Source organism: Uranotaenia lowii, chromosome 3, assembly GCF_029784155.1.
Source record: "Uranotaenia lowii strain MFRU-FL chromosome 3, ASM2978415v1, whole genome shotgun sequence".
In the NCBI taxonomy this organism is placed as follows: Eukaryota; Metazoa; Arthropoda; class Insecta; order Diptera; family Culicidae; genus Uranotaenia; species Uranotaenia lowii.
Window position 1 is genome coordinate 241,424,379 of NC_073693.1, and position 116,511 is coordinate 241,540,889.

General features: G+C 38.5%; 6 protein-coding genes and 1 long non-coding RNA gene across 15 annotated transcripts; 3 read left to right on the top strand and 4 right to left on the bottom strand.

Moving 5' to 3' along the window:
- Nucleotides 1-6: 6 nt before the first annotated feature.
- On the bottom strand, nt 7-8,478 carry LOC129756913 (phagocyte signaling-impaired protein; the record flags this gene model as incomplete). The annotated part of the gene is made up of 6 exons (XM_055753968.1): nt 8,199-8,478; nt 1,597-2,314; nt 1,402-1,522; nt 1,072-1,344; nt 821-1,016; nt 7-602 (listed from the first exon to the last, which is right to left on the bottom strand). Coding segments are annotated over exons 1-6 (1,953 nt in total), but the record flags the coding sequence as incomplete, so codon positions are not given.
- Nucleotides 8,479-9,772: 1,294 nt separating this feature from the next.
- LOC129754748 (N-acetylglucosaminyl-phosphatidylinositol de-N-acetylase) lies at nt 9,773-11,957 on the top strand. The gene is made up of 4 exons (XM_055750963.1): nt 9,773-10,058; nt 10,119-10,904; nt 10,968-11,061; nt 11,122-11,957. The coding sequence occupies exons 2-4, from the start codon at nt 10,175-10,177 to the stop codon at nt 11,291-11,293; spliced, it is 996 nt and encodes a 331-aa protein (XP_055606938.1). The 5' UTR covers nt 9,773-10,058; nt 10,119-10,174; the 3' UTR covers nt 11,294-11,957.
- Nucleotides 11,958-28,949: 16,992 nt separating this feature from the next.
- Nucleotides 28,950-86,029, bottom strand: LOC129750976 (TBC1 domain family member whacked). 6 transcript variants are annotated; one of them, XM_055746208.1, is made up of 5 exons: nt 85,950-86,029; nt 83,839-84,131; nt 47,312-47,677; nt 46,862-47,226; nt 28,950-32,176 (listed from the first exon to the last, which is right to left on the bottom strand). In XM_055746208.1, exons 3-5 carry the CDS (start codon nt 47,576-47,578, stop codon nt 31,714-31,716), a joined length of 1,095 nt encoding a protein of 364 aa, XP_055602183.1. In that variant the 5' UTR covers nt 47,579-47,677; nt 83,839-84,131; nt 85,950-86,029; the 3' UTR covers nt 28,950-31,713. The 6 variants fall into 6 exon arrangements, with proteins under 6 accessions (XP_055602183.1, XP_055602180.1, XP_055602181.1 ...); XM_055746205.1 differs by having other exon boundaries at nt 83,839-84,151; nt 85,950-85,993; XM_055746206.1 differs by having other exon boundaries at nt 83,839-84,148; nt 85,950-85,968.
- Nucleotides 38,834-41,153, bottom strand: LOC129750978 (uncharacterized). Of its 2 annotated transcripts, none has more exons than XR_008738543.1 (4): nt 40,368-41,153; nt 40,231-40,310; nt 40,013-40,174; nt 38,834-39,956 (listed from the first exon to the last, which is right to left on the bottom strand). It is a non-coding gene; the product is annotated as an uncharacterized LOC129750978 (long non-coding RNA). The 2 variants fall into 2 exon arrangements; XR_008738544.1 differs by having other exon boundaries at nt 38,834-39,732; nt 39,796-40,174.
- Nucleotides 59,592-63,199, bottom strand: LOC129750975 (uncharacterized). 2 transcript variants are annotated; one of them, XM_055746204.1, is made up of 2 exons: nt 60,033-63,199; nt 59,592-59,964 (listed from the first exon to the last, which is right to left on the bottom strand). In XM_055746204.1, the coding sequence occupies exon 1, from the start codon at nt 63,143-63,145 to the stop codon at nt 60,254-60,256; it is 2,892 nt and encodes a 963-aa protein (XP_055602179.1). In that variant the 5' UTR covers nt 63,146-63,199; the 3' UTR covers nt 59,592-59,964; nt 60,033-60,253. The 2 variants fall into 2 exon arrangements, with proteins under 2 accessions (XP_055602179.1, XP_055602178.1); XM_055746203.1 differs by having other exon boundaries at nt 59,592-59,775; nt 59,837-63,199.
- A 4,762-nt stretch (nt 86,030-90,791) lies between the features above and the next one.
- Nucleotides 90,792-92,496, top strand: LOC129756470 (short-chain specific acyl-CoA dehydrogenase, mitochondrial-like). 2 transcript variants are annotated; one of them, XM_055753363.1, is made up of 3 exons: nt 90,792-91,034; nt 91,095-91,181; nt 91,248-92,496. In XM_055753363.1, exons 2-3 carry the CDS (start codon nt 91,145-91,147, stop codon nt 92,441-92,443), a joined length of 1,233 nt encoding a protein of 410 aa, XP_055609338.1. In that variant the 5' UTR covers nt 90,792-91,034; nt 91,095-91,144; the 3' UTR covers nt 92,444-92,496. The 2 variants fall into 2 exon arrangements, with proteins under 2 accessions (XP_055609338.1, XP_055609337.1); XM_055753362.1 differs by having other exon boundaries at nt 90,793-91,030.
- Nucleotides 92,497-92,818: 322 nt separating this feature from the next.
- On the top strand, nt 92,819-94,448 carry LOC129756471 (short-chain specific acyl-CoA dehydrogenase, mitochondrial-like). The gene is made up of 2 exons (XM_055753364.1): nt 92,819-93,081; nt 93,148-94,448. The coding sequence occupies exons 1-2, from the start codon at nt 93,051-93,053 to the stop codon at nt 94,329-94,331; spliced, it is 1,215 nt and encodes a 404-aa protein (XP_055609339.1). The 5' UTR covers nt 92,819-93,050; the 3' UTR covers nt 94,332-94,448.
- The last annotated feature ends 22,063 nt before the right edge of the window (nt 94,449-116,511 follow it).

Genomic DNA, 116,511 nt, shown 5'->3' on the forward strand with positions numbered 1-116,511 from the left:
CTTTGAGTAATCTACCACAGGATCCCAGTTAACGAATATGGTCAAATCCCGATTATCACTAAGTTCATCCCATTTGATCCGATCCTCGTGTGGCTTTATCCGCATCAATCGATACGCGGCGAGATTCTGGACTAGAGTTCCGCTGAAGCAGACCATCTCCAGCAGCAAAGCTTCGACCGAGATCAGCGTAAAGTGGAAACTATTCGAGAGTCGATCCCTGAAGTCCAGAAATTCGATGAGTTTCGAGAAGGAGCCAAAGTTGTACGAGGTCTTTAGGAACTCCACACTGTTCTGGTGATCGTTGATGAAGAAGTTGAGCGTCTGGTCAAAGATCTGTTTGGCCAGGGCCGGAAAGCCCCCGTTGCAAAGCTGACCGCAGTGCAGATACCCGAGCGAGTCCAGCTGGATGTGCTTGATGTCAAGTGATTCGTACGCTCGGTGGGCCGCCTCGACCAGTCCCAGACGGTGATACAGCTGCATGCTGAGCAGTTTGGCGTGAAAGTTGTTAATGCTGTTCGATAGCAGATGGTTCAGGAGACACAGCGCTTCCACTAGCGGTTCCGAGCGTTGCTGCTTCCAGGCCCGGTCGTACATGATTTGTACTAAAAAAAAGAGACATGGTTATTTATACTTCTGTGATAACTTAGGCGATATTCACAGTCAACGAATTGAAGGATCAAAAAAGACTTATTTATATTTATTTGGCCTTTTTTCGTCCAATGTGTCTATGTTTGCAGAAATAGGTCTTATTGCGATCGGAGCTTTGTGATGCATATTCAAGAAGACTGAGATTATAAAACATGAATTTTAAAGAACATACCTGCCAGTAAGACGTACGGATCAGAGGGTCCCATATCGGTCGGCAACAATCCCTGGCCGAACACGTTGAAAGCGTATTCGTAGTGCAGACTAAGTGCCGTATACAATTCGGAAAGATGTTCATCGTTAAGAGTAGCATGGGCGCCGCAAAACCGTGCAATTTGCAGGGAACAAATGTGCCGCTGCATATGCTCCTTCTAAAAATAAAGACAACGTTAAAGATGAATCCAAACACCCTTTATATAAGCTTACACTACTGTGCAACGTTGCAGAATTGATCCGGCTCTCCTGCATCAGTTTGGCAGCAAACTTGGGCCGCTGAGCCGGCTCCACGTACTCCAGGAACAGCTTCAAATCGTTGGCACAGCACGTTTTGTCCCCGAAGGTGCGAAAGTAATCTAGAAGCATATCGGTTAATTCGCCGAACAGCTGTTCCCGATCGTACTTGTGTTCGACCATAAGCCGGTTCAATTCCAGCCGGGCGAGGTAAGGACCTCGGTGCTTTCTCGGTTGAGTTTCTATGATCTGAAAAGGGCAACGATTGTAGTCGACCATTTAGGAGTTTATGACAATTTAACACACCCCACAAATGAATTCGTGACACATATCTACGGTATGATCGGTATCCGATGTGCTATCGTTAGATTTGATGAGTTCGAACGTCGATTGTATGTATTCCTGATAATAGTCCCATCTGTCAGGGCTAAATTAAAAAAAAAAGAAAGAAAAAAAAGAATATTAAACTTTTAAAACAATTGAAAACTTGAAAGAACTTACTCTTCAGCGAGTAGCTTTTTCATGTGTTTGTTGAGATCCGCCCACTTGTTGAGTTTTTTAAACAAATCGATACGAATTGAGTGCGGGGCTCCGGGATATAGCTTCTGGCATACGGATCCGTCCAAGAAATCCAACATTTCCTGGTACTTGAGCTGATACTGAAGGATCTGTAGATACAGCTGCACCTCCTGTGATGCTTCGAGTTTGTTCTCGGTGATCAGCTTGTCTACCATTCGCTGAGCTAAAACCAGCAGTAGTTTAGACTTTTGCTCGTCCTTCGCATCGGGCCCTCGCAAAGCCTGCAGCACTACGCTCATCACAGCCCAGAAATAGAACGGGTTTCGTGGCCGCAATTTGTACAACTGCAGTGCCACCGTCTGCTGTGCCTTGAAATCATTGACTCGCATGTGCGCTATGAACAGCTGCGAAAGCAGTTCTTCGTTGCCCGGATTCTGCTTCGCGGCATTGTTGAAAAGTTGACAGATTTTGTCCAGCTGATCCGTTTCTTTGTAGCACAGGGTGAGCACATGCAGCGTTGTCGATTCGCTAGGAGTTTCCTGCTCTAGTGCCCGAATCAGGGTCGCACTTTCCTCATCACGACCGAGACGAATAAAGGCCCACGCTTTTAGCGCCCGACCGCATTGGATGGTGGGATTTTTCTTCAACACCTTTTCCACGTCCTGCAGCGCCTTTTTATAGTTGCCTATCTCGATGGACTCTGTAATGATTTGTTAAATTAATTTCACGTATATATCATGATGTAAAGACTAGAATAGCTTTTTTTAATTCACTGTGATGCTTATCAATTGGTTTAAAGAGTATTGTAAGGAAACGCCTAAATTTATTCTATCTTGACGTTAAAAAAAAGTACAAACATTTAACGCCTTAGTTTAGACAACGCATGTTTTAATAGATTATAAATTTGATAAATTTTAATACGTCACAAGAACTTTTCTTCATGTTTAAGTTTTATTAGTGACACTTTACCATCCTTATGGCATTCGTGTCGAAAGTTCTTTCTACTAAAGATTTTCTACTAATTTATTATTGTTTTTATTGCCAAATTTCAGACAATTTTCAGTGCAGCTGATCTTTTCTAGATGCTGTAAAACAGAACCAAATTGAAATGTTTCAAGAATTGATGGATCGCAGCAATTCAGGCGTACTGGCAGCATTGCCAAGGAAGAAAAAAAAGTCTGTTCAAAATAGTCTGGTCGAAATTAGGATTGTTCGATCTTCGGAAAAAGATCGATCTCCAAGATCGATTCAGATGAACGGTTCTGGGATCGATCCATCTTAAAAATCGGAGCTTGAAGATCGATCTCCGATTAATCGATCTTTTACATTTGTAACAAGAGGGAAGTGCTTTTTATTAAAAATTGCAAAAAAGGCGCAAAATTTGTATAATCCTTCTACATATGGAAAGGAAAAAAATTCAAGCACTTTTATGTAAAGTGAACCGGAGTGTGTGTGTTAAAACAACACTAGTAAAATCCGAATATCTTGGAAACGTTTTGATATTTCTAAGTAATGTAATGGCAATAAATATTTTAGAGTTTAATAGAAATTATTTCAAAGAATTTTTATTGAGATTTTTCAGTGTTAATGTGAGATCTCGAACAAAATATGCGGAAAAAAACAAAAATCACATTTATTTATATTTTTGAAAAAAGTAATTTTTGAAAAATCGCTTTTATTTCTTAAGATTAGCCAATTCTAGCATTTTTTTTAATTCTAATCAATCACAAACACCATGCTGCACCTAATTCACTACATTTCGAAATATTTTTCTAAATTGTTCGGCATCAAAAATTAAAATACAATTTGAAACGTTTATATCTACTGTTTTCAAGTTTCATCCAGTTAGGAAATTGACTTTTGTGGTGTTTGTACAAAAATGATGTAACTCACATATTATAGCTGTTTTCTATGGTTAAATAAGCGTCCTCCTTAAGGTGGCCATTATGCCCTTATTTTTCACTAAATAAGAAAAAAAGATCGAAAGATCGAATCGAAAATAAAACGATCGTATCGATTTTTTCCTGGCCGAAGAATCGATCCAAAAAATCGAAAATCGGAGTTGAAAAGATCGATCTACTAAGGATCGATCCAAGATCGACCAATCCTAGTCGAAATACGTTTAAAAAAGAAGAAATGGATTAACAGTTGATCACCTATCTTTTTCCATCTATTCCAACTTGCTTCATTGAACATAATATATAAGTATTGATTTTTTTTTTTTTTTTTTTTTATGGCGTTTAAATAGCTCGGGGAGCTGACGCTGGAAATGAAAATTAGAATAGTTTGGAGAAGAAAATTTAAAGTTTAGAGAAGGCAGCGTAGAATAGTAAGCGATCTTGAGACGTTGGTTAAACCATCAAGCACTTCATTATATCCATGGAATATGGATAAAATGCAGTTCAAGATAATAAACCAACCCCTCCCGATACCAGTTGGAGGAAGGACATGGGCGGGTTCGAGACTGGCCTCTACATACTCCCCACGCATCTAACTACATTTAATTTTTGTGTTATTAAAGGAATCATTTTAACTTATCTTATATGTTTTTCCTTCCTTCATCGTCGTCTGTTGAACGTCTGCTTCGTGTCTCCGCCCCAATTCCACTGGTATGTGTGATGGGTTTCGTGATAGTTGTCTCGGGGTCCAGTCATCATATGACTCCGAATCGTATGCGCAGGGGTATATGAAAATAAAAGAAAGAGAAAAGGAGAGGAAAGAGAAATATAAAGGAAGGAATTAGTTCTTGCATGAAGTAATTGAAGTGTTATTTGCTGTTTTTCCCTAATTTTTTGCCTTTCATTTTCTAAATTTTGAAATTTTTGTTTTTCTTTTTAGAGTTTTTCCATTTCATTGCTAATCATACTATTTTACCAAAATATGGATGTGAGAGTTTGTTTTGCTTTTTGGAGCAAGCCTATTTCAAACTAATAAAAATTCTAGCTCAAATTAATAGTAGAAGTAAGCTACCTTATTCCTATCACAACATCACAAAATCATGAAAATTTACCAGAATATGGATATAAGAGCACATCTTACCGTACCCTACCTACCTCACATAGTTGAATGTTAAAATCCATCATAATTTACAAAAAATCTACATAGGGGTTCTATTAAAATATACCGCATGCCTATTGTAAAATGCCCGAAATCAGTAATTAGGACTACCTACTCATTGTTATTCTTCAAAACCGTACATTCTAATATATACTTCCATAGATGAATTTCAAACTAAACCGAAAAACGTAAAGATTTGCTAAAAATGAATAATTAAATAAAAAGCAAAAAAACGTCTTACCAAATGAAATATAACATTTTCCAACAACAGCATTCCCATCCAATGAGCCTCTAGTTCTTGTAAAATGCTTGATTTAAGAATAAGCCAACGAAATTCATAAACCGCAAATACACACTTACTAGAGCATTGGGAGGCGAATACCATGACCTTTACCTAACATCGTAATACTTTTCACACGTTTTCTCTATTTTTAATTCTACAAGACTAAACCATCTAACTACCTAACCAAACGAATTATGCCCTATTGAAAGTATCAACTTTTATTATGGTAAATTGTGATACTTTCACTACCAAATGTTGCGATTGTTCTGCGGAAGGGAGGGCAAGTGTTTCAACTCCCATTCATCTTATCAACATGGATCATGAAAAAAAAATAGACATCTTTGAACTTACTGCTGAATTTAAACTAAATAAAGATGTCCAGCTCCTCTTCTAATTTAGGCCATATTATGACACCATGTTTAACAAGATTGTGTGTAACGACACTGTCAGGAAAATGATGGGTTGATCCATCATTTTCACAAACATACACACCGCAGCCGTTAACCCATTGCAACTTAGGGTACGGAACATAATATATAAGTATTGATTTTATAAAATAAAGAATACAATTACAACAACGACCAGAACTGTTTCGACCAAAACATTGGCTCATTGAACAACTATTCCAATTGACAGAAACCAAATGCTACCTACGATTGAACGAAGCTAAAATAAGTTAATCCTTCATCTCTTTCCAGCAAGCAATAGCCGTTAAGGCCAAACAAGGAAAAGCAATAACCTAAATCAACCGTACTGAGGGCATCCGCAGCAATCGCGAGTATAGTGAAAATGCTCACGCGTTTAATCACTTTCATACCGCACCGGGGGTTAGTATGAGGGTGAGAAAAATAGGGCCCTTGTCGTCGGGACCACCAAAATCACCAAATTTGCTCACTAGAAAGGGGCGAGAGCAAACATGCACTGAAAAAAATCTTCCATTTAAGGCTAAGTTAAACAAACGACGTTCGGCGTGCAGAGTTTGTTGACATTTTATTGCCATAGGAATTTGGTAAATAATTGTTAGTTAATTAATTAATTAACTAATTGTGGTGGATCTTCTATTGATTCGGTCAAGTGTGTGGATAAAATTCTGCTCGTGGGGGGACCGGAAGTCTGTCGAAGATTGAATGGTAAGTGTGAAGAAACTGTTTTGTTTAGCATACAAATATTTTTTGTACCCTCCGTACAGCTCGAAAAACTACGCAGCAGATGAAAGTAAAACTTCACCATCCGGCCAAAAAATCCCTAACGCTGGCGGAAGAAAATATCATCACTCGCCAAATTCCTCAGCCACGATTGCCACCACAGACACCAGCCGTTACTGATAGTACCACCAGCGGCAACAGCATCACTAAATACCAAATGTGACATCCGCCGGAACCATAAAGACAAGAGGAAGACGAAGAAGAGGGAAAAGAAGATGATTATGCCATGCCAAGTGCATCTTCAGGTATCAGAATGGGGGTAGGCTTAATAGCGGCACGTTATCCAAACATACGGGAAAGTTGTGCCTTATGCCTATTATGACCGCGTACGGGAACGCTTCCGGAGAGAAAGTTTATCGAGAGGATGTTCAGTTGACAGAAGCAGCCGGAGTAGCAATAAACTGATCAAAAAAAATAAAAGGCTAGGGTAATAAGATGAGGAAAAAATGAATGCCGAAACACACATTTTTAGAAATATTAGGGGAAACTTCGTTGTTTGCAGTAAGACAGTATTATATTTAATATTGATGTAACGCGAAATTATAATTATTTTAGAAACAAGTTTTGTCATCAAATCTGTAGAATTAAAAACGACTTATAATTATATTATAATGCTTAGTTTTAAGATTTGTATTCAATTTTTAACATTCCGATGTAAGGAAAAAAGTTCCAAATTTGAGATTCAGTTTCCAAATTAAAATTTTAAAATGAATTTCCCTATTAGGATAAAAGAAGTTCGAATTCAGATTTAGACAAATAAGTCTTTCAAATTTCAAATTCCAGATGTAAGATGTTTCAGATATGAAACAATCTAAATTTGAAGTAACATGTTCTATTCAAAATGGAGATTCACGAAAAACTAAAACAATAAAATCTGCGAGTAGAACTAGTGTGAAGTGTAGAACTAGACGTTTTTTTTAGATTTCAAGAATACTAACCCAAAGCACTGATGAACCCAAAGTTAGGAAAATACTTCCGACACATAAAAACTTTTGAAGTAAAATGCCTTAATAAAACCAATTATAAATTAAAAAAAACCATTTTTTCTGATAAATTGAAAATAAGCATCAAAATTTGTTCACGTCTAAGGTTAACATCAAGAATAGCATCATGAACATGCCACCATTGTAAACATGATAATTGTGGTGTTGGTTTGTGAATCAATGTGGGCCGGTTGCGAAGATTCACAATCGGGTACTTTATCTGACAGATGGCCGTATGAGCAACTTTCGGCACTTATCGGTCGTCAAGTCGCTGAACCTGAGGCCGCGAGTTTCCTTCAGCACTATGAGCAGGTTTGAAACGGGGCAATGATGCGACAAGGTCCTTCGTATCGCTGTCCCAGGGTGAACGGTTCCGACCGATCACTGGAGCCAAAGTCTTCGGGTCAGTGGCGGAAAACCTCCTGCTTGATGTTGGAACTCCACAGCAGCTGGCATATTTCGCGCAGGTTCCGCAGCCTTTTTGATGATTCCGGCTGCTGTTGCCCGGAAGTTCTTGCTGCACCCGTCACCGGACCCGGTTGCTGGTAGCTCGAAGCTGCTTGGCATTAACTGCTGCTGCTGTACGGACAGCAGAAAACCCGTCGAAAAAACGACAACAATCACAAATTTTAAATATTTAAATAATCAAAATTTAAGCAAAAAAACTCATGACTCCGAAAATTTACTCGGTCAGTATTATAATACATTATAATACAAGATAAAGATTTTCTGCAAAAGTTTTTTCAGTGCAAAGCTAAATTTAAAAATAATTATTAAATATTATGCTACCTCCCGGTGCGCGAAAGAGTGAGTATACCAAAACCGGTCCGCTGAAATGAGCAAAACCGGGCCGCGTATACTCCCGTATTGGTGCGTTTGCTCTGACAAAAAAAAGTTTCTGTCTAAAATTTTTATTTTCTTTCGATAATGCAACACATTTTAAACCAATTTTAGACAAGAAATCATCAACTCGATTCGATTAATCGCGTCCTCAAACACCATCATTCACCACTTTCCATTGGAAGTCGTTTTCCTCCAGACCCCCAAATATCTTACCAAAAATAGGCCGAAGCCTTCGCTCCACGACCAGCTCCACGTTTTGCATCTCGATTTCGAACTAGGGCGAAGCTCACCGGAACCAAATCACACGCAGATTACTTCCGCCGGACAGAACGTTACCGGAGAGACCGAATTGCTGCTGCAAAAACGCTGAAAACACTTTGCGGAACTTTGCAAAAACCACCGTCGTGATTTTGCACACTCTTGCGCGGAGTACCTCAGCGAGAAAAGCAAATTTTGAACCGCGGCCGCGGCTCGGCAGCTCACCGCGCGTGTGAAAAGGACGGGAGTCCGTTTGACAGTTTGCTTTCGGGTTTTGTTTTTCTTCTTTGATGGAAAGTGTTGCCAGAAATCTTTAAATTTAAAAATATACGAGTTGAAGCGTGGCCGATAAGGCACATTTTAAACAACAGAAATGACTTAAGAAACCCTGATAATCATTAAACTAAAAATGATAACTAAAACATGATATCGCAACTTTCGAGATTTTGAACATAAATTTTATCGAGAGCACTAGTGTCATCAACTTTCCAAAAGCAACGGTCACGTGATTCCGAATCGATAAACACGAGGATTGCGCAAGTTTATGGTTGAATACACACAAAACTTTCGGGGCTCCACTTAGCAAAATTTCGCTGTTACTTTCCGTTAGCAAAAATATTTTTTTACTGATCAGTTAGCAAAAAGCTGAATTTACTTGATTTTAGTAATGAAAAAGGTCATTTTACTTGATTTTAGTAAAACGAAGGTTTTTCAGCCGCTTTGTTCACAGACACCAGCCGCCGCGCCAGTTGGGAGAAAAATAAAAAGCTGTCGCAATTAATAAATTGCGGTTCCGGATGTTCTTTGCTGGTGGTTCTTGTTGGTGGGCGGGTTACGGGTAAGGTCCAATATTAAAGTGTTCAGATTCTCCAATATTTTAATTTAAAATTTGTGTGTTTGTTTTTTTCCTACCAGGTTGAAAGTGCAACACGAAACCCGCAACAGTCCGGTAATGAAGAAGGACCACAACCACTGACCATACTGACTGGACACTCGATTTCGTTTACTGGATAATTTTTCCAACAGTACGCAATATCGATTCCAGAGTGCGCATCGATCGATTTGAAGAAATGCTATCCCAGTTAGGAAATGCCACCCAACTTTGAAAATAAAACACACAATTTCTACGATGCAATCGGGCTAAACAGGACCATTTTTTCTACAGGGCATTTTTTGTCAATTTTTTCATGTTCGCCACCTGCCGTCGGTATTGCGAACCTGCAAAATCTGACAACAAAAAATTAGACAGAAAATGGTTGAATTTTTGTTCTAAGTGTCATGTCAGTGTGGTCAGGGCCACAACTACGGTTATAAGCAGTTTGAGAAAAAGTCGCCATCTTAACACACCCGTAGCTGTACTCGCCCTGGTTCAACCAATCGTAACTGACGCGTCGCGACGCGTCAATCAAAAACATCGCATTGCAGATAAAAAAAAAACAAAAAAACTTAATTTTTTCAAAGGTCTACAATTTCATCTTATAATTAAATCGCTTTAAGAGTTTTTCACCCGGCAAATAAAAATTGGTTGCGTCATTTTGAAATGGCTCGCAAGAAGTCGGTCATAAAACGTCGAATGAAAAAGTAAATAAACAAACCAAATTTTTCGCACTTTCGTGGCCTTTGCTGGTTTCTGCATGGCTGCTGGTACTGTGATCGCGCATTTATCAACGCGAAAGGAATCGAATCACATGTGCATTTAATTTCATTGTTGTGTTTGCCTATAACAGTTAATTATCTCGGATTTGGTGCGATTTCTTTGGAAGAAGTTGGCCCTATTGTTTAAGTTGAAAAGCCTACCTTTGTTTACAGTTTTTGGTGAGTGGCTTTTTGTTTTTGGTATTTCCTATAATAAATTATTCATTAATTTCGTTCTAGGGGCTTCGATAAGTTTTTGCATTGCACTTTCATGGTGATGAGAGCGATTCTGGGAAATGAATGAAAACGTTTCGTTCTTGGAACTCGATCAATCGTCAGGGTCAGGAGGTTCGGGAGTATTGGAGGAAGAACTTGAGACAGTAGCCGAACAAATATTGTATCCGCAGGAACAGCATTCGCCGGAAGAAGACCGATCGCTGTCGATTGCCGTTCAGTTCATCATCAATTACCTGGTGCTCTGCTTCCGCGAAACGCTGGATCACATAGTGCTCGTCATTCTCATCTATACGCTTCTGTGTTTGGTGCTGTATAAATTGCTCTTTCATCGATGCAGTCGCTGGCTCAAGTTGTTTCGGAAATCACATTTTCCGGCCAACGTTCGGAGGGCTCTTCTCGTAACGGCTCATCCCGATGACGAGTGCATGTTCTTCGGGCCCACAATTTTGGAGCTGCGGCGCCTTAATTGTCGCGTTTTTCTCTTATGTCTTTCGGAGGGGAACTTCGCCTCGAAGGGGGAAGTGCGGCGTCAGGAGCTTTGGGACGCCTGTCTATCGCTGGGGATAAAAGCGGAGGACATTACCCTGCTCCGTGCTACCCATCTTCAGGACGATCCAGCCCAGGAATGGAAAACCGTTACGATTGCCAACCAGGTGCTGAAACATCTTGAAGCCCTAGATGCCGATCTGCTGATCACCTTTGACAAGGACGGCGTCAGTGGACATCCGAATCATTGTGCCATCTATTACGCTACCGCGTCGCTGTGCCTCTCTGGGATGATCCCGAGCAGTAAGTTCCTTGATGCTTTTCTCGTTGAAACTCAAGTTATTCAAAAGACTTTCCCTTTTTCAGAATGTAAAGTTCTAACGCTCGAATCCATCAACTTGTGCAGGAAGTATGCATCTTTGCTCGATTTGCCGATAACGTTACTGCTGTCGACTAATTGGTAGATTTCAGTTCAGTTATAAAAAATGAAACGTCAGCCAATAATGTTATTCTGTTCCAGGGCCGTCCTGAACTGGGAATCCCGAAAGGCCGTCCAGAACGCAATGGCTCTGCACCGGTCGCAGCTGGTCTGGTTCCGAAAGCTGTACATCATTTTCTCACGCTACATGGTCATCAATTCGTTGTGCGAAATCAACCAATCGGACGTGGAGTTTGAGATTCTCGGGTCCTAGACGCCCGGTTCCAGGTGAGAGAATAATGTTTCGTTTTCACTGGATTTCATTTTGAAATCATTAGTTTTGGTTTTTGGTTGGCCGGAAAGTAACCGACCAACACTTTGAAACAGCAAATCAAAGAATATCACATTGAATGTGTTATAAATGGTTATAAATGAGGAAAAACGAAGCTGGAATCCTCATGCTTTACTTCTAGTCGTAATCGATAAACAAAATAAAAGTTGCAATGCTAAACGACATAACGTGTGTTGAAAACAATCACACCAGTGCAATTTTTCAATCCACCAGACCGATGGCTTTATCGTAGACCACACTTACATTACTTATTACAAATGTGCGTTTTACTATATTTATTGACAAACGAGAGCACCCCAAAATAAAAAAAAAAGATTTTAGCTTAGCTTGCAGCTGGCAAAAGCCAAAATGAGAAAACAAAAGAACGAAAAGATGTGAATCTATAGCCTAAGAAAACAGATACAAACCGGAAGGGGGCAATATTTTAGACTTAAGTTTCCATTCGAAGGATGCGATGTGTACAGTACGCAATCATCAAGAACCATGTTTGATCTTTTATTCATATCCATATTGCATTGTACTCTTGTTTCTTTCTCGGCAATTTTATAATCAAATTCGAATGAAATAAATACTTGTCCACAGTGGAACAGAGCGAGCCGTATCGGGTCTAAAAACTGTATCCGAATACTCCTTACTGTTGATTGAAATAAAGGGGATTGAGACTTCAGTTTGATGAGAAACCTTCTCGCTGAAATTTCTACTGAGATTTCGAACTCTGCTTAGGCACAATAAGTAGAAACTTCTACTTTGAAAATGTATGTATATGTAACTTAGATTAAAACTTTCCCTTAAAAAAAATAATCCAACAGGTACCAACAGAAAACTTCGGTTCGAAATAGAAACAGGCCTTCTATTTATGAGTGAATTTTGCTTACCAAAACACTTTTAAATCAGATTGAAATGTTAGTCAAGGGACACCTTTTCAAAGGATTGAAATTTCTGGTTATGAGAAAAGTATTAAGTACATTCAACAAGAGTCTCAAATGGACTAGGACTGGAATGGACTGCTCCGAGAATCTTGCTAAGACTTCCTTTGGTTGGGCAAGTCAAATTGAAGTGAGACTTCTGCTAACGAAAACGAACAATTAATGCTGAAACTTCTGCGATATTATATAAGGGCCCGTTCAAATATTATGTAACGCGATTTTCGATCACTTTCGAACCCCCTCCCTCCTACGTAACACATTGTTATTAGATTTTCTATTCAAAATCCACGAAGCATAACAAGCAATTATAACCCCTCTCTAAACGTGTTACTTAATATTTGAATGGTCCCTAAGACTTTTGAATTGGAATGAAATAAGGTTAAAAAAAATCTTGTTCATGAGACTGTAACTGTGTCGAGTGAGACTGGCCTAACGCAATTAAAAGTTGACTTCCGCGAAAAACATTTTAAGATAAATTGAGACTTCACTTATAGAAAGGAGTTATAAAGAATAAAAATAGAAGAAACAGTTAAAGGGACCTACGAATTGACAAAATTGGCTGTTTCAAGATTCAGAGTTTAGTCACAGATGAACAGATGTACAAGCTCGAACAAAAAATCTTCAGAAACTTGTGTAAAATTTCCAGTGCTCTAATTCAAATAAGCCGTTAAAAAATGACGAAAAACAGTGCCATCTATTGCTTGATTTCTAACTTTTGAACGGCGCAACAGATGGCACTGTTTCTAGATAGCTCTTTTCAATGTAACAATTTTTCGAAAGGACGCATTGGTATTTGAAATCAAAAAATGAATAAATTTAAATACAATACGAGGAATTATTCTATATAATTAGATTAACCACGAATAATCTCAAGCTGAGGAAAAAAGCATCATCATATTTTTTCACTACAGAGACTGCCAAAATAACAAACAGATGTACAAGCTTGAATTTTAATATTCCAGAAACCAGTGAAAAATTTCAAATGCTATTATTTAAACAAACCGAATAAACTTTTAAAGTACCTCATTCTATGAAGAGCACAATATCGTATATGATCTCAAAAATTAATAAATTAACATCGTAGCAGAATGGACGGCTTCAATATATCACTACAAGGTAAATTTGCCTGGTTCATTTTACCTTCATATTTTTTACTAAAAAAGACTAACTTTAAGAACTTCAGACAAGTCAGACGAACCAGTTATTTTATCCAGTTGAGTTTAAACTTAACAATCTCATGAAACAATACCGATTCTATGCTGTTTCTATTTTGTGCTTAATGCTTTGAAACAATTAGAAAAAGCTTAATGCTAAAAATTTTCATTACGTAAATTATAAATGTGTTGCGAATCTTTATCATCAATTTGCTCAAAATTCGTCAGATAGTAATTCGACATATTCATAACTGACTAATAGTTTGTTATTTTGTTCTGTTTACATTTCACTTTCTTCTTGACAGTTCTCTCTGGTGTCCTTGGAGACATCTGGTGGCTCAACCAAAACACATAAAATTGATTGAAAATGGTCGTTGGAACTTTACACACGCTTCAAGGCTTAGCTTGTACATCAGTTCATCAGTGGTTTAGTTGAGATTCCGGATCTTAAAAAAATAGATTTCTTTAATCAAGCATGTCGAGACTTCTGCTCACAAATAGAGATTAATAACGATTTAATTTAGGATACTGTGGATAGTGATACCGTGGTAGATTGAGACTTCCGCTTATAAGAATTCCGATTATGAAAAAAGTTACAGCTAATTTAGCTGGCTATACTGCCGTTCCAAGCAAAATTGTCCAATATATAAAAAAAACGAGAAAGAGCGTTATTGAAGTTTTATCTATATTTTCAATTAGCTCAGTTCAAGTTAACCATTTAACAATATTTTCTGCCAAAAAAAGAATACATTTCCTTCAACAAACAGAAGTGCCAAATGACCTAAAACTTTCAGGAAGTCATTTTTTCACCTAACTGCACCAATCTAGGGGGTGCCGCGTTGAAAAAAGTGTTGTAAAAATCATCCCATACAAATTTGGGCCAGTCTAAGGCAACATTTAAACCGACAATTGGAAGGTTCAGTGCGCACCAGCCGACCAACGAAAACGGCCTCAGACTTATTGATTTCGCCGCCTCCAAACGAATGGCCGTACGTAGTACCTTTTTTCAGCACCGCCTCCCACACAAGTACACCTGGAGATCACCGTACCAAACGCAATCACAGATCGACCACGTTTCGATTGACAGCTGGCACTTCTCGGACATCATCGACGTCAGATCCTGTCGAGGCGCCAACATCTAGTCAGACCACTATCTGGTGATGGTGAAGATGCGCCCAAAACTCTCCTTAGTGAACAACACACGAAACCGGCGCCCGCCTCGGTTAAATATCGCACGACTGAAGCAACCTGAGGTCGCGGCAGACTACGCGCAATCGAGCTTAACGAAGCCCCTCTCGAGGACTGTTGGGATACCATCAAGACAGCCATCAACAGTGCTGCGGAGAACGTCATCGGTTATGTGGAGCGAACTCGATGGAACGACTGGTTCGACGAGGAGTGTAGGAGGGTGATGGACAAAGAGAATGACGGGCGGCAGTAGTGCAAAGAGGCACCCGTCAAAATGTGAAAAATCACCGACAGCGGAAGAGGCAGCGAGTCCGAATTTTCCAGGAAAAAAAGCGCCGCCTGGAGGAGGAGTAGCTCGAGGAGCTGGAGCAGCTGCATCGTTCCCAAGAAACACGAAAGTTCTATCAGAAACTCAACGCATCCCGCAAAGGCTTCTGAACCTGAACGGCGCACATGCAGGAGATCAGGACGGTGGGGGAAGGTACATCGCCGGCATAGCCAACGACGTAGAGGAGCCACTCCCAACGATGAGTGAAGTTAAGGAAGCCATTCGCCAGCTGAATAGAAACAAGTCGGCTGGGAAGGATGTGTGGCGACGTAAACCATCTTACCCTCACATCATCATTTCATCACCATCATTACCATTCCATCATCATTCATCATCATCAGCTCAACACTAACACTACAAACTAGTTCCCGAACATTCCATCAGTCAGTCCAGTCGAGAACCTTCTCGAACCAAACACACGCATGCAGTAATAACAACAATAACAGCCACGCAATTGACGCCAGCAGACAATAGCCGGCAAACCAACAATACCAACAATAGCAACAACAAACGATAGCACCGGCAAACAACCAATAGCGTTCTCGCGTTCATACACTCACACACTCACAATCCATAGCTATAAATATCTGATCATTTGTATATAGTAATAAAGTGACCATTATATAGTGAACACGTCTAAGTTAATCCCGTGAAACCGAATCCCTCTTCGGGCGGAAACCCCAATGAATGGTATCGCAGCTGAACTCATCAAAATTGGCCCGGACAAGTTGGCCGATTGCCTACACCGGTTGATAGTCCGGATCTAGGACATAGAACAGCTACCGGAGGAGTGGAAGGAGGGGGTAATATGCCCCATCTACAAGAAGGGCGACAAATTGGACTGTGAGAACTACCGAGCGATCACTGTCCTCAATGCCGCCTACAAAGTGTTGTCCCGAATCCTACTTCGCCGCCTAACGCCACAAGCAAACAGATTCGTGGGAAGTCATCAGACCGGCTTCATGGAGGTACGGTCAACGACGAACCAGATATTCACATGACGGCAAATCCTCCAAAAATGCCATGAACACCAAGTCTCTACGCACCATCTATTCATCGACTTCCACGCCGCATACGACACGATCGACCGAAAACGAGCTATGGAAAATTATGGACGAGAACGGCTTTTCCGGGAAGCTGACCAGACTGATCAAGGCGACGATGGATGGAACGCAGTGCTGTGTACAGGAGGACGGAGTGTGGAGGCGAAGGATGAACCACGAGCTCGCGCGACTCTACGGCGAACCCAGTATCCAGAAGGTGGTGAAGGCTGGCCAAGTACGCTGGGTGGGACATGTTGCGAGAATGCCGGACGACTGTCCTGCAAAACAGGTATTCGCTACGAATCCGGTAGGAACAAGACGAGCGGGGGCGCAACGAGCGAGGTAGTTAGACCAAGTGGAGCGTGATCTGGCGAACGTGGGGTGCCCGAGAAATTGGAGAACGGTTGCCATGGACCGAGTGAATTATAGGAATTATGTTCGTCAAGTTATGTCGTGAGACGGTATACTATGTAAGGCAACATTCTATGGAACCTTGGCAATAACATCAAACAAAAAAAAATTAAGACTGGAACGAAATTCCCTCCCACGACCCCAATACATTCCTTCAGTCAGTTGCAAATGCCTCCGAATTTGCTCAACGGCCCTTTTAATAATAACAATAATAATGATAATTCATTGAAATTACGTTAGCCTTAAAGTTACATGTAACTATTGCACAAGGTCAAGGAAATACAATTATTTAGGAGAGATTTAATAATACAAAACTCTAATATTTCTTTAGGTTCAAAAATCACTGTCTGAGCTTCCGCTTGAAGATTGCCAGCGATTCCGCTGATCTGGTTTGTATTAGGAGTTGGTTCCAGTGAGACGCGCTATAAATCAGGATATTTTTCCTAGATGTTGTGGTTTGTTGAGGTACAACGAAGGATTTGGATCTATCACTCCGCGTTCTTTGCATTTCCATTTGCAGGTATTCAGGAGCGCCCTCGTAGTACAAGTTGCGTATAAAACAGCTAATGCTCTGGTGATAGTTCTCTGGTAGATCATGGCTCAGGATGCTGTTCCTTAGATTTGTAGTACTGTCTCTGCGACGTAGACCGTATACAAATCGTACTGCCGATTTATAGCTGCGAAATAGTTGATTCTTTTGCTGACATGACCGACCGGGATAGTACACTACGTCGCAATATGAATAAATTGGAATGACATTTTGTAGGTGATAGAAAGAATTAAAGAAACATAAGCTATCAAAGAACGAAAGAACATTGTAGCAGTCCGCATTTTCGAAAATTCAACATTTACTCTCCGCCTTAAAGTAGGCCCAGTTTGTCCGCCCCTCGATCGATCTCGAACATAATATCGATTCGCGCGATCGACGGTTTGAGCAATGCGGTTCGATACGCTGAGGAGACGTTCATACAATCTCCCGCAAGGTGTTGAATTGTTTCAGTTAGAACCAATTAGCTACTGCGATTCTGATGCAGTTGACGAAATTATAATCTCTTGAGATGATCTCTTAGAACTCTCGGGGATTGTGAACTTCCGCCGAAGGCGTTCGTAGCAAGGTCGCCTTCCCTGTACTGAGAGCTCAAGGAGGCGATCAAACGTTTCTTGAGCGTGATCGGCAGTGGAAGTGCGTGTGGGCCGTGAATGTTTGAGTCCAATTTGAAGTAAGCTATAGTGCGGTCAGATTTTTCATATTAATTAATAGGTAATTCTCGATTTCTAGCTTAGAGAATTAGTTCAGGAAAGTGCGTGCTAGATAAAGATAGTTTTTGCGTGCAAAGTTTCATCCAGCAAGGTAATTGTGCGTGCTTGAATAAATCGTGCGTGTTTTAATGTTTCCGTGTCAAAGAAGGCACACATTTTCCCCCCCAGCCGGATCAAACCTGGACCACGCAGTACTCCGCTGCTCCGTTTTCCCGCCACGTCAAGAACACCCGACAATATAACCCGTCGGAAGCGAAACGTTACGTCACCACAGCGTTTCGGGGGAGTGACGGGAGCTCCACGTTGAGCGCCATCTTCGAAAAAGATACAACAGCTCACCGGCAGGACTTGAACCTGCAATCTCCGCTTCAGTACAACGGCGCGTTAGCCAATTTCACCACGGTGAACGTGATGAAACCGGCGAACACGAGCAATCGAGCTCTGCCGATCAACTGCTGGACCTTCTATCGAAACACCATGTATATCCCGCATGTGATCTTTCCCGCTATTGATCTCTCTTGATTCTCTAACCCCACCCATCGACTCGGGATTTAGCCGAGCGAGCAACACCATAAACATGGTGTTTCGGAAAATTCATGATATTTACGGCTTATGTTCTTTCGTTCTTTGATAGCTTATGTTTCTTTAATTCTTTCCATCACCTACGAAAATGTGATTATTTTCAGGTACAAAGATGTACCAAAGCGATTTCATAACATCAGTATTGAAATCGAATGATTACTGCTTGTACCAGCTTAATACGTGTCGCTATAGGAAGAACTGCCTTGAATCCTGTGAAAGTCCGGAGGGTCAGGTATACCTTCGTTCACCAGTCTATTCCAACTCAGTTGTTCGTCCATCCTCAAGCCAAGGTTTTTGATGTGTTTTTGGGCGAAATAATTTCTCCACAGAAAACTATATCATTGCTCGTGGTTAGTCTTGGAGAAGATGATAGCTTGAGTCTTTTTCGGATTGGGATGAAGAGAATTCTGTCTGTCCCAAGCCTAATGTAGGCTAGATATTCATTAACCAAAGTTACCATGTTATTCAAGTTGTTGATGGAACCAGGAGAATAGATTTGCAGATCATCTGCATATAGGTGATATTGACACTTAAGATCTTTGACAATACTGTTGATGTAAAGGGTGAATAACAAGGCACTCAGGCATGAACCTCGTGGTGTTCCATCGATCAATCTTCGCTCGGATGAATATTGTGTTAAGGAACAACCCTAGGCGATAATTATAATAAGCCGTTAGAATAAGTTTCCATTAGATTAAAACCAAACTGGGCAAGCCATGAAAATTCAAATAATCTATAAAACCGCCTACCAGTTTGTATTCTCTATCAGTTCAAATATATTCTGTTAACCAAACCACAGCACACTGTTTTTCTACATATTGTTGTCCACATTTAACCACTTCTGATCGGTGACTTAGAAATTTTCCGTACATGTCGTTCTAGACCCTATCAGTGCCATTTTTTGGTCATCTACTGTTACAGTACCACATCATAAACCTGAGTTTTTCCTACAAGATGGATTGTATGGGTAGAGGCCCTACCAGGGACACAGGATCTTTGTCACGGAAAAAGCAGAAAAATGTTTGAGGATTTTTTTTTTGCCTTTAGAGTGCTTCTGCTGACCCTCCTTAGGCAATTGGTGGTAGTGAAGTGGCTCAGTTTGGAAAATCTTGGCGTTGGCGAAGATAACACTGTGAAGAATTTTAGTAGCAAGCAGCGTCGAAGGCATGCGTCCACCTACTGAAAAGATGTATGGAAGTCTACAGAAGTTATTTTGATCTATTCTTGTATTTTTTCGGTTCAACCTGATAGCCAAGAATTATTAATATTGTTTGGTTGATAAGGTTTAATTGTATATAAAAAAAGTTCTAGGTAGTTAATGTTTTTATAAAAAAAAAGTACGGAAAGTTTATTGTCACCCTGTAATGCACATGATAAGGATTCGATATTATTATAAGTTTAAAACAAAAGCCGATCGAGACTTCCGCTTACAGCAAAAGGAAAAGTGGATAGACATGATGCTTGTAAGAAAACTCGACACAATTTATTCAGATTTCTGTTAAAGATGAAGTAAAGGGTGATACGGTCAAAATTTGGTCAAGGGATAACGCGTGTAAATCGGTGAAATCGTTTATTTAAAAAATCAAATTAAATTTCTTTTTCAAGTTTAATTAGTATAAAATTCAGGAAAAATATTCAGTTAGGCTTCCGCTTTTCCAAATCCGAATTGCCGGGCCTTACGCTTAACCCCTCCCATCAGATTTTGTACAGCCACCTTGTCCACCTTCTTCGCCGCAGAAAGCCAGTTTGCCTTGAACTGCTGCTCGTCCTTAGCAGTTTTTTTTGGCCTTCTTTAGGTTCCGCTTGATAATAGCCCAGTATTTCTCAATTGGGTGGAGCTCTGGCGTGTTGGGAGGGTTCTTGTCCTTGGGAACCGCCTGCACGTTGTTGGCGGCGTACTACTCCATGGCTTTTTAACGGAATGGCGAGATGCCAAATCCGGCCAAAACAGTACGGAACAACAGTGTTTCTTCAGGAAAGGCAGCAGACGTTCACGTAAATTTCTTGGTTGACAGTCCCGGAAGCTATGAAATTGCTGCTTTTCAAGCCACAGGTACAGATGGCTTGCACAAACCAGATATTTCTTCGCGAACTTTGACAGTTTCATGTGCTTGAAAATATCTGCTACCTTTCCCCTTCCTTTTGCCGTATAAAACTCCTGTCCCGGAAGCTGCTTGTAGTCGGCCTTGACGTAGGTTTCGTCGTCCATTTCCACGCAGTCAAACTTCGTCAGCATCGTCGTGTACAGCCTCCGGGATCGCGCTTGGGCCGTCGTATTTTGTTTATCATCGCGATTTGGAGTCACTACCTTCTTGTAAGTCGATAGTCCGGCTCGTTTTTTGGCTCGATGCACGGTTGTAGACGATACACCCAGCTTATTTGCGACATCTCAGAGAAAAAGGTTAGGGTTTCGCTTGAAACTACTGGCAATTACATTTGTAACGGTTGATTTGGCAACTTTTAGCGATTTTGTCAGCTTTGCGTGCGAGTAGCTCGGATTTTCGCGATGCGCGAGCAAAATTTTGATACGCTGCTCTTCTTCCTTGGACGGCATTTTGACAACTGAAGAGTGAATTCCAAAATCAAAATAGGAGCAACATTCTAAAAGACTTCAGACTTTTGAACTTGTCTTTTAGAGAATGACACTTTCAATTTCTAGGAATGGTTAAACTAGATTGAGATTTTTGCTCGGTAGAAAACTTTTTCTGCGAAATGAAACTTCTTCTCACTAATCTTATTTGAAGTAGGCGAGGTTTTATGTCAATTTTTAAGAATCCTGGGAGGTACTTAGACATTCGATTCAATGCTGATTAGAAGTAATAAAAATAGATTAGGATTTCTGCTTCAGGGGCAACTGCCGTACTGCCGTTGCGGCTAGTTAATGTCATTTTTTGTAATAAAACTGTTTGTTTACATTTCGTATCATACGACGTAATGAAAGCTCACGCGAGCGATGACACAAGCAGGGTTCAACACGCAGGAGTGCGTCGAATGAGAAAGAGCAAATAAAACGCAGCTCTTTCGTTCTCGGTTCACGGGCACATTTGATTGCTCGAAATTCTCTCGAGAAATTTGCGACCAAAACTCAGATTGAAAATTTTTGAGCAGAGCAAATTCGCGCGCGCCTATTCGAGAGCGCGAGCGGTTCGGAAACTGCGTTTGCGTTTTTCTGCCGCGTGCGTGTAGGAACACCGAGCATCTACCGAGAGGCGGCTCACCGGACGGCGCGCGCGGCTCTCTTTAGCACACGGAGTGTTCGCCGTGTTTTCGTTATTAAGAGCCGACGGAATAATCTGTGCGAATAATTAAATCAATAGATATGGTAAAATAGATAGAAGCAAGCAATAGTCTTGGGAGGAGGGTTATAACAATCCATGTTAGAAGTTTTAAAATACATACTAGTAATAGTAACTAGCACTAGTAACTATGAAAAATTGACCATGCAATAGTAAAATTTCGCAAAATTCGCCAAATTAAACAGCCTAACATAAGGATTGTTAAAATGCATGTTAAAAATATTCTAGCCACTAGTAATAGTTACCAGCACTAGTAACTATGAAAAATTTACCATGAAATAGTAAAATTTCGCGAAAAACGCCAAATTAGAGAGCTTTGCACAAGGATTGTTAAAATGAATGTTAAAAATATTCTAGCCACTAGTAATAGTTACCAGCACTAGTAACTATGAAAAATTTACCATGAAATAGTAAAATTTTGCGAAAAACGCCAAATGAAAGAGCTTTACACAAGGATTGTTAAAATGAATGTTAAAAATATTCTAGCCACTAGTAATAGTTACCAGCACTAGTAACTATGAAAAATTTACCATGCAATATGTAGTAAAATTTCGCAAAATTCGTCAAATCAAACAGCCTAACATAAGGATTGTTAAAATGAATGTTAAAAATATTCTAGCCACTAGTAATAGTTACCAGCACTAGTAACTATGAAAAATTTACCATGAAATAGTAAAATTTTGCGAAAAACGCCAAATGAAAGAGCTTTACACAAAGATTGTTAAAATGAATGTTAAAAATATTCTCGCCACTAGTAATAGTTACCAGCACTAGTAACTATGAAAAATTTACCATGCAATAGTAAAATTTCGCAAAATTCGTCAAATCAAACAGCCTAACATAAGGATTGTTAAAGTGAATGTTGAAAATATTCTAGCCACTAGTAATAGTTACCAGCACTAGTAACTATGAAAAATTTACCATGAAATAGTAAAATTTCGCGAAAAACGCCAAATTAGAGAGCTTTGCACAAGGATTGTTAAAATGAATGTTAAAAATATTCTAGCCACTAGTAATAGTAACCAGCACTAGTAACTATGAAAAATTTACCATGAAATAGTAAAATTTCGCGAAAAACGCCAAATCAAAGAACTTTTCACAAGGATTGTTAAAATGAATGTTGAAAATATTCTAGCCACTAGTAATAGTTACCAGCACTAGTAACTATGAAAAATTTACCATGAAATAGTAAAATTTTGCGAAAAACGCCAAATGAAAGAGCTTTACACAAGGATTGTTAAAATGAATGTTAAAAATATTCTAGCCACTAGTAATAGTTACCAGCACTAGTAACTATGAAAAATTTACCATGCAATATGTAGTAAAATTTCGCAAAATTCGTCAAATCAAACAGCCTAACATAAGGATTGTTAAAATGAATGTTAAAAATATTCTAGCCACTAGTAATAGTTACCAGCACTAGTAACTATGAAAAATTTACCATGAAATAGTAAAATTTTGCGAAAAACGCCAAATGAAAGAGCTTTACACAAAGATTGTTAAAATGAATGTTAAAAATATTCTCGCCACTAGTAATAGTTACCAGCACTAGTAACTATGAAAAATTTACCATGCAATAGTAAAATTTCGCAAAATTCGTCAAATCAAACAGCCTAACATAAGGATTGTTAAAGTGAATGTTGAAAATATTCTAGCCACTAGTAATAGTTACCAGCACTAGTAACTATGAAAAATTTACCATGCAATAGTAAAATTTCGCGAAAAACGCCAAATTAAAGAACTTTACACAAGGATTGTTAAAATGAATGTTAAAAATGTTCTAGCCACTAGTAATAGTTACCAGCACTAGTAACTATGAAAAATTTACCATGAAATAGTAAAATTTCGCAAAATTCGTCAAATCAAACAGCCTAACATAAGGATTGTTAAAATGAATGTTAAAAATATTCTAGCCACTAGTAATAGTTACCAGCACTAGTAACTATGAAAAATTTACCATGAAATAGTAAAATTTCGCAAAATTCGTCAAATCAAACAACCTAACATAAGGATTGTTAAAATGAATGTTAAAAATATTCTAGCCACTAGTAATAGTTACCAGCACTAGTAACTATGAAAAATTTACCATGAAATAGTAAAATTTCGCAAAATTCGTCAAATCAAACAGCCTAACATAAGGATTGTTAAAATGAATGTTAAAAATATTCTAGCCACTAGTAATAGTTACCAGCACTAGTAACTATGAAAAATTTACCATGCAATTGTAAAATTTCGCGAAAAACGCCAAATGAAAGAGCTTTACACAAGGATTGTTAAAATGAATGTTAAAAATATTCTAGCCACTAGAAATAGTTACCAGCACTAGTAACTATGAAAAATTTACCATGAAATAGTAAAATTTTGCGAAAAACGCCAAATGAAAGAGCTTTACACAAGGATTGTTAAAATGAATGTTAAAAATATTCTAGCCACTACAGTATTGTTCCGATTTTGTCAGCCCCATCTTGAATTTAGGGCTGACAAAACAGGGTACCTGACAAAATCGGGAAAAAAATTTTTCTTGAAAATAATTTCAATTTTGATTTGATAATTGTCCGTTTACTTGTTATTTGGATATTTTATGTCAATACCATGATAAGGGGTGACATTAACCCCTTTTCTTTATTTTTTACCCTTCTTACAAAGAAGGGAATACATGTCTTTTGAAAAACCAACTTTTGATCCGAGGGCCCGGAGGGCCAAGTGTCATATACCATTCGACTCAGTTCATCGAGATCGGAAGATGTCTGTATGTGTGTATGTATGTGTGTATGTATGTGTGTATGTATGTGCGTATGTGTGTGTGTGTATGTTAGAAAATAATGTCACACGCGTTTCTCGATGACCGCTTGACCGATTTGAGTTCTTGAGGCGTCAAATGAAAGGTCTTGCAAATAGCAAAATGGAGGACCTGTTCAAGAACTCAACCCTAAGTGATTGTTTACAAACACCTTTCATACAATGGATAGTGTACATGCCATTTGGAAAACCGTTGGTGCGTAGCTGCAGGATTGATATGCAATTGCAAAACAGCTGAATTTGTTGATCACGTTTTAATTTGAAGTATGTAATGGTACTTTTTTATTTATTTACAAAAATAAATGTTTTATTTTGAACCGTCCTTTATTTTTCTGAATTAAAAAAAAAAAGAATGTTTCATGAAAAACGACAAATCCATGTGGTTTGTGGATAAAGTTCCCTAAGAGACTATCCATAAACCACGTAGGCTCATTTTTGGTCATTTCAGACCACCCCCCCTTCCCCCCTCGTATACTTTTGTCCATATAAAATTTCGAAAATTTGTATGGTGCGTAAACGTTGGCCAACCCCCCCCCCCTCCCTCTTCCCCCCTGAAGTCTACGTGGTTTATGGATGATCCCTAAGGGCTATCCATAAACCATGTGATCAAAATGTGGTCAAGTTTCAACCTCCTTCCACTCGTCATCAATGAAAACTCTAATGAACCTTCAATCACCCCCAACCCTTAAAAAACCAACCCTTAAGGGGCCGTTTAAATATTACGTAACGCAATTTTCGAGCATTTTCAACCACCCTTCCCCACTACGTAACACAATCGTCTCAAAATTTCTAAGCAAAATCCACAAAGTGTAACAAACTGCTATACCCTCTCCCCCTCTGAAAGCGTTACGTAATATTTGAATGATCCCTAAAATACCAAGTGGTTAAGGGTGGTCCTCTACGTGGGTCAGGACAATCCCAAAAAAAACATACAGTGTTAAATGACTGGGAATTTTAGTTCAAAAGCAGAAAATTTCAACTAAATTTAAAGGCTGACAAAATCGGGATAAAATGCTGACAAAATCGGGGATAGACAAAATCGGGGGTAGACAAAATCGGGAGCTGACAAAATCGGAACAATACTGTAGTAATAGTTACCAGCACTAGTAACTATGAAAAATTTACCATGCAATAGTAAAATTTCGCAAAATTCGTCAAATCAAACAGCCTAACATAAGGATTGTTAAAATGAATGTTAAAAATATTCTAGCCACTAGTAATAGTTACCAGCACTAGTAACTATGAAAAATTTACCATGAAATAGTAAAATTTCGCGAAAAACGCCAAATGAAAGAGCTTTACACAAGGATTGATAAAATGAATGTTAAAAATATTCTAGCCACTAGAAATAGTTACCAGCACTAGTAACTATGAAAAATTTACCATGAAATAGTAAAATTTTGCGAAAAACGCCAAATGAAAGAGCTTTGCACAAGGATTGTTAAAATGAATGTTAAAAATATTCTAGCCACTAGTAATAGTTACCAGCACTAGTAACTATGAAAAATTTACCATGCAATAGTAAAATTTCGCAAAATTCGTCAAATCAAACAGCCTAACATAAGGATTGTTAAAATGAATGTTAAAAATATTCTAGCCACTAGTAATAGTTACCAGCACTAGTAACTATGAAAAATTTACCATGCAATTGTAAAATTTCGCGAAAAACGCCAAATGAAAGAGCTTTACACAAGGATTGATAAAATGAATGTTAAAAATATTCTAGCCACTAGAAATAGTTACCAGCACTAGTAACTATGAAAAATTTACCATGAAATAGTAAAATTTCGCGAAAAACGCCAAATCAGAGAGCTTTGCACAACGATTGTTAAAATGAATGTTGAAAATATTCTAGCCACAAGAAATAGTTACCAGCACTAGTAACTATGAAAAATTCACCATGCAATTGTAAAATTTCGCGTTTTTTGCGAAATTTTACTTTTGTAATTTTTCATAGATACCACTGCTGATAACTATAACTAGTTGCTCGGATATTCCAACATTCATTTCGACATTCTACGCGTAATGCTCTTTGATTTGGCATTTTTCGCGAAATTTTACTCGTTCATGGACAATTTTTCATAGTTACTAGTGCTGGTAACTATAACTAGTGGCGAGAATATTTTTAACATTCATTTTAACAATCCTTTCGAAAAGCTCTTTGATTTGGCGTTTTCCGCGAAATTTTATTTTTCCATGGTAAATTTTTCATAGTTACTAGTGCTGGTAACTATTACTAGTGGCTAGAATATTTTTAACATTCATTTTAACAATCCTTGTGCAAAGCTCTCTTATTTGGCGTTTTTCGCGAAATTTTACTATTTCATGGTAAATTTTTCATAGTTACTAGTGCTGGTAACTATTTCTTGTGGCTAGAATATTTTAACATGCATTTTAACAATCCTTATGTTAAGCTCTTTGATTTGACGATTTTTGCGAAATTTCACTATTGCATGGTAAATTTTTCATAGTTACTAGTGCTGGTAACTATTACTAGTGGCTAGAATATTTTCAACATTCATTTTAACAATCCTTGTAAAAAGCTCTTTCATTTGGCGTTTTTCGCGCAAATTTACTTTTTCATGGTAAATTTTTCATAGTTACTAGTGCTGGTAACTATTACTAGTGGCTAGAATATTTTTAACATTCATTTTATCAATCCTTGTGAAAAGTTCTATGATTTGGCGTTTTTTACGAAATTTTACTATTTCATGGTAAATTTTTCATAGTTACTAGTGCTGGTAACTATTTCTTGTGGCTAGAATATTTTTAACATTCACTTTAACAATCCTTAAGCTCTTTGATTTGGCGTTTTTCACGAAATTTTACTATTTCATGGTAAATTTTTCATTATTACTAGTGCTGGTAACTATTACTAGTGGCGAGAATATTTCTAACATCCATTTTAACAATCTTTGTGTCAAGCTCTTTGATTTGGCGTATTTTGCGAAATTTTACTATTGGTAAATTTTTCATAGTTACTTGTGCTGGTAACTATTACTAGTGGCTAGAATATTTTTAACATTCATTTCATCAATCCTTGTGTAAAGTTCTTTGATTTGGCGTTTTTCGCGAAATTTTACTATTTCATGGTAAATTTTTCATAGTTACTAGTGCTGGTAACTATTTCTTGTGGCTAGAATATTTTAACATGCATTTTAACAATCCTTATGTTAAGCTCTTTGATTTGACGATTTTTGCGAAATTTCACTATTGCATGGTAAATTTTTCATAGTTACTAGTGCTGGTAACTATTACTAGTGGCTAGAATATTTTTAACATTCATTTCATCAATCCTTGTGTAAAGTTCTTTGATTTGGCGTTTTTCGCGAAATTTTACTATTGCATGGTAAATTTTTCATAGTTACTAGTGCTGGTAACTATTTCTTGTGGCTTGAATATTTTTAACATTCACTTTAACAATCCATGCGTAAAGCTCTTTGATTTGGCGTTTTTCGCGACATTTTACTATTTCATGGTAAATTTTTCATTATTACTAGTGCTGGTAACTATTACTAGTGGCGAGAATATTTCTAACATCCATTTTAACAATCTTTGTGTTAAGCTCTTTGATTTGGCGTATTTTGCGAAATTTTACTATTGCATGGTAAATTTTTCATAGTTACTAGTGCTGGTAACTATTTCTTGTGGCTAGAATTTTTTAACATGCATTTCAACAATCCTTATGTTAAGCTCTTTGATTTGGCGATTTTTGCGAAATTTCACTATTGCATGGTAAGTTTTTCATTATTACAAGTGCTGGTAACTATTACTAGTGGCTAGAATATTTTTAACATTCATTTCATCAATCCTTGTGTAAAGTTCTTTGATTTGGCGTTTTTCGCGAAATTTTACTATTTCATGGTAAATGTTTCATAGTTACTAGTGCTGGTAACTATTTCTTGTGGCTAGAATATTTTAACATGCATTTTAACAATCCTTATGTTAAGCTCTTTGATTTGGCGATTTTTGCGAAATTTCACTATTGCATGGTAAATTTTTCATAGTTAGGTACTAGTGCTGGTAACTATTACTAGTGGCTAGAACATTTTTAACATCCTACATTAATTCTTATAATTCTCCGCCAAATCCCATTGCGCGCTTACATATATTTTAACTGATAAAATCATACACACAGATTTCTCAATCGGCACTGCAAACAGAAACACGAACGAAACACAAGGCCCTCACTCGAGCCCGTGCGCGCCGCCCGGTGAAGAAAAGAGGGCCGCCTCGGACCATTCGGAGAGCCGCCGCGCGCTGCATTGTGGGCCGCTGCGTGCTGTTCTTTGAGCCAAAAGAGAGGCCTCACCCGCCGCTCGATTAGGACGCGCGAGAGCTAGCCGTGCCTGTTTGACTTGGCCGCTCGCGCAGATTTCGGATAGTGCATCTCGTCGACGAGAACGAGGGGAAAAGATTGAGCGCGCGTGTTTTTGTTTCGAGCGAGAGCGCGTCAACGGCCAGACCGCAAACGAAGAAGTGTTTCGCTCGAGAGGAATGGTTTGCGTGTGCCGCGCGCGTCTAAAAGAGTGCGTTTTGTTGAACCCTGGACACAAGAGGGTCATCGGAGAAAAAAAACAACACATTCCGATTCATATTTTCGAGCATTGATATTTATTTCACCTTCTTTAGATATGTTTTCGGGATGGGGGGATTGGAGGATATAATTATATTATAAACTTTAATAAATAGTAGAAATTTTTGATGAAGTAAGTCAAATCACTCGATAAAGATATATGGTAAACTCACTTACGACCGATTGGTTTTTTGTATATTAAACTTGTGTTGTTTGCTGATGCTGTTTTCCACGAATTATTATTCTACGATAAAGGATTGATGATTACTTTATAAAATATCAGTATTTTTGCATAAATGGTACAGCTGAATGTGTTTTGTGGTATTGGTGGTTGATGGTTTTGACCTGTTTTGCAAACAAAACTTACTGAACTCAACTAATCGCCAGTTGCTGCAAGTTAAACGTAATTTTAACACTTATCACAATGACAACTTACAATGGGTTTTTGAACTTTCACTTAACTGTTAATAAATTCTCTTATATTGGTTCTCTTCATGCTGCTGATAATGTCGAACGTAAGGCCAATAAAATATCGCTTAAAACAAAAACAAAACATTTAGCACGGAGTTGAATGTTATTCCCCTAGATGTGCTCGCGCCTTAATTGCACTCGTTGCACGGTTTTTTTTTTGTCCTGTTGAATTGTGCTTGGTTCTTGAATCAGGTTCACCGTTGTTTTTGGATTTGCGATTCAAGGAATTGAAACACACCAAAACGGTTTATCAGCTTTTTATCTTCCAATCCGATCGAATGCGATCACGATTTGCACCAATTTTGCTTTCGCTTTTCTTTGCCTATGGTTTTTATTTTTCATTACCAAACACCATTGTCGGGGTGGAAAATTTCGATCAGCGGTATTTTAAAATCGCCCCTCTGTCTTCTCTCTACTCCGGATGAATGAGATTTGAGTGCGATTAATTGATAGCTGCTCTCCGGGGAAGGCGATTTGATCAATTGGAACAAACGGAATTAGCGGAAAAAAGGAAGAGATAATTTTTAACAAGCGGCGTTGATGGTTGGTTAGTGTTTTTTTGTTGCTGTTTTTTGATAAAGCATAGTTCGTACGTGAATAGATTTCCACTCTTCTTAACGGTTTCGATTGAAAACTCTAGTAGATGCTTTCAACGTGTTTCAGAATTCGGTAAGATTTCAACTATTCCGTTAGTATAGGTATATTATGAATGTTTTTTTTTCTTTTTGTAAACTGTGTTAAAAATTGTACTATATATTGCATTTTGTTAGCTAGAATTTTTCCATACAAAAAACAACAGTCGAGTAGTACGTACATGGTATGTGTAAAAATAGAACTAGACTTCGTGATAGTGGTACCTTCTAAATTTTCTCGGTTTTTTGCACGATTTTTTTTTGTATTCTCGTTTCCTTCCCAAATGTGTTTCGGTTTGTCTTTTGTTATATTTTACTATTTTTGCAACGTTCTTTTTCCCGCTACTTTTGAAATAACAATCTCTATACAACACTGCATAGAAGAAGGCATACAATCAAGTAGCGGCGATCGATTGTAATCTAATTTTAGAATCGATTTATTTCAACGACACTCTCTTCCGGGTATCGTTGGGTAGCCGATGTGTTAGGGAGTGTAGTTGACGATTTTTTTTAAGGCTAAAGCATTCTGACAGAAAAAGAGCAAAGTGTAGTACGGAACAATGAATTGGCATTTGATCCTGTGCTGAGTGATTTTGGATTTGAATCTTTGCTAAGCTTTCAATCCTCAATGATTTTGGACTGGTTGGAAATAATCAAAATATGGTACTTCCGTTTCGAAATAGCTTTACTGCTTTGAGGATTGTCCAACTAGAAAGTGTTAATTTCTCAGGAAAGTGTTTTTATTCTTAAAACTCGAGAGAAAGTTTTCCACAGTCCTGTACTAACAATAGTTTCAACAAAATCTAAATTCAATCATCAACGTTGATATTTTTTTAAAATTCAACATAAGTCAGAGAAAAAAGATTACCATCGAAAATCACTCACGACAGGACACAATTGTGAATCTACTTATCAACAACACATAACAACAACGATCCTAAACAATGTTTACGGCTTTTTTTCAAAAGATTTCCTACAAACATCTCATAGCAGTATATCACTTTACAATTTGAAAGAGAATTTTCAATACCTATTCACACGCAACTGGAAGTTACTTTACTGACCGGACGAACTGCGCAGATTGAAGTAATACTTGATGTTTATTTGATTTCCAAAATAACCAAAAAAATGTATTCTCCTCTTTGCTGGAATTCAACATCATGTCTCATTTTTCCCGCCTGAACTATAAAAACACTGACGGGAATTTGATTACTCTTATTACAATTTGATGAAGCTGTTTAAAAAAAATTATCTAGAAACGAAAGGTTTTTCGAGCAGAACGTGATACAACCTGCGGCCCACAGTACACAATACGCTACAACGGATATCAGTTTCCCAGTTTCCAACGTTTTTTTTTCCTTTTGCACTCTCGCTCACAGATGGTTTACTGATTTTCTCGTGTCACTCACGAAGAGTCACGGAAAAAGTATGATTACCTACATAGACTAGAACTGGGAAGAAAGTGGGCCAACCTGGGTGCACATTCGCTCGCTCGTTCGCCTACTCTCTCATCATCAACTCCTGCCATCATCGGTGGCGCATCCGGAAGCTTCACAATCCACAGGTTCTTCCGCAGCAGCAGGCACTTGTTGTTGTTGAGGAGGAGCTGAGGAGGCTGCTGGTGGCGGTGAGGGTGTATTACTAGTCACTTCCGCCGCCGCCGCCGCCGCCCGCTTCTAGGAAACTTTATGCTTCCGGTGCAGCAGTTCCTGCTTTTTGTGCTCCTGGATCAAATCCTCGACAGTGATGTTGATCCGGAATATGTGGTGCATGATGAAGTCTTCCTCGATGAACTTTTTCTGCGGTGCTCGCAAGATTTGTAACGTTTCGCAGAGGCCGTTGGCCTGTTTGCGTACTTTGTGGGAATTTAGGCTGGCACCCAACACGACCAGGGCCACTTTGAACAGAATTTTAATACCCTCACAGAGGAAGCAATCCCATACCCGGAGCAGGGTGTCCCAGGGTAGCGTTCGGGTGAAGGCACACAGGAACCAGTCGGTCATGTAGAGCAGCGGATCGACCTTGTGCTTCTGCAGGTGCCGGTAGACCGAGGGCGAAGTTTTCTTCAGCAGCCCGTTCAGCATACCGGCATCGCGCTGCAACATCTCCAGCCCCGGTGTGTAGTAATCTTTGAGATATCTGTGAAAGATCAAAACAAAAAAAAGTTGTTAGAATGAGTCTTATTAAATCATCACAGCACAATCATTTTGTCCCATAATAGAAAGTACAGGTATCCATCTAGTTGCTATTGCATAAGGAAAACGAGCAAATTTTCCATTCGTTTAACAAAACTCCATCATAGCTAATCGAGCATTGCGCTCTAAATAGATGACCCATTTCACACGATGGCGCGATGCGCTGCCAAATAGCTACAGTAGCACCAGTATAGCAGCATCGAGTGCAATATCAATTTCGTTTTGTTCGATTCAATAAAGCAAGTGCATATATGCTGCCGCGTGCCCCGACCCGGTTAGAGTTTGTATGGTTTTGTAGGCTTGCTTCTGTCTATCAACCATCAATCCATCCATGCATTCCGTTCCATCCATAACAAAAAATACCTACATAGAAAAAAACAGAATTGTTCTGCGTTGAGAGCGTTGGGAGCGATTAAAAATGAAGGAGTTGTCAATATATAGCTTCACAACCCGAAAAATCAACGACAAAAAGAACTACTCAAACATTAAGGACTGCGAAGAAACTACTAGCCGAAAACACCGAAATTCGGAAGTTGATACTTCAGAATTCACTGGACGAAAATCAAGTTTCATTCAGATACTAAAAGTGTTGTGTTTTGTTCTGAGGAAAAAAAAATCATTATTAAATGTATAACATTTGAGTTATGCTTCTCCGTGGGCGTGATTGAGTGCTCATTTATATCACTTTGATATAAATGGGTATACCTTGACGTATAGCAACATTAAATATAGAATAGTGAGAGTATCACAGTTCAGTGTTGCTATAGGCATCAACGGATCACTTCCGACCATAAGTGAAACGGAACCCCTAGATGTCGGTCCCACGGCTTTTAACTAAAGCTCAATCACATGGTCAATCTGGTCCGATCAGAAATGATTGTTTGACCTTTTATTGTAATTTTATGTGCCTTCTTTAATGCTCTTTTATATTTTTCAGATCATTCGGAAGTGGAGTTTCTTTCTTTTTTTTTCAAATATATTCAAACAGTTAGAAAATTAGAAAGGAGTAGGTTAACATATGTAAATACCATTGTCCTCCCCAATGCTCCAGTGGATGTGTATTTGCGGTTTATGAATTACGATGGTTTATTCTTAAATCTAGCTTTTTTCAATCACTGGGGGCTAATTGGATGGAAATGATATTTTGTGGTTTTAGGTTTGTGAAATGCATCTATCTCCCGTGTTGTTGTGATAGTATTATAGTTCAAAGCAAACAGTTTTGATAATTTTTAAATCTCATTCAAAAGTAGGCATTCAACTTTGTGAGGCAGGTAGGGTAGGGCGATGCTCAAACGGTAAGATAGGCTCTTATATCCATATTTTGGTAAATTTGCATGATTTTGTGATGTTGTGATAGGACTTCTACTATTAATTTGAGCTAGAAATTTGTATAAGTTTTAAATAGGGTTGCCCAAAAAGGCGCGAAAACTGCAAGTTTTTGTGAATCGGTGCCTGCGGAACATCATCCGCGCTTGGTGGCCTGGCAACTGGATCTCAAACGTTGAACTTCATCGCCGGTGTCATCAAAAGGCGCTAGAAATCGAGATTCGGGAACGTAAGTGGAGATGGATTGGGCACACGCTGCGAAGAGATGAAAACGAGATTTGCAGAGAGGCGCTTGACTGGAATCCAGATGGGCATCGAAGAAGAGGCAGGCCCAAAAGCTCGTGGCGGCGAAGTCTAGCCGCTGAAATCCGCACAGTTGACGAGAACCTTGGCTGGCAGCAAGTGAAGACGCTGGCTCCGGATCGCCAGCAGTGGAGATCTTTTATCTCAGCCCTATGCGCCGGTCAATCGGCGCTGGACCCTTAGGTAGGTAGGTAGGTAGGCCCAAAAAGGCTCTCACATCTATATTTTGGTAAAATTGTATGATTCTGTGATATGACAGGAATAATGTAGATTACTTCCATTTAATTGAGCTCGATTTATTATTAGTTTGAGTTAGGCTTCTTTTTAGATATTAAATCTTACAGTTTTAAATTAATTGATCAAACTAATACGTTTTTTTTGTGTTTCTTCTCCTTTTGCTTCCTTTTTCTCTTTTGCTTCTCTTTTTTTCTCTCTTTATTTTTTAATCGCATGCGGAGCTTAAGTCGTAAGATGACAAGAGGAGGATTGGAGAGCCCGAGGGACGAAGGATACAATATTTCAAAGACGGAGAAGCGATGGGCAACACGAAAGGATCTCCCCGGATCAAACCAACGACCCAAGTAACCAAGTCCAGCAAGGACACCCCAAACAGAGCAAGCACTCCAAGCAGCCAGACCTAGCAAGATGACCGACAAGAAGGTGAAAGTTTCGGGTGAGGACGTTCTTATTATCATTTAATTTTTAATGCATAGTAGATAGTTTCGTTGGGATTAATTGAGCGACCTTTCTCAAACCGCCAACGTACTTCCTCCAACTAGTATCATGAGGGGTTAGTTCACTGTCTTGCTCTGCTTTAAGTTCATCTTCATCTGAAGGGGACTTAAGGAAGTACATGATGGTATAACCAACTTCTCAAGATCGCTTACTATTCTAAGCTGCCTACTCTAAACTTTTACTTCCCTGACCCCTCTACCCACATTTCATTTTCAGCGTCAGCTTCCCACAGCTATTTAAACGCTACAAAAAAAAAAAAAAAAAAAACATTTGAGTTATGCTTCTCAGTGTAGCACACTTACGTCAAGGGAAAAATGAGATATCTTGTATTTAGTCCGCAATGTGTTAAAACAGGGTTTAAAAAAGGGCCGTAAAGGTAAAAACTTACAAAATGTGAAATGTGTAAAAGAAAACATCATAACCGATGACATAGGCTGAATGCCTTCTTCTGTATAATGCGGCATAACCTAGCCTCGGAAATTGATAGCGACATTGACATCTACAAATTTAGCACGTTAAGACCGCATCATTCATCGTTGAGAGATGTCTTCAACGAAATCATCGAGACTGGAGCCTATCCAGAAGCTCTTAAGCTAGCAGGTTGAGCAACTTCCTAGAAGCCTATAGAATCTACTAAGCGACAGACAATACGGATTTCGGAAGGGATGTGACACACTTACAGCGACCGGAGAACTATTGAAGAAGATCTACAATGATCTCGACAATCGACGCTACACTGGGTATTATTTGTTTTTGGACCTTAAGAAAGCATCCGATACGATCAACCACTAGTTGCTGTTAAGGAAACTGGATGCTCATGGCATAGGGGGATCTGCCCTTAAGCTACTGGAGAACTACTTCATCAATCCGTCACTTCAAAATACAGTTGATATCAACCTGCAAGCAATACATCAGTTGCTACCTCTGTTGAAATAACAGTCACACTAATATCTCTGTGTACTTTTTTATTTACCACCGCGCCGCCTCAACACGCTACCGTCGCAGCATACCACCAAATCTCCACACACCGATACCGTCACTGCAGTATCTACATCATCGTTTCATCGTCACTCCGTGGGAGTGTTTATTCAACAAAAAGTTTATCATCTAAAAATTTAAGATTGAAAAAAGTCGGCTCAAGCAACTGTAACTTGCAATTTCCTGGACCTAATTACACCAAATATCTTTTGTTGAGTTACTTAGAGTGATGACTTTGAATTGGCTAGCCATTTATCTACTAAAGCATGGGTCATCAGAAATCTGGACGCACTGTTTATTATACTATAGCGCTCATCAGTGCTGAAAATTTCATTACGATTCGTTTTGTTCCAAAAAAGTTACACGTGATAGAAGCCGCGAGACGAAAATTAATTTTGGACACCCACGTTCAAAAACCCGATGTGGTGTCTGGTTCAAAAATCGCGAAATCTGATTTGAGGAGGCTTCCTGACCAAAAATTTTACAAAGCCACTGGTAGGAGTGATGTCCCCATCAAGTTCAAATTCGTTTTTGCCAATAACTTTGCAGAAAAGTGTTTGATCTGGCAAGATATTTGGAGCTGCGGCCGAAAAACCCCGGTTTTTTGTGAAAAACAAGACCATGGACTCCGAAATGTACAAGGAGGAGTGCCTGAAAAATGTTTTTTTCCTTTTGTTAGATCTCACAAAGAACCAGTAAAGTTTTTGCTAGATTTAGCTAGCTGCCACTACAGCGAAGAGGTACTACAGTGGTATCGGGCCAACTGGTGGATTTTGTCGAAAAGGACGTCAACCCACCCAACTGCCCTAAATTCCGCCCTATCGAAAAATTTTGAGCAATTGTTAATCAGAAGATGAAGAAGAATGGTAGGACGACTCGGGATGCAACAGAGATGAAGAGATTGTGGAACAAAATGGCCGCTGAGGTCAGTGAATAGGGTGTCCAAACTTAGATGAGTGGTTCTCGATGAAAACTACGAAATTTCATCAAAACAACATCGGAATAATTTTTTTTATTATTTTTTCTTAAAAGTGCAGTAAAAACCCTACAATTCGTGCACAAAACTTTTTTATTTCGTTTACATAGCTCCGAGATAGACCCTTTTTCATGCGTCCAGATTTGTAGTGATCCATGCTTTAGGTATACATTTGAGCTAGGTATTGAAATGTAGGGACCCTTTATTTTAATTGTCACTAATTTCCCTCATATGCCTAAATTTATATAAGCAAATGGTAGTAAATTTTGTATTTGTTTCAAATTCTGAGCTTAAAAATCCTTCATTTTGTTTTGAATTTTAATGGAACGACAAATTTGAAAAAGTCAAATAAGGGGGTAAATATGGTTAAAGCACTGAAATTCTTGAAGTATTTTTTCTGCTGACGTCGTACATTCATTGCCTTCACCATGTAGTTTCTTTTTTATTCGCTTAGATAGAAGAAAACAAAAAAACTCCTTAAACTGTATATGTACGGAATCATGTGATTTGCAATTTTCTTTAATTTTCAGAAATTTCTAACATGTTTAATGTATTAATAGATCTTGGTCGTTATAAGAAGTGAAAAGAAACCTTTGTCCTTCAAGTGTTAATTTGCTTTTATAGTAAGAAATTAAAATTTAAGTCAAATTCTTCATTGTAGTTATCAGTTTACCAGTAGGCGCTTAAGAAACGTATGACTTCAATTAATAGTTACTTTCTAATCTTTCTCTTTAACATATTCACCAATATTTCACAAAACGAATTCAATCGTAACATCATGTTGATACCGTATGCAATACATTTTTTATGGAGATTCGGGCAACAGAAGATTCTTCATTAGGATTTTTATGTTATTCAAATTATTTTCGAAATCGCAGGACAATCATAAATTCAGAATTCTGTATTGTTCATTTTGTTTACAGTTGGTTTATTGCGAATTTTTAAACTTTAAAATGTCATATCAGATGTCTAAAGCTAAACTCATTCCGAAATCTAATGCAGTAGGTACTATTTTCACTTGCGTTTACAAGGAATTCATTATTAGATTGCAAAATAAGAATTGAGGTTCTGAACCGATGTAAAGATTTTTTTGCACGAATTTATTTCACCCTCAATGTTCCATCATTGAAGTATGAATTATGAAACTTCAAATTAACCTATATTATGAAATTTAAAAATAAAAATTTAAATTTAAGATCCTATTTAATTTAATTCTGTTTGAAATCTATCACATCAAACATTCATATTATCGATGACCGTAAAAAAATTGCAAGTACTGCCAAGTAGAAATCGAATATGAAATATTAACAGTTTAAATTTTAATAGTAAAAGGTTAAATTTTAAAAACCTTTTCAAGATTCATAATTTCAAGTAATGCAGTGTAATGCATTTCAACAAAAATAAACCGAAAGAAGAGAGAGTGTGTTCGACACTTTTACGCTATGAGTTTTTAGAGCCAAAAAGAAGTAAAAAGTATTTATAAGAGCTGTTTTTATATGAAGGCATCGGTGTTTTGGCGATAGAGATTTAAATTCATCTCCAGAACTCAGAATCTACATTCACAATTAAACAAAAGGAAACAAAATTCATATTTTTTAATTTGAAAACTGATTTTGATTTATTTGGGGGCAGTGATTGCAAATTTGTATTTTTTTTCTATCTGCTCTCGTTTCCGGTATGTATCACATTTGAAAATACAAGGTAAAAATCCATTGGAAAAAATTGAGCACATTTTAGAAAAAGTGTAACGTATCAAAAAGAATTAAAAAAAAATGATTTAAACTTAATGATCAATTTTCCTGAATACTGTGAGTAATTTACCGTGACTTCTGGGCGACGAAATTATAGAAGTACCTAAGTATTTTTCCTCGTTTTGTAAAATACGAGAATTTTAAAAATATTTTTAACCAAAATCAATCTAGGATATTTTTAATGCACAAGTGAAAATGCTTTTCAGGCTTCAACAAAATTAAGAAATAGATCAAAATTTTAATTATCAAATACTTGACTAAACAATCCTTCCTTTTGTGATGTTAACAATAGCTATATTCAATTTTCAGAGAGAAAAAACAGTTAAATTTATGTTTTCAAATCGTTGTATCTTTGGAACATAATTATCTAAAAAAAATCTGTATCTTTTTTTCGGGAACTTGGACTTTGTGACATTCTTCCCAAAATCTATATCGTTGAATGAATGAATGAATTATTTTGAATCTATTCATTATTTAAAATATTTTTTTATTGTTCATGTAGGTCAGTTACTTTATTAGTTATCATTGATCGATTTAACTCTATACAGCTTCGGTTTAAAATTACTAAACGCCACAAAACTACAAGTATTACACAAAATCTGACAAAAAATCGAGTAAAGGTGTGACGAATGATTAATGGCTTTGTGCCACAAATAATAAACGCAAACATAACATTATGGCAACATTAATGTGTTGCTAAATTCGGAAAACCCATTTTATTTCCCTCAAAATATAAAGTTTCAAGAGCGACTTACATTGTTTCCTTTCCGCATGCTGCTGACCCGACTTCCGGGAACCTTTTCTCGGAGCACATCTCCGAATGCCCTGCCATCTGAAGGCAGTCCGATGCCGTACCGATGACCAATTTGCGCAACTCGTGGTTCGCTGACACGCGACCCTGCGCGTTCCGGCTTGGGCCGCTGAACACGCAGATCCTCCTGCTGGATCCCGTTGTTCCGGTGGTTCTCCGGAAGAAATGCTGCTTCTTTGTGGTCATCCGATGACCAAGGATGTTTTTCCCCGGTTGCAACCGGGAACGCCTTCCGCTGATCCCTCGACGCCACTCGCTCGTCTCGCGCGTACCTTCCCTTGGGGAACCTTGGCGCTTCTCGACGCCTTGGGTGCAATGAGCACCGCGAGCACAACTGCATAGGCGGCAAAACTTGATGTTTTCCGGCAGTGGCTTTCTGGCCAAAAAACGCTCCCCCGACTGGCGAAGAGGATAGCGCACCAAGTGCTGAACCCGGAGCCGATGTGTCACCAGAGGGTGCCAAAAGGTGTCAACAAAAGTGTCCAAAAATGTGTCGAAAATTGTTCAACAAGTGCCAAAAAATGTGCCAAAGAGGCGTCCAAAAGGTGTCCGAAAAATGCCAAAAACGGTGCCAAAAGAGGATGTCGAAAAAAGTTACAACAGTGTCCAAAAAAGGGGTCCTATTGGGACGGAAAAGTGGGGTTAGAAAAAGGAATTGTTGAAATAATCTAACCTCAACTCACTTCCGACCCCTTTTGATGTTGATCGCCGAGTGCCTGGTATTCTTGCTGGCAGAATGCGCCTGAATATCGTCGCCAGAATCTCCTAGCGCGTGGTGCTTTTTCGGCACTTTTCCCTTCGGGAAATTTCCTTGAGCCCTGGGCAGCTAATGTGTGACTGCTACCTGTAAATTGGGGCTACTTGAACGAGTGCTGGGGGTTTTACATTTTTGCCGCTTACCTTTTATCAGATGATGTTTATTGGCCCTTTTCCTTCCGGGAAATTTGCTCGCGCCCTGGGTAGCACGGGTGGTTGCCTTGTTTTTTCTCGGTGTGCTGCTTACTAGCCCTTTTCCCCTCGGCGAATTTGCTCGAGCCCTGGATGCACAACGGGTTAGCCTGTCTGGAGGTAAGGACCGCTTTAGTATGTGCTAGAGCACTTCAATTTCAGCCGCTTACCTTTTACCAGATGGCTCCTATTTGCCCTTCTCCCGTCGGGGAACTTCTTTAGCCCCGGGTGACTAGCTTGGTAGCACTGCCTGGAAAAATGGGCTGTCTTTAGCATGTGCTGATGCTCTTGAATTTCGGCCGCTTACCTGTCTCCGTGAGGTTTCTTTTGGCGCTTGTCCCATCGGGGACTTCCTTGAGCTCTGGTTAGCTGGCTTGGTAGCCCTGTCGTATGGCTGTTGGCTGGCCTTTTCCCGATGCCAATACGGATGGCTTCTTTTTTCGCGGTTGCTTTAATCGCGGCACTTCTTCGACCGACGCGTCAGTTTTGCCAACTGAAGAAACAAAACTCCTCCGCAGGCGAAATTTTCCATCTCCTTCTTCTTATGGCCGACATTCGTTTTGTACAATCCAACAGTGTACCGATGTTTGGCTGACAAGCCTTCATCCCTCTGGATTTATTTCAGCTGTTTTGGTTCAGTGTCCGAATGTTTGTTTATTATCCCCTAGGGGTGATCATGTGCATTTCAGGTGTGCACGCTCGTGCGCTCTTGAAGGGATATGGGTTAAAAGTAATAGTTTGCGTATTTGCTCCTAACATCGTATCAAAATTTCTATACATAGAATTAAATGTAACAAAGGACGCAAAAATCTTCCAAGATTAGTTTGACTATGTTTTATGTTTATGTTTTTCGCTTGTGAATTAAAACTATCCCGCATCAACCGAGTATTTTTTCGGCAATTTCACTTTCTTTATAATTTATTTGTTAAATTTTTTAACTATTTCATTCGTTTCAGTTCAAATAACAATGAAAATTTCGTAGGATGACTTGACTTTCAACTGCAAACCAATTAAAGTTAAGTTCAAAAAGTTTCATATTTCAGAAACTGATTCTGACAATCTTATTTTCAACTAAATTTTTATTTAGACTAATGATTTTTTATATTGAGAATTTGAAAAATCAAAACCAGAATTTTGGACGAGAGTTGTGTTTTAAAATTTGAAAATCATAATACGAAATTTACAAATCACAATTCAGTAAAATACTCCAATGAAGAATTTAATCGCCGTCAATTAGTTTGAAATTCATAGCGATAACTAAACTAATACTTATCACAAAATATGCCTTTCCAAACGTATACCTGCAAAATGAGAATCATTAACATTTTATCAACATTATAGATTCGCTGGTTGTTCTATAAATTTTAAGAAAATTTGTTAAAAGTTTCCATTATTCTTCTGATATTCCGTATTATTTTTTACATCAAATTTTGTTCAGTGAAAGTCAAGGGGAGAAAGAGGAGCAGTGTGCAGCTTATATTGTAGACTCATTTGTATCTGACCCCTCCTCCCCACCTCCTCCTCCGACACGCCTTTCCCTCCTGTCGCTCTATTAAGATATTAAAGTTCCTTCATATTGACTGATTTTTGAAAATTTGAAAAATCATTCCCAAAGAGCAAGCTCTAGGACCGCGCCTGTGCGTTACACATCTGGTTAAAAATAATTGACTAAAAAACATGAGGGGCATGTATGTGTACTGTACTTGTACTTCATAGTTGAACTTGTAGTTCACAGTTTCGTAGTGAGCTAGTGGAATTAAGCCAGCAACAGGTAGTCGTCTTGAACTGAGAGTTCAGGTCGTGTTGTTACGAACACGATCGCTATTTCTTTGTCATCTCTTCAGGCATGTCGCTACCGATCGGGATGGTTACTAAGCAGCACGGGTTACCGTGGGTGGCTCTCTGGTTGCGGTGTGTTAAAGCTTTATCAGAATACTGATGGCGTGTGACGCTGTCGTTGGCTTTGCATTGCTAGGGGAAAACCATCACACATTTATCCCTCACTGCGGTATTAGAAAACTACATTTACTCGCGACCAATCTGACGCGTGTTATCTGACGCTAATATATTTGGATTGTTGGAACCGTTCTTGCCAGTAAAGCTGCCGAAGGATAATTATGAGTCGATCGAACCAAGCTGCAGTAGAGACTCTTGTGACAGTAAATATTCTTAAAATCTTTGTCATGCGAAAAAGCGATGTAGTTTTTGTGGAGCTTGAAATCCAGCCATTTGCCTAGAATCACACCAAAGCCTTTCACATGTTCAACCCCGTCTATTGCTTTGTGTCCAAATAATCGGCCGATAGCCGGCTCCGATTGCGGGAAAATAAAATTACCGTGCATTTGTTATGGCGGTGAAGGTTTTGAACTGGCACTGCCTGTAAGAAATTGACATCTTCGGAGCTGTTGATGCAACATTTTCAAGTCGTCGGCCTACGCTAGTTTCGGTTAATCGAGAAGTAACAGCACATCGTTGAAGTAATTGAGGAATATTACAGGTCCTAGGTCCTCCCTTGAGGTACGTCAGAATTGATTGGGAAGGATTCACCCGTTCGAATAGTGAGTTTCCGTCCTACCCGTTAGCTATGGAACCATTCCATTAAAGAGCCGAGGAGAAGAATGTCATAGCAACGATGAAAAATGTCATATCAATTCGTCAAACACCTTGGAAATCGGCAACCTTTTCTTTTGTTTGGTTCACATGATGTTTGATAGATGTCTGGTCAACATGAAATGTCGTCAATGATAGTTGCCGTCGCTGTTGTTGACGAAAACTCCGTTTTGTTGATTCAACGACAATATCGTGATAGACTACGCTATGATGAGAGGAAGTACTCTGATGTGTAACGTTGCTAACCGCATTAGTAAACTGCTCCGGGCCTAATTTGGCCAGGTTCCAAGAAAAGATTTTACAACATAATCTCGCCAAGTTTTGAAATGATGTCATAAAATTGAATAAAGTTACAACTAAAGTCTGCTTCATTTAATATTGGAACAAATTCTTTTGCTCATTGTGGCGCTCCTAGTGGACGGATTTTTTTTTTTTTTCTTTGCTTGTCCGCAATGGGACGGCTAAGACCAATAGTGGACGGATTTGGAAACTTTTTTCACCCACGTGTCGGGAAATTCATTACTTTTCACCATGTATTTATGTCATAACACCAAACGATAGCATTTTGTAAACAACCGCCATGGAAGCCGAACGAAGAGATCAATTTGTGCACAGTTTTCTTGAAAATCCATTGTTGTCGGCATCGAAGCTAGCTAAACAGCTTAAAATGCCCAGAAATACCGTATGGCGTGTTATCAAGCAGTACAAGGAAACATCGACGACGGCTCGGAAGCCACATTCGAAGCGTCGGAGTGGAACTGTCGACCGGAAACTGCGTGGGAAAGTCATCAAGGCCGTCAAGAGGAATCCCAATCTTTCAGACCGCGATTTGGCCAATAAGTTCCAGGCCGCTCACAGTACGGTGCGACGAATTCGTCTCCGGGAAGGAATAAGGTCATTCCGAGCCAGCAAACAGCCAAATCGGACGCTGAAGCAGAACAATGTGGCCAGAATCCGTGCTCGAAAGCTGTATGACCAAGTGCTGACCAAGTTCGACGGATGTATTCTGATGGACGATTAGACCTACGTGAAGGCGGACTTTGGGCAAATCCCAGGTCAAAAATTTTATTTGGCGACGGCTCGGGGGGATGTACCTGCAAAATTTAAGTTATTGTTTGCGGATAAATTCGCCCGCAAGTACATGATTTGGCAGGGGATATGCAGTTGTGGACAGAAAACCAAAGTCTTTCTCACTGACAAGACAATGACATCAGAAGTCTACAAAAAAGAGTGCCTACAGAAACGGATTCTGCCGTTTATTCGTGCCCACGACCGTCCAGTAATGTTTTGGCCGGACCTCGCAAGCTGCCATTACAGCAAAACGGTTATGGAATGGTACGCAACGAACGGGGTCAGCGTAATACCGAAGGACCTCAACCCCCCAAACTGCCCCCAGTTCCGGCCGATAGAGAAATACTGGGCAATCACGAAGCGGAGGCTTAAGGCAAAGGGAAAACTTGTTAGGAACATGACTCAAATGAAGAACTGGTGGAATCAAATCGCCAAAACGGTGGACGAAAAGGGTGTGCGCCGCCTAATTTGCCGTATTACGGGAAAAGTACGAGAATTTCTTCGAAACAGCAATGAATAATTTTTTTAATTTTTTTTTTTATGAAAGAGTAAAGAAAATGCTACATTTGTATGAAAAACATATTATGAATTCGTTAATAAATGACTGAACTACACGCAATTGTTTGTGTTCCAATATTAAATGAAGCAGACTTTAATTAGCTTGTGAAGCCATCTCAATTCCTCCTTTATTCGCTGTATTTCTCTTCCTAGTGCACGCAAAATGGTCAAAATTTAATTGAGGATGAATTTATAAATTGAACAAGCTGTTTGAAAGTGTAATGAGAGAATTTCAACTGTGAAAGAAATGGCTACCCTTCGAAAGCCTCTTTTGAATGTGTATCGCTCTATTCAATCCTTTTTGAACGGTAGTGTACGTCAAAATAGATGTCGGAAAGCTTCCTGGCTAACATATACAAACGATATCGACACAAGAAGATGTTCCTGCCAAGTTAAAGTTTTATTTTATGAACAAATTAGCATATGCCTGGTTGGAATATGACGTATAAATATGAACGTGTGTGTGACTGAGCTGAGGTCACTTTCGCTGTCGCTGCAACAAAATAAATGATTCCGGATTCTAACTGGACATACCATTAATCGAGGCGAGTTACCAGTTGTACTGAGTTGTAATGATTTGAAATAATAATTTTAAACTGTAGCTTCATTTAATAGGATCTATTTGATGTATATAACAGGTCAGCCTAGTTTCTGGTCTGTTGGAAACCTAAAAAAAAGTCTTACGAAAGATTAAAAACTCTGGCTATAAAATTTGAAACCGGTTCTCTTTGGAGCCGAATCACTTTTTCGAGGCTAGGCTTACAAAAATTCACATTTTCATTACAAATTTTGCATATTTTGCTACAACTCATTTCAAATTGCAGAGCCATCGAATTCAAAACAGTCCTCATTGCGCAAAAAGAAAACAAAAACTGTTGATACTTTTTTTTGTGCCGTTTAAATAGCTCAGGGAGCTGACGCTGGAATTGAAAATTAGAGATAGTTTTTGGAGAAGAAAATTTTAAAAATTAGAGTAGGCAGCGTAGACCATTAGACCATCATGCACTTCATTATATCCGTTCCGGCTGGATATGGACAGAATGCAGTTCAAGATAATAAACCAACCCCTCCTGATACCAGTTGGAGGAAGGACAAGGGTGGGTTCGAGACTGGCCTCTACTTACTCCCCAAGCATCTCGTCGGCAACTTATGGGATTCGAACCCAAATTTTTTTTGCCGATACCGGGAATCGAACCCAGTACGCCTGGGTTACCAGACTCGCGCCAGCCTATCCACTAGACCACATCAGCGCTTAAAAAACTGTTGATACTTTTTAGTTCCGAATTCCAATTTAAGCCAGTCTAAACAACTCAAAAGTAAAATGCTGCACTTCTGCTATCTTCAGTTCAACTCGATGGAAATCGGGATGGTTTCAGTTCCACTGAATCAATAAATTGGAATTTATAAAAGTTGCAATTTAAAAAGTCTAAATTTTGAACCAAAGATTACATTGATCAAGATTTGATTAATCTTTCGGCATGATTCACTCAAAATTGATAATAGCATCGTGGGGGCCTTAATTAAAGACGATGATTGAAAAAGATGTTCTAGGTTTTTTTTTCTAATTTTGTAATTCGTGACGACACGTGAAGCTGGGATTTTCATCCTGTCGCTAAGACACGTGGAGCTCTGTAGGCTAGTAATTTATGACAATTCAAAGTTATATCAGTTGATCAATTTTGAGGAACGATTTATTCTTTTGTTTAAGAAATTTAACAAAGGTCTAGGGATGGAAATCTCGATGTGAATATTTTATTTCAAAGAAATGAGAAACGATTGTTCACACATTTTGGCTTCTGCCATTGTGTCCCAAACCAATTTTTTTTAAAAAGTTTAAAAACGCTAAATTAAACATATCCCAAATGTCCCATATTTGGGCCACGCAAAACGTCAAAAGTGCCCTCCTGGCAATCAATCGAGAAACCACGGACATTCGGAAAGACATAAATCACGCAAGTAAGCTCACAGCAAAAGCGCTAATGTAGTATGTATGTATATCACCGTCAATTGCTAGAATAATGTGCGAGTTTCGCGAATAGTCTCTTCTTTTTATGTCTTTCGCCGCCATTCAACACGTCAACACGTTTTCCGGACTAGAGACAGACAAACAGTCAGTATATATGGGTAGATATAGAGTTCGCCGGAATATATGGAAACTTTTGCTCGGGTTTTATGGGGCAAATGATGTTTTAATCAACGACCATAAAGCGGAAGAGATTGAAAGTTTTCCTAGCTAGCTAGCTATCAAGCTACAGTAAAAGGGGAAGAGAAATCGATCCATCCGATTTATGGGCGGAAAAAGCTGACGGAGAGAATGAAAGTGTTGACCGTTAGTATGTTATATTTTTGGGGGTTCGTTAACACGATCATCTTTTGTCATGGAGGAGGAAATAAAAGCGGTCTCCAAAGCCCAATCAACTGACTGGAAAATTGTTGAGGAAAATCCAGACAGCAAATTAGTTTCGAACTATCGAATGATTAGCCGTCACTTATTGCCTACGCCTTTTGAATAGGAGACATAATTCAAAGTCTATAACAATGTGAAACAATAGGTCTACTCACTTATCGCAGATGACGACAAAGCACCAGAAGGCCTGTTCACTGGGTAAATGCATCAGCAGGAAGGCTGCAATCGGGGCCTGGGCCTGACAGTAGCCCACCTTGGGATTGTGAATCGAGTAAGCTTTGAGCACATTGAACAGCTCCTTCTGGCCGGGTTTCTCCTCGTCGATGAACATTTCGTGATTGGGAAACTGTCGGTGCTGATCCTTGCGAATTTCGTCAATGATGTGTGGATTACCCGGCTGCCTCAGCAGCTCCTCGTACCGTTTCGGATCTCGCTGATACAGCTGATAGGCACCGGTAAGGTAAAACCACGCCCGGGGCCTCACCGCCTGGGGGATTCCCTTCCGGCAACGTTCACGAAGCTGCAATTAATTTTGAGACAAATTTATCCCCATTAGTCATCTCGAACAAGAAACACAATCTCTAAAGTCTTTATCTATCCCATACCTTCTTATAATTTTTACTCATGTACTCCTGCCAGTTGTCGATCATGTGCAGCCACTTTTTCTCCCGGGCCATGATCTGCTCCCGGGTGAGGGTTTCCTTGGCCGGTTTTTCCGAGAACTGACTGCCGCCGTAGAATCCGTGCCGGTCCGGGCACGTCGAGAAGGCACTGGTGGTGGAACAGAGCGATATGGAGTCGGCATTTTTGCTGGACTGCCGGTGCAGTGAAACCGAATTCGAGGTGTTGGTTAGCGTCGGTGAGGTGGCCATTTTCGGTTGACCCCCGGGATTGGACCCGGATTGCTAAGGGTTTTTTTCGTTCTTATACCAGTATAGTAAAAAACAGATATTGTCGAATTATGCTTCTGCCTGTAAGAAAGAGATTCAAAAAAGGAAGAATATCAGAAATACTTGCAGTAAACATATTTCAATTAAATATATCATTTTCTTTTAAATTGAACTTTAAGCAAAATAATATAATCAAAATAAAAATCATTCATTCCACTTCGAGTGAAATCGTGTATTATTCAAAAATCGTTGAGCATCAAATTATAGAGTTCACATAAGTTCAATGTTTTCAAATGACAAAAAGCAAATGATTACCTCTGAAGGTGTCTAGAGTTAATACTTAAACTGTTACAAAATTAAATTTAATTCTAATTGGAATCAATGATGTAATCTGTTTTATTTCTTATTACATTGGATTAAACAGTATCTAGTATCAGTATATCAAAACTTTTTTATGATATCGTTGATAACAACTTTATCAAGGCTGCAATAAAAAGCAAGACTTAGATCTGTTTTAATGTAATAAAAGTCTAGGATTACATTTGAATCATAACCTTTTTCTAAGGATTTAAAATTACTCGTGATCTTTGGGGAAGTTGATTATTGAAATAACTTTGAACGTGAATTTTAACCTATTTTTAGAAGTTATCAGATAAATAAACTAATTGCACACTTAGGATCAAGCTCTGAAATTAGTCATATTCAATTCTTTGCACCTCGGGTAAATGTGAATTTTGTTGCCTGGTGTGATCTTTGTAATTTAAACATACACTGCCTGCCAAAACTTTGGGATCACTCTTTAAAAAACTACAAATTTTGATCGTTCATATCTCAGCCGTCTTAGAACATATTCCGACACATGGCCGTAGGAACGGGGGGTGTTTTGGGGGTTAAATCCCCCCATGAAAGTCCAAAAATGTCAAGCAAAATTGTCGTCTCTAAACTCGAAGTATTAAATTCATAATAAAATTTCGATTAACGACTAAAGTTAATCAAAAGTAGCAATCTCGACTCAGAACTAAGACCAAAACCTCGAAGTCTTATCCCAGGTCTACAATTCTACTATAGATTTACAAAAAATTTCGCACTTTTTGAGAGATATTTAAAGACTGTTTTTACTTGCGTGATAACAATTTTGTATTTTGCGTCCAAAACGATTTTTTTAACAAAGTTTATGCAAATGAACTATATATATTAAAAAATCGGAATTCAGAATTCGGAATTTTCAGTCAGGATAGAAATTCAAAATTTATATTCAGGTTCAAAATACAGAAATCAGATTCGAAATTAAAATTCATAATTTCCCAAAACAAAACAACAGGTAGAACCACTGTTATAAATAAAATCTAAACTCATTTTTAGACTGCGTTTCTTCAATTTTTCACAGGATTTCAATAATGAAATAAATTATTTATGATAATTTAATGGTGATAAAATAACTTGAACTTTATCTTCGGGTTCAGGAAATATATTTTTTTTTTTGTTGTTTAACATTGTTTATATTGTAGATACTTAAAAAAACTAAATTCAGAATGTTTCGAGTTTACAAGAAGTCAAAATAAATCTGATTTGAACCCCAAACAAATTTCTTTTGCAAATTTTTTTTTCAATTAAAAAAAAACTTATCACTTTCAGGACTCATTTTCGAAAATATTGATTTTAAATGAATTAAAAGTACTCAAACCCGAATAATGAGATACTTTTGGTATCACTTTTTTTTTCACTATTCTTTATGTATGCATTTTTCAAGCAAAAATGTCACCAAAACCCCCTTCCTATAAGGCAGTTCTTCCTACGGCCCTGTTCCGACATATTGTAAATCTTTTGATCTAATTTGAAAAATAATGAGCAATAGTTATTTAGGAGGTATTTTGTTCAGAAATAATGTTTTAGTTTTAGTTTAGTTTTTGGAATATTTTCAAAAAAATGCACTTAATTTTCAAAACAGATCATCTCGGGATAGAGTGGACCATATTCCAAAATTTAAATCGCATTAATTAGAATCCTTATTCTTTACTTTTCAAAACACAATTGACATTTTTTTATAAAAATTTAAAGATGCACATTTAATTGATAAAATAGTAACTTAAGTTATCGACCAAAAGTTTGGGATCACCCCTTAGTAGGGTCAGGGTGGTCACTTAATTTAAATTTTTAATTTCCCGTATTTTTTCCGCATGGTCTTACAAAATTTTCGATTCCCAAAAACTTCAAAAATCAATCATTAAAGCTTTAATCGTTTTCCACCTTTAATAAAATATTTCATTTGTTAAGATTTTCATTTTTTTTAAACTCACTGTGACCGGCTCTAATTCTGTGCATTTTAATCTTTCGGTAACGAGAAAACTTTTTCAACATTAAAAAAACAGCCTGACCAAATTGATAAAACGCGCAAATGTTTGAACTAAACAGAATAGGAACCGGTTCGTGTAATTTATCAAAAAATTTCAAACAGATAAAAATTAAAAAAAAATACATTTGAAATTAAATATTTTTTTAATTGGGTTAGTTTAAACAAAGAGTAAAGATTTTGTTTTATCGAACATTTTCCTTGTTTTGTGTGAATTAATAAGAAAGTTTAAAGTTATATTATAAGTTTAAATTATATTATAAAATGTTTTCGTTATGAAAATAAATACATTTCGCATTCCACGATCGCAGGCGTGGCTTGGGGCCCAAACATTCGGTCGAAGGCCCAATAGGCCGAAAGATTTTAGGCCGAATGTGTTTAAAAGGCCGACGGATGTTCGGCAGAATAGGACAATAGGCCGAATGGGATATAGGGCCGAAGGTTATTTGGCCGAATGGACGTTAGGCCGAATGGTCATCAGGTCGAATGGTCATTAGGCCGAATGGTCGCAAGGCCGAAAGGTCGTAAGGCCGAAAGGTCGTTAGGCCGAATGTTGCTAGGACTATAAGACATATAATTGCTTTTTTGAATGTTAGGCCGAATGGTCATTAGGCCTAATGGCCGTAACGCCCAATCGCCGTAAGGCCGAATGGTCGCTAGGCCGAATGTAAATCAGGCCGATAAGACATATTAACGCATGTATGCATGTTGGGGCGAATGGCAGTTAGGCCGAATGATCATAAGACTGAATGATCGTAATGAATGGTTGCTAGGTCAATAACAAATCTTTTACACTTGTCTGCATGTTAGGCCGATTGGTCGTTAGGCCGAATAATCATCAGGATGAATGATCATCAGGCCGAATAGTTGCAAGGCCGGATTCGACCATTCGGCCTAATGACCATTCTGCCTATGACCATTCGGCCCAACGACCATTCGTTCTTAAAACCATTTGTCCTAATGAACATTCGGCATAATAACCATTCGGCCTAATAACAATTCGCCCTAGTGACCCTTCGGCCGAACATCCGGCCTTGCGTCCTTTCGGCCTTGCGTTCTTTCGGCCTAACAGCCTTCGGCTGGATAACCGTCGGCTGAATAACTCATTCGGCCTAGAGGCATATTCGGCAGATAACCCATTCGATCTAAAGTCCATCGGCCGAATGACCCAACCTCGCGAATTCCACATCGCCAATGGTTGCTCTTCCGTAATTTACCGAGGCCATCAATTTTGTACAGAGGTCAAATGAATGGAGCCCGGGATTGGCAGCACATGCACAGTGCTCAAAACTGATGCTCTCACATTAAACGTCAATAACGAAGCCGGCCACGTCCTATAATTCCTTAACAGAATGAAATTATCAATATTCCATATATACTTCCCCGAATGACATAAATTCATATTTAGGTCTTTACATATTCATAATATTATAGGAAGCGTTTGGTAGGGATCTCCACGCTTCATTCCGCCCCTGTATCCTGTATCTTTCGCGGTTTTCATCACATGGTTATGGGCTTGTGATATAGCTCAGTTGGTAAGTCTGTTGTCTCCTGAGCCGATGTCCGCGAGTTCGAGCCCAAGAGTAAACATCTAACACTGTTGTACCGGATAAGTTTTTCAATAACGATCCGCCAACTGTAACGTTGATAAAGTCGCGATAACAGGTAATACGCTGAAAAGAAAAATGATAGACGCAAGTCTTCCATTTTCCAGGCTGCCTACATGTTTTGGCCATGTTGATGTAAGAAGAAGAAGAAGAAGAATAACGAAGCCGGCCACGTCCTAGAAGTCAATGCATAAATTGGAAAAGGCAGAAAAAAGTAACAAAAATACTTAGCTTCAATGTTTCCCAGAATTTCTTCCCCGCTTAGTGTGAACGGCCGACAGCATTCAAAAAGTTTGGCGATTTTTCATAGAGCTACACCATCTGGATCACCGATTGTCCGATGATTTCTTGATAGTAAATCGAATTTAAAATGTGATTCTTGTCACATTTCTAAGTTTTAGGTACAAATTAAACTTTTGCATTTATGGTTCGAGAGTCTTGAAAATTTGCGACCAAAAAAAAAACACAACCGTCATCGACGGCCACAGCCCACCAAGTTTTAGAGTATGATAAAAAGATATATTGTTGTTAAACTGTTTCTTATCAGGGTCAAATATGATATGATATGGATAATAATATGATCGACGGAGTGTTCTTCAATATCTTCAATTTGAGATTCTACATGTTGTTTAGATTTTCATTTTGGAATAATCGTTGATGAAAATTTCAATTTATGGATAATACTAGGGTAGTCTAACCGGTTTTACAGAAACCGGTAAAACCGTCCATTTTCCAATACCAGAAATACCGACTATTGAGACGGTGAAAAAACGGTATTTCCGGTAAATTTTTCATTACTCTTTGGCATTGAAATAAAATTGATACAGCTAAATTTTGTTCAATCAGCTTCAAAATTTAAGCTCAATAAACCTAACTGCAATGTTAATGTGAGATTTAATTATTGCTAAAACTTGTCGATGTAACGTTTTGGATTAAAGCTATAGTAGCGTTCAAAAGAGCATTGACAAGCTGCCATCTCTCTCTTAGATGATATTTTTTCATGAAACTTTACACATTCCAGTTCAGCTATCGAAGTAACGCTCCACAACATTTAAAGACTGTACAAGTGTACAATGACTGAAGAAAAGGTACAGCTACAAGAAATTTAAGATTTTCCCACAATAATCACCGTATTTTTCATTGAAATAGTGGAATTTGCTCAAAAGATGCAAAAATGATTTATCTATAAACAGGCGAAGTTTATCAAATTTGTTCATAGCTTTCACAAATTTAAAATTTAAAATAGAAAAAATTTGAAAACTGATTAGAAACTTCGTCCTATTTTGTTTGAAAACAATGAATTCTTTAACAGAGTCAGCAGGTAAACCCATGTTAAAATGTGAGTAAGAAATATATCTATCAATATTTTCCAGATTATTGATGGAATTCTATTGTTTTTGTTTTTAACGCTGTTGAAGCATTTTCTTTTTCCAGAATAAGGAGGAACAATTTTTTTAATAAATTTGCAACAGTATTATAATAAAAAGCGTATGGATCAGATCCAAACAACTATATTTATTGCTAAATTTTCACTGGATTTTGAATAGATTTATATTCCTATTTGTTTGCTTTTATGTTGGAAAGGCAAACTGAATGCAATCACGACCTAGGTTGCGTAGAAAACATTCGTATTTTGGACAACAAAAACCTGTAATTCTGTGAATCAACCAGAAACTTTGTCACAGTGTTTTGTGTTTTGCCTAATCAAATTTAGGAATTTTTTTCACCGTAAAATCTTTTTGAATAACAACATATATATATTCTGTATATCATTTTCATGAAAGACTATTTAAAACTTTTACTAAATCTGTGAAATCTTTTCTTAAATCTGAATACTGTATTACAGAGTAGAGAACAAAAATTCGTTGATATTATATGAAACTTCTATCAAAAATAATATATTCAAAGATACCTAGCTCTTGAAATTTTGCATATCAATGCCAACGGACAATCTTTTAACAAACCTTAACACCATCTACTGACAGAAAAGGTCAACATTTCTCGATAATTGAATTTTTCACTTGTACCCCTCGTTCCGGGGGGTTTAAAATGCACTCTAATATGCTTCTGATCAATTTTGGAATACATTTGCAAAATGCACTCTGCCATACTTTCACCAATTTTTGAAGAAAAGCTATGCCACTGACATAATTTAATTGAGAACCTCATTCGTTTTTGCGCATTCAGATTCCCCAATAAAATAAAAAATAATCTTCAATTAAAACAGATAATTAATTTGTATTGCATATCTTGTTGATTCCAAATTCCACGGAACAGTGCTGAGGATATTGCAATTAAGGGTTTTGATGACGTGACCAAGTATTTATTTTGATTGGGATCCTGATTTATGATATATTACAGATTTTTTCCCAAGGTTTTCATTTAATTTATTTTAATTCATTCAAATGCTGATAAATTTTATCTAAATTCATTAAGATGTTTAAATCAAAATCTTAAATTAGCAAAGCTTTCCAGTTTGAGTTTAAACAACTAGTAGCCATGAAAGCGTTTGATAAATATGATCATTCAGAAATTTAAAACTTTGAAAATTATTTTATACCAGGAAGTGCTAATTCGTTTTTTTCCCAAATCGGCCATTTCAATAACAAAAAAGCAAAAAGTTATATTTTCTAACTCTCAAATTAGATTTGAAAAAAAAAATGAAATCTGTCCACGTGCACATCCGGGGACGGGGGTAGGGGTTTTCCAAATTTCCACGCTTGTCCACGGCGGGGGAGGAGGGGGTCTAAAATCTCATTTTTCTGTCCAAGTGGTATCTGAACAGCCCCCGAGGAAAAAAAAGCTTTGAATAGCGATTGAAGACTCTGATACCGAAAAACCGTGCTAATTCTGGAGAGCCAAGACCACGTAGAGAAAGACCTCAGTGTGTTTGTCGTGCAAATGAACCCTCAAACTGCTAGTTATTTCCGACCGTGTAATATAAATTGGTTTTTTTTTTCCTGAGCGTGGTTTACTAAATAGTTGCATTTCTGCCGAAGCATTCGATGGTGGCGCTTTTTGATTTTGTCCGTCGATTTTCGCTGAAGTTCCGAATCTTGTAATGGGTAATTTTTGCTTCTATGAATTCTGCAACCTCACAGCGAAATTTTAATAATGGAATGACGATGATATTATGATTATCATGAGGATGATAGATTTATGACAAAGGGATAATTTAAAGACACAACACCGTATTTTTCAATCGAAAATGTTGCTAAAACAATTGCGTTATAAATTCCGAATATTTCATGCCATTACTACTGCAATAAGAGGAACCTTTTTCATGAATTCAAAATGCTTTGAAAATACCGGTTTTACCGGTTTTATAAACTACAAATACCGAAATACCGGTAAATCCGAAAAAAACTAGTAAATCCGACCACCCTAGATAATACTGTACATTTCGTTGAAAGAAATCTTTAAAAATCAACAATTTTTCTAACGCGTTCGTGAATCGTTTTTTTTTTTGGGTGATACATCAGTCGTTCGTTTTTTTTTTTTTTGGTAAATCTCAATTCAGTTTCCAATGCTTTTGCATACGTTTGTTTGTAATATACGAACGCCAGCATCGATAATATAAATCAATTCGATAGAAAACGGAACTTTACATATACATAAGGAATTTGAACGGTAAAATCATTTATTTCACCAGCTATTTCTCTAACTTGAATTAATGTTACAATTTTATCATTTTTTATATGGCCAAAGTTTCGAAAAATCATCATTTTTTGGGTAATTCTGGAACATTCCAAGGCACTGAAATATATGAACTAAGCAGCTTCCCCGCATTTTCCGCTTTCCCGAAGGACTGGTCACCCTGTAGGGTGTATCGGCCAAAAGTATGAGATCATTCTTCTAAAAACATGCAAATTTATTTCATTCATATCTTTCCCATCGAACATCGTATTGCAAATCTTGTTGGTTTATTTGAAAGATTATAAATTGTTTTTTTTTTAAATATATTTTTACAAAAAATATATTTTACAGTGATGATTATGAATAAATTCACCTAAAGTTAGATGTTCTTTTAAAAGTTCACACTTATGATTCTGACCTTTTTCATTTATTTTTTTAGCTTAGCTTCTATAAATGCTATAAAGAAAAAGAATTTTGATTTCTCACCAGTCACATTCCTTTTCTGAATGCTCGATTTCAACCTTTATGCTTCAATATTTTCAATATACTGGAAGTTGAAGCATGTGTTTGTATTTTTTTCCTATATGTTTATGAATTTGAACAATGACAATAATCGATCAGCTCGAAACACTTGTTTTCATTCCAGTCCAAGCGTCATGTTTAAAAATCGTGTCCCCAAACTGAGGACACCGGGGATCTGCTGTTCCGTACTTTTTGCTTCGCTCGTTCGCAATAACAAAATAATAGCATTAGTTAGTTGCCATCTTGCGATTGTCGTTTGCTTTGCTCACGATTCTACCGAAAACAATCATATATGAATGATATGATTACGATAGAGGGTGGTAATCATATCATTCTTTTTTAAGTTGTTTCACAAACTATTAATGTAGTGTTTGTGTGTAAGGAACTTGTCAAGAAATATTCAATTATCTAAAAATTTATTTGGCTAAAAATAGCCTAAATTAAAAAAAAACTTGATATTTTTTTAATTTTTTTTATTTCAAAATATCTATGGGTTCCACCCTGAAAACAACGCAAACGAGCGCATCGTCTGCGGAATCAGTCAGGTTAGTTCGATGGATGGCAAAGATCGCCCTAATGTGGAGCAGTAAACAACAACAATAAGCGGAAAACAAAAGGCCTGGCAAAGTTCGAAAAAGTCAATGAGTAGAGAGAAATATACACACATCCGATTTGAGAACACGTACCAAACCTAAATAAACGCGATGACGACTGTGAATCGCCGCACATGGAGCTCAACCAATTCTGACTGGACTAACTAGAACTGGAAGCGTTATTTGTGCAAAATTCGTGGGTGGATATTAGAATTAGATGAAGGGCCATGAAGTGTTTGTTATTGGCCAATCGGGGATCGCACAATTGAGGAGTAGATTAGGAGGTATACGAAATCTATCGGCAGAATATATTAATTTCAATGGCACACGTTCGACGGCTTTGGCGCGCGGTTCCGAATATCGCGCCATTCGTCGAGGAAATACAATATAGCCAGTCGAAGCAGACGATTGGCGCTAATTAAAAGCTAACCTTCCAGAATAATTACTTATTTATCGTGAATTTTGAACTTAACTGCTGTAAGAATTCATAAATTGACCACAAAAACAGCAAGTTTTTATTTGAACAAGTCAGACATCAGTATTAAAAAGCCTTAATAAGAGTTTAAGTTCGAAATCCATATTATAACTATCTTTATAACAACATTCGGAATTAGTCTGTTCTTAAAATGCAGAGTGTTTTGTGAAGTAAAAACTACATCAAAACTAAGTCAAAATACAGAAAATCATTTAAGTTCCAAAAAAACCCCATCAAATCGATAATGTGAGCCTAGATTTCGTTTAGCAGCCAGATAGTGATGCCATCTACAACTAAAAACTGGAAAAATAGTGGTTTACTGAAAAAAAATCGAATTTTTAGAATAAACAGCCTATTTTCGGATTTATATTCATCCCAGAAGCTTTGTTTTATTAGTTTACGTCAAGTTAATGAAAAAAAGGCATTTGATAAAGTATTACAGCTCAAATATCAAATTTGTGAGTGTTAGGTTGATGTCATGCTGAGGCGACAAGCAGCGCATTGATTTGCGACACGTTCACACGACATACCTGCTCTCATTTAATCTCTATGGAAAAAGCGCAGACCTGTCATACTGAGCGCTTTGGAAAGCGCGACAAAGCTGATGCCAGGGTCAAGGTGTGTATATATTCAGGAGGTGTTACCGAATATCGAATTCCCGATTCAGCCATTTTGGCTATGTAGGCTATGCAACTATATGGAACTCATGAAGTTTGTTTACCAACAAACCACCGAAAAGCTGAGCAAAAAATAAACAAACTCATTGAGAGCCCCGCTCACTTCTCGCCTACTTACTGTGAAAGTCGGAGAACCTATTGTATCAAAAGACCTTGGCCAGGGTGTTTTGTAGCGCGACAAGTAGGAAATCCAATGGGAAAATTGTTTTTTTTTTCTCGGTTTGAAGCAGTGATTCCGGGTTTTAAGCACAATAGTTCTAAGATCCCTCCAAATTAGTGATAATAAACTTAACAACATCCTGATCGGTGAGAAATTTCTCATGAATTCTTATTTCCCACAATATAGCAAGGAAATTTGTCTGTTGTAATTTCGGCATTCTTGCAATCCGGATCATGATCTGATGAGTTTTTAATGGCTCCCGAAAGAAAGAAGACGATTCCAAGCATTATCAGATGTAGAGAAATGATTATTTGTAGTGAATTTCAAAGCGCCATGGCGCGCCAATATGACATACCAATGCATTGGAACGTAGAACGCAATGCGACGCATTGTCGCACTGACACTGCGCGCATAAATTTTATTCGAAATTTATTACTGCGATCAGTGAATTTTATTTAGAAAAAACTTATACTAGAAAAATCTTATTCGTAAACGCGTTAAAATGTGTTTCTGAATCTTTTTAATATGTGATTGCAAAGGAAAGAAAAAATAATTTAAAAGCCATCGATCTATTCAAAGTTAGTTAATGTTTGCACCAATTTCTGAAGTCCCTTTCGGCTGATTTGTTTTCATGATAGTTATTCAAGAAGCTTAAATTATGAGAAATAGTTCATCCCAAGGGGCCATTTCGATAAGCGTTATGGTAAAAAAAGATATTGAATTTAAAAAATTAGCTTCTGAAGAGTTGACCCTTCGAAAAATACACGAAAGATCGTTATCGATGCTTATACCCGTTTTTGAAGCCTTATAACTGATTTATGTTAACTCTAAACGAAATGAGTTTTTTTTGATAAAATGTTGTCATAATTGAAGCTTAAAAACACTCAAATTAAAAAAAAAATCGGTTAATAAAGACCAAAATTATTGATGATAACTGTTTTTTTTTTTCATTCCGAGCAGAATCCACGTAATTCCATACAAACTTCAGGTTTGCTGCGCGACCATTTTCAGTAGTATAATCTGACCCCTAATTTTGCATAGGATCTTGTGCTAATACTCACATATTTTAATTTAACTAATTTTGTAATTCAGTAAAAAGTCTCTTCTGTGGGATTTGGTGTGAATACGTTTAGATTTGGATTTTCTAGTAACATTTTTCGATGTGGAAATTTCAATAAAGGACAGTTTTTTTACAGAATAATTTTATAGGATAGTTATTTTCCATTAAAGTCTTATGAATTTAAAAAAAAATAATATCTATGAAATTTACCATGATTGCATTGCATTACTTCTTCCATGAATACATATTTTGATTGAAAATAATGTCAGCAAATAATAAAAGCTGTTTTTTTTTACTCTAATATAGGTAAATGAAGAACTTGATTTTTGAGATTTTTTATTCAAATCACAGATAACTACCTGCCTACCTTATGATTCACGAATATTCTTTTTTTTTTTAAATCGATGAGGATTTCATGTTTATGATATTTCGTTGTAGCGCGATTTTATACGTTTTTATTAGAGACGTTTTAAAACAACTGCGTTTATGCAAAAACAAAATAAGTTTCTTAGTTTCGTTGAAAATTTGATAATTAAATTCGTTACTGAAGCGCAGTGTTATGTTTAACTTGTATTGAAGAAATACTATAATAGTGCTGAACAAAAAGTCTTGAACGATACCGAAAAGAAAGAAAATCAATTTTCGTGACGTCACAACGCATTCTTTACCTAGGTGCAACTCACAACCTTCTGTTCCGATTTTCATTCTGGAAATTGAATTTCTCTCAAAAAGTTTGAAGAGACCACCAATGTTCGACAATATGTGACGTTTAAAGTGACGTTTAAAGTTCTTCTTCTTCTTCTTACATCAACATGGCCAAAACATGTAGGCATCCTGGAAAATGGAAAACTTGCGTCTATCAATTTTCTTTTCAGTGTATTACCTGTTACATATTCCTATGTGTTGCGGGGCGGATGAAATGAAAACACGCTGAATCTTGGCAGCGGTAGTAAACAGCTTCAAGCTGCAAATTTATTTTGTAAAATTAATAATGGGTTCAAGATTTTAATAAAGCTAGCATTCAACTTACAAATTCAGTGTTCACTCTCTAACTTTGCACCCGAACAATGTTTCTTGATAGATGGCGTGGGTGGTAACGCTGTTGAATGAGGTTAGGATAAGTTTGCATGATAGTTTTTAATATATGTTTTGTGATTTACCTACGATTTTCGTACTATTATCTAGCTAACGTTCCGTACTATTCCGTAACTGTTCCGTACTATTTATGTGTAATTTCGTGCTACTAGGTAGCGGAAAGCTCTAGTTTGTTTTAGATAATTGGCTATTGCTGTAACCATGAATTAGGTTAGGTTAGGATATATAAATTTAGTTAAATATTTAAATTGTCAATAGTACCTTAGCGTATGAAGTAGGGTTTCTGAACGCAGAAGCAACTAGCGAAATTATCCGCACAGAACTAGCACTTTTAACTTCTAACTAAACTTATTTATTACAATTCGTGGGAAACTTTTGTCACTTAGACCGACGCTCGTTGTCGAGAAGGAAAGAATGACGTGACGAAAAACGTTGATCAGCAGCCACTGAACTCAAATTGTCAGCGGCCTGTCGGAAAGCGATTAGGCAGTGATGCCAGTTTCCAACATCCCCCCTCCCGTAACACTGGTATCTGGGGTGTAAGATCCAGGGTTTCCTCCTTGTGTGACCTCTAAGACCGCTAGTTTTGATACAGACTGACGAGTGAGTCCTTTACTTGTCTGCACGACTGCCCGTCTGATACGCCCATCTGACCCCGGAACCAGTTCCAACACCCGCCCTCGAGCCCAGCCATTTCTCCTTGCTTCATTCACCACAACCACCAAGTCTCCCAAACGAACCGGCTTCGCCTCACCGAACCATTTGGACCGTTGCGTCAAGGTCGGGAGGTATTCACGCACCCAGCGACACCAAAAACGATCTAGCTGTAGATTTATCTGGCTCCACGCGTTTCTCAACCCAGTGGCCTCGCTGATCGGTCCCGACTCCGGTTGTTTGACACCATTGCTGCTTCCCAACAAAAAATGGTTGGGTGTTAGTGCTTCTGCTTCTTCTGACTCGATAGGTAAGTAGGTCAACGGTCGACTGTTGACGATTCCTTCAGCGTCTACCAGCAGTGTGTAGAAGGCCTCGTCGTCCAACTTTCTTCCCGGAATCATGCTCCCCTCTAGCGCTGTTTTCACAGAGCGTACCAGGCGCTCCCACGAACCGCCCATGTGAGGAGTGCCTGGTGGAATAAATACCCATTTCGTATCCACGTTAGTGAACGTGGTTGCCATGTTCTCGTGGAACTGCCGGACTTGTTGTTGCAGGATGTTGTCAGCACCCCGGAAATTCGTCCCGTTGTCTGAATGGATCTCGATTGGAGCTCCTCGCCTTCCGATGAAACGACGAATGCTCATAATGCACGACTCGGTGCTCAAACTGTAAACGACCTCTACGTGCACAGCTCTGATGGTCAAGCACGTGAAGAGGGCGACCCATCTTTTCAACGCTTGTCTTCCAGACTTCACTAATATTGGTCCAAATAGGTCCAGACCAGTGTAACTGAAGGGACGAGTATATGCGGCAAGTCTTGCTTCCGGTAATGGTGCCATCCGAGGAACCTGGGGTTTGGATTTATAGATTTTACACCACTGGCATTGTCGAAGGACACGCTTCACTGTTTGTCGAATACGGGGAATGTAGAATCGCTGGCGCAACTCATTGACGACGGTTTCGAAGTTGCAGTGGATGTATTTTCGATGGTAGAAATCTATGATAAGGTCGGTTAGTCGATGGTATTGAGGAAGAATCACTGGATACTTGGTGCACGTTGACACACGTTTTGCAGCACCGATACGGCTGTCGACGCGAAGAACGCCGTTTTCATCCAAGTACGGTGACATTTGACGAAGAATGCTTTGTTTCGGTAGATCATTTCGTTGTTCTGTCGATTTTCCTCGATTGTGAACCGCAACGCTCATTTCGGCAGGATATGAACACCATTGGGCATTCCCAAACAGTGAATTTTCGGCATCACGGAGTTCCTGTTGACCAAGATGTTCTGGAAAACTTTTCACTCGGTTTGTCTTGAGGGCAATGTACCGGTTCACATAGGCAGTGGTTCTTAGGACTCTTTCCCATTTAGAAAATCTGGTGAAATCGACAGTTGTTTGAGTTTCATGAGGTTGATGGACGAGACAAGGTACCTTGAGTTCTTCAGTAGTAGTCGTCGTAGACGATCTAGGTTGAGGCCAGTTTTCTTCGGACTCTTTCAGGAATTCGGGCCCGCTAAACCAAGCGGAATCTTGTTGGATCTCAAGCTCGTGGAACCACTTCGTAGCATGATCTGCAATGTTGAGCTTCGAAGGGACCCAACGCCATTCGGAAATTTCACTGTTCGAGAGTATTTCGCCTACACGACACGCAACAAACTGGGTGTAACGTCGGTGGTCCGAACGAATCCATGCGAGGACAGTGCTTGAGTCAGACCAGAAAACGGTGCGTCGAATGTTCAGTGAATGTCCGTCTACGATGAATTTCCTCAATCGAACTCCTATCACGGCTGCTTGCAACTCAAGACGAGGTATGGACCAGTGTTTTAAAGGGGCTACCTTGGTTTTAGCGGATACTAGAGAGCATATAAATCCTTCAGGGGTGGAGACGCGAAAATACGCTACAGCGGCGTAAGCTTCTTCGCTTGCGTCAACGAAAATATGGAGTTCAAGATCTTGATAAAGTTCCCGGGATGCTTCTTGGAAGTAACAGCGAGGAATGGAAATTTCGGCAATCTTCGGGAAACATTTCGTCCACCGTAACCATTTTTCGAAGGCATTGTTGTCTATTGGCTCATCCCATTGCGTTCCTGCTCTCCAGACATCTTGGAGGAGAATCTTCCCATGGAGAATGATAGCTGCGAGGAGCCCGAGAGGATCAAAGAAGCTCATAAGGCATCGTAGCAGTTGTCGTTTTGTCGGACGGTTACCGGTGGCTAGCAGTTCGTTGATATCTGGAGGTAGAATGGTCGAGAACCCCAGGCTATCTTCTTTCGACGTCCAGTGCATACCTAAGATGCGTTCATAACCCCTTGGGTTCTCCAAGTTTAGCGATTTCGGCTGTGAGGTTTCGGCTTCTCCGAGGCTTTCGAGGACCTTAGAACTGTTAGACATCCAGCCTCTTATGTTGAATCCACCCTTGGCATGAATCAATTTGACTTCACCCGCTATTCGTGACGCTTGTTCCTCATCCTCAAAACTATCTGCGTAATCATCAACGTAGGTTCTTTTAACTATTCCTTCTACTGCCCTGGGATATTGTTTTTCGTTTTGCTTGGCGTTCAGAGTCATAACGTAATGCGCAGATGCGGGAGAACAGGTGGAACCGAAGGTAGCTACGTTCATGGTATAAACTTCTGGTTGACCTTGTGGATCAGGGTTCCAGAGGAAGCGCTGAGCTTGCCTGTCTTTTTCGATGATTCTAATCTGGTGGAACATTTCCGCAATATCCGCTGAAATGGCCACGGGAAATTGCCGGAAACGAAACAGGACCCAAGGTAGAAGATTGAGTTCGTCAGGGCCTTTCAATAGCATTGTGTTCAGGGAAATTCCGTCTACGGTGGCGGAAGCGTCCCATATCATGCGCACCTTCTCTGGCTTTTTAGGATTGATGACCGCTCCAAGCGGAAGAAACCAAGTGCGTCTCGGGTCGGAATCAATTAGCTCCTCTTCAGTTGCACGGTGGGCATAGCCCTTTTCGATGTAGCTCTTTATTTGCAGTTCAAGATTGAGTCGCAACTGAGGCTGACGGTTCATTCTACGTTGCAAGCATTCCCAGCGTTTGTATGCCATCGGGCGACTGTCCGGAAGTTCAAATTCGTCGAATCGCCAGAGTAGACCCGTTTGAAATCGATCACCACATCGTGACGTAGTTGTCTGCAGAATACGCCGTGCTCTTGTGTCAGCATCTGACTCTATCTGTATCGCAGGTGATACACCTACGTCCTCTCTTCTGAAATAATCCCGAACTAGATCGTGCAAAGAATTGTCGGCCGTACATGAACAGGTGTGGTAGTTGACCATGGATAATGAGCTATTCTCCGCTACTCCGCCATACAAGCACCAACCAAGCCTTGTTTTTGCTGCTGTAGGCGCTCCTGGCTGGCCTTCTTTAATGCGCAATGGGACAGTTAAGTTGAGATTGTTCAAACCAATGAGCAAACGAGGAGTTATATTGGTATACGAAGCGACAGGAAGCCCTTTCAGGTGCGGAAATTGTTCGGAAAGATGCGAAAAATCGAGAGATTGCTTGCTCAGGGATAAGTTCTTGACAGTACGTGAATCTTTCAAACAAACTTTCATGTTGTTCTGGCCGGAGATAGTCAAGTCTAAAACTTCCGATTCTCTATCAGTTCGAGATATTTTGCCTGTCCATGTCAAACATAAAACTCGTGGAGTTCCCTTCGCACCTAATTCTTTAACAAGAGATTGCTCAACAAGTGTGAGAGAGGATCCTTCATCAACAAAGGCATGTGTATCAATTGACTTTCCTGCACCATGAACTGTTATCGGAAGTATACGGAAGAGGAACTTGTGTTCTGGGCTACGATGTGTTAGACATTCACCGGATACTGGTGCTTTCTGCACCGGAGCTGATGGAGTAGGATTTGATCGATTATTGGATGTTGATGCGGATGACTTGTTTTGGAAGGAGCGGTTTGAATGGAGCAGAGGATGATGACGAGTTGTGCAGCCTTCGATTCCACACCGACTGTTGCTGCGACACGACCTTCGACCATGGTAGTTTAAACAATTGCGACAAATACCTTCCCTTTGTACCGTATGCCAACGACCATCGACATCCAATGACTTAAATTTCGGACAATCTTTGAGAGGATGATTTTGAGTACAAAGCGAACACTTTTTCGGAACAGCGACCTCCTTCGATGTAGTTGGTGTTTCTGAATGTGTGTGTAGAGCGCCACGCTTGGCCCTAGGCTTGTCTTCCTTCACTAACGCCCCACGATACTTTGTCACCTTACCGACATGCTTGACCAAATCCGACATGAAATCACCAAATTCTCGTAGACTGACACTCGCCAAACCACTGCTGTAGACTGCCCACTGATATGCAGCAAACGCCGGTAATTTTTCAACAAGTTCCGATAAGAGAGAGGGATTGTTCATATGTGCTTGTTGATTCGCTGCTTCAATGTGGTCACAAAGATTCTGCACCTCCATTCCAAAGTCGGCCAGTGACCCCAGGTTCTCGGGTTTTGGAGCTGGTAAGACGCGGATCTTTTCCAAGAGGGAATTGATAAGTGATTCGGGACGACCGTAGAAAGCGCGAAGGGTCTTCATGATGAGCGGAACAGCATCAGGGAGCATGAGCTTGCTGCGAACAGCTGCTAAGGCAGCACCTTTCAAAGAGCGCTGTAGGCGGTTTAAGTTTTCCACGGGAGAGTAACCGCAGGCGAGGGTGGTGTTGGTGAAAGTACTCACAAATATTGGCCAATCAGATGGATTGCCATCGAAGATGGGGAGATCGCGGGCCATTAATTGACGTGCCGCAAGTTGTGATTGAGATGGTTGGTAGGTATTTATAAATGGGGTATATTGTGGGCGTTCATTTGGCTCAAGGCCTAATTGGTTCATTAAAGGCTCGAGGGGGTCATATTCAGGGGCAGACATTTCATTTTCAATTGGGGCATACATTGGAGCAGTCTTACCTTGTTCGTTGATGTGGTTCCTGGAGGGTGGAAGTGGTACCGTACTTGTTGCTGGCTGTTGTCTGTTGTTGATCGGCTGCCACGGTTGCTGGGCGAAACGTTGTTGATGGCTGGACTGATTTGGCACACGATGCCCGAAGTCGGTCGGTGCCCCTGGATTCGTCGACGGATGCGACGGGTTTCTTCTCGGCGTTTCCGGCTCGAATTGATCCGAGGGATTAGCTGCTGGTGTGATCCGAGGGGCTGAATGACAACCGGATCTCGTAAAAGTTGGAATTTGTCCTGAGGTACCGGTGGTAGTCCCTGCATCGACCTGGGAGGCAAGCTGAATTGGTGCGGCAAGAGGTGGGGCCAGCGGAACTAGTGATGGGAAAGTAGGTCTGGATTTTGCTGCCCGGCTGACCGCATTTGGCTGGTTCGACGGCTGATATTCAAGACCAAGGTGCCCCTGATTCGACCTAGCACCTACGTTGGCACTTCCTGTTGAATGTTGTTGAATACCAAACGATTTGGTTTTGGGACCCTCCATTTGTAAGCGGCCTTTTTGTAGCAGGACGGATTCCCACTGGTGAACACCCATGACGGACCAGGAATTCCATTCCTGGTTATCTGGCCAAGGTTTGGCATTTTGGCTGAGAAATGCGGATGGATTTCTTCCTGCGCTGTTTTTCGGATACGCGCCAGTGCTTCGACCTTGCTGCTGGATCCTCGTGAGGACTTCCCTCGGTTGTTGCTCGGTGATCGCGCTGCTCATCGGCGGCTGCGGCTGACCACTTGGAGCTTGCGTTTTGTTGAGCCAGTTTTCCACTCGCAGGCGGTTGCCCCTGCGACTGCCTTGGCTCCTAATGCTTTCTTGTTCTTCTTCTTGACCGTTGTCTTCCTGGAGCAGATTGAATCGATCTTGAACATATTGCTGTTCCGCAGCAATATCGTCCAGTTCCGCCTGAAGCTTCGCTTTACTAGCCTGGCGTTCCAGTGCGCGCTGTGCATCGAGCTGCTGCAACTGGAGAGCGGTCTGGCGCGCGCGAGATGTTACAGAATGCACGCTACCATCCGGAATGCAGTTCCGACAGCTCCAGGGGACCTTCTCAATAGAACTCGTCACGCCGGCACAGAGTTGGTGCCACCACTGGTCGCAGGTGTCGCACTGCACCATGTCACACATGGAATCCGGTTTATTGCAAGCGACGCAATTGTACTGCTCCACTGTTGGCACTGGAGTGCTGGTCCGGACGGTGTCGGTGAATTCGGCCATTGAATTTCTTGAAGAAATTGTTGCGGGGCGGATGAAATGAAAACACGCTGAATCTTGGCAGCGGTAGTAAACAGCTTCAAGCTGCAAATTTATTTTGTAAAATTAATAATGGGTTCAAGATTTTAATAAAGCTAGCATTCAACTTACAAATTCAGTGTTCACTCTCTAACTTTGCACCCGAACAATGTTTCTTGATAGATGGCGTGGGTGGTAACGCTGTTGAATGAGGTTAGGATAAGTTTGCATGATAGTTTTTAATATATGTTTTGTGATTTACCTACGATTTTCGTACTATTATCTAGCTAACGTTCCGTACTATTCCGTAACTGTTCCGTACTATTTATGTGTAATTTCGTGCTACTAGGTAGCGGAAAGCTCTAGTTTGTTTTAGATAATTGGCTATTGCTGTAACCATGAATTAGGTTAGGTTAGGATATATAAATTTAGTTAAATATTTAAATTGTCAATAGTACCTTAGCGTATGAAGTAGGGTTTCTGAACGCAGAAGCAACTAGCGAAATTATCCGCACAGAACTAGCACTTTTAACTTCTAACTAAACTTATTTATTACAATTCGTGGGAAACTTTTGTCACTTAGACCGACGCTCGTTGTCGAGAAGGAAAGAATGACGTGACGAAAAACGTTGATCAGCAGCCACTGAACTCAAATTGTCAGCGGCCTGTCGGAAAGCGATTAGGCAGTGATGCCAGTTTCCAACACTATGCATTGGAGATATTACTACGGCCGGGCCAACCATGTGATGAAAACTGCAAAAGATACAGGATAAAGGGGCGGAATGAAGCGTGGAGATCCCTACCAAACGCTTTATATAATATTTTGAATATGTAAAGACCTAAATATGAATTTATGTCATTTGGGAAAGTATATATGGAATATTGATACAGCAGGAACTTTTCGAATTCATTTCGGGAAAAAGTTACTTTTTTGTTTAAATGAAAAAAAAAACAATGTCAAAAGCAAAGAGGCAGCACTTCTCGAATTTGAATTTCTTTCTTATCAGAATTTCACAAGAGAACTTTGACAAATCGATTTGTTTGAGCTTGTAGTAGGGTAAACTACCTGGTTTTTGACAGTTCTAACTTATTTTGTCAAAAAAAAAACATATAAATAAATTGATTTACTACAGTTTTTCATCTCAAATATAATTGGTTCTATGAATCAGACTTTATTCTTTATTCTCTAATATTTTCATTGATCAATATTTTCAAAATAAAGTTTTTATTAACTTTTAACTAAAACCTATCGATTGTCTAGTTCTCGACATTTAATTTTAGTTTTCGAATAAAAAAGTTGTAGTTTTCGACAAAAACATTTCCAACTCCTTTGTTTGCAAAGGAATATGATTTTTTTCATATTTTAATTGCTTGTCTACTTCACGGCGTTTTAACACCATGGAAACAGAATAAACATACACAGGAAGTTGGGTGTCGAAAAAACTATTTTAAAATGAATTTTCAGCGCTTGAAAAACAAATTAAATTCCGTAAAATGTTTGCAAAAATATGAATTAAATTAACGGAAACACTATATTAAGAACCTTATTCATCCATTGATTCATTCTATGTTGCTTTTTTTTGAATAAAATATGAGTTTTTTTATGATTCAAAACTGTTCTTGTTTGGTTTATGGCATTGAATTTAACAGGTGATTTATAATGTTACTTTTAAATTTATGATTAACTGCGATTAAGCTACTCATTTAGAACAATGATTGTGTTCAACACATGCTAAATTGGGTTAGCAAAATAAGAAAAATATGAACATTTATATCATGAGCAAACAAATAGAAAGATAGGACTTTAATGAAAAATCTGACGAAAACTAGCTGCTGTCGAATTCTAGAGTAACCCTAACTGTTTTGGAAATAGGTTCTTTCGGTGGAAATAGGTCTTCGATTAATCCCTAAGTTAAACGTTTCCAGACACTTCTGTTTTCCGCATAATCTGGGAGACAATCCAAATGAAAAAACTGATTCTTCCTCAAAACTTGATTTTATCAAACTTTCATAATTTTCCAGATACCTTTACCACCGATTCTAGAGCGTAAACTTGCAATGATTATTCTTTATCTAATATCATGCTTCAAGATGGCTTTTTTACCATAATTTTGTAGTAGTTTTTTTTACATAGCTGAATTTTTGACAAAGTTTTGTTTCAAATAAAGAATATTGATTTTTCTTTTTATTTCTAAAAAAAGATGACAATAATTTTTTGATGGAAAATGAAGCCCAAGAAATAACCTTTCAAATGCTGTGCGAATTATTATGGAATAATGAAAAATAAAAATCGGTTCTCCAGTTGAGGGGTGCTTTGAATGAGTCAAATCATTATCAGGGAAGCAAATCGAGCAGATCTGATAATAATAACTGGTTTATCACTTCTTTAACACTTAGGGATAGATATGAGAACGCGATGAATTCTCATAACTTTCCAATGACGATCAAGATAACTCGTCCGAAATTATGTTCTCTCAGTCAGTTCTAGATCTGAGAATATTCTTCAACAAAACTGGAAGCGATCAAGAGAATAAACACACAGAGAGTGCTTTTCTAGCTATTTACGTCTATTCTGACTCTACGCTTCCTTAACTCCATGCAAAATAGTGATAAATCTTCTCTCGTGCGGGACCGAGAACTAATCCTTAACGTTACAAGAGACGATACATTTGAATCGGAATGAACAACTTATCGAGAGCAAAATTGAAGTTGATAAGCGCAGTGTTCTTGCGGATGAAAATCTCTCTCACGGGTGTTTTGATCGGCAAATTATATCGGAGGATAACGATTTTTGGATTCCCTGATCATTATTGAAAAAAATGATTAAAATTTCTTTTTTCTGAGCATATCTTTGTGAAGTCTTTCCCCAATTCGAATTTGTCCTCGGAGCTCTGATTTTGTTTTCCTAGCACAGATGAATTTTTTTGTTTGAAATTCCATATAAAGCTTCCCTCTATGATGTTGTGATAGGTTGTCGAGATCATAGAAAAATCCAAAATTTCACAGTTTTTTAAACAAAATTACAGTCCATTCATGGTTCTAGAACTTTTCTACAGATTTAAAAGATTCGATTTTCTTAACTCTTATATAGCACCAAGGTGTGTATATATAGAAGGTGTTCCCGATTCAGCCATTTTGGCTATTTAGCCTATATGCCTGCGGAACTCATGGAGTTTGTATACCAACAAACCACGGAAAAGCTGACCAAATAATCTTATGTTTGTAAACAAACTCATTGAGAGTCCCGCTCACTCCTCGCCTACTTACTGTGAAAGTCAGAGAACCTCGTGTTTCAAAAAACCTTGTATAGCACTGAGATAGGATTTCTGAAGCTCATTTGTGAATGGATATTTTCAAGTTAAATGACTCAATTTACTAAAATAGCATCACAGACATTCACCACAGGATTCACGAATCAAATCACATAATTAAAGATATTGTTTTACAAGGAACTCAGAATTTTTGAAGGCAATATTGATGCTGAGACATATCGATAATAAATCTAGGATCGCTCACCTAAGCTGTATAATTAAAGAAATAGAGTCATATCCGTCAATATACAAGAGCGGAAGTGTTTCGCTTTTCAATGGTTTAATTTTTTTGTCAGTATTTGAATTCTAACGGAACTAGCCTTTTTGATGGAATCTTTAAATTTTCATAAACAGAAAATCTGCTAAGCATTTTTCATCATCCTAAATGTAATAATACATAAAACCATACTTATTCCTAGAACACTCCACTACAGTTTTTAAGAGTGAAACTTCCGAGAAAGAAATAACATCCGAATGGTCAGTTTAAGGGGGGAAAAGCTGAAAAGATGCACATTGTCGTGATCACTGGACTGGAGCAGTACTAGCCAATGTTATGTTATTATGATGGTAGGCACGTTTCGCTACCCCTCTTAACTTCCAGCCTTCCAGTTGTAAATTATTGCGGTGTGTCGGCATTTAGAGGCAGAGAAGGCACCACCAAGTGAAAGAATCGGAGCACGATGCTTCCGGTTTCGACTTCCCGCGAACGATTTTATTGATGCCTCTCCAACTTGCGGTACCACTAACCAATAATGTTCACCGTCTGGTGGTGGTACTTTCACTCTTGAAAATTTTGGTTAAATCTAGAGTTTTTTTTTATTAAGTCGTATGAGCCACATGACGTGTTTCGAGAAAATCGGTGTTGAAGTTTCGCAACACATTTTTTATTCTAGTATTTAAAGTATGATTCAGAAAGATCTGCAAATTTAGTATGCGATACAATAATAAATGAGAAATATGCTACTGTGTTCGTTATGAGCATCAGTTTAATTGTTTGAGCAAACATGCACTTGCGACCTTTTGCATAACACATTTGGCGCTAACGTCGTTTAGCAATTTTTTAAATTTTATTCAAAACCGTGATTCTATTTGTTACTTACTTCGCAATTCCTGTTCAGATACCGAATTTAATACTAGCGGTAGCAGGATGCAGCAGTGACATGTGGGAGTGGCCGCTCAGAGGGTTGCGGAATCGGGCTACTTGAGACTGTCCTTAAGAAAGCATTCTTGAACGTTGATTTTACATCGCTGATTACTATCTGGTGCCTCCGATAAACCCAGGAAGTGCGGAAACACATCAAAAGTTCTAACTTATTTTGGCTGCCTCTGTAGTGAAAAAAATGTAAGGTAAACATTTGCTCAGCCTAAAAGTTATGTTTATCTAACTTACCAGCAATAAATTTGAAACATTGTTTGCACTTATAAAGCTAAGAACAACTCTTAAGAATGATTCCCGATTGCTACTTTTAATTTTCCGGCTCTAGATACTGTACTTTCCGCGAAAATGCAAAAGGACTCATAAACCCGCTCGCCGAACTGTTATTTTGGGACCTTTTGCATGCACGACAATGCAAAGCAACGCAAAAGGACGTTAAAGCCAAATTGCACTAAAAAATAAGAAAGTCATTATACGTCATAAAATCAAATGTTAATGTTAAAGTTATTTATTGACTGAATGAAACCAAATTTTTATCTAACATAGAATACGTGTTTATCAATGGTTTGCAGTCAATAACTAATTTTTGGTTATGATGGTTCTTACGACCTAATCAAAACAAACTCTAGAAATAATTTAAGTGGCATGTCAGTAAACAATGTGATAAAAAAGAACTTAAAATGGGAGATTTTCCTATATTTATATATTGGTCAGGGAATATTCTTTAATAATGTGATAATTCTAATCTAATAAAGATAACATTTATTCAAAAGACAAGAATCACTCCATGGGACGGTAAGCTGCTGGTCGAAAATATGGTTGATGTATCTTTTCCGGATCTATGCTTGCACCAGCTCTTGCTTTTGCTAAATAGAAACGTATCACATTATGATGGGGTGCCTTTCTCCGTTGAATTTTAGAAAGGCTTTTAGATGTCCAAGTAATTACGTGTTTGTTTCTTAAAATCGATACAATAAAACACAAAACCCCAATTTAAGAAGAATTGTTATTTTGCAACATTGTTTGGAATTTGGACATTGTGAGAAAGCAAGCTCGTGTTTTTTTCATGCTTCTTGCTTTGCGCCCCGAAACCGGTTGTATGCAAAACTACTTAGAAGCTCTATACTCTACAGCCTGTAGGAAACCGTTTGATTGGTTTAACAGTCCCTAAGAGCAAACGCACCAATAAGTGAGTATACGCGGCCCGGTTTTGCTCATTTCAGCGGACCGGTTTTGGGATACACACTCTTTCGCGCACCGGGCGGTAGCATAATTATTTTTAAATTTAGCATTGCACTGAGAAAACTTTTGAAGAAAATCTTAATCTTAAATTAATACGGACCGAGTAAATTTTCGGAGTCGTCCACCAAACGGCTCTTCTTAGTTACATGATCATTTTTTGTCATAAAATACGATGCTTCGAGTTTGTTTATCTGAAATTGAGTGAGAAAGGAAAAAATGTTATCAAAATTTATAGATAGAAAAAAGTCATAAACAATATAAAATACAAAATAAATAACTCACCATCAGAACCAGCAATTGCACTTTCTCGTTCAATTCCTGGATAAACCCGAAAAATGTAACGAAATTGCGAATTCAACTGGTTATTCAAAAAAAAAATCCATCCACAATTTTAATCTCATACGATTTTTTTCTTAAAATGAATATCAACAAACATCCACGCGACGTCGTTTGTTTAATTCTGCTTAAATCTTCAACTCCTTTTTCTATCCAACGTGCTGACTGAAATACTGCCGCTATTAGCAAGTCCGTCCCATTTGCGTTTTTGTTGAAATGAGAAAAACGGCATTGAAAAATCGTAAAAAGTCCAACGGTAATTCGCCACTTGTAGGTATGTAGGAATCAAAGTAATCAACAGAATCTGTCACTGCTGCGGCTAATAAAAGATTTTCGCTTTTTAAGGATTATTTTTTTGTTTTGATTATGTTGAAAATCATTTGCTGGGCCCTTATGGCTGTGGGACCGACATGCGATGATTTATGCCATATGGGACCGACTTGCGATCATTTGTTCAATGGGACAAAATTACTTGAGGTTTTTTTCGATGTTCATCAGAACAAAGTACTGAAAACAAAGTTTTCTCTTGAAACTACAGATAAAATTAAAATGTTTCCAGTGATAAACTGAAAAATGATGAAAACGCAAATGGGACGGACTTGCTATGAGCGGCAGAATAGTTGCTGCTCCGAAAAACTGGGTCCCATTAGTTCCAAACTTATTGAGAGACCTCGTTTCGAAAGCCGAATTCGGTAGGGACAGTAATGGAATGCCACCCATACGGTTGGATACAAAAATCCTGCACAGCACACTGGTCTCGATTATTATTACTCCGAGAAAAATCCTCGAAGCTTCACTCAAGGTTGTGGGAGTCAGTAAAATGTTGTCCACGTTTATTCAGTCTGTGAGCCTAAATCGGCTAAGACGGTGTATGTCTTTTAAAAAAAATTTCAGAAAGCAATCGTCGAACTTGAAGGGCTTTTCGGAAATATGTCATGGAATTAGTTTTTGCGCAATTAAAAAAGTTTCCGCTTTCCGTTCGTTTGTTTAATTCTGCTTAAAACGGTAGAATTTTTTCAGTGCATGTTTGATCTCGCCCCTTTCTAGTGAGCAAATTTGGTGATTTTGTCGGTCCCGACGGCAACGGCCCTATTTTGCTCACCTTCATACTAACCCCCGGTGCGGTATGGAAGTGATTAAACTCGTGAGCATTTTCACTATACTCGCGATTGCTGCGGATGCCCTAAGTGTAATTTTAAATATGCGATAGCTGCCGGTCTCCTGTTTATTAGAGTCAGAAATGAAGTTAGGTGATTTGCTGGAATTGGTTCACTCTAGTGTGTTCATGGAAATGATGGTTTCTTTTTTTTTATTAAAATAGTAAATATTATCGGAACTATTTTTTTTTTAATTTTGTTTATTTAATACTAAACATACCGAGACTTTGTATATACCTATTTATACCGCAAGTAGTCAAATCAAGTGGCAAACACTTTTGTCGCTCAAACTCTTTTGTTTCTCAACCGGTTTCTACAAAGCTTGTAAAGCTTGTAACTTTACTCAAATATGATTCTCAGGAAATTTTCAGATACAATCATTTATTTCAAAATTATTCAAAGTCGAAAATTTTTTTTAAAACATGTTTCGGAAAAAGGATGTGAATCAGTTTTTTTAGTGTTGAAGGAAATTCCACTTATTGCACGCAAAATAATTTTCACTTAAAAAATAAGTGACATCTGTAGTAAATTTCTGGCCATACGTAATTTCATTTGAATTTTAGTGATGGGTCAAGTGAATTCACTTAAGTGACCGGTCAAGTGAATTACACTATGACGTTCAAGTGAAATTGATCTGAATTTCTAAGTAAGTTTCTAATTAATTATCTCTCGCGTTTTTAAATAAAAAAACATTTATAGAACACCACTTCGATTTCAAATACTTACATTACGCTTTCGCCATGAATTTATTGATTGGGAAATTCCATCGTTATCCCAAGGCAAATCGGTTACTGCGGATAGTGCGACTTCTAAAACTTCCCTGCTGCAAACCAGAAAATCTGTCCAGATCAACCCACAAGCTGAAACATGATAACACCTTTAAATAACTTTTTCTTACATCACGTTTAACACCAACTACCACCAAAATCGCCTAGTAAATAATTGGAAAAATGCAAATCCAGCATAAGCTTTAAACGATGCTCTTTAGAGTTTGCCATTGAGAACTCTGAAAATAAACACAATTACAACCCGACATTCACTTGAAATTCAAGTGATGGGGAAGTGAATATTTTTTCTCACTTCAAATTCAAGTGACGACTGAAATGAATGTGGATGAATTCACTTAAAATTTAAGTGACTGCCAAATGAAATGTATGTGTCGCACTTGAATGGAAGAAAATCACTGGATCCTTGTTTTTAAGTGAAAAATCATGTGTATTTTAAGAGTGAATTTGGGTTCAGTGTGCCTAAAGCTGAAGCTACACACTGAACCCAAAATCTCACTTAAAATACACTTGACGCTTCACTTAAAAGTGGAAGTTTAGTGAAGTTCTTTATTTCAAGTGGCTCATGTACATTTCACTTACCCTTCGCTTAAGTTTCAAGTAACGGAATCAATGTTCACTAACTCATCACTTGAGTTTTAAGTGACTGGCATTTGAAATTCCTCTGAATGTCAACTTACTCCGCCGCTCACTTCAATTTCATTACATGCTCAGGTATCAGGTATCAGGTATCAGAAAAGGGTTAGGCTTAAAAGCGGCACGTTATCCAAACAAACGGGAAAATTGTGCCTAGCCTTTTTTTGCAGATTTCATCATATACCTGAGAAATCTGAAAACCTATAAAAAGGATAAGAAAATAAATTCAATGTATTAAACATGGCATGTAGCCTATCCACATGGGAATTCTTGACAAAGTATGGCATAAAGCCTATCCATATAGGAATTTTAACCGTTTAAGCTCTTTTGGGGTAAAGAGTGACAAAATGTTACTTTAGTTTAAATTCTTAGAATTAGATTCAATTATTACATGATAGGCAGAGTACAGAAAAGTTATAAAGCGAACGAGAAACAGTTACATATAAGTCGGAAACAATCTTAAGAACCATAAATTATTTGAGGAGATTTCATTATACACTGATCAGAGAATGCTCCGACCAGGATGCTACAGTGAGGACTTATAAAAAAAAATCTGATTTAAGTTGGCATTTAGTCTATCCACATAGGGATTTCAAGCATTTGCACTTCATAAAATTACATTTGAAATGTTTTTCTATAACTTTCTTACTTAAATTTAGACATACCAATGAAATGTAGTCAGTCAAAAAAAAAAAAAAAAGGCAATCACACACTAGGTGGAAAGAAAATGTAGGTAGTACCTACTACCTCGGAATCATAGTTAAACCAAACAGGAGATTCATTATACAAAGTTTGTATTTTTTTACAGACCAGTTAGTGCTCTGGTCAGATAGCTACTATGAGTTTTAAAAAAGTGAAATTTAAAATGCAGCTTTGAAGAGTGCATAAGTAGATGAATTTTAATACATAGCAATCCGATATGACAGCAAGGCTTTTTTATTATCTTGCGATATATTTATAAACTGGACGTGGGAAGCGATTTTAAAGCCCTTTGGCTGTCTGTACAGTAACGAGTAGTTTTGAACATTATTTTTAATTTAAGCGATATATACGAAAGCACATGCAATTGCACGAAAACTACTGCAGTAAATTCCAGAACCAGGCCTGGCGATAACGAAACATTAGAAAATGAAATGAGAGGAGATTCAACTCTTCTAAGCCATACATTTAACCAATCTGAAGCTAAAGTGAACTTGTCACATGTGTCAATACAAGAGAAGTTATACATATTTGGTGAAACAGGAATAACTGTCGACATGCGATATTAGTTTTGACTTCCAACAAGATACAACAATAAATTTGAAAGCTTTTCGGCTACCTAAGCGAATTTTTTTTTTCTAAAATTTGTTACTTGAAAACGACATTTGTACGGCTTGCATGATTGAAGTACCAGGTCGGTTTTTTTTTAAAATAAAATATCTATTTCTGAAAGGTCATTTACTTCCACAAGAGGGTGTTATCAAACTGAAGATAGAAGGCCTTGGACACTAGTGTTAAAACAAGAACAAATATGAAGAATTTATTTGATGTCTCAAATATTACTGATGTATTTTATGTAGATAGATCAAATTTTTATAAATTTTCAACTTAGCCGATCTTAACAGATTGCCAGAAAATAAAGAAATTTCCATGGGGCTGTAAGCGATGTGTTCATAAAAGAGATTTACATTTAAGAATCACATGTGTAGAGTTTTTATTGAAAGAATTACCAAGAAAGCAAAGATATTTGTTAAATAATAGATCGTTTTCCAAATTGGCAAAACAAGAAAATAAATATGGAAGAATACAGCTTGTGCAAATGCATGTTTGGCAATACGCACTATTGGCATATCCTCCCCGAGAGAAAATAGGGCAAAAAATTCAAAAATATCAGCAAGAATTCAAAACCGCTTAGATTCAAAAATTGGTTTACACAATTCCGAACTGAAAACAATTATGAAATCTGCATGTTATAATTGACCTTCACCCATTTTCTCCCCCTCCCAGATACAACCTCATTGATTTCCAATAGACAGAAATATGAGATAAACGTATCTGGGAGGTACTGGATAAGTCGCCTCGTACGACATGGACCAGTATCCCAGTGACAGTATTCTTTAGGCCGCTGCCACACAGCCCTAAAGCTGAAGCTACACACTGAACCCAAAATCTCACTTAAAATACACTTGACGCTTCACTTAAAAGTGGAAGTTTAGTGAAGTTCTTTATTTCAAGTGGCTCATGTACATTTCACTTACCCTTCGCTTAAGTTTCAAGTAACGGAATCAATGTTCACTAACTCATCACTTGAGTTTTAAGTGACTGGCATTTGAAATTCCTCTGAATGTCAACTTACTCCGCCGCTCACTTCAATTTCATTACATGCTCACTTAAAATTCACTTGACCCGTCACTTAATTTTCAATTTCACTTGACACACTTAAAATTTAAATGAATGTACAGGTAGCAAATGTCAGCTATATTGTGAAAGATTGTTTTTATTATGGAAGCATAACAGCTATGTATAGGAGCTGGTAGGTGCAGAAAAAGAGTAATTTATAAGTTTCATAACACTTATATACTTCCAGAGCCCGAGAAAAATATCCTGTGAATCGGGTAACACGTCGTAGTGCAACTATTCGTCCGAATAAGGGGACAAAATCGGAATCGGCAGAATTTGTAACTTCTACAGAGCAATTATGAATAAACTTGCCATGGTGGGAAATCTTGTTGGATGTACGTTGTGATAAATTTCCAATAATCAAAATAATTCAATTTAATTTTGTTTCTGTTTCCTTTAAAAACGGGTTCTGGAAATGCTCGGAATTTTCATCCTGGAATTTTCAAGTACAGTGTAAATAAAAGTAAGTACATATCATGGAAAAGAAAAAGCCTCGGAACATAATAAATTTGTTTTTTATTATTTTCAGAAAACTTCAACCAAAATTTTGGGAAAAAGCGAAAAAGCTGATGAATTTTTCAAGTCAAAACTTTGATTTGAATCCACCAATAAATGAGTAAATAAGAATGTCTTTCTTCGAATTCGAAAATAAATAAATAAGTTTATTGTTTAAGCAAAGTTGATTGATCAGTGATATTCCGAAATTTCATTTCAAATTCACTGTGGCTGAAATATTTAAACGACCTGAGCATACATTTCATATTCACTTCAGGCTCACTTGGAATTTACTTCTTCACTCACTTGAAATTCACTTGGCCAGTCACTCAAGTGAATACCACTTGACGGTCACTTAAAATTCACATGAATTCACAAATGGCCAAAATTCACTCACGTGGTCACTAACATTTTAAGTGCACAAAATAACATTTATTCAAGATCATGGCCATGGAAAAAAAAAGTTTTGTAAAACCCGTACTTTTCAATCAGTCAACCGCCAAAGATGTTCCAGTCACAGTAAATGGAAAAGAAAAAGTGTAATGGAAAGAAAACTCAATTTTTCACATATTGGCATCATTAGATGTTTGAAATACGAAACACAAAATTTATGACGACTTTTAAAAATCTGCAATTTCTGAGACAATTCATACACCTAAGTTCAGCTTTGCAGTGGATTTTGAGTATGTTAACGTATGGTTTAGGCTATAAAACTATATGCACAAGAAAGGCGATTTCTTTCACAAAGGCGGTACAATGCTTGGCAAAAATATGATAAATTTATTTCTGAAAGTAAAAGCAGAAAGAAAATTTGCGCTAATGCTTGCGTGATTTTTCGTTTCCTTGCGAAATGGTTAAAACATACGTTAACATACTCAAAATCCAGCGCAAAACTGAACTTAGGTGTATGAATTGTTTCATAAAATGCAGATTGATAAAAAAGTCCAAACACGAAAAGTCGTCATAAATTTTGTGTTTTGTAATTCAAAAATCTGAAGATGCCAAAATGAGACATCTCTCAAAAGAAAAACAAGAACTTGGAGTTTTAGGAGTATTATCTCAACTAAATCACAGCCTCGTTTGGCGTTTCTCTCAAAAGGAAACAAAAACATTCAATTGTCATGATTGAAACCTATCTCTCGGCTTATGATGACTTCGATAAAACAGGCAACAAGGCTTTGAAGCAAACAGAAAAGTATGTGTTTAATGGTAGCTTTAAGAGAGCTCTCGTAACTGTGTTAATTTGCATTATTGATGATGTTTTATCCAAGCTTTAACTGAACTTAACTGTTTCAAATAACACGACAAATGAAATATTTCGAGCATTTGCTAGAGTTTCTACAAAACAGTGTTTTAACTGTGATACATAGAATAAACCTCAATAAAACGATGATAAATTCTATAAAGCCCAATGGCTTCAATAGTGATACTTTTGGGATCTCTACACGGAAAAAAATTGAGTGGTCATCCCAAAGACGCTGTCATGATAATTTTACCATTTCAGCGCTATAGTATTTTCAACCACGAAAAGTTTAACATCGATTTGGTGAAAGTGCGCATGAAACAATATTGAAATTACTATGTACCTGGTAATTTTCGATAACTCTCAATGTTTGTTGTCGAAAATACTATGGTCATGATAATTTCATCATAATTTCTATCACAACTACCGTCCGCATAGTAATTTTGACATTGTGGCACCAATTCATATCAACAAAATACTACGCACATCGTACTTTTGAGAACAAAACATATTTGACTCAAAAACATAAGTGCGTATGATAATTTTACTATGGTAAACATTCTTGTTGTTTACACTAATTCAGGATCATTAATCATCAAACCCGTTTGTAAAAAAACTAATTTTGAGCTGCTTTATAGTTACATAACTTTGAAAATCATTCCAGAGCATCGGGAGAACACACTAACATTGACCGACGTGTGTCGGAAGTGTGAATTTTCATGTTTCAAATAATGTCATAATGCATGCATGCAAATAAACAAACAAACATACATAGTAATTTTACTATTTAAATCTAGCTCCTCGCTCCTCCTAATCTTTATCATAACACATACAAGTTCCATCATGAAACATATTAATTTTACTAGGGACGAAGTAAAACAATTAGTGGTATGAATAAGGTTTAGCAATTGCTTCGGTAGCTTTTACTTAGCTCGAAATCAGTCAAAGCAAAAGTCCAAAGCATTTGCTTAGTTTGATATGAATAAACATTTGCTTAGCGGATGTGTACTAAAGTCTTAGAACATAGCTTTTGCTTCGAAAAATAGAGCTATCCAACCAGCAGAATCTGAAGTTTTCTAAAGTAAAATGAAAGAAGACGATCAGAAAATTGAAAAGTACGGCTAAAGTAGCCTTGAAGTCGACGAATCGGGTGGTGGGTGTAAGAACGACCGGATTTTTTGGTAAATTTGTATGTTGATGTTTAAAGAAAAATGAATACATATTCAAATATTGTCAAACAAAAAATGGCCTAACTTTAATATTTATTATAAGTTCTCCCCCACCCCCACCCCATAGTATAAAAAATAGGCAATAGGCGCGCATTTTAATTCAGATATTTTTTCTTAAATCTTAGAATTATATAAAAATGAGAGATATGTATAATGTTTTAAATTATTACAATAATTTATTTCTTACTTTGAGCCAATTGGGACTTCATCCACTATAGCTGGATTTTTTTTTAATTTGACATATTTACTAATTGATTTGTTTAATTTCATCTTAGGCAAATGATTTTATACAACGACAAGAATATGAAAAAAGTTGGGTTATCACTTCGACTTTTCTTTATCCATGTTGAAAATGCCTTTTTGAATTGTTTTGAAGTGAAATATTGCTAATTTGATAAATTCATAACGTTATTAAAGAATTTTTTATTGGAAAAGTCTGCTACCGAGCATGCTTAGAAAATAGAGCATTTGCTTGGAGATTTGCCGAGCAATTGCTTTAGATTCGAGCTTTATTCATACCAAACTAGGTTGTTCTAAAAGTAAAAGCTCCTGACTGAGAAAACAGCTGTCAAAAAAACTTTATTCATAACAACCGAAGCAATTGCTTTAAGCGACTGCTCGACTGCTCGATTTAGTTTAGCAAAAGCAAATACTAGGTTTTTTTCATACCACCCAATGCATCATTTCATTGACAATTTTACTAAAACGCAGTCGAATTTACTATGCGCAGCCAAATTGAGCACATGGTAAAATAGCTATGCGTAAGGTATTGTAAACAACAAAACATATTTGACTCAAAAATATGGTCGCCTGTTGTTCGTTTAAACCACGGATTTAGTAATATTACTATGCTTTTTTTTTGTGTGTAGACATGAACGAGCAGTCGTATGAATGCTATCAAATAAAGGGTGATACGGTCAAAATTTCGTCAAGGGAAAACGCGTGTAAATCAGTGAAATCGTTTATTTGAAAAATCAAATAAAATTTCTTTTTCAAGTTTAATTAGTATAAAATTCAGGAAAAATATTCAGTTAGGCTTCTGCTTTTCCAAATCCGAATTGCCGGGCCTTACGCTTAACCTCTGCCATCAGATTTTGTACAGCCACCTTGTCCGCCTTGAACTGCCAGTTTGCCTTGAACTGCTGCTCGTCCTTAGCAGTTTTTTCGGTCTTCTTTAGGTTCCGCATGACAATAGCCCAGTATTTCTCAATTGGGCGGAGTTCTGGCGTGTTGGGAGGGTTCATGTCCTTGGGAACCACCTGCACGTTGTTGGCGGCGTACCACTCCATGGCCTTTTTATCGTAATGGTAAGATGCCAAATCCGGCCAAAACAGTACGGAACAACCGTGTTTCTTCAGGAAAGGCAGCAGACGTTTATTCAAATACTCTTTCACGTAAATTTCTTGGTTGACAGTCACGGAAGCTATGAAAACGCTGCTTTTCAAGCCACAGGTACAGATGGCTTGCCAAACCAGATATTTCTTCGCAAACTTTGACAGTTTCATGTGCTTGAAAATATCTGCTACCTTTCCCCTTCCTTTTGCCGTATAGAACTCCTGTCCCGGAAGCTGCTTGTAGTCGGCTTTGACGTAGGTTTCGTCGTCCATTACCACGCAGTCAAACTTCGTCAGCATCCTCGTGTACAGCCTCCGGGATCGCGCTTTGGCCGTCGTATTTTGTTTATCATCGCGATTTGGAGTAACTACCTTCGTGTAAGTCGATAGTCCGGCTCGTTTTTTGGCTCGATGCACGGTTGTAGACGATACACCCAGCTTATTTGCGGCATCTCAGAGAGAAAGGTTAGGGTTTCGCTTGAAACTACCGGCAACTCTCTTTGTCGTCTCAGCGGCTTCCGGTTTTCGATTTCCCCCCGATCCAGACTTCCTGGCTGTCGACAAACGTTCCCCAAACACTTGAATTACATTTGTAACGGTTGATTTGGCAACTTTTAGCGATTTTGCCAGCTTTGCGTGCGAGTAGCTAGGATTTTCGGGATGCGCGAGCAAAATTTTGATACGCTGCTCTTCTTCCTTGGACGGCATTTTGACAACTGAAGAGTCAATTCCAAAATCAAAATAGGAGCAACATTCTACACACACACACACCTTCAAAAAGAGGGGTGTTCAGGTTTTTTAAATGCAAAATTGAAAGAAATACGTCAAGTTGATATTGATCAAATTTTGACCGTATCACCCTTTACTGTTTTGTTACGCTTGACAAGAAAGAACTGTGTTTTTGTGATAAATGATGCTTCATTTTTCACATCTCGCTTTGATCTACCTTTGTTATAATATTCGAATAAATAGAACCATAAAAATGCTTCATTCAGCTTCTTATTATAGAAAAAATTTATAAAAAAGGCAGCTATCAGTTTGCTGATGATATTTTTAATACTTTCATTTTGGTTTCAGTTTGCTATCGATTTGATCATCTAATCTGGAATGGAATCGCGAAGTTTAATCAATCAACTTTCAGGATAAAATTTGTCGATTTCCAGGCCTTATTTTCACAAAAATTCTACAAATATAAATTATAGTATTAACAAATTTACAAATGGTAATACAAAAGATCACAAGTAATGTAACAGAAAAAAATGCATACTGAATTAAGACAACATCAATTGTTGAAGCAGGCAGCAAAAATAGATTGTGTTTTTAAACAAAATTCAAATTTGATATAATGTTTCAACTTTCTATTAAGTATACTAAAAAAATGTTCAAAGTAAACAGTGAAACATTTTCAACCCTAAACCCTCAGGCATTCGCTTTGTGTCAGCAGCTGATAGTTTGCTGATTATAACAACACTTCGCCATTGTATTTTTTTTAAAGTCACTTCAAAGGTGCAAGAAATGACATACCAATGCGTACGTTTGCGGTTTCATGACTCTATACAACCACACTACCAGTGAGTGAGTGTTTTACTCATGAACACCATCATCAGACGACGGACGGAGCTGCTCAAGGCAGTTGTTTGTGACTCTAAAAACTGTTAGTAATGGAAACTTTGAGGACAAAAAAGAGGTGAGGAGACGGGACACTTTCCTTTTGAAAGATTAAATGATAACCGCAATGAATGGGTTTTTTTTTCTTGAATAATACCTTGCAGATGACGTAGCCCTCTTCAACGAGTTGTTCTCGATTTGGAGTGAGTTGGTTTGGGAAATTTTACAAATTATTTGATGAAGTTGACAAGAATTAGCTTGAATATATGCACATTACTCACCCCAAAGTGTCGAACGATTGCGAAAGGATTAAGGTAGAGCTGCTTGCTGTCTGGCTTATCGGAGACGACTTGTGTCTTGTGGTAGAGATGAGCAGGGAAACTTCTACCTAAGGGCTCCAGCTACTGGAACCATTGCACACTGTCAGAGGGTTTGTTCTCGTATCCTATTCCGTGTGTTATCTTTCTTATCACTTGAACACGTTCGTCACGCAGCAAAAGGGTAAACATACAAGATTCATACTGTGTGTGCCAGTATAAGCTCTTTCCACGTTACTTATCCGTACGTAACAACACTGTGAAAGAGAATCACCTTCTAGATAGGTGTACCACGAACAAATTAGCTCTAAATTATTTTTTTTCTAATTGCTTATTGTGGTTCAGGCGTTTCAGGCACTCGAAGATTCAACTAGTAACAAATCAGGGCTACACTTACACGCGTAGAGCCATAAAACTACATTATTCGCACATATTGCACTGCTGCTCCAGTATTACACTCAGGCAAATTCTTATTATAATTTTCATAAGATGCATCTTATGAACCGCTTTTTAGAGTGTAAAATAATTTTTCATAAGAGTCTTATGAAATTCTTTCAATTTTCAAACGATGTTCTTATGAAAAATAGAAGAAACGGCATTGTGTGAAAGTAATGAACACATTCGTTCATGTCATCAGTTTTTTATCATCTAACAGAACGAAGCAATTGTCAGTTGATAGTTACTAGTTTTACTTCAAAGATAAATGTTATTGTCATCTCCAGAATGGTAAGTGTGGTAAGTTCGATCTGATGTTTTTGATGTGAACGTTTGATATATTACTTATTTAAAAAACATTTTTTGTTTACTTTTCAGCTAGCTGATTGGCAAAAAACACAAGGTCGAAGATTAGGATGCGGCAAAAAAAACTTTAATGAAAGCGTCTATTGATGCACTGCAGATGGTGACCATAAATGATTTAATTTCAAACAAATTTGGCAAACAATAAAGAGAATGTTTTCAGCATGAATTATCTAAAATTATTCTTATTGGAAAGTTATTTACCGGTTTCCATAAGAACCTCTTATGAAAAGCAACAACCTTTCATTGCAGTAGGCGTTCATCTTCGGAATTCATTCGCGTCATAAGACAATCTTATGAATTTCAATGATTTTTCTTATGGCGCCGCTTTATAAGAGAATCTTATGGCATACATAATAGTATTTTTCTGAGTGTAGGAATGGCGTGGCGGAGTAGTGAGAGTTGGCTTAATTTGCATTTTCATATAGGTACTAAACGGAGCTCCAAAACCCTCCTACTAAGCCAACTTTAACTCGCTGCTGGCCAGGCCACACCATGTGTATGCGCGATTGCTTCTGATTTCCACCAACCTTTTTCAACAAACCGATCCACCATGTCGCACTTTCGCGATTTCGAAATTACAAATGGAATAAGTAAAGTAAAAAACAACACCACGAATTGATAATGTGAACGCGTAAATGCGAAGGGGGGAAGAAGCTCAGAAAAAATCGCCTCTCACTTTATATTTTAATATTAACAATGCGCGCACATACACATGTCATGAGTTGGAGGCAAGAAAAAAAAAACGCTGCTCCGTAAGATTTCCTGAACTGGTTCTTGGCCACTCTCCATGGAGTAGGTATTTGGAGGAATCACCCCAAAAATATTGTTGACAGCTTCAATCTACAGAATATTTACGAAATGGTTAAACACAAATCAACGTAATCGCTTGTGAATTTTCTGGTGTGAAAAAAAAACCAAGACTATCATATCACTCATTGTGACACATAGTACAATTACTAATCGTTTTTCTAGTAGATTGCCTTTTTGTCTGAGCAAAGTCCTCCGAATTCCAAACTAATGGATAGCCACTGTAGACGATGCACTTTAAAGGGCCTGTCGAAAAACCTGTTTGTAATATTTACAATTACAAATAAACTGTGGTATCGATAGCGATTTCCGCATAAACACACCAAAAAATGCAGCGAAAAGATTGCTTTTGCTGGCCTCCTGCTGCTGTTCGTGGCTGTCACCCAAAATAGTAGTAAACTTCCATATCCCCCCAAAGTGGGTGTCCATCCACAAAGTTCACAACACAACACACAAACTTTTCTTACCGCACCACACCAAAAATAACTGTACTCGCGTCCGAATCTACCCACCAACTGAGCGAACCTACAGTTTTTTTCTCTGCGGGGGATACTTGCTCTAAAAATTGAATGCTTCATGCTCTTGCTCCTGTATCTGTACTTTGTATTTCGTACTCGTTCTTTCCCTGTACTGATTAAAAAGGGAATTTTATCATCTCTTTCCCTCGCTTTGAGCAAAATGGAGAGCAAAATCGCCCCCTTCGTGTTTATTCACTGGATAGAGAGCGATTGGTTTTTTTTTTTGCGAAACTTTATTCAAATATTTTGAATTTTGTCATTGATGTGCATCGTGAGTTAAAATGTTGAAAGGCTCTGGTAAAATTAGAATATTTTGATTTTATTGTGATAGCAGTTGGATGATTTCATACAATTTTTTTAAAAGAAAATCGATTTACATGACATTTTGAGCATATCAAGTTATAAATCTGTTGAGAAAATGCATTCTGAAAATAGAGCGATTTTCACCAATACTTTTAAATTGAAGCGGAAAAACACGAAAAACGTCATTTTATATTCTCACCTTCCGCTCATGCTCTAGGGAAAAATGGGAAAGAGAGAGTACAAGATAAAAGAGACTTTTCTCGCCATTTTCGACACCGCGACCGCGAGAGGGAACATCTACGACTCACATGACGAGAGGGCGGATAAGTAATTCTTTGAAGTTAATTGCTATTTTCAAATTATGTGTAGGAGCCAGGGCCGTAGGAAGAACCGATTCATGGGGGGGGGGGGGGGGGGGGGGTTGGTGACTGGCTTTATCTATGATTTTTTGCCCATCAATTCACGTATACAAAAAAAAACAAATAATGTTTGTAGCTATATTCATTTTTAAGTACTTTGTACTTAACCTTTTAGAACTTAAGTACTTTTGAAGTACCTACTTAAGTACAAAAGGTGAGCTAAATTCGCTTTGATAGTTAAAATTCTTGAATTTGTTTAAGAGTCTGGTAGATCAAACTTAGTTGATTTGGGCATAAAATAAGCTTTGTTAAGAGAGTCTTTCTTTTCTTAAAAATAAAATTTATTCTAAACTCAAATCAAACAAGCCCAATCTTCCAACTTATTTTGCAAATTGAAGATTTTAACCTTTTATGAAAATAAATCAAATTTTGAACAAAAAAAAAGTAAGAGCTTTAAAAAACTGCAAAATTATCATCAAGAATCAATTCCATAATGAAAATCCTGTAATTGGTTTGTTTTAAATAAAAATTGAGTTTATCAAATCCTGTGATTGTCAATTGAATTGTGTTTACAAACTAATTTTGTTTAAAAATTTGAAATCTGGAAATTGAATTGGCAAGCAATCTTTACACATTAAGGACCGCGAAGAAATCTTTGGCGAGGAACATTCGACATTCTATATCTCAGAAACCCCTAGACTTTATTTTACAAATTTAGCATTTTAAGTACGATACGACAAATGTTATGTTCAATTTTGTCGAATAAAGTTTAACAATCAAATTAAGTCTATTCGACTTCGAGTTATACGTGGTTATACTTCGAAGTGTAGCACACTGTTGGCGAAAAAACGAGATATCTCTTAATTGGTCCGCAATGTGTTAAGTTCATGATCTTTTGAATTCATTAACGATTTATGTTGATTGTAAAGTATATTTATAAGTTATACCTTTTTCTGAATTTCAAATCTGCATTATGAACCTGAATTCAAAAACTGCGCAATAAATCTATATCCGAATTCCCATACAATTTCTGAAACGTACAAAAAATAGGATTTCCGAATCTTATTCCCGATCAGAATTTTCAAATTCAGATTTTAGAGTACATCTGGTGTAAAACTCGATTTTTTATAATTTTTTGAACACTTTTTTAAATGAATTAAAACTCCTCGAATTCGAATAAAAAATATGAAAAATCGAGCACCTTCACAACTTCGAAGCGCGTTTTCTCGAAACAATCATTTAGGCACTTGCACCCCTCTGATCCCAAGAACCTCAATTTGAATATAAAACGAAATTTCTCTGTTTTCATATTCCGAAAACTATTTTAAAAATATTGAGAATGCATATGATCTCGAAAAACATGATTTAAATTTGATATGAAATGCAAAACCAAATTCGAACCAGGATTTTAAACCAGCGTTTCATTTTTAATTCCTTATGATTATTCGAACTGGAAGTCAAGAATCCTGAACTGGATACAGAATCCGAAATATGAAAATCAAAATAGGAATACAATTTTGGTAATGGAAATTATGGAATCAGTCCCTCCAAAATGGGTTTAATTTAATTTAATATTCAGTCCTGAATTTCTATGAAAAAGAGAGAAAATTTTGAAAAAGCGTAGCACAATTTTAAACTTGGGATGGGTTTTTGAGGTTTCGGCATTAGTTTTAGAAAAGTCCGCACTTGTCCACAGAGAGATGTTGGGGTTTTGGGTAATGTTCAGCTAGACAAATTAGTTCAGTTTTTTTTGGAAAATTTCAGGACAAGTGGTTGGGATCATTAACACAAAAATATCTCGAGCAAACTAACGTTGCTTTTAAACGGAATCCAGTTTTAAGTTAAGCTAAATTTGGTTATTTACTAAATTGAGATATTTACTACAAACGATTGAAAAACACGTATTTTACGTTTGGTAAAAATTTGGTCATTTGGCCAATAAATAAATTTTAGAACATGATTTAAATTTAAGACGTATAACGACTTTCTCATTTTCGAGTGCAACTTGGTTTTAACGACGAAAAACAACAGTTCGGCAAAATGGTTTTAGCGACCTTTTGCATTTTTCCAGGAAGTGTTTCGGGAAGTGAACAAAAGATAGAAATTCTATCGGGAGTTTGTGATCAATGGTGTTTAACTATCTTGGTACGCAATACAGGGCTTCATTGTGTAAAGGTAAGTTCACGAAAGTTTATTTATGCTGTGCAAAATATGAGCTTAGTATTTTTACAGAGGCAGCCAAAATAACTAACGGATTTTTGTACAAGTTTCCTTGAACGATCATCGGAATTATATCAGCAAGCAGCCAGCAATGTTTAGTCGACTTCAAACATCCTTAATGGACAGTCCTGATTCCGGTCAGCATCTGGGTACTTCCAGGTAACATTTCTACGTTTTACGTATTTTACCAGTATTATCGATGGAAATATCAACAATTGAGAAAAATCTAATGAAGTTCAGATGAAATTAAGGTTTTTTTTTGCATTACGACGTATGCGCCAAGTTGCATACTGCAAAATGTCGTGAATCATCTTCACTGAATATAACTTAACTAATTGATACATCGAATACACTAGCATGTTCTTCATTGATTTCCGCATCGCATACAAAATTTTCTGACAATTCTTAAAGTTATTTTAAATACTAGAATTAAAAATGTGTTTCAACACTTCAAAAGCGATTTTCTCGAAAAATGTGGTTCATACGACCTAATCAAAACAAACTCTAGATTTCGCCTTCGAGATATCTCGCGTGAGCTTTCATTACGTCGAATGAAACAGAAACACCGAACCGAGAAAAACGCTTCTGAAATTTGAAGAGTGTTTTTCAAATCCTATTTTCATTCCGTCGCCGCTAACCCTTCAAAAAATACGCAATATTCATGAAAACTAATTGTGTCAGATATTCCACATTATGAATTTAATTTTTTGCAATTTTAAGAGCTATTTTTTAATCATATAGGAACATACCACATATTCGAACATAAATCGTTCATACGTCTGAACACATTCGTCGTTTGGAGGGGAAATTTGTTTCATTCGTCTCTTTTCTTTCGTCCTTTGATTCGTTCAACTTGCACTTACGCCCAAATGTTTCTGATGCAAATACTATGGGAAATTTTCAATTTTCTCGGCGTAGTGACTGTTAAATAAGTGAAATATCTAGTGTAGCGGTAAATTGGTAAGTAAATGCATAATGAAATGTGTGAATCGGGTGCGCCATCGGTCAAACCAGCTCGCTGCTGCTGATCAGCTTTCTGTTGCCGACCAGCTGGAGGGGAAATTTGTCTCATTCGTCCTTTGATTCGTTCAACTTGCACTTACGCCCAAATGTTTCTGAGGCAATTACCGGTAAATTTTCAATTTTCTCGGCATAGTGAATGTTAACTTATTGAGTTGTCGAGTGCAGCGGTAAATTTATTAGTGAATGCGTAATATAAGTGTGAATCGGGTGATTGGGTGACTAACAGCAGCAGGCTGCTGCCGCTCAGCCTGATGCAGTTAGTTGATAGGTTTGCTGCTACTGCTGCTGTTCGGTTTCTTTTCCTTGCTGCATTATTTTACAGCGTTCGAAAGCCTGCTTGAGTATCGATTTAAGAACGCTTGAAAAGAAGAATCTGAAATAATATTCATTGCCAGGTTGATATTCTGAAAACCTCTACCTGTATACACTTGTTTGCTCATGGAATCCATAGCGAATGTGCTAGGTTTTTCTTCCTCTGCACATTCGCCGTTTGGAAGAAGGGACGTAAGCAACATTGAAATTGGCAATCAAGGTTTTGTTTCATTCGTCATTTTGGAAGTCTTAAATTTTATATATTAAAAGGGTTTAAATTGATTGTTTTATCAATCACATAGGTAGATAATGTTATAATGAAGCTTTTTTAGTGAATATCTCAGTTTTTCAAATTTTGTTTCATTCGACGTAATGAAAGCTCACGCGAGATATGGAGAATACTCTTAGGGAACACCAGAGGCCTGGCAACGCTGCATTTGTTTTCTCTTTCTCAATTTTGGAATGCCTCCTTTTCTCACTCGCGCTCAAATCTTTTTGCATGACCTCTCATAAATTCTCTCAAAAGCCATGGATGACACCAACACCAGTGCATTCAAATCATCAAAATTCGAACATGTGTGGGATGGACAGATGATGGGTGGTAATTCCAATTCCACCAGTCATCATCGGTTTGTTTTGTTTATTCGTACATTTGCCTCTATATATTCTGGTATTGTGCATCATTACCAATGTGATTCCGAACGACTCGAGTTATCAAAATGCGATGACGGACGGAAAAGCAAAAACCATTCCGCACCAGCCAAGCAGTTCGTTCACATTTTGATTTCACCTCCAGTGTCAACTTATATGTAGGTAGGTAAGCGCACCGGCTAAACCTCGTCTTCATCAACAATTTAATTTGCAATTTTGATTTCAGCTTTAACGATAGGCAACTCAGTGACTTAAACTTCAATCAGTTTACTAAAGATGCTTTCCAGAACTGTTATTCGTTCTGTTTTTACAAGTAAGTTATCAAACAAAATGTTGCTACGTATTAAGATGTTTAGTAATAGTCTTCCACATGTTTTAGGTTTAAAAGTTCCGAGGATCACAAACCACAGATCGATAGCATGTTTGGCGGCGCTTTCGGAAACGCACCAAATGCTCCAGAAGACATGCCGAGACTTCACCGATAGCGAAATAATGCCGGTCGCCGGCAAAATCGATAAGGATCATGTTTATCCGGCCGAGCTGGTGGCCAAAGTCGGTGACCTCGGGTTGATGTCGATTGTCCTCAGCGAAAAGTACGGCGGTACCGGATTGGACTATCTGGCATATGCGATTGCAATGGAAGAAATTTCCCGAGGATCTGCCTCGATCGGCGTGACGATGTCGATTCACAATTCCCTTTACTTGGGTTTGCTGGAAAAGTATGGCACCGAAGAACAGCGACAACGATTTATACCAGGCTTTTTGGATGGTCGCAAGATCGGGTGCTTCGCGCTATCGGAACCGGCGAATGGATCGGATGCTGGGGCGGCTGCGACTACTGCCACCTTGAAGGGAGATCGCTGGATATTGAATGGTACTAAATGTTGGATTTCAGGAGGATACGAAGCCGCAAATGGAATCGTTTTCGCTACTACTGATAAGTCATTGAAACATAAGGGTATCTCGGCTTTTATAGTTCCTATGGATTCGCAAGGTCTAAGCCGGGGAAAGAAAGAGGAAAAAATGGGCATCCGAGGAACGTCCACATGTCAGTTGATATTTGAGGATTGTGAGATTCCTAAGGAAAATCTGTTGGGCGGCAAACCCGGATATGGGTTCAAGATAGCTATGCAATCTCTGGATGCTGGCCGTATCGGAGTGGCTAGTCAGGCGCTGGGGATTGCTCAGGCATCGTTAGAATGTGCCGTGGATTATGCAAATAAGCGAGTGGCCTTTGGAAAGCCGATCAGCAAGCTGCAAGCTATTCAGGCCAAGATAGCCGATATGGCAGTCCGAGTAGAATCGGCTCGATTACTCATCTGGAGGGCAGCTTGGCTTAAGGACAATGGTAAACAATTCACCAAGGAAGCTGCACAAGCTAAGCTGACGGCATCTGAAGCGGCCACCTTTTGTGCCCATCAGTGTATCCAGGTTCTGGGAGGCATGGGTTATGTGTCCGATATGCCGGCCGAGCGATACTATCGTGATGCAAGAATAACGGAGATCTACGAGGGCACCTCCGAGATTCAACGCTTGGTTATTGCGGGGCAAGTTATCAAGGAACTTTCGGGTTAATGTTAAAATGTGAATAAATATGTTGAATATTAAAAGCTTATTTAAGAAAATTATATTGATAATTCCTTTTTATATTAAATTAAATTTATATTAAAAGATTTTTGTCATTTTTTCATGCATGGGAGAAATCGTTTTGCTAATTTCATGCACCTGAAACCAGCATAAAATTATTTAATCGTTCCATTCACTTTTGATAATTAAGTTTCATTAAGCTAGGAGGTAAAGTAAAACTTTGCTCCTTTGGATTTCTTACTCGAGCGAGGGTTGTTTTCCACCTTTTCCACCCTTCTTTCCATCGCTGGTTCGCTTGCTAGCTACCAGCTGGTGTTATCTGAAGGTTTTGCTTGCTCATTGCTCTTCTCTCTCAATCTCTTGACTTGACCTGACCAGTTTTCAACTGTGCATTTACCTCTCGTTTGAATCAAGAACAACAACATTAATCAGACAGAATTAAATTACGTGCCGAGTGTGTTCGAAGTGGATCAGCTTTTGCCGTACTGATCGATTGCATCTGTTGCATTTTAATTATAGTTAGGTTTAAAGTGGTTTCAGAATAATAAAACTTTACTCTCGAAAACTACGTATCGCGGAAGCTGAACAACCGAAAATGTATGCTATCAGGAACAGCACCAGATTAGGTAGGTATCGAAGCAGAGATAAACCTATGTAGTGATAGTGACCTAATGCAAAAAACCGTGTTGTAGGTACGCAGCTGTGGAATCATGGCAGAACGATTGCCAGCCTTGCGGCCCTACCCGAAACACATCAGATGTTGCAGAAAACCTGTCGCGACTTTGCTGATAGTGAGCTGGTCCCGATCGCAGCGAAAATTGATCGCGATCACCTCTACCCTGGCGATCAGATCCAGAAGATGGGCGAGCTTGGCTTGATGGCTGTGGCCATCGATGAAAAGTACGGTGGAACTGGATTGGACTATTTGGCATATTCTATCGCCATGGAGGAAATATCGCGAGGCTGTGCTTCGGCCGGCGTGATCATGTCGGTGAATAACTCCCTCTACCTAGGTCCAATCGATCGGTACGGTAATGAGGAACAAAAGCAAAAGTACGTAGCAGGATACACTGATGGTAAAACGGTTGGATGTTTTGCTCTCTCTGAACCGGGCAACGGCTCCGATGCAGGAGCTGCCTCCACAGTCGCCACTTTGAAAGGTGATCGCTGGGTTCTGAACGGAAACAAATGCTGGATCACAAACGCCTACGAAGCGGAAAGCGCTGTCGTATTTGCAACAACCGATAAAGCGCTCAAACACAAAGGCATCTCGGCATTCATTGTCCCCAAAAGCGCTAAAGGATTTTCCCTTGGCAAAAAAGAAGATAAACTTGGCATCCGGGGATCATCCACCGCTCAGTTAATATTTGAAGACTGTGAAATTCCGAAAGAAAATCTCCTCGGTCAACCTGGGCTAGGATTCAAAATTGCCATGCAAACTCTAGATGCCGGACGTATTGGAATTGCGAGCCAAGCGTTGGGTATCGCTCAGGCTTCATTGGAATGCGCAGTGGACTATGCCAATAAGCGTGTTGCATTCGGTAAACCCATCTCCAAGCTACAAGCTATCCAATCCAAAATAGCTGACATGGCAACGAACCTCGAATCGGCCCGCTTGTTAACGTGGCGAGCGGCCTGGCTTAAGGACAATAAGAAACCGTACACCAAAGAAGCTGCTCAAGCAAAACTGGCAGCATCCGAGACGGCCACGTTTTGCGCTCACCAGTGCATTCAGATACTCGGTGGGATGGGATACGTTTCAGATATGCCGGCCGAGCGTCACTATCGAGATGCAAGGATTACGGAAATCTATGAAGGCACCTCCGAGATCCAACGTTTAGTTATCGCTGGACAAATCATCAAAGAATTGTCTTAATATTTCGTTAGATTTTTTTTGTTTAATTTTTATATTTTGTTTGTATAATAGGATTTAATATGGTCAAGGTTAGCATTGTATACTCAATTCTGAAATAAAAAAAAAGTTCAATTTGTATGAATGAAAAAAGTTTGGGTTAATACCCAAGTTTTGAATCCGAAATTTACCACATACTTCCATCCGTCGATGGAAAGGATTTCAAAATTTCAAAATTTATTTATCAACCTCGTAAATAGTCAAGGAGCTTATTGAGAGTCAAAATGCAGCGAACATATATATATGCATTATTGAATGCGGCAAACTTTTTAACATTAACATATGTTCAGGATATAAAAATGAGCGTGTATAATTCGAATGTGTTTGTGTATCGTTTCGGAGTTTTCAGCGCAACGGACTTTTCTCTTTCAGTTTAATTCGGGCGAATACGGGAGAGGAAAAATCAGTTTTTTAGTGCTGAAAAATGCTTGAGTGAACCTGTGGTGATTAGTGAGTCTTAAAAATCAAAAATTGAAGTGTTTAAATGTGTTTACATACCTGTGAAATTTGACGTCGGCGCGATTCCAGCTTCCTTCAGGTGAGTGAGAATTGAAACTATTGAGATATTTGCGATATTTATCTTGCGGAATAAAATGGGGAATATTTGTACAACACACTTTAAATGGCGGACTGATAGAGAGAGGGAGCAGATTTCAAATTTCCTTTGGGCTCGGCTTCGGGTCGCTCGCGTTTTTAGTATAGGGGAGAGTGGTTTTTTTTTCTTCAAAATATAAAAAAAGCATCGATTAACGTTTTGTTATTTAAAAGATTTTCAACTTCTTAGCGTAACTGTCGTACTCATGCAAGTAACTAAAGTCAAAGGTAGAATGCTAATTTCGTGAAGATAGCATTTTTTCCCCTCTGATCAAAAGAATGTCACTTGCACCTTTCAGGCACCAGACTTTTAAGCCGAACTTTTGGGACTTTCCACTTGATCTAACCAGCTTTACCCAATGTCATATGACGATGACAAAAATATTTTCATAACTTTTTTAACAATTTCATGATCATATCTGCTTGTTATAGAAACTAGTTGTTTTTGATCATTTTTTGAAAATTTACGAAAAATTTTGATAGAGGTATGTGCTGCGCTTGCTTGCATAGATATCTCCCATATGGTAAAAGGACCAACAATCGGAATACCGGACAACTTCCAAAGCGCTCTAAATCTCTTCGCTGTTGGTGGCCGCAGCTAAATTATTCAAAATTTGTTAGCATAGCACATACCCTAACACTTGGATAAAGTGATGATTTCAGGCCTGGCATGTTAACACAAAATAAAAGATAGCGTCCAAAAAGTTTGGAATTTCCCTTTTTTTCGATTTTTTCCTTTTACCTGTGTGCCTATATGTTTTGTAAAGTTTGATTCATAACGTTTAAACGGATGTTTAATACTTTTAACGTTTTTTGTATTAGTGTTTCTGAATAAGATATTTAAAACAATATTTTTTACGAAAAATTGTCATTAAAGGGTGATACGGCAAGGAATATTTAAATAAGGTAGTGCCGAGAGCCATATTGGATTTTTTTTGTGACGTCACAAAAACGATTGTACCAAAAATTTATATGGGAAGGGTAGGAATTTCAAAGAAAAACACGTTTTAGAACGAAAATGAATTCCAATTTCATTTCGATTATGTTGTAAGACCTCTATTTACTATGTTATGAAGGTTTTTGGTCCGTTGAAGATTGTATTATGTCTTTTTTCTTATTTAATTAATGAATGCAACGTCGCCTTTAAGATAAAACGTGCAAAAATGAAAAAAAAATAAGCTTTTAAAAGGTCTTGCTAGTAGATATTGAGTGTTCAACTGATTGTCTTGATTTTAATTCAACCGGTTTACCATATACAATTCTTATGTAGAACAATCAACATCAATAAACGATTGTTAAATCAGTTTACTAAAATGCCAATAAAAGATCATTGTTTTGTATAAAAATTTGTGTTTTGATCACTTTATTGTAATGAGAAGTTTAAATTGCACTGACTTGAACATTTTCATGTAAGACTTTCAAATAATTTTAAAGTTTTGCAAATTTCAATGGGGAAAATGCACCATTTTTTCTAACTTCGATGGTATATTTTATAGAAAAATTATTCAAAAATGCAACTTTTTTTGTACCGATCTTGAAGAGCAAGAATCCTTCTACAATAACATGTTATCAAAGTGGAAAATTTCCAGCAGATTCTTCGAATTATCAACGAAAAAGATAAATTTCCTAGTAAATTAACAAATTTTGCGTGATTGTGACGTCTCAGCCTGTACCAATACTAGGGCAGGGCTGCCTTGGCACTACCTTCTTTAAATGTTCCTTGGTGATACGGTCAAAATTTGGTCAGGAGAAAACGCGTGTAGATCGGTGAAATCGTTTATTTAAAAAATCAAATTAAATTTTTTTTTCAAGTTTAATTAGTATAAAATTCAGGAAAAATATTCAGTAAGGCTTCCGCTTTTCCAAATCCGAATTGCCGGGCCTTACGCTTAACCCCTGCCATCAGATTTTGTACAGCCACCTTGTCCAACCTGTATACACATCTCAGGTGGCGATGGAAATCCCGTGCTAAGTGTTAGTAAAAGTTTTTTTTTGTAAACATTGAAACCATGACAATTCGTGACGTCTGTTGCATTTCCAAACAAACAACCAACAGCGAAAACTATAGAGAAAAAATCATTGTCAACTGCTGTTTACGATTCTCGCTTAGGATACATAAACATCCTGCTAAGTGACGTAGGCTTTGTTTACCTTTTTACTTCATGAATAACGACTTTATATTAGTATGCGTGTTTCTTCATCACCTTCTTTCCACCACATTGCACCTTGTCCACCTTCTTCGCCGCAGAAAGCCAGTTTACCTTGAACTGCTGCTCGTCCTTGGCAGTTTTTTTGGTCTTCTTTAGGTTCCGCTTGACAATAGCCCAGTATTTCTCAATTGGGCGGAGCTCTGGCGTGTAGGGAGGGCTCTTGTCCTTGGAAACCACCTGCACGTTGTTGGCGGCGTACCACTCCATCGCCTTTTTACCGTTATGGCAAGATGCCAAATCCGGCCAAAACAGTACGGAACAACCGTGTTTCTTCAGGAAAGGCAGCAGACGTTTAATCAAACACTCTTTCACGTAAATTTCTTGGTTGACAGTCCCGGAAGCTATGAAAATGCTGCTTTTTAAGCCACAGGTACAGATGGCTTGCCAAATCAGATATTTCTTCGCGAACTTTGACAGTTTCAAGTGCTTGAAAATATCTGCTACCTTTCCCCTTCATTTTGCCGTATAAAACTCCTGTCCCGGAAGCTGCTTGTAGTTGGCTTTGACGTAGGTTTCGTCGTCCATTACCACGCAGTCAAACTTCGTCAGCATCGTCGTGTACAGCCTCCGGGATCGCGCTTTGGCCGTCGTATTTTGTTTATCACCGCGATTTGGAGTCACATACCTTCTTGTAAGTCGATAGTCCGGCTCGTTTTTTTGGCTTGATGCACGGTTGTAGACGATACACCCAGCTTGAGACATCTCGGAGAGAGAGGTTAGGGTTTCGCTTGAAACTACCGGCAACTCTCTTTGTCGTCTCAGCGGCTTCCGGTTTTCGATTTCCCCCCGATCCGGACTTTCTGGCGGTCGGTTCCCCAAACACTTTCATTACATTTTTAATGGTGATTTGGCAACTTTTAGCGATTTTGCCAGCTTTTCGTGCGAGTAGCTCGGATTTTTTCGATGCGCAAGCAAAATTTTGATACGCTGCTCTTATTCCCTGGACGGCATTTTGACAACTGAAGAGTCAATTCCAAAATCAAAATAGGAGCAACATTTTACACACACACCTTCAAAATGAGGGGTGTTCAGGTTTTTTAAATGCAAAATTGAAAGAAATACGTCAAGTTAATATTGACCAAATTTTGACCGTATCACCCTTTATTTGCCATTTTTCATCTTTATTTATCAATATCTCGATCATGGTACCCCCTATAGTTTCAAAATCTTGAACTTCCCTTAGTCAAAGTGTCTACTTTCCATAAAAAAAGATTGGTGACAATTACTTTTCCGATTTTTGGCAACCTGATCTTTCATGGTGGGATGTTTGTATGAAAAAAATCAATGCATTTTCGTTCTTTCCTGCGCAAAATTACTTTTCTTGACACACAAACTTCATAACATTCTCAATGAATGAGGATTTTAATTCTCTAATGTTCCGAGTGAATATTTAATCGTAATTATCATGAAAAAAAAGCTATGCCAAACTTTTTAATATTCACTCAAGACATTGTAAAACTAAAATCCGCATGTTTTAGAGTAGATATCTGAAGTGTAGAAAAAAAGTGCTGCGAAGAAAAGAAAGCGAATACACTGATTTTTTTGTTTATTAAGGAACTTTTTTAGCATTCAGGTCCATACCTACACTGATTTAAAGCCTCATCCGTCCCTGTTTTTCTATAAGGTACACCGGGGCAAGTGCAAACTCGGGGCAAGTGCAAACTCGGGGCCAGTGCAAACGATCAACTTTTCTCAGTTACAAAAAAATTAAAAAATATTTGTTCTTCTAGAAGTTGTTGTTTATGCCCAAAAAAACAATCTGACATAGATAAACTAAACTTTTTTTAAAATTATTCACTATAAACACGGCACTTTTTGATTACACACGAATTCAAGTACGTACTAGACATGAAAAGTGTGTTTTTGTTTTGCTTTTTTTGGCTACCAAAAAGGGCATTCAAATCCGATTTTTCGTTGAAAGGTGAGTGTTTGGGATTGATATTCAATTGAAATGAAAAATTTTGTGATAATTTTTCAGTACGCCCTGGAAATTGTGAAAAAATATTCACTCTTGTCAACCCACACTGCGGGGCAAGTGCAAACGACACTACCGGGGTAAGTGCAAACGCACCTTTAAGCCATGTAACATCAGCCTTTTCAAAAAAATCATCTCAAAAATGGTTCAGCATTAGATTAGAATGGTCAGAAGGGGTATCCAATGTGTTGTATCTGAAGCGGATATTCGAAATTCCGTAATGCCTTGGCAAATGAAGATCTTTTGCTTAAAACAACAGTCAGCAAAAATGGAGATCCAAAAAGTATTTAATTTTGCAGAAAAACAGCACATACATCAAAAAAAGATTATAAAACATACCGGAACATGTATTCAATTCGTTTTAGTAACGATACACTGACGCATTTTTGAATAATTTTGAAAAAAGCATTGCGTTTGCACTTGCCTCCATAAACGGGGCAAGTGCAAACTTAGAAATTTTTTCACAAAAGTGCCGTTGCTTTTTAGCAACATTTTTTAATTTTTCACTTTCAACGGGAATTTGTTGAGAACTATTTTAGTGATGCAACGAACGATAATTGATAATTTTTGAAGATATACATATTTTTCTAGGACATGTGAAAGTTGAACTATGGTGAAAACCGTTTGCACTTGCCCCGGTGTACCTTACTCGTTATAATTTTGCGCGACTACGATCATTTTTTTTTCAAAAACTACATCAATAGCAACATTTTAATGTCAGTGAAAAATGTTCCGAACATTTTAAGGGGCATCCATTAATTACGGTGGTGGCCTCCTGTAGCTGTGGTTTCGGTAGCTACGGTTTGGTATCGGTTTCCGATCTTCTGGCCAGCCTTCTTCATGAATGTGTCGAACCCGTTGGATGAGAGGTGGTACTAATAAATAAACAAAACAGACATTAAATGGAGAACACACAAGGGGAGAGTTTACGTGGGTAAGCGGACTAAACGACCGAGTCAGACAGCTTGAGATATTTGTAAATTGGGAACAAATATCCAAAATCTAAGTTTGCCAAAATGTCTCGAATTGGAACACCAGGTAATCTACCTCGGGCCCTAAGGGTATCCAGTAGCCAAGCCCTCGTTTGATCATACCTTTCACACGTCCATACAACATGATCGATGTCGTGGTAGCCATCCCCACAAACGCAAACATTGGTTGCAGCGAGATTAATACGAAACAAGTGCGCGTCAAGCCGGCAGTGACTTGACATGAGCCGAGAAATCACGCGAATGAAGTCGCGACTCAAGTTAAAATGCTTGAACCATGCCTTCGTCGGAACCTTAGGGATAATCGTATGGAGCCAACGTCCCTTTGTGCCATTATCCCAGCTAGACTGCCAAGCGTTAATCGCTAAAGTGCGAGGTATTGAAAAATATTCATTGTAAGTTATTATCCTCTCAAAGATTTCACCTCGTAACGCGCCCACCTTAGCCAATGAGTCCGCCTTCTCATTGCCTTGTATAAGACAATGAGACGGGATCCAAGCTAAGGTAATCCTATACGAATTTTCGATCAAAGCGCCCAATATCCCTGAAATTTCCAGCAAAAAATGGGAAGAGCGCTTCATCAGTTTCATCGATCGAATCGCCTCAACGGAGCTGAGACTATCCGAATAGATGAAATAGTGGTCTACGGGCAGTGTGCGAATGTGTTCCAAGGTGCAGTAAATAGCGGCTAGCTCAGCAGTGTAAACGGAGCATGGCTCTCGAAGCTTGAACGAAGCTTCAAAGCCCTCATTGTACACTGCGAAGCCAGTCGCGTTGTCGATTCTAGAACCATCAGTAAAGAACATTTTCATAGGATCAATTTCACGTACTTTTGAAGCAAAGATTGAAGGAATGATGTTGGGTCGGACATGATCTGGTATTCCACGGATGTCAGCGGTCATGGACAGATCGAATTTTATCAAGGAACTGCTAATTGGGTAAAAGTGACTCGTGTCCGAATTTAATAAAGAAGGATTTATTTCTAATTGACTTAAAGTTTTATAATTATTTACATATTTTACTTGCGGATTAATATTCATAAGCCTTTCCAAATTTTCTATCACCAAAGGATTCATAGTTTCACTTCGAATTAGGAAACGTAGCGATAAATCGAAGAACCGATTTTTCAACGGCATTATTCCCGCCAGTACTTCGAGACACATCGTATGTGTCGACTGCATACTACCCATGGCAATACGCAAACAACGATACTGTATTCGTTCTAGTTTAATCAAGTGGGTATCCGCGGCTGACCCAAAGCAAAAGCTTCCGTATTCTATGACCGACAGTATCGTTGTTTGGTATAACCTGATGAGGTCCTGTGGATGAGCACCCCACCAGGTTCCAGTAATCGTTCGAAGAAAATTGATTCTCTTTTGGCATTTTTGTGTCAAGTACCTAATATGTTTTCCCCAGAGGCATTTAGAGTCGAACCAGACACCCAAATATTTAAAACTAAGAGATTGAGTTAGAGTTCTACCCATCATAAGGAGCTCTATTTGAGGAGGGGAATGCTTCCTTGAAAAAACTACTAACTCGGTTTTACTAGGCGAAAACTCGATACCTAGATTCCTGGCCCAATGTGATAAGTTATTTAGAGTTTCTTGCAAAGGAGGTTTTATTTGAGTGTCTGTTTTACCTGTGATATGAACAACACAGTCATCCGCAAGCTGTCTTAGCGTGCAATTTTGTGCCATACAAGCATCGATTTCTCGGACATAAAAGTTGTATAGCAGGGGGCTTAAACATGAGCCTTGGGGTAGACCCATGTAACTAATTCGTTCAACTTTGGTTTCTCCATGGCTAAAATGCATGATTTTTTCAGACAACAGGTTATATAGAAAATTGTTCAAAATTGGTGAAAGTCCGCAAGAGTTAAGATTACTAGATAGCACTTCTATGGACACCGAATCGAATGCCCCTTTGATGTCCAGAAATACTGCCCCCATCTGCTCTTTTTGGGCAAACGCCAATTGAATGTCTGATGAAAGTAATGCTAGACAGTCGTTCGTACCCTTGCCTCTACGGAATCCAAATTGTGTACTTGACAACAGATTGTTTGATTCAACCCATTTATCCAGCCGAAAGAGAATCATTTTTTCGAGCAATTTCCGGAGACACGAGAGCATTGCTATCGGCCTATACGAGTTGTAATCAGAAACTGGTTTTCCCGGTTTTTGGATGGCGATGACTTTCACTTGTCTCCAGTCATGCGGAACAATGTTCAGCTCCAAACACTTATTGAATAAATTCAACAAGCGTTTCTTAGCGGTATCTGGCAGATTCTTCAACAAGTTGAATTTGATTCTGTCCAGTCCGGGAGCTGAATTGTTGCAAGACCAGAGCGCAAGTGAAAGTTCGACCATCGAGAATTGATCCTCCGTTTCGGAACTATTCTCTGTATCTCGATAGTGTTTCTGAGCTGGTGCTGCGTCCGGGCAGACCTTTTTCGCGAACTGTATCAGCCATCGACTTGAACTTTCTTCAGTTTCGTTCGAAGGAGTGTGATTTCGCATGTTTCGTGCCGTTCTCCAAAGCGTGTGCAAAGACGTTTCTCGAGATAACCCATCCACGAATCGCCGCCAGTACCCCCGTTTCTTGCCTCTGATCAAGTTCTTGAACTTGCGTTCCAAGGCCAAGTAACGTTGGAACTTCTCTGGCAATCCGGTTCTGCGAAACTCAACAAACGCCTTGCACTTTTCACCTCGCGCGCGTGAGCAATCTCCATCCCACCACGGAGTGGGAGGCCGTTTCTGTATTGTCGAGCTTTCATTCCGTCTGACCTGTGCTCCGATTGCACAGTCGACAATTGTTCCAGAAATAAAACTGTACTCTGCCTCCGGAGACAGTTCATCTGTTGAGTCGATGGCTTCAATGACATCCGATGCATACTTTTTCCAATCTATATTCCTTGTGAGGTCATAAGGAATATTGATTTCTTCGGGTGGACTACGACCACTGGCGATAGAAATATGGATAGGCAAATGATCGCTTCCCTGAGGGTCTTGGATTACCTTCCACATACAATCCAAGCTCAGAGAGGAAGAAGCTAGAGAAAGGTCTAAAATACTATGCTGTGATTGGGATCCATTAATTCGAGTCACTTCCCCATTGTTTAAGACAGTCATGTTGAAGTCGTCGCACAGCTCATAAATAATGTTAGCACGTTCATCATCACGTGAGCTACCCCAGCCCACGCCATGGGAGTTAAAATCTCCTAGAACTAGCCGGGGTTCTGGGAGAAGTGAAATAATATTCGCCAATTGGTTCCGGCTAACGCTTGAAGATGGCGGAATATAAACCGAGGCTAGACAAAGGTCTTGACCTTTTATTCTAGCTTGGCAACTAACGACTTCAATGCCCGGAGATGGTTGTAGTGGAATACGATAGAACGAGTGGCATTTCTTGATCCCCAAAAGAACGCCACCCCCTCTTTGACCATCACGATCCAGGCGAATTATGTTGTGGCTGTGGAAGGTGAAATCTATGTTTGGAGAGAGCCAAGTTTCGCATAAGGCGAACACATCACAATTCAAATTGTGTACCAATATTTTAAATGGGTCTAATTTTGGTAAAATACTTCTGCAGTTCCATTGCAATACAGAAACAATTTCTCTCCCCTCATTGGATGAATTATCCATCGAAAGAAATTGCTTCTGCGATGAGGGTCATAGTGAGAGCTTTCTTTTTCAAGAATTCTCTCAAAAGGGGTACAAACATATTAACCATAGTCCTCCATCCTGCTGGTACACTGAAAAAGTCCAGGATGAACGCAACAATTTCCGAGAATTTCATCTTACCATCAGCCGAAAAGCTGGGAAAACCATTTGATGATGGATCAGATGCAGTTTCTCTGGGAATTGTTGCATTCCTGTTAGCTACTGATGGGCCTGAATTCTGAAGGAAAGCCTGGGGTTTTGACTTCCCAGAAAGTGGAGGAAAGTCCTTCGGGGACGGATTCAAACCCGGAGGACTTTGAATAGGAGGGTTAGAATTACTATTTCCACTCTGAGGATATCGTTTAGTATTAAGTTTGCTGGCAGCTACTCTGGTTTGTGTTTTAGTGATGCGTTTCCTTTTTGGAGCCTGTGAAACATTATTTTTTGAAAATGGCCCAGTTGATGTTCCTTCACATGGATCCTCCCCTTCGGATTCATAGTCACTTAGAAGGTCAAACTGGTTCTCTGAGACGATTGGCAAAGACTTCAGAACCATGTCTCTATAGGACATTTTTGCACGATTTTTCAAAGAAGTCTTGATTTTTTCCCGGCGCGATATGTACTTCGGACACGCCGAGAGAGCATGAGATGCTTCCCCAGTGCAATATAAACACCTGTTTGCTGCTGGTGTTGTACACGAAGCTTCCTCATGCTTCTCCCCGCACTTAGAGCAGCGTGCCTGATTGCAGCAGTAGGCGGCCGTATGATCCAACTGCTTGCACTTCTGGCAGAACATGACCGAAGGCACATAAAGTCTCACAGGTAGACGAACCTTCCCGATCGCAACGTAATCAGGAAGTGCAGTGCCGGAAAAGGTAACCCGAAAAGAGTTCGACAGGGAAAACTTTCGTTTTTCCCCCTCGCCTGATGCTGATTTTAGTTGACGCGCGTCCAACACCTTGACCGTTGGAAGAGCAGGATCCTTGAATCGGCCAACACCTGATTCCATTAGGTCATCGACGGTCAAACCCTCTTCGGTTACCACTCCGTCGATTTCCACGTCACGAGCGGGAACGTAAACGCGGTACTCGATCGTAAACCTCTCGTCACAAGCAATGGCGTTTGCTTCCTTCAAGCTACCAACAACAACGCGCATTTTGTTCCGACTCATCGGCTGGTAGCTGACTACGGAAGAGTACGATCGGTCGAGGTCTCGGGAAATTGAAATTGTGTTTAGAGGTTTCGATTTGGACCGGAAGTATACTACCCATGGTCCCGTCGATTCATTTTGATAAACCCGACGGCGAGGGGGAGATTTCGGCAATGTTGCAACATTATCGGAGGGGGAATCAGATTGGTCTGTTGAGGGAGTACCGAACATAAATGGTTTGGCTAGGTTTGATGTTCGGGGAAGAGTTTCATTAATTGAAAGGGAATTGCCGAATCTAAAGGGCTGTTGAGCTGGATTGAGAGCGGGGGAAGGGGAATCTTCGGTGTCCGATAGGTACATAGGTTGGATGGGTGTTTCTTTAGATTCCACGGGAGGGATTTCTTCCCGATATGGAGGGTGCTCATCATCCTCGCCGTCGTCATCCGATAGTCGGTTGCTTTCCGACATACCGGGCTAACGTGGAGAACAAAACCTTATTAACTCGATAACAAACAGAGAAAAAAAAATGTGACAAAAAACACAAGGAAAAAAACTTATATAGAAAAAAAAAAAATATTAGGAAGAAAGTGAAAAGTTATACTTATTTGGTACACACTGTACCGATCTGTATTCGAACCAACAGCGAGGCCTATTGTGTTGAATGGCTGACGATTATGCACGGTACCAATGTCTATTGTCTACAAGACGATGATGGTGATGATAATGGCGGCCAGCTTCGAGGGTGATGCGATGGATGAAGAATCCTTTTAACCTTGGTCACAACACACGCGGATAACTTTAATAACTTATCGCACTTGCTCGTAACTGCAAAACTGCTCTTACGGTAACTAAACCCGGATTTGAAAAAGCAATATATATCTCGCATACGACAGCACTTGAACGCAAACTCGACTGTCTTCTACAAACGACGCAGAACGAAATGACTAAAAAACGCGAATATTACTTAGAGGAGTATATTTTACATAATTGTTCAATTTATTTTGCTCCTTGAACAAAATAATTTAAACAAGGTAGATCATATGTTAACAAACACAGAACAACTAGTAATAAGACAATCATATTATTTATCAGAGAGTTATCATCAATGAGTACTAAAAAGCGATTTGAATAGATATTAATTCCGTTTCGAAGAACGTTAATAAATTTTATATTAAGATCTTTTCTTACCATCGAAAACCATTATTCAAAAAAATTAAAAGATGGGGGGGGGGGGGGTAATTATCAGCGTTACGTAATTTTCATAGGGGGGTACGTCCAAGCGTGACGATTTGTGACATACGGGGGGGAGGGGGTCAAAAAAGTGCATTTTTGCGTTACGTAATTTATGGATGCCGCCTTATATCGTTATATTTACTTGTTTCCTCGCAATTCAACTTAAAAAAAACGAAAAAAAAAACATCCCTTACTATAACTACCGTATGTCACATATCGGACGAGCCTAAAGTTTGTATGGGATTTTGGGGCATTTTGCTCGGGAGAAATCCAGTTTTTCATGAAAATTGAAAACGATTTTTCTTAAAAGACATCAAATGAAAAAAGAAGCAGAAAATTACAAAAACTATGGCAGCAATTGGTAAGACCCAACCATTTTTAAACATAATATTTATTTGTTCAATAATCATAAACTATTCTAAAGGTTATAAATTTCATACAAGAACCAATTTGAAGTTTTTCTTTTATAGTGTTGACTTCTATTTCATCTATGATGTTATTTGCCTTTTTATCGTAAATAATTTATTGTGGATACTTCAAAATGTATTATAGTCGAGAATTTCAAAAGGTAACTTGTGTGAAATGTGGAAACCAATACATGCATAAAATGAAGAGGAAATAAAGTTAGTTAGAATCTGAACAGTGTTGAGAACAGTCGTCTTTCTGAGAAATCCCCCACGTTGTTGGTACAATCTTGGCCGTTGGTTTACAAATCTGTAGACAGGATCAGTGATTTTCGCTGTGCCGAAGTAAATTCGCGGTTAGTTCGTTGAAAACCGGAATAGTTGGCAGCGATAGGTGATCATGAGTCATCCTGAAAAATCCGGAGAAAATAACGGTAGTGCAAATGTACCATGCGGTTCGACTGGGCCTATTAATTCCAACAAGATGGCTGAACACGAGGCATTGGAACGAGAAAATGAACGGTTGAAGGCGCATATTGAATTGCTTAGAACCCAGCAACATCTTCAATCAGCCCTCAACAGATTGAAGGGAACGGAAAAAATGCCGGATCTAAGTGAAATGCAGGGTCTCATATCTAAATTTGATCCGAAAGATCCAACAAGCATGGATGCAGAAGAGTGGATAAAATCGATTGATAGTGCCGCGAAAGCTTACAAATGGACAGTGGATGGCAAGCTATATTGTGCGCGTTTACAGCTGCAAGGAGCTGCTCGACTATGGTTCGATAGTGTACGTGACGAAGTTGCTGATTGGGAGACCTTTTGTGAGTTGTTGATAGAAGGTTTTCCGTCTGCAAAGGGGCCCATTTACTACCACAACTTAATGCAAAACCGGAAAAAGTTGCCTAGTGAAACCGTGGAGGAGTATGTGTACGGGATGAAAGCGATGGGTAGACGTGGTGGGTTCAACGAACCTACGATCGTAACATACATAGTAAACGGACTCGCTCAATTTCTATCGAGGTCCAAGGTTAGTGTGAGTCGGTCTGATACTGTGCAAAATCTATTAGCCGAGCTCAAGTGGATAGAACATCTTCAATCACTGGCAACTCACAATACTGAGTTCCGTAGAGAGAAGCCAGCCTCAGGAGCAGCACCTGTCCAGGTATTCGTGGAGCACCAGGGAAACGAGAGAGCAAGAAAATGCTTCAAGTGTGGTGGTGATGGCCATTGGAAGCGTGATTGCCCATTGCTCACAAGCACATCTAACGACGCTAAGATCCAAGTTATCCAAAGGAAGAGTGTGTTTATAAAGCCTGTCATGTTGCACAGCATTCCGGTTGATGCATTGGTGGATACGGGCGCAAAAGTGTCAACGATTCAACATAGTTGTGCTCTTCGTGTAGGAGCTTTGGAGCCGTGTAAAAAGGTTCTGCAAGGTTTCGGACAAAATCAAGTGTTGGTTGAGGCTTTTTGCGAAGCTACCATCCATATCGATCAGCTGGAATTGGCCGTTAAGTTCTTTGTGGTTCCTGATTGTGTGCAAGAGATGCCTTTGATATTGGGTGAAGATGTTATTGATCGAGATGGCCTGGTAATGATGAAAAGGGGGAATGAAGTGCGATTCCAGTGGGATGTAAACGTCCCAAATACACCCTTTGGAAAAATTGAAGCTGGAGATCAATTTGGTACCGAGAATCTGGATACGGCGAGGCTCTTCAAAATCGATATAGTTGAGGAAAAGAATCCAATTACGGCGTCTGATATCCAGTGTGATGGGCGATTCGAGATGCAGGAGTATTTGTTAGTAATTATGAACAAATACAGAAAGTGCTTTGCCAAATCTATGATGGAACTCGGAGAGGTGAGAGGAGTGGAAATAAAAATAGTGCTAAAAGATAACGAACCAGTGTACGTGAAACCGAGAAAATTGGAGTATACGAGAGAAGCAGCGCTGAACGACATTGTCGAAGAGTTGATAAGTGCTAAAATTATAGAAGAAAGTGAATCCCCATATAACAGTCCGGTAGTGTTAGTGCCAAAGAAAGACAATCAATTCCGGATGGCAGTTGATTACAGGCAATTGAACTTAAAAACAATCAAAGATCGTTTTCCTATGCCAGATATCGAGGATTGTCTGAATCGACTTGCCGGGGGAAGTGTGTTTATTTCGATTGACCTGTATAGTGGTTACTATCAAATACCATTGGCAATGGAGAGCCGTGATTGCACAGCATTTTCAACGAAGTCTGGACATTACCGTTTCCGGAGGCTGCCGTTCGGATTGGTGAATGGCTGTGCTGTGTTTCAGCGGGAAATAAATAAGATCATCGATCAGTGCAAAAATGATGGGGTCATAGGATACATTGATGACCTTATCATAGTGGGAAAAGATGATGCGGATGTGATCGAAAAGTTCCAGCGCCTTTTAATCGTGATTGAGAAATCAGGATTCACCATTAACCTTAAGAAGAGTCAATTTTTGAAGACAACAGTGATCTTTCTGGGCTTCGAGGTCAATCAAGAGGGGGTCAAACCGGGTACAGTGAAAACGGAAGCTGTGCGACAATTCCCAACCCCCACCTCGGTAGGACAAGTCCAGCAGTTCATTGGTCTTTCTGGGTTTTTCCGAAAGTTCGTGAAAAACTACAGCTTAAAGGCAGCTCCCCTTTATGATTTACTGAGGAAAGATGCCGTGTTCGTATGGGGTAAGAATCAGCAAAAAGCTTTCACCGACATTAAGGAAGTTCTTTGCTCGAGACCGTTGTTGTCCCTGTTCGATCCGACCAAGGAATTGGAAGTGCATACTGATGCATCCGCAATTGGATTAGCAGCCGTTCTGCTGATGCGAACTGAAGCTGGGCTTAAGCCTCTCAGTTACTACAGTAGGAAAACCAGTGATGTTGAGCGACGCTATCATAGCTACGAACTCGAATTGCTAGCTGTAGTGGTAGGTGTAGAGCGTTTTCGTTATTATTTACTAGGCCGAAAGTTCGTGATTCAAACAGATTGCAGTGCGGTTCGCGACGCATATAAGAAAAAAGATATGAATAATCGAGTGGCTCGATATTTTCTAAAATTACTCGAATATGATTTTGATCTGCAATATCGTCCAGGTGCTGCAATGGCTCATGTGGATGCCTTAAGTAGAAATCCTGTTGATCCAGTGGAGCAAGTAGAGTCGGTGGCTGCGAAGATTTTGACCATCGACGTTGCTAATGCAGACGCTCTAGTAACGATGCAGCGACAAGACCCTCGTGTGGTGAATATTATTGAACAAATGGAAGGTGTACCCGCCTCTGACGAACAAAGGCAAATACAGCAAAATTATTCACTAGACAATTACCGGTTGTTTCGTCAAGTAGGTGGAAGGAAATGCTGGGTGGTTCCGGCTAACATTCGCTGGAGATTGCTGAAACATTATCACGATGATAATGGTCATTTTGGAGAAGAAAAGGTGTTGCAAACATTAGTGCAAAAGTTTTGGTTTCCGAAAATGAGGAAGTATGTTCGGAATTATATAAAAGCTTGTCCAGGTTGCGCTTTTGCAAAAACAAAGGGAGGCAGAGCTGAGGGCGAGCTGAATCCCATACCAAAGGTGGCTGTCCCGTTCCAAACGATTCACATTGATCATTTAGGACCGTTTCCAAGATCTTCTCGAGGAAATATACACATTCTAGTCGTAACGTGTGCATTTTCTAAATATACATTAATTAAGCCAGTAAGAAATACAAAAACAGGACCAGTTTTGTTGATGTTGACCGATGCGATGACTATTTTTGGATCACCCGCGCGCATCATCAGCGACAGGGGCACAGCCTTCACAAGTCGAGCCTTTGAAGAGATGTGTTCTAGATTGGAAATTCAACACATCAAGGTGGCGGTCGGAACTCCTCGTGGAAATGGCCAAGTCGAGCGATTCAATCGCACAATTTTGGACTCTCTGCGGGCCATGGTGGATGCGAACGACCGTGGGTGGGATGATAAGCTGGCATCAATCCAATGGGCGATTAATAATACCCCGAGCTCGACAACGAATTTCTCTCCAAGTTCCCTACTGTTATCGTACCGTCCAAGAGATATTCATCAGAACGCTCTGGTATTAGCATTACATGATGAATCGGATAATCGAATCACTAACGCTGAGCACCTAAGAACGAAGGCAGCTGAGAATACTGCAGCTAAACAACTGATACAAAAACATTACTACGACAAGAGAAGGCGAGTAGCTCATCGGTATCAAGAAGGAGATATGGTGCTTGTGGAAAGAGATCAATGGCAGCCGGGCGGCAGTCACAAACTTGAGCCGCGTTTCAAGGGACCATTTATTATAACAGCTTGTTTTGAAAATGATCGTTACCAACTTGAAAGTTTGCCGGAACAAGGAAGTCGTCGATTCACCACGGTATACTCAGCTGATCGGATGAAACCGTGGTGTATTTTACCGGATCTGGAAATGCTTGACGAAGAAGATGGAGACTCAGACAGCGAATGAAACCATCCAGAGGCGTCCGATGAGGACATCGGAGTTTACTGGGTGTCCGAATGTGAAATGTGGAAACCAATACATGCATAAAATGAAGAGGAAATAAAGTTAGTTAGAATCTGAACAGTGTTGAGAACAGTCGTCTTTCTGAGAAATCCCCCACGTTGTTGGTACAATCTTGGCCGTTGGTTTACACTTGGGTCGAATTCAACTAAATACTAGTTTCTTTATTGAACTGGTCCAAAAATGCTTTTTGGGCTACAAACATCATTTTCATATTTTGATTTGAATAGCAAACAACATAATGACATATGATATTATTTTATAATCTTTTGGTATTATTTTGTGTCAGCTATTCAAAGTGTAGGAATAATATATAGTCGTTATTAAGTTATCGATTTTAAGCCGTACGCCCTTAATGCTGACTTTGTAAAGAAGCATGTACAAAAATGCTTCAAACGTATTTTTTACATAAAATCTCTTAGATTTATCATCCAGTTATGTGATCCGTTAAGTTTATATTTTATTTAGTGTACAATTTCAGACTTGAAAAGAATTAAATCGAAAAATTTATAAAACTATGCTATACTATACAAATACAAAAAATTTAAATCATTTAAAGTATTCATTAAAAACATGATAATTTTCAAAAATCTAGGCACGACTGATCTATCATATTTTGAGGTTAGGCTGAGGACTTCAAACCTGTAAAATTCACAATGTATCATAATTGAAAGAAATCATTTGAAAATTCTGCCAAGCTTACTCTCTCATCATTATTATTCAATAAAGGTGTTTTTAAGATTGTTCAGAAGTTTGATTAGGAAACCTACGAAGTTCAGAAGCTTAGGAGTTTTTGGAGCTTAGGAGTGGTCAATCGCTTACCAAGTAGCTTACAAATATCAGCTGAAGAAAAACTTTAAATTAAATAATTTTTATTTTGATTTTATCTACACTGTTTTTATGGAGAGATTGTTACGCTAGTGGGCCGATATATGTTTTTCACAATAAGTTTTATCATTTTTCCGTTATGTGATGTACATGTCTCTTGATTTTTTGTTTTGTTGTGTAGAGTTGAAAAAACATTTTGTTAGGAACAATGAATGCACCGGAGAATAGGTTCACTAAGATCTATACACTTGTCAAAGGTGTCTCCTGATCATATCCCGTTTCCCCCATCCCTACAAAAATTGTTTTGCTAGGATGCAGAGGTGACCTCGGTCCTAAAGCATAATTTTACATTCTATCATCCCTTTCTCTTATTTTCCTCTCTATCTATTGACTACTAGGACGTGGCCGGCGCCGTTATTGATGTATAAAGAGAGAGCATCAGTTTTGTTCATTGTGAATGTGTTGTCAATCCCAGACACCATTCTTTTGACCTCTGGGCAAAATTGGTGGCCTCGGTCAATCACGGAGTAGCAACCATTGGTGATGTAGAATTCATTCTACGGAGCCACACCAGCGGTTATGGAATTCGAAATGCTTTAGTACTATTATGATGGAAAGAACTATGGAAAACAAGAACTTTATATCATTTTAAAAGTATAATTCCTAATTTTAAACGGCATTTCGGTTTCAATGACTTAAGGTGGATGTGAGTAGTCAATCAAGCTAAGCTAAGCTAAGCTAAAATTGAAAACGATTTTTCTTAAAGCCTAAACTATGACAAATATTTCATCCGAAGACTGCATTTCGATTCAAGTTATTATTATTATTTATTTCTTATCAACGGATCACATGTTGATCCAAATGATTACTCAAAATTAAAATTAAAAACATAACATTAAGTCTAACTATGGGGTTCTCAAGGCCCGTACCACTTTTCTTCGGAAAACACGGTGCATTTTGACCTCGAAACGTCGAAGTCAAAATGCACCGAGAAACGGTTGAACGATCTCATTGCGCCGATGAGGGCGCTGTTAGCTCCGTAATTGTTCATTCGAAAGGGAATGTACAACTGAAGATCCAGATTTCTAAGACCACGGGGTCGTACACTAAGCGGAATAGCCTCCAGTAGCGTGGGACAGTCGATTCGCGATGACAGGAGGTCGGCGACGAATGAGGCACGTGTTGCTTGTCTGCGAGCTTGAAGAGTATCGATATTTATGAGGCGGCATCGATTTTCGTAGCTAGGCAAGTGAAAAGGGTCTTGCCAGTTCAGGTGTCTAAGGACGTATCGCAAGAATCGCCGCTGAATAGCCTCGAGCCGATCGACACTGTTCTGGTAGTAGGGACACCAGACAGCTGATGCGTATTCAAGGATGGAACGAACAATGCTGCAGTATAGGCTTTTAAGGCAATACACATTCTTGAAGTCCTTCGCCACTCTAAAAATGAAACCGAGACTTCTGGATGCTTTGTCAATCACGTAGTTGGTGTGTGCCTTGAATTCCAAGCGCTGATCTAAGATTACGCCAAGATCGTAACGTGGTTCACACGTGAGATGGGTTCGTCTCCTAGGAAGTACTCCGCAATTAAAGGTTGCCGCTTACGAGAAAAGCTGATGACTGCACATTTGTTGCGGTTTAATGGCAGGCAGTTAAGGTCGTACCAATCAGCGAAGAGGGTAATTTGACATTGCAGAAAATTTATGTCGTCGTAGTCGTTCATGGTGTTAAATAGTTTTAGGTCATCGGCATAGCAAAGTTTGGGGACGTCGAGGAGTGACAACACGTCGTTGAAATAAATTAGGAAAATGATCGGTCCTAGATGGCTACCTTGGGGCACACCAGAGGTGGCTGGGAACTGCCTGGAAAAGGTGTCACCCGTTCGAACAACGGGTTTGAAGAAACGTGCACTGGAAGGTAGAACGTCATCAGGCACAGGAATGCGATCAGGGGTACTATACTTGCCTGATTTCACAGGCTGGAGAACCCCTTCGCCGCAGACGAACTCAAGTTAAGACGCAAAGGTTATAAAGCTTAAAAAATAGTTATCTTTTTTAAAGGTGATATTCATATCGCTTTTAACGAAAGACACTGCTTCGAACATTTTGACGCAGTATTAACAAAGATTAATATCACCCTGAAAAAAGTTACCCCATTTTTGAAGTTTAATAACTTTTTTATCATAAGTCGAATCGAAATGCAGTCTTCGGATAAAATATTTGTCATAGTTTAGACTTTAAGAAACACCGTTTTCAAAAGAAATCGGCCGAGGGAACCAAAGTTATTCATGAAAAACTGGATTTTCTTGTTCCTCCCGAACAAAATGTCTTAAAATCCCATAAAAACTTTAGGCTCATTGAGCGACCCCTTCCGGTGATCCGATCTAGCCCAAATTTGGCATGAGACCTTGTACTAGGCCTAGAATCAATTTAAGCCTGCAGCGAATAACATTTCACAAGCTTTAAATTTCCTACGATATCATGATCAGAAATTTTACTTTTTCTTTATCTACCGAAATGGAGTTTTTGCATACGGAAGGCGCGTGACTCTTAAAAATATGCTAAGTTGCATTAAAAAGTGTAGGAAATATTGAAAATTGAGTTAAAATATTCGAGAATAAAGAAGTGAGCAAATATTCATTTTTGGCATAAAAACTTTCTGTGGGTTGGTGGTTTTAGCATTTGTAAGATGCTAGCCATCATATCTTCGAAAGTTGTACGCTTAGAGTTAGGTAAAAAGGAATCTGTTCGAGGAAACATCAAGTTTCATTGGGATCCTGTATTTGTGTTCGTTTTCAAATCAAGTTTCGGAGTTATGGCCGAGGCCTACCAGCCATCAATACCATCGACCGTATATACCCTTATTGCTTGGTAATGAACAAGATTTGAAAATCGCTAACATTCTTGCTTGCGTGAATAGACTCGAAAAGGTTTGTGAAAAATCGATTAGGCAAAATAATAGATTATTTGTGGGACAATCTCTAATGTCTCTGTTGCGGGTGAAGCTCTTACTATATTCATACAATGTTCAAAATTGGCTGTGTTTCAGTTAATAAGTTGAACTACATTGTGCTTAAATTTTATATTGGTTCCGGCCTTATTCAAATTAGATATTTGCTATTTCAATTTCGCACCGCTATTTTTAAATAAATAATTTGCGTACCTTTTTTATGTGAACCTTAATAAATAACAATGTAAGATTTATCTCATGATTTTGAAATATTTTTTCGTTGGGTGCCATAGCAAAAACTGAACGAACTCAAAAATCCCTCGATCGAATCATCAACATAGAAAAACGTCAAGCAGTCGTTATATTTATGCTCTGTGAACGTGAGCGAAGCAAGCATAAAAATGTTTTCACTTTCCCTGGTGTGAAGCTTGGAGGAAACCTGACCTAACTAACACTTCTCCGTCAAAGTAATGTTGATTGGTGGTGAAGCTTATGTGAGAGCATATCGATATATCCCGCAAATGAAATCATATTATGGCACATGTTTTGATCCTTGCCTGGGAAGAGCAGAGCAGCATATGATTGCCAAAAGTAGTGAAAATAAGGTTTTAAGCTTTAAGCAACAAAAAAAGCTTCTCCTCATTACAAAATATCGCGATTTCGAAATTAATTTTTTTCAGGCCATTGATTGATTCCAATTAAAAAAACAAACCAGTACCACGGTATTTGACTTCACACCGAGCATGCTTTGCTAGTATCTCAACCCCAGCACTGAATCTCCTGAATAATCATCATTCATTGTTCAAGCCCAATGATCTAAAAATGTAAACTCGATTTCCATTCTCATAAAAAGTGAAATTAAATTCAAAATTTGTAAAACGAAACATTGCATTGTCGATAATTTAGCAATTTTGCATCTTGAAGCCCTCAATTTGAAATATAAATGCAGTAGAAGCTTGTGCTAACGTTTTCTTTCTTGATGCTTAACTTAGCTGATCCGTGCGAATTTAGTATACTTAAAAGATTGATACTACCCTAGCTAGTAGCATACGTTAAAATAGTGTGCATCAAGAAAGCTTGCTAAATTGACAGTTTGATACTCTGCTCGTTATACACCTATACACATATACGGATTGTACAATGAGTTAAAATACATAGTTTTTCGTTGATACATTTTACCATAAGACACATATAAGTCTTATGTGTCATGTGTCTTTTTTATAGTGTTGTTACAATTTGCAAAACTTACTGTAAGTTCACTTTTCTTACTTTTCTTTCACCATTGATTTAAAAAAAAAAATCAGTCTTCAATATCTTTGCGAAACATTCTTTCTAATCATTAGTGAAACAGAACACAGAAGAAGGACCGCAAGGAACACCGCAATTCAAATCACAAAAAAACATCAGGAAAATTAGATTTTTTTTTTGCAATATGCATAGGTTTAGCACTTAATGGAGTTGCTTTAATAAGCGATCCAAACAGTCGCAATTGAGTGAACTCACGTCACAAAAAAAAGAAACTTTTTAATTTTACGAAGAAACTTTGACATTTTCTAACAAAAAAAATATACATAGATCTTCTTTGATAATGATGAGACGATTCTG

What these genes read in the sequence shown, in the direction of transcription:
- LOC129754748 (XM_055750963.1), top strand. Translation starts at nt 10,175, where the DNA reads ATGAATGAAAACGTTTCGTTCTTGGAACTCGATCAATCGTCAGGGTCA. An exon ending in CTCTGGGATGATCCCGAGCA is followed by an intron (nt 10,905 to 10,967) that starts GTAAGTTCCTTG and finishes TCCCTTTTTCAG; the next exon opens with AATGTAAAGTTCTAACGCTC. An exon ending in TTACTGCTGTCGACTAATTG is followed by an intron (nt 11,062 to 11,121) that starts GTAGATTTCAGT and finishes ATTCTGTTCCAG; the next exon opens with GGCCGTCCTGAACTGGGAAT.
- LOC129750976 (XM_055746208.1), bottom strand. Translation starts at nt 47,578, where the DNA reads ATGGCCACCTCACCGACGCTAACCAACACCTCGAATTCGGTTTCACTG. An exon ending in TGAGTAAAAATTATAAGAAG is followed by an intron (nt 47,227 to 47,311) that starts GTATGGGATAGA and finishes AATTAATTGCAG; the next exon opens with CTTCGTGAACGTTGCCGGAA. An exon ending in TTTGTCGTCATCTGCGATAA is followed by an intron (nt 32,177 to 46,861) that starts GTGAGTAGACCT and finishes GATCTTTCACAG; the next exon opens with ATATCTCAAAGATTACTACA.
- LOC129750975 (XM_055746204.1), bottom strand. Translation starts at nt 63,145, where the DNA reads ATGTTCCACCAGATTAGAATCATCGAAAAAGACAGGCAAGCTCAGCGC.
- LOC129756470 (XM_055753363.1), top strand. Translation starts at nt 91,145, where the DNA reads ATGCTTTCCAGAACTGTTATTCGTTCTGTTTTTACAA. An exon ending in TATTCGTTCTGTTTTTACAA is followed by an intron (nt 91,182 to 91,247) that starts GTAAGTTATCAA and finishes CACATGTTTTAG; the next exon opens with GTTTAAAAGTTCCGAGGATC.
- LOC129756471 (XM_055753364.1), top strand. Translation starts at nt 93,051, where the DNA reads ATGTATGCTATCAGGAACAGCACCAGATTAG. An exon ending in CAGGAACAGCACCAGATTAG is followed by an intron (nt 93,082 to 93,147) that starts GTAGGTATCGAA and finishes ACCGTGTTGTAG; the next exon opens with GTACGCAGCTGTGGAATCAT.